The 124,539-nt window shown below is 33.5% G+C and overlaps 8 protein-coding genes, 1 long non-coding RNA gene and 1 other non-coding gene across 16 annotated transcripts; 3 read left to right on the top strand and 7 right to left on the bottom strand.

Moving 5' to 3' along the window:
- Window positions 1-1,868: 1,868 nt before the first annotated feature.
- On the bottom strand, window positions 1,869-4,456 carry LOC145956506 (uncharacterized). The gene is made up of 2 exons (XM_083072106.1): window positions 3,503-4,456; window positions 1,869-3,370 (listed from the first exon to the last, which is right to left on the bottom strand). The coding sequence occupies exons 1-2, from the start codon at window positions 3,668-3,670 to the stop codon at window positions 3,098-3,100; spliced, it is 441 nt and encodes a 146-aa protein (XP_082928232.1). The 5' UTR covers window positions 3,671-4,456; the 3' UTR covers window positions 1,869-3,097.
- A 9,854-nt stretch (window positions 4,457-14,310) lies between these two features.
- On the bottom strand, window positions 14,311-17,728 carry LOC114914894 (uncharacterized). Its single transcript, XR_003803572.2, has 3 exons — window positions 17,645-17,728; window positions 17,417-17,525; window positions 14,311-15,266 (listed from the first exon to the last, which is right to left on the bottom strand). It is a non-coding gene; the product is annotated as an uncharacterized LOC114914894 (long non-coding RNA).
- A 983-nt stretch (window positions 17,729-18,711) lies between these two features.
- Window positions 18,712-19,311, top strand: LOC145956055 (uncharacterized). Its single transcript, XM_083071614.1, has one exon. The coding sequence runs from the start codon at window positions 18,712-18,714 to the stop codon at window positions 19,309-19,311; it is 600 nt and encodes a 199-aa protein (XP_082927740.1).
- A 652-nt stretch (window positions 19,312-19,963) lies between these two features.
- LOC145956054 (uncharacterized) lies at window positions 19,964-20,335 on the top strand. Its single transcript, XM_083071613.1, has one exon. The coding sequence runs from the start codon at window positions 19,964-19,966 to the stop codon at window positions 20,333-20,335; it is 372 nt and encodes a 123-aa protein (XP_082927739.1).
- A 2,283-nt stretch (window positions 20,336-22,618) lies between these two features.
- Window positions 22,619-23,413, bottom strand: LOC109793419 (uncharacterized). The gene is made up of 3 exons (XR_014432176.1): window positions 23,316-23,413; window positions 22,816-23,143; window positions 22,619-22,730 (listed from the first exon to the last, which is right to left on the bottom strand). It is a non-coding gene; the product is annotated as an uncharacterized LOC109793419 (transcript).
- Window positions 23,414-54,768: 31,355 nt separating this feature from the next.
- LOC109794172 (uncharacterized) lies at window positions 54,769-55,629 on the top strand. Its single transcript, XM_020353648.2, has 2 exons — window positions 54,769-54,983; window positions 55,133-55,629. The coding sequence occupies exons 1-2, from the start codon at window positions 54,818-54,820 to the stop codon at window positions 55,627-55,629; spliced, it is 663 nt and encodes a 220-aa protein (XP_020209237.2). The 5' UTR covers window positions 54,769-54,817.
- A 235-nt stretch (window positions 55,630-55,864) lies between these two features.
- LOC145956052 (uncharacterized) lies at window positions 55,865-63,688 on the bottom strand. Its single transcript, XM_083071611.1, has 7 exons — window positions 63,659-63,688; window positions 62,460-63,055; window positions 62,003-62,350; window positions 61,045-61,880; window positions 60,880-60,931; window positions 60,468-60,775; window positions 55,865-60,345 (listed from the first exon to the last, which is right to left on the bottom strand). The coding sequence occupies exons 1-4, from the start codon at window positions 63,686-63,688 to the stop codon at window positions 61,820-61,822; spliced, it is 1,035 nt and encodes a 344-aa protein (XP_082927737.1). The 3' UTR covers window positions 55,865-60,345; window positions 60,468-60,775; window positions 60,880-60,931; window positions 61,045-61,819.
- On the bottom strand, window positions 60,260-61,760 carry LOC145956053 (uncharacterized). The gene is made up of 7 exons (XM_083071612.1): window positions 61,698-61,760; window positions 61,352-61,410; window positions 61,045-61,111; window positions 60,880-60,931; window positions 60,678-60,746; window positions 60,468-60,551; window positions 60,260-60,345 (listed from the first exon to the last, which is right to left on the bottom strand). Exons 1-7 carry the CDS (start codon window positions 61,758-61,760, stop codon window positions 60,260-60,262), a joined length of 480 nt encoding a protein of 159 aa, XP_082927738.1.
- Window positions 63,689-79,721: 16,033 nt separating the features above from the next.
- LOC109799460 (putative disease resistance RPP13-like protein 1) lies at window positions 79,722-90,198 on the bottom strand. Of its 3 annotated transcripts, none has more exons than XM_083070418.1 (4): window positions 86,120-90,198; window positions 85,848-85,908; window positions 80,754-85,629; window positions 79,722-80,457 (listed from the first exon to the last, which is right to left on the bottom strand). In XM_083070418.1, exon 1 carries the CDS (start codon window positions 89,992-89,994, stop codon window positions 86,140-86,142), a length of 3,855 nt encoding a protein of 1,284 aa, XP_082926544.1. In that variant the 5' UTR covers window positions 89,995-90,198; the 3' UTR covers window positions 79,722-80,457; window positions 80,754-85,629; window positions 85,848-85,908; window positions 86,120-86,139. The 3 variants fall into 3 exon arrangements, with proteins under 3 accessions (XP_082926544.1, XP_020215620.2, XP_082926543.1); XM_020360031.3 differs by having other exon boundaries at window positions 79,722-85,457; window positions 85,573-85,629; XM_083070417.1 differs by having other exon boundaries at window positions 79,722-85,629.
- A 7,331-nt stretch (window positions 90,199-97,529) lies between these two features.
- Window positions 97,530-100,761, bottom strand: LOC109799621 (uncharacterized). 5 transcript variants are annotated; one of them, XM_083070416.1, is made up of 7 exons: window positions 100,527-100,761; window positions 100,329-100,420; window positions 99,541-99,594; window positions 98,580-98,695; window positions 98,163-98,298; window positions 97,839-97,979; window positions 97,530-97,747 (listed from the first exon to the last, which is right to left on the bottom strand). In XM_083070416.1, exons 5-7 carry the CDS (start codon window positions 98,174-98,176, stop codon window positions 97,618-97,620), a joined length of 285 nt encoding a protein of 94 aa, XP_082926542.1. In that variant the 5' UTR covers window positions 98,177-98,298; window positions 98,580-98,695; window positions 99,541-99,594; window positions 100,329-100,420; window positions 100,527-100,761; the 3' UTR covers window positions 97,530-97,617. The 5 variants fall into 5 exon arrangements, with proteins under 5 accessions (XP_082926542.1, XP_082926539.1, XP_082926541.1 ...); XM_083070413.1 differs by having other exon boundaries at window positions 97,839-97,969; window positions 100,527-100,760; XM_083070415.1 differs by having other exon boundaries at window positions 98,163-98,273; window positions 100,527-100,758.
- Between the last annotated feature and the right edge of the window lie 23,778 nt (window positions 100,762-124,539).

Raw genomic sequence — 124,539 nt, 5'->3', positions numbered from 1 at the left:
CTAGTTTGATTGTTGAAGTTTATGTAAGATATACCAATAAAAATATTAGCAATACATAGATAAAACCTTGAATAAGTTATTAACTAAAGTTACTTCACTATAAGCTAACTAAGAAGAAAAGAATTCATCAAAATAATAAGTAAAAAATTCTTGTCAAAGCTTATGATATATATTACTATAATAAACCAGATTGAGATTTTTCGTTTACACAATTTTAGTCTAATTCTTTCTTTTTAATTACTCTTTTATAACTCCCATTTTTTTTATTTTTATAAATATCAATTCATAATAATTCATATTTTTCGTTAACCATTTAATATTAAATAATTTTTATTATTTGTTATTTTAAAAAGTTTTACAGAGACATATAGTACTTTTTATATGCTAATACAATGAACGAAGAAAAAAATAATGATAGAAAAATAAAAAGATACTCACTCCCTTTTTTTATGAATTTGGATCCTCTCCTACAATTTTCTCTCTCCAACCTCTCTCCTACAACATTAATAGCCATGAGATATATCTAATGACTCAAATATTATCTTATAATTAATGTAATTTCTTAAATGATTAAATTTGAGTCATCAGATATATCTAATGGCTATTAATGTTGCAGGAGAGAGGTTGGAGAGAAAAAATTGCAAGAGAGAATCCAAATTCGTTTTTTATTCATCGACATTTTGTCCGAATTTGTCATTTTTTTTCATTGTCATTTTACTAAAATCAATCACTTATTAATTTTTTTTCTCATTTTTACCCTTGATAATTAATGTATGTTTACTGAACAATGTGTCTATTTATTTCTAATGTCTACCTATTTTTTCTCTAACTACTTATGAAAAGTTAATGTTACATTTAAAAGAGCAATATGTTTCCAATGAAATATACTATAAAAAAATAGATGGTAGAATAGGAAAGTAAGTAATAAATATTTTTAAAAACTAAAATATCAATCATTTTCTAAAGTCCCGTACAAAATCTTAAACAACTATGAATAAAAAATTAAAAGGAAGCCTTGAACCTCCAACACTGTGATTATCGATATCACGCTCTAACCAACTGAGTTATTCCATCCAACTCCCATTAAAAAAGTGGTTTTATCTTATATACTCTTGTAATAAACAAACGTAGAGCTGCACTTGACTCTCATAATCCTTAACCTGCACATGCTATTCAGTAATCCAGGAAATAATGAACAAGAATATGAGAATGATCTTTTTTTTAAAAAAAATAACCGATGTAAGTTTAACACGAGAATAAAAAGTAGAGCTGTCAAAATGGGCTTGGCCCGGTGAGCCAACCCAGTTCACCACGAGTTCGAGCCAGGTTGGGTTAAAAAAAATTTGAAATTTTCAATGCGGGTCAAATTTGAACCCAGCTCACTAACAACCCAGCTCACCCGGATTGAACCCGTAGTGAGCCGGGCTGACCCACCAACCCGTGATTAAATTTTTTTTTTAAAAAAATACAATAATTATTGGGTCATGGTGCAGTCCAACATGAGACAATAATAATTTAATGTTAAATTGTGATTTGTAATTTTTATGATTTTGGATTGTATTTGAAGTTTAAGATGATTTTGGATTATATTTGAAGTTTAAGATGATTTTGAATTATATTTATCTATTTGAGATTATTTAGATTTGATTTGATTGTATTTAAAATTATCATTTAATGTTTGAGATGAATGATTCATTTATGGATGTCTTAATTAAGAATCTCATATTTTTAAAAATAAGTTTAAATTTTTGGGCTTTAGTTGTATATTAATAAAAAAAATGAAAAAAAAATTATTTTTTTTTAAAGGTGAGCTAACCCGTTTAACTCACCAACCCGTGGTGGGCCGGGCCGGGCTCGATTTTTTTGAGCTCACTGATAAGTGAGCCGGGTTGGGTTGGCCCACCAAATGGCCAACCCGTGGTGGGCCGGGCCGGGGAGCCCGTTTTGACAGCTCTAATAAAAAGCAGGACATCCTTCAACACTCTAATGTACACATACAGTAAAGTTAGCTTCAAAAGGCCCAAGTTTTTCACTAGACCAAACTAAACAATAAGGTGATATAAGATCAAATAAGATATAGCCAATGTTGCACTCGCAGCATCAGTTCCAAATTCCTATGTGGGTTTTATCACCGAATAATGAATACAAAGCTAAAAAAATATTAAAAAAAAAAAAAATCCATGTTTCCATTTCAGAGTTCAGACAGTGTCATCATGAAATGAAGGCTCCACATTCGATTTCGCAGCATTCAGATAAGTCTTCCTTGTCAAACTTGTCCATATCAAAATCCCAAGAATTGTGTGATGATATGTCTCCCATGTCAAAGTTGTATGCAACATCATCATCATCATCAGGCAATGATTTGTCTAAGCTCTCATGCATATTAGAAGTATCCAACCTGCTACTTACGAGATCCTTCTCACTTGTCTGGTCCAAATCAACATTGATTGGAGAAATGCATTGACTTCTCCCTAAACAAGTCAATTGTTCTGCAGTCTTCCCATTGCATGTCGTAATCGGAGACTGATTTATTGAAACTACCCAAAAATCAACACTAGAAACATAGATTATATCTAACTATACAGATTTCAAACATGAAGCATCCAACTCTTTTCGCATAGTATTGAAAATTCCAAATCAACTAATCAAAATAATTTAAGGTGAACAAGCCTTACCTTACAAAACTTGTAAGGGGAGATTGCTCTCTACTTTTTTAAATTAGCAATACTTATAAGGTGAGGATTGTTCACCTCACCACTAATCATTTACGAATAACACATAACAAAAATCCCACATTCGTACCTAATCTTTGTTCTTAAAATAGGCAAAATATTTATTTCATCAAGCTAGTAAATGTTTTAAATTCCTGTTTGAAACTACAACTACATGGCAAGAACCCTTTCATGCAATTATCACCGACTTAAATGATGACAATGTATGCACAAACTAATACCACAACTCAATTTGAATTAATCGTACCACAACTTGAAAAGTTTTAAATAGCTATTGCAGTTTTAATAATCAAAATCAGCAAATAAGACTGCCTACCACATTGAAACGAAAAATTAAAACAGAAAAGGCAGCAACGACCGATTTTTCAAGCATAAGAGGAAAAACATGTACCGGAAGGAGAAACTCTGGATTGAGGAAGCATTGCAGGATTTGCATTCATGTCTGCAACATTGGGTGGGGGTGGCCTCCGAAAAGTATTGAATGTGTTGACAGCATTTTGCATGTCTCCCAACAGCATCTGAATCCTGATTTTCTCTTGATTCAGCGAAACCCTTTCTTGATGCAGCGACGCCTTCTCTCCCTTCAAGCATATATACTCATCCAGCATATTTTCCAAACTCAGCAAACTCTTTGACACCTAAAAAATAGTAAAATTAGAATTAAAATTTGAATATTGCTGATAGCTCTTTTTTGTTGATTGATAAGAATTAGAATGACAAAATCATTGGAGCAATTCTAATAAGAAAAAATGAAAAAGAAGGTAGCATACCTCTTGGTTGGCAATAAGAGAGGAAGCCTCGTTAAGAAAGGTGGAACGCGTGAGGGAAAAGTTGTTATCGAGGAGAAAACGATCAACGATGATAGAGACTAGATTGAGGCTCATCTTTCTCTTTTGCAATGACTCGGGCTGCTTTCCGCCATTCAGTAGTGTCTTCATCGTGTACAATAGCAAACAATAGAGACAGTGTGGTGACTTTGCCTTCTTCACCTTCTTACGTTTATAGGGATTCGAACGCGGGAATTTATTTCTTTTCGACCTATCAATAATTAGTAATTACCGCCACAAATATTAATTGAATTTTTTTTAAATCAAAATCAAAATAAAATCTATTAATTCACACTATCAATGTAGTATATTTATTTAATTATTCTTTTATACGTAAAAAATAATATTTTTTAAGAAATAATAAATGTTTTATTATTTTTTTTAAAATAAAGGGTTTTGCTTTTAATTTTTAATTTTTAAATTTGAATTTCGTTTCAGCAAAACAGTTTTATCCAGATATATTTTTTATGCTTTAAAATACAGGTGTTTAATTAAATATTTTTATTTTCATAAACTAATTTTAGTAATCACAATAATATTCTTCAAATAATGAATGAATTCAGAAAAATAATAAAATTTTAAATTAACTTAATTATAAAATTGTGCTGAATGATTTTTTAGTTGTTCAAAGACTTGAAAAATCACTCTATTAACTTTATTTTTTATTTTTCAAAGAAAACTTTTTAATGGTAAGTTAATTGATCTTCCTTTATATCGTGTAATTTTTCGTTTTTTTACACCTTCTTTTTTCTTCTCTTCTCGAATCGTGTGACATCTTTTATCCTAACATCGATATACAATAATTATAAAAACATATTATTGGGTTAAATAAAATCTTTAGAATTAAAACAATAGTTCCATTAACATAAGAGTAGAGAATTCACATTCGTAAACTTAAAGCATGGTCAAATGCGGAATTTATAGAAAAATGAAACATGAATTTTTTTCTAAAACAAAATAACAATAATGAAATCCTAAACTAAGCTTAGCTATGCCCAATGTTGCGTATCCTATTAGAGCATGCCCAACTGAAACCTAAGTCTCATCACCAACATCCTCATGTTGATGATCACCTGCAACACAATTTAAACAAATACAAAGAACAAGGGATTGAGAAACATCTCATTCGGTTTCAGGTGTACAAATAACAGTTAGGCAACACACACAAATCATAACAAGCACATCGATAGCTACACATTAATCAGGTGCAAAATTCAAATTATACATACAACGGTAACACATGCACGGTCATTCATCATGCATGGTCATTCATCATGCAATGATGTCATGGACTCGACTCATAAATGCATGCATGTGGCGACAGTCACGTGTCTCATAATCACATATCACGTGGTATGCTACCAAAGCAACATACCTAGAGTAGTCTATGAGTACATGTCGGCTCAATCGTGCACTCTCAACTAGAAGGATGTACTGCTAGGGTCTCATCGAGGATAGCAAAGTCACGCAAGATACGTCCCATGCACACAAACGGGCAAAACTGGGCCTTCCAAACCACACTATCCCCTAGGACTCCTCCAAGATGTTTCACACTTGGAGGGTTTTGCGTAATGATGTACTCCATATCATACCTCGTCATATAAATCATGATGCATGTCATGCATTCACAAACTCATAGACTCATCACTTTACTTGTAACGGAATTTCATGTCTTATCTCATTTCATCACATTTCACATTCTCATAGTCGTAGTATTCACAATAGCAAAGATTGATCCATGGTTTCCTGAAGCAAGCACCGACAACTCCTTGAGCATATAGGCCTTATGGCTAGCTAGAATTGGTAATAACTATCTAGTCAACTACTTATTCTATGAATAAGATTCATATAAAATTGACACTAGTACAAAAGAGACATTTTATGTCTGTTATTTTAGACTTTTTACATTAGAAAAAGTCCGACGTCAATGTAGGAGACGTAAATTTACGTTGGATGTTTTCATAACCGATGAGAAATGGTTGACAGACCAAAACAAAATAACCTTGTCAATCCGTGAACACGTCCAAAAAATACACAAATGCTTCAATCCAATCCGAGAGATATGTCCAAAAAAAAGAATGGGTCTTGCTGTCGTGCATTGTGAATGGAAAAACGTCCAAAGGTCTCGCACCGTTGTCGCCGAAAATCGCTGGAGAGGAAAGCATTGTCAAGACACTCGTGTGCAGGAATAAAACATTTTTACACAGAAAGATCAATACACACATGAAAACACTAACTTCAATCCATGAAAACGCCTAAATGATTCAACCCAATTGGAAAGATAGGTTCAGAATCAAAAATGGGTTTCGCTGTCGTTGTCGTCGCCGCTCACCGTTGTTGTCACCGCTCACCGTGAGCGAAAAACACCCAAAGACCCGACAAAAATCGCACCACCATTGCCAGAAATCGCTAGAGAAAAACCCTAGAGGAAAACAATGGAAAAACACTTTCATGCACGAAGAAGATGAAGGTGCTAGGGGAATAAAACAACTTTTTTTACGTCAGGTCAAAAGGGGTCCAATGTAAAATTGAAATCTACATCGGACTATACTTCATATTCGACATAGATTTTAGTTTTTACGTCGGACCCCCTCTGGTCCGACGTAAAAAAGTTTAGATTAATTTAAAAAATATCACCGTGTATTTTTTACGTTGGGTATTTTTATAACTGATGAGAAAACGCTGACGTAAACGACTGATTTTCCACTAATATGACCTAGATTATACTATTGAAACCATAAATTCTTGAACCCATTTAACAATTATAACCTAGTATCTCAAGCAATGGAGTGTAAGCTTCAATTCTTTATGCTTTTAATGAACTTAATTATGTGTTCTATTTCTTTGACTTTAGGAAAATATTGAGCATGTCACTTTCTAGACTCTTGGCGTGGGAATACAACCAATTGACTATCATTAATTCAAAAGAAAATATGTGAATTATTGAATTTGCTTTTGTTGTTATAATATTTGCTTTGATCCTGAGCCTTGTTCAAATTGACAGGATGATGCCATCCTACTTCTGTTTACAGCTCTTATTGGGCATGTCACCTAGGTATGCTGACACAATTGAAAAATGATTCCTTGCCTTTAATTATTACTTGTTATAAATAATTTATTACTACACATTAAAAGATTTACCGTTTTCTTGAATATTTGTTGCCAGAAACAAAAAAGTTAATGGTATCTGGCTTGGGAGACTGTAGTGTGTATACTGTATAGGCAGTGAATTCAATTACAGTATGCTGTTTTCTCTCATCTTGATATCAATGCTCAAAACAAAAATGAATTGGAAGAAAGGGAATCATCAATTCACAAAGCTTTTTATTCTTTTAAGATCAAAGTGGAGGGAATGATTTCATCAGTAGAAACAAAATTACCGCCACAAATATTAATTAAAATTTTTAAATCAAAATCAAAATAAAATCTATTAATTCATAGTTACCGCCACAAATATTAATTAAAATTTTTAAAATCAAAATCAAAATAAAATCTATTAATTCATAATTACCGCCACAAGTATTAATTAAAATTTTTAAAATCAAAATCAAAATAAAATCTATTAATTCACACAATGAATGTAGTATATTTATTTGGGAATAGATTACTCATTTATTTGTAAAAAGATAATATTTTTTAAGAAATAATATATGTTTTATTAATTTTTTTAAAATAAAGTGTTTTGTTTTTAATTTTAAAATTTTAAATTTGAATTTCGTTTCAGCAAAACATTTTTATCCAGATATATTTTTTATGCTTTAAAATACAGGTGTTTAATTAAATATTTTTATTTTTCATAAACTAATTTTAGTAGTCACAATTATTATAAGTGTAGTCAATAATATTCTTCAAATAATGAATGAATTCAGAAAAATAATAAAATTTTAAATTAACTTAATTATAAAATTGTGATGAATGATTTTCTAGTAGTTTAAAGACTTGAAAAATCACTCTATTAACTTTATTCTTTATTTTCTAAAGAAAATTTTTCAATGGCAAGTGAATTGATCTTTCTTTGTATTGTGTAGTCTTCCATTTTCCTATACCTTCTTTTTTCTTCTTTTTTGGGATCAACCAAATTCATCTTTTCTCTTATCTTCTCTAATTTTCTTGCCTTATATCTTTTAGGTACTATAACTTTTGTTAAATTTAAAATACAATCTCAAATCTCTCAAACTTTTACTTTTATATTTTAATGATAACAAATAAAAATTGTTTATTTTTATTTTTTTTATCTCTTTTTTGAATTAAAATATCTTTCTCCACCTATCTAATTTTCTAAAGATATGTCTCCCTTTCCAAATACATTATGATAATATTGTATCATTATCCTTTGTCCTATTATGGGGACAACAAACAATTTATCTTCTATACAAATCACATATATTTTTATTGCCATTAATAGCTCTAAATTTTATCGGAGAACAACAATTATTATACAATTCCTTAGATTTGGGAAACTAGAGAGTTGGATCCAATAAAACTTGAAAAACAAATGTGACCAAGAAAAGGACTATGATGAAACAATTACATAGCAAGAAGATGGTGATAACGAGGACAATGAAGAAACATATATAAAGAAAATGACTTTAGAGAACTAATTTTAAAAGCTCCATGCAGTTAAGGGTCAATGACAGACAACAAATTTCAAAACACTTTAAGAAGCAGATTTCTAATTTCATTATAGAAAAAGCGACAAAACTTAATTCCTAGGATGATAGGGACAAGGTGATAAGACAGACTTGCAAGAAGGTAGAATTGTGGAAAGAAGTTAAATCTAACATAATAAATGTAGGATTCTGACAACAATCCATACCAAGTTACTAGGCCCAAGAGGAGAATCAAGAGGCCCACATACCTTCCTCACTTTGTGTAATTGGTTATAGTCACTCAGGAAGGATAAGATACTATTATCATATTATTTGGTTGTAATTGTCACATGCATTATTTTCATTCTACTATATTCCTTTTCCCTAAATTGCGTTGAGCGAAGGATTACCAACATTTTGTATAAACAATGCAGAAATGAATGAAAATGGTAGAGAATTAGCAAACTATTCCTTCTTTAGCATTAGACTAGCCATTAGTATCCTATATATCAACCAGTGCGACCTGCCCTTTCACCATGACTAGACACAATACCAGAAAAATGGCTTAAGGATCTTGGTTTAGTTACTATAGATTACACTTCTTTTACCATACAATTTAAGTGCATGCCCACCCTATCGTGTTACATGCTGATGTACCACTCGCCTCAACCCAACAAACCAAATGACTTTTCTAGACACATGTTGCCTCAACCAACCCTATTTCACTTAGCCATTTTACCTGACCCAAAACCTCATCTCCCCAACCCTTCCATTTCTACCACGACTCTACCACACCCAACCCTTGAATCCCTGCGTACCCAATTCGACACGCTCTTCCATGAACTTCCCAACTTCCACCCCACCGTAACATTGCCCACCATATACACCTCCTTCCAAACAGGACCCCTGTTAATGTGTGTCTTTAAAAAAATAATTGAATTAGAGAAATAGGTCACCACCATGCTTGAATTTGACATGATTCAACTAAGCTAGAGTCTATTAGACTATTTTCTTCCCCCGTCCTCCTTGTGAGGAAAAAGGATGACAGTTGGTGTTGCTGCGTTGATTATAAAGCTCTAAATGTCGACTATAAACTAATTTTAGTAATCACAATTACTATAGGTATAGTTAGTAATATTTCTCAAATAATGAATGAATTCAGAAAAGGAATTTCTTTTATCTTCTCTAATTTTCTTTCCTTATATCTTTTAATTTCTATAACTTTTTGTTAAATTAAAAGACAATTTTGAATAGTTCAAGCTTTAATATTTTAATGATAACAAATAAAAAGTTTTTTCAAAAGAAAATGTATTTTTTTTATTAGAGGAAGTGTAGGCGCTAGTCATAATAAGATGTTGTTCAACCAGATGAAACATATTGTCCAATAGACTAACATTTACTCTATATCATTTATGATGTTTAACAATGAAGTTGTGTGTTTATATGTTTCTTTAATAGATTGAACCTTAAAAACTTCCTTTAAAGACTCGAACTTTCTGGCATTGAGTAGTCTCCTCATTGTAAACAATAACAAAGAATAAGGACAAGAATTATGATGTGTGGTGACTTTGCCTTTGCTTCAGTTTCTTACTTTTATAGGGATTGGAACGTGGAAGTTTACTTTTTTTCAAACTATGAGGATCATTAACAAGAAAAGTCAATAATTAACAATTATCATCACAAATATTAATTAAAATTTTTAAAATCAAAATTAAAATAAAATCTATTAATTCACGCTATGAATGTATTTGAATATAATGTAATTATTTGGGAATAAATTACTCTTTTACCTGTAAAACAAATAATATTCTCTTTTAAAAAATAATATATGTTTTTATTAATTTTTTAAAATAAATGTTGTTTTTAATTTTTAAATTTGAATTTAGTTTCAGCTAAACATTTTTATCCAATTATATTTTTTATGCTTTAAAATACAGGTGTTTCATTAAATATTTTTATTTTCATAAACCCTAAATTGAAAAGCTTATTAATACAGTACTCAATTGAAAATGTTTTACACATTACATTAGTGGGAGTAGTGTTGTAATTTGTTAGCTCCCAATTGGTTATAACCTTCAATTGTGAAGGTTCTTTTTATACGTACAATTTAAAGATTGTCAACACTAACAGAACGAAAACACACAGTAGATGCTGTATGATTTGGAATGCCGCATGTAATTCCTATATGCCAAAATAATATATTGATTTTTCTCCTAATTTATAATGATCAGAAGGAAAAAAAATATTGGTATAAATATCAATTCCTGTTTTTGAGACATTACTAGTTAAGTTGAATCGCTTATGAGAAGAGGTACACCAAGGATGAGATGAGAAGACATTATTATTATTGTCACAAACATCGATAGATAACAAATATAAATATTATGATAGTTCTTATTTTATTTTATTATCTTATTTTTTATTTTATATATATATGATAGTATTGTTTTAAACTTATAGTCATGCCAGGACAAATGTTCCATACACATATGGCCTTTCTTTTGTGGTTTTGTGAATGTAACATGAAATGTAAAACCCTTTGGTCAGGATGGACAAAACAAAGAAGAGATGAAGTTTTATATTGAACTATTCAAGATTTATTAGTTCTAAGCGATAGTTGAAATTCTAGATATGCCTTAAGTTGATGGAAGGTTGTTAGTAAACTGAGGAAATATATATTGTTCTGACAGGTTTCTGGGTGGGTTGAAGAATATAATTGGTGATAAGAAAATAATTTGAGTTGAAGAAAATAATTGTTAGTATAAGCAGTCACTATAACTTGTCCCACAAACCGTGTTAGCACCGGAAGTCAATTATGTCCCCTCACTATACAGCACGATACACATATCACATGGGAAAAAATATTCCACTTTCGTGGCAATAACTGAATAGAAAATATCAAAACCCATTTATGTAGAAAATAAGAGAGACGAGTAATACTAAAATTGTGTAAACGTAGCAACTTACTGTATTTTCATTGAATAAGAGATGATCTTTAAATAGTCATTGTACAACGTACTGAACTAACAAAAAGATAATAAAATATCTTATCAAAACAAAACTTATCAAAAACTATCTTATCAAATAACTCAAAAAGATAAAACAAACTAAACATATAATTCCGAATAACTAACTCGGATATCTCTAAAATTTAAGATTATCTAACAAAACTCCCCCATAATCTTAAATTTCTCCTTCTTCTTTCATTCCGAGTAACTTCCTTAACTTCTGAAATGTTGTTGTCGGCAATGGTTTTGTAAAGATATCAGTCACTTGCTCTTTACTTCCTACGTGTTCGAGCTCCACGCTTCCTTCTTTCACCTTTTCCCTGATGAAATGAAATTGGACGTCGATGTGCTTGCTTCTTTCGTGATTGATTGGATTCTTGGCTAGCTCGATTGCCGACCTGTTGTCTACTCGGATCAACACTTTCTCAGCTTTCATAATTTCCAGTTTGCTTAGCAAGTTTCTAAGCCAAACTGCATGTTGGACACTCCAAGATGCTGCTACATACTCGGCTTCACACGTTGATAGAGCTACGATTGGTTGTTTCTTTGATAGCCAAGTGAAAGCCGAGTTTCCCATGAAGAATACGTACCCAGCTGTGCTTTTCCGATCATCCACATCTCCACACCAATCACTGTCCGAGTACCCAATAAGTCGGTAGTTGTCCGACTTAGTGAAACACAGTCCAAGTGACATCGTCCCCTTCACATACCTTAGTATCCTCTTTAATGCTTTCCAATGAGAATACCTCGGATCCTCCATAAAGCAGCTTGCAATTCCCACACTTAGCATCAGGTCGGGTCTTGTACTCGTCAGATACCTTAGACTCTCGAGTAGGCTTCAGTACCTGCTTGCATCAACTCTTTCAGCCTCTCCATTTTTAGATAACTTCGTTCCAGGTTCCATGGGAGTAGAAACTGGATTTCAATTCAGCATCTTTGCCTTGCTCAAAATCTCCTCGGCATACCTCTTTTGGGACACAAAAATACCTGTTGCTCTTTGGTCCACCTCTAAACCCAGAAAGTACTTCATGATGCCCAAATCGAGAATGCCTCATCATTGCTTCATCCTTCACATCTAGCTTTAAGCACTTATTTTGAATGATGTTCAGCTCCAGTTTATACATCCGATTCTTTTTCATCTCCGCTCGGGCTATTAAGCGATCATGTTTGTCCTTCAAATAAAGCACTCGATCCTTCATCAGAACCGAGTTGCCTTTCTCCATCATCTGCCCCATGCTTAAGATGTTATTCTTAAGCTCGGGAACGTAGAAGACATTCCTTATTTCTCCAACTCGTCCATCCTTCTGCATAAACTTGATGGTTCCACGCCCTTTTACCACCACCTTGGAATCATCCCCAAATGACACGAATCCAGCCTTCACCTTGATGAGTTCGTTGAAGAAACTCTCTTCTCCACACATATGATTGCTCGCCCCAGTGTCCAAATACCAGACCGAGTTGTTTAAGCAACTCGAATCAAGCTCGGCTTCTGACTTTTCATCTGAGCTTGGAAGCTCAACTATTGATCTCTCCACGCAACTCAAGTTTTGCTGAACCTCGAAAGCACAACTCGGACGTAGCTTGGTCTCCGAGCTCTGCGTCATCATCAAAATTCCTGCTTCCTCGTCCTCTTCTTCTGTGAGAAGATTCTTCTCTTTCTCTTCACTTCGGCTTTTAGCTCGGCAATACTTTGCTATGTGACCGTATTTGCCACAGTTGTAGCAATTTGCCGATCTGCATTCCTTTGCGTAGTGGTCGAGTTTGCCACACTTATAACATTCCACCTCCGACCTTGGCTGACTTCCTTGGCTACGATCACCTCGTCCTTGCCCACCTCCATGATCACCTCGTCCTCTACCTCGTACTTGATCACCTCGTCCTTGATCACCTCGTCCTTGTCCACTTGATCTTCGGCCCTGGGTGTTCTGAGTTTCATTCAAATCAAGTTGCGCCTGTAATGCTTGATCAAGAGTATCCTTCATCTTCCTCCTCCTTTGTTCGTGGGCTTCGAGTGACCCAGCGAGCTCTTCCACTGAGAGAAGTGACAAGTCCTTTGACTCCTCAATTACGCATGCAATACTCTCGAAATCATCTGTTAATGATCTCAAGATTTTCTCCACAATTCTACTTACTGGCATTGGCTCCCCATTCCTTCCGAGTTGATTTGCCACCTTCTCCACCCGAGTTATGTACTCGGATACTTGTTCCTTATCCTCCATCTTCAAACACTCAAACTCTCCTCGGAGAGTTTGAAGTCGGATCTGTCTGACACGGTGGTTACCTCTATGCACAACTTCCAAGATCTCCCATGCTTCCTTTGAAGACGCAGCGTTTGCAATCTTCTCGAAGCCTGATTCATCCACGGCATTGTACAGAAAATACAAAGCCGATTTGTCCTTCACTCGTGTCTTTTCCAATGTGGCTATCTGAGCCACAGATTGGTCTTCGTCCTCCTCGGGTTCTCGGTACCCCTTCTCCACTATATCCCATAGACTTTGGGAACCCAACAGGGTCTTCATCTGTAAACACCAATTATCATAATTGGTTTTCTTCGACAGTTGTGGTACGGTCATTCCATTAACAACCTTCGCCATTACTCTCTCTTTCTTCTTTCTTCCCCTTCACAGGCGCATATTGTTTTCCTCTCACACTCGGCACTCAGAGCATAAAGCTCTGATACCAATCTGTAGAGAATAATAAGAAGAGACGAGTAACACTAATGTTATGTGATCGTAGCAACTCACTGTATTTTCATTGAATAAGAGATGACCTTTAAATAGCCATTGTACAACGTATTGAACTAACAAGAAGATAATTGTTGAGATTTCCGTTAAAACACTTTTGTTTAAATCTAGAAATCAGTTAAATTCTATTAACGGTCTCAAACACGGCAAGTATACCGGCCGTTCAAGTAGTAAAAATATCGTATCCACAGGGATTAGAAGGTAATATAAGCATTTATTGACTATTCGTGACTAAAGAATCATTCCAAATTGTAGTTTGTCATGTAAATGTGAGTTGAAGAGCATGACTATTGGAATGTTAAAACTATAAAAAGTATTAGTTTTAGAATGGAAAGGGGTAGAAATGGGATAATGGTATTGTGAGGTTGTGGGGGTTAGATTTGGGTTTCGCGCCCGGCGCATAAGTCTTCCAGAGGCTTTCCAGCATTCTCTGCCTTAGAGCAAGCCCGGCGCAATTCTCTATTAAGCCCGGCGCATGTATGACTTCTAAAAGATCCACTGCTCTATTCTTCTCAAGCCCGACGCAGCGTCAACTTGCGCCTGGCGCAGCCACTCTACTCTGCTCCTTGGCTCCTTATGTTTCCAATCCCAAAGATCTTCAATCCTCAAATCTCTAGCTCAATACCTGCACCAAAAATGAGGTGTATTAAGGTATTGTTAGCTAAATTTGGGTTAGTTATATCTGCACACAAAATGAACCAAAAAGAGAACAATTATATTGCAATGGTTCAGAGGATGAGTGGAATTTGTTTAATAAGTCTCATCCAAAAAAGAGGTAAAATTAAGACTTAACAATAATAAAATATCTTATCAAAACAAAACTTATCAAAAACTATCTTATCAAATAACTCAAAAAGATAAAACAAACTAAACAGATAATTCCGAATAACTAACTCGGATATCTCTAAAATTTAAGATTATCTAACAATTTACCCCTTGCACAGTTTGTAAACAAAATCTTAACACTAATTAAAGCATTTGATAAATATAACCTACTTTAAATTAACAGTAGATAAATTCAAACATATGAATATCAAGAAAGCATCTTACTTGTGTGGTGCAAAAGGAAAGAGTCTTTGAAAAAGCATCCAATCCAACTGCATAGGGTGTGATGTGATACCAACCATCACTACACTTTGTGTTGAAGCCGAGCGAGTAAAAGTAATGAGAGTTTAGTGAAGTCAACTATCATTGCATCTATAAAGAACCAATCGAATTAATTGCAACCAATTTCTTACCTTTCTCATTCAACTCTTAATATCACTTGTTCTTGAGATCATGGCTGCAGCAGTCGTAGGTGTTTTTGACAGGCTGGCTTCACCTGAGGTTGTCAACTTTATCCGTGGAAACAAGCTTGACAAGAAGTCTTGCATTTATGTTGACGAGAGATGGATTTAGTAACCAATATAAGTAATACAGACATAATATATTATTTGTTAGTCCAACAAGTTATTTTGATTAGAAACAAGAACTCAAGAAGTTTGAGGGATGCATGATGGTTGATGGGTATGGTCTTTGATCTTTACCATTTTAATTGAACTATTAAACCACAAATATTATGGAAATCAAATACATTCCAGGGGTGAAACTCCACTACAACAGCCCAAGTATAATTAATTCATGATCATGAATTTTTCTTTTGATGTTATTCAAATGCCATATTCTGCTTATATTTCTTTCTTCTTTTTTTTCCCCCCTTTTTAGGAGACACAACTGCTAACCAGCTAGACAAACATTATACAATTTTATGGTAGCGAAAAAAGTAAGTATATATTATATAATGTTTTGATTTATGTCTTGACAAATATCCGTAGTTTACCACTGATTCCTAAAAGAGATATAAAAGTTTCTACATATTTTGTTTGTGTTTGCAGAATGGAGACCGAATCTCTTATATATGGAATGTGTCCATCCCACTTCAACTGAGGAATGCATTAATATACTGAACAATGCTCTCATAGTTGAATATGTTGCAATAATACATCACTTAGTATACGGAAAAAAAGAAGTTAAAGTGAAAAGAACAAAAAAAAATACACTTTAAATTATTTTTATTGGTTTTAAAAAATGACTACAAAATCATCTTAATTTAGAAAGGTACCATAGTAATTTCTTTTTTTAATATAATTATGATAAAAGTTAACAAATTTATCATTGATTAAATGGTAATGTAAAAATTTTACAGTAAGCACACATACTATTTGCGCTTATAAATAAGGTTTCAATTTTCATATTTTAGTGAGTGGTACAATTTATGATAATCATGATATAAATTTCAAAATTAAATTAGAAGTATTCTTTCTCATTTTTTCGTGTTTGTTCCTTGTTAGTGTGGTATTTTAAGTTGGACTGGCAGTCTTTGTTTAAAGTTTCAAGCAAATATATTACTTATCCGCTTGCACACAGTACAATTTAAAGATTGTTAACAGTAACAAAATGAAAACACATAGTAGATGCTTATCCACTTTAGAAAGGTTTATACCTAATTTGGAATGCTGCGTGTAATATTTCTAAATGACAAAATAATCACTATTTATACAATATTCATTAAAATAATATTTTTTTCCTAATTTATAATAATTAAAGTAAAAATAATAATATCATCAATATCAAACCTATTTTTGAGACATTACTTGTTTTAATGGAATCGTTTTCAAGAAGAGCCAAGGGTTGATTTGAAAGCAACTATTATTGCCAACATTCATGGAACAATGACAGATAACAAATATGAATATGATGTTTTTTAATATGTAAATGTGATAGAGTATTGACTAACATCTGGTCATGCCGGGACAAATATGTTCCCGTGCACTTGCTATTGACCACTTATAGTTGAGAGTAGAAATTGTATTCATTTTCAAATGACATGTTTTTAAAATGAGCATGTTTAGATAAAAATTTTCAAACACTTATAGAAGAAAAAATATTAAAGAAGAATGAAATTATTTTTTTCATTAGTTATAAATTTATAATTAACTTATGCAAAGCCTAAAAATTAGTATGCAAAAATTTCTATAAATAGTTTATGCATAAACTAATTTTGGTTTACAAAAAAAACATCTTTCATTTTTTCTTCATGTATTCTTTTATAATTATTTATAACGAAGCTTATTCAAAGACACTAATCAATTTCCATTAGTTAAACAGATTTTAATTAAGTTTTTGCCCGCAAACAATCAACAAAGGTTCATGCACAAATTGCGTGAACTTTGATACAACTACAATAGCCACCATTATAACACATCTGGTCTTGATCAAGGGCTAAGTTGTGTTTAAATTTATAATGATTGGTTTGAGGCTTGAATCCCTCTAAATTTGAAAAGAATCGCATGTCCAAGCTCGGTTCATATAAAATTTGAAGAGAATTGCACGGAAACAGCATTCAATCCTACAGAAGATTTGGTAATTGCTAAAAGCTAGTATATTTGAATAACATTCTCGGTTTACTTTCATTTTCTTCTCTCTAAAAAAGTGGTTGACTCCATCCAGGTTAGCAAAATGAAGAGAGATACGAACCTTTATTTTCCTCAACTTCCACTGCATTTGCAGTTGCAACCAATCCCCTTAAAAGATCTCAAGGAAACTGAACTTAGGTCGACTCTAAACTTTTGACGAACTTTTTAGTCTGTCATAAAAAAATATACAAGTGAGCAAGTAACCATAAATTCAACAATTAGAAGTTAAATGAGTTTTTGGGAGTGCAGGCAAAAAAAGAATACATGTAGCAGTATATTCAAATTATACCTGTTCTAAGGTTAGAAACATGATCACATTCCAAGATCCCAGCTGTCCAAAGTTTGGGAGGAACCCTTTATAAAAAGGCAAAGGGTCCCTGAAAAAATATATAAAACATTAACAAATTAGTTTTGGTATCGGTGTACATATGTCCTTACACAGAAAAATATAATGAAGCAAAAGAAAAGGAAAAGATAGAAAGAAAAAAAAAAAAAAAAAAACAGGAAGATTATGTTACACATAAAGCAAGTCAATTTGATTTGAGTGCATATATATAAGCTGGGGTAAGAAATGAGAATGTATAAATATATATCAAATAACTAGAAGGGACAAAAGTAGGTTTGTTCAGCCTGCCACTTTTGCAGATTATACCCACTGCTTACAACTACTTAGACGTGATCAAATGCTGCAAAGAATTTTATTCACCATAGCTATGAAATGACAAAGGATCCAAATAGTTAATGATTGTAACTTGTGGCTAAAGCAAAATCATGGTATATGATCTTACGAGAACAAAACGATAACAACGTAAAGTAACTTACATCATTCTTTAATGTTTTGATAAAACAATCAAGAGTGCTTTTGTAACTAGAATCCCCCATCATTCTCCATTTAATTTGCATATACACTAGAATGAAGATAGAACAACAAAATTAGTGGAAAGCTCACTTGATCACCTTGCAACCAAATAAAAATGGGGTAAGAAATTATACACATTTACTGCAATGTGTTAGATAATCTTAAATTTTAGAGATATCCGAGTTAGTTATTCAGAATTTTGTTTAGTCTATTTTATCTTTTGAGTTATTTGTTTCAGTTTAGATAAGATAGTTTTTTATAAGATTTGTTTTTAAGATATTTTTTGTTATCTTCTTGTTAATTTCGTACGTTGTACAGTGGCTATTTAAAGGTCATCTCTTATTTAATGAAAGAACAGTGAGTTGCTACGATCACCCATAATTTTAGTACTACTCGTCTCTCTTTATTTTTCTACAAATTGGTATCAGAGCTTTATGCTCTGAGTGCCGAGTGTGAGAGGAAAACAGTGTGCGCCTGTGTGAAGAAAGAGATCAGTAATGGCGAAGGTTGTGAATGGAATGACCGTACCACAATTGTCAAAGAAAACCAATTATGAAAATTGGTGTTTACAGATGAAGACCCTGTTGGGTTCCCAAAGTCTATGGGACATAGTAGAGAAGGGGTACCGAGAACCCGAGGAGGAAGAAGACCAATCTGTGGCTCAGATTGCCACATTGGAGAAGACACGAGTAAAGGACAAATCGGCTTTGTATTTTTTGTACAATGCTGTGGATGAATCAGGCTTCGAGAAGATTGCAAACGCTGCGTCTTCAAAGGAAGCATGGGAGATCTTGGAGGTTGTGCATAGAGGTAACCACTGTGTCAGACAGATCCAACTTCAAACTCTCCGAGGAGAGTTTGAGTGTTTGAAGATGGAGGATAAGGAACGAGTATGTGAGTACATAACTCGGGTGGAGAAGGTGGCAAATCAACTCGGAAGGAATGGGGAGCCAATGCCAGCAAGTAGAATTGTGGAGAAAATTTTGAGATCATTAACAGATGATTTCAAGAGCATTGCATGCGTAATTGAGGAGTCAAAGGACTTGTCACTTCTCTCAGTGGAAGAGCTCGCAGGATCACTCGAAGCCCACGAATAAAGGAGGAGGAAGATGAAGGATACTCTTGATCAAGCATTACAAGCGCAACTTGATTTGAATGGAACTCGGAACACCCAGGACCGAAGATCAAGTGGACAAGGACGAGGTGGTCAAGGACGAGGTAGAGGACGAGATGATCATGAAGGTGGACAAGGACGAGGTGATCGTAGCCAAGGAAGTCAGCCAAGGTCGGAGGTGGAATGTTATAAGTGTGGCAAACACGGCCACTATGCAAAGGAATGTGGACAAGGACGAGGTGATCGTAGCCAAGGAAGTTAGACAAGGTCGGAGGTAGAATGTTATAAGTGTGGCAAACACAGTCACTACGCAAAGGAATGCAGATCGGCAAATTGCTACAACTGTGGCAAATACGGTCACATAGCAAAGTATTGCCGAGCTAAAAGCCGAAGTGAAGAGAAAGAGAAGAATCTTCTCACAGAAGAAGAGGACGAGGAAGCAGGAATTTTGATGATGACGCAGAGCTCGGAGACCAAGCTACGTCCGAGCTATGCCTCCGAGGTTGAGCTAAACTTGAGTTGCGTGGAGAGATCAGCAGTTGAGCTTCCGACCTCAGATGAGAAGTCAGAAGCCGAGCTTGATTCGGGTTGCTTAAACAACTCGGTCTGGTATTTGGACACTAGAGCGAGCAATCATGTGTGGAGAAAAAAGTTTCTTCAACGAACTCATCAAGGTGAAGGCTGGATTCGTGTCATTTGGGGATGATTCCAAGGTGGCGGTAAAAGGGCGTGGAACCATCAGGCATATGCAGAAGAATGGACAAGTTGGAGAAATAAGGAATGTCTACTACGTTCCCGAGCTTAAGAATAACATCTTAAGCATGGGGCAGATAATGGAGAAAGGCAACTCGGTTCTGATGAAGGATCGAGTACTTTATTTGAAGGACAAGCATGATCGTCTAGTAGCCCGAGTAGAGATGAAAAAGAATCGGATGTATAGACTAGAGCTGAACATCATTCAAAATAAGTGCTTGAAGCTGGACGTGAAGGATGAAGCCATGATGTAGCATTCTCGTTTTGGGCATTTAAACTTTGAAGGTTTGGCCGAGCTATCAAGGAAGAAGTCGATGCAGGGACTACGTGGTGTTGAGTTTGACAAGAAGTTTTGTGAAGCGTGTGTACTCGGAAAGCATTCAAGAACAAGTTTTCCGAGCTCGTCTGAGTACAAAGCAAAGGAGCAAGACATCTACAACTCCACTGACGAGTTACATGTAGTATGTCTATTGACAGGAACAGAAGATATAAAATTTGAAGAAGCGATACTTGATGAGAGATGGAAGAAAGCAATGGATGAGGAGATCGGATCAATTGAGAAGAGTGAGACGTGGAAGCTGACAGATTTACCCGCAGGAGCTCGGCCAATTGGTTTGAAGTGGGTATACAAAAGGAAGACAAATGCAAATGGCGAAGTGGAGCGCTACAAAGCTCGTCTTGTGGCGAGGGGTTATAAACAACAGAAAGGCATTGATTATGATGAAGTTTTTGCACTCGTGACAAGGATGGAAACGATTCGATTACTACTGTCCTTAGCAGCTCAGCATGGATGGAAGATACAACAAATGGACGTGAAGTCAGCATTCTTGAATGGGGTGTTGGAGGAAGAAGTCTACGTGGAGCAACCTCTAGGGTACATGAGGAGAGGTGAAGAGAAGAAGGTGTTGAAGCTCAAAAAGGCTTTGTACAGTTTGAAGCAAGTTCCTCGAGCATGGAATGAGAGAATAGACATCTACTTCAAGAGAAATGGTTATGAACAATGTCCGTATGAACATGCTCTCTATTTAAAGAAGTACAAAGGGGATATATTGTTCGTTGCTCTATACGTGGATGACTTGATATTCATGGGAAGCAAAGCTGAGCTGGTTGAGGAATTTAAAGAAGTGATGAAGAGGGAGTTTGAGATGACCGATTTGGGCATTATGAAGTATTTTCTGGGTTTAGAGGTGGACCAAAGAGCAACAGGTATTTTTGTGTCCCAAAAAAGGTATGCCGAGGAGATTTTGAGCAAGGCAAAGATGCTGAATTGCAATCCAATTTCTACTCCCATGTAACCTGGAACGAAGTTATCTAAAAATGGAGAAACAGAAAGAGTTGATGCAAGCAGGTACCGAAGCTTAATCGGAAGTCTAAGGTATTTGACAAGTACAAGGCCCGACCTGATGCTAAGTGTGGGAATTGCAAGCCGCTTTATGGAGGATCCGAGATATTCTCATTGGAAAGCATTAAAGAGGATACTAAGGTATGTAAAGGGGACGATGTCACTTGGACTGTGTTTCACTAAGTCGGACAACTACCGACTTATTGGATACTCGGACAGTGATTGTGTGGAGATGTGGATGATCGGAAAAGCACAGCTGGATACGTATTCTTCATGGGAAACTCGGCTTTCACTTGGCTATCAAAGAAACAACCAATCGTAGCTCTATCAACGTGTGAAGCCGAGTATGTAGCAGCATCTTGGAGTGTCCAACATGCAGTTTGGCTTAGAAACTTGCTAAGCAAACTGGAGATTATGAAAGCTGAGAAAGTGTTGATCCGAGTAGACAACAGGTCGGCAATCGAGCTAGCCAAGAATCCAATCAATCACGAAAGAAATAAGCACATCGACGTCCGATTTCATTTCATCAGGGAGAAGGTGAAAGAAGGAAGCGTGGAGCTCGAACGCGTAGGAAGTAAAGAGCAAGTGGCTGATATCTTTACAAAACCATTGCCGACAACAACATTTTAGAAGTTAAGGAAGTTACGGAATGAAAGAAGAAGGAGAAATTTAAGATTATGCGGGAGTTTTGTTAAATAATCTTAAATTTTAGAGATATCCGAGTTAGTTATTTGGAATTATTTGTTTAGTCTATTTTATCTTTTGAGTTATTTGTTTCAGTTTAGATAAGATAGTTTTTGATAAGATTTGTTTTTAAGATATTTTTTGTTATCTTCTTGTTAATTTGGTACGTTGTACAGTGGCTATTTAAAGGTCATCTCTTATTCAATGAAAGAACAGTGAGTTGCTACGATCACCCATAATTTTAGTATTACTTGTCTCTCTTTGTTTTTCTACACAATGGACCTTAACAAGATCAGATGTCAACAACAAATTCTTAATAAGCTTTAAAAGTTTACTACTTTTTACAATTTTCTAATCATCCCAGGATTCTTAAATTCGTCATGGTGGAAAAGGGAATATCAAGTGCAAAATTCATTTCAAATTGAAACAACTATTAACACACTATATATAAAACACTGAGGCAATAAAAAAAAGTCAAATCAACAATGATTATTCTTTAGTAAATGCTAAAATATTACCATATCAACTGGGGAGCCAATACAAACAGCAAAAAACCCCGCTCCAAGACCAGCAAGGAGATGAGTAACAACATTGTCAGTGAATCCTGGAATTTTCAAAATAGTCTGCATAAAACAACATAGTTATTTACATATATAAATGAGAAAAGTTTGATCCACAGTGCTAGGCCTCAAGACACTTTTAAATTACCTGCTTCACTTGATCACAGCTGGCTAATTCAGCAGCATTGATGATAGCATTTCTTGCTATATTGGGGCCAAGCCCGGTCCAAAGAGCCTGAACTCCTTCCTGTGTGTTAGATGTAGGTTAGAATAAAAATAATTACAACAAAAATGAACCAAATATATTTTTCTCTTCAATAAACTATATTGGGTTGCACAGACCTGTCTCACAATTGTTGAATAAGCATATAAAGATCCAGAGTAGCGTCTGGGAACACCATGAGGTAATTTCCCTTCTGCTTGAAGTCTAACTTTGACCAGATCAGTTGGATTTGCCACTGCAATTGCCACAGCACCTGTTGACAATACAAATTTAAGGAGTTCAAAATTGAGTAATTGCTATGAGTATTTAGATAGGAATAACACAAGTTCCTACCAAGAAAAAGTAAATATTCATAGATTAGAAAATAAATTCATATAATAACAAATATACAAATTATTCCCAATATTTCCAGCATTGGGCTTTACCAGTTGTAAATGCAGCAAGAATTTTCTTTGACAATGGAACATCACCAACATGGTCCTTTCCCACATATAAAGTCTTAACCTGTTAACAACACATGTGATGTACAACATAAGATAACACAATCAAACAGTATATAAACTAAAATAAATGAACTATATTCAGCAACAATATTCAAAACTCAGTGGCTCATATAACCCAATTCATAAACCTGCATAAAAACATTGATGATGTAACCCTGGCACAATGCCCTTCCAGAGAGCTGAAAGACCTTCTTCTCTGGCAATGGTTGCCACTGTTCCCAGCATACCCTTATATTTAGGTAAAGAGACTGCATCACCAGCTACAGCTTGTTTTTGAAGTTTAAGCCTAACTTTGGCAGTGTCCAAAGGAATAGTACACACCTATTTCAAATGCAAGAACTTAATGACTAATCTGAGTAAATAGCCGCAAATGAGTACTTCGAAAATCAGTATGATGACTAACAAGTGAGCAGGATACAAGAAACACACCAAAAAATCGGTCACAAATATATAACAAGACATATCAATCTCCAATAACAGGAAGTCGGGTCAGGACAAAAATCAACATATGTCAAGAATACTGTTGCCATATAAACCTCAGATAATGCAAATGATGCTTCATACTTACGAGATAATTTAGAGGATTATTCAATTTTTAAAGTATGTAACTGTGTTGTGCTTAGGGGTGGGTATGCGGACCGGTCCGGCCCGTTTAAGGCCCGGTCCGCGAAATCCGCATTTTTAACGGGCCGGATAAATCCGGTCCGCGAAATAAATGGACTTAAATTTTCAAGTCCGTATCCGGCCCGTGAAACCCGCGGATAAACGGATAAGTCCGCGGGCCCAATTAAATCTAAATTTTTTTAATGAATATTGACACATTTAATGAGATTTTGAATTTCTTTTTCTTTATTTAACCTATGAAAACATGAGGAAAAAAAATACATATAAAATGATATAAATATACTTCTAATAGTAACATCAAACATTATATAAATAATAAACCAAAGTCTTAAATAACAAAGTTTATACATTCTAAATTTCTAATAGAAATATTTAAGTCTCAATGCCTTTAAAATTTAAAGTCCAAGCATACCAACTATTAACCAAATATTAAAGCCTTACTACCTTAAAACTTTAAAAGTCTTAATACACAACCAAACAAATTTAAAGTTCCACATTTAAACGGGTAATCCGCGGGCTCGCGGATTAAATCCGCAAAATCCGCGGACTTAACGGGCCGGACCTAAAAAGTCCATATGATTATACGGATTAAAAAAATTGAGTCCGTTATCCGTGAAGTCCGCGGACTTACGGACCGGTCCGCGGACTCGAGTCCATATACCCACCCCTAGTTGTGCTACCTAAGATTAAATACATAACAGCTACATCTATACACTGTATTTGGATGACTGGTTAGGATGACAGATGGGAACAAGGGAAACACAAAAATATTTCTTCCTTGGGAGTTTAAAATAAAATGAAAGAAACAAATTCAAGAGGTGGAATGGTGGAAACTTGAGGGGTAATGGAGTTCGATAGCATTTGCTCACTGTACCTACAAAGAGGATACACCAATGATCTTCTCGCAGTCTGAAGGCCGAACGAGTGCTCCGATCCGATGTGAGTAGAGGGGTTGGTACCTGCAGAAGGCACTCCAACGCTCAAGTCAGGACAAGCACAGATATCTAGGATAATTAATGAACAGTGACGTTACCTTTTTTCCTGAGCTATTTATACTGACATTTATGGGCCCTGGACCCCATGGGCCCTGTGACGTACTTACCGTATTAGGTAATACACCTTAATCGACTAATTAACCCCTAATCTTTGATTAAGAGTACCAAATGATGGTAGGCCGATCCTGGTGGCCGATTGGCATTCGGCTTCCTAGTTCCGCCATTCGGCGGCCGATGGGGTGGTGGCCGAACCCCCCTACCTGTACACTCACTAATCATCAAATCTGTGGGGAACAATAGCTTTGTTTCATTCGTTTCCTTCTCTTTTCTTCCCATTCCCACTTGTTTGTTCCATTCGGTTAGATTAATAACAAATCATCCAGAGTTTATTACCATTACCAAGTCAAACATTTTGTCAGGGCATATACAAGTCATCAAATGTTGATCCTTGAAAAGGCAAACAGCTTGCAATGCATACTTTTCATCATGTCAGAGCAGTCAAAATCCACTGTGACCACCATTGACTAACAAAAACTATTATTAACAGAAAGAGATAAACTCAAACGCAAAGAAAAAAGTTATTTTTTTGTTTGTTCAGCACATCTCTGAATTTTACAAAGATCACTTATTTTACAAGCTCTTTTTAGACAAAACAACAAAATCATATCACATAAGCAAAAGATCCCTATACATCTAACAAAGACTGATCCTGTGTTCGGCTTAGCAGTGGAGGGAGACATTTAAATCCACATTTGGTGATGTCTAACGAGATTCTCACCAAAACACAAACTCTGCATTGAGTTAACAACACAAACTTATTCTGAGATGAAAATTTCGAAAACATAAATCACTTCAAACTTACTCTTAACCAAAAATCAATTTTACAAAATCCAAAACAATGCTAGCAAACTATATCACCCAAATACGAGTAGACACAAATTGAAAATTGAAAACCATCACCCATTCGAAAATTATATATCACTAAACTCAGTTAGACCATACTCAGACACATTCAACTGAACTCTGAGTCCCACAAAAACATTGACTTGATCATCCAAATAAGTACTCTTTTTTTGTCTATAGACATAATATATGCAATATCTAATTTGTATTTCGAGAACATGACTTTTGCTGGTCATACATTATTTTAGCACAGCACAAATGAGCACCAGATGGACCTTGTGTCCCAAATTAGGAATCAACTTTGGTTATTATCTTTGATTCTTGTCTTCCTCCTCTGCGTCAAACTTTGTTCGTTGATATAGCAAGAGTTTTATTTCCTCGTTCTTAGAGTATCTTATAAATAATTTTCAACCACTTTAAATGAGTTTTATTGTGTCATGTCACTCATAAACAACTTATACTATATTTTTATAATTTTTATTTTAATAAAAATTGTTTATAAGCATCCCTATTTTTTTACAATTCATACTACATTTTTTGACACCTTACACTACACTTTATGATAAATTTTTATAAAATTAATTATTATGGATAATATATAAATATGAATAACAAACAAAAGAAATTACATAATAAAAAAATTACAATAATAAAAAGAAATTACATAATAAAATAAAATTATCAAAAATTACAACAAAATTAAATATAAAAATTAAATATGCACTAATAAAATTATAACAATATAAATTCAATTACAATAAAAGTAGTTTAATTTGTGTAAATTAAAATTATAATAATATTTATTTTTCTAATTTGCGTCTAATAAAATTACAAGTATTGATACATCGTAAATCAACGTCTAATTAGAATTATATGGCCAGCGTGCAAGTATTAGTACTTCATAAATCAACATCTAATTAGAGTTCAACATCGTGTATTGAATTGTTTTGCCTAGGCAATTTATATATATATATATATAGAGGAGGGTTCAAACGACACCAGTGTAACTTTTACTAAGTGTTACACCGCTCAATAACTTTATATTAAATGTGAATTTTGTAAATCCAACCGTTAGATGGAAAGTTCATATCTCTTAGATCATATATGTCAAATTTTGTTAAAATTGAACAACAACTTGAAGGTAATCAAAGTGTTCATATTTTAGTATATTTTGAAATGTATATATTACGTCAATTTTGTTTTACGAGAATGAAGTATCAAATCATCTTAGAATAATATAAAATTTGATATATATGATCTAAGAGATATGAACTTTCAATCTAACAGTTGGATTTATAAAATTTACATTTAATATAAAGTTATTGAGCGGTGTAACACTTAGTTAAAGTTACACCGACATCGTTTGAACCCTCCTCATATATATATATATATATATATATATATATATATATATATATAATATATATATATATATATATATATATATATATATATATATATATATATAAATGGAGCCTTTCAAAATATATTACTCGTATAAGACTTTTTTGATTTAATTAAGTGTCAAATTATCAGTCACAACAACTAATTTTATGTTATTTATAATTTATTTTTATTTTTTAAAATAAAATAAAACCAAAAAGTCCCATATAACATAAAATTTTATAGTCAAAATGATAATTATGTTAACAGTTAATAATTCTTGACGAGTCTCACATAAAAGGTCATGAGAGCTTGTTTCAATTATAATAAAATAAAATAAAATAAAATATGATTTTAATATTTAAAATTTTGTCAAATTTTGTTTTTAATTTTTAAACAAATTTTATTTAGTTTTAATCATTAAAATTTTTTTTCCATGTTTTAATACTACGAATCAAAATGTTAATGGAAGAAAAAATTTAAACACTATAAGTAAAAGTCAACAAAAATTTAAAACTAAAATTAATAAATAAAAAATTAGAAACCAAAATTTTAAAAAATTAAACATTCTAATGGAAATTTAAGTACTGTTGCTTATTCTTAAGCAACACAATAAGCACTACCATTGAAGTGTTCTTAGTTTGTTTTAATTTTCAGAGAGTTAAAAAATAAAATCTTATAGTTCAATAAACTAACTTAACAGCTTTCAATTACCAACTTTTACAAAACAGTCCAAGTGTAACAACTCTTTTTTTTTAAAAAAAAAAAAAACAGAAGAAAAAAAGTGTAACACCTTTTGTTCAGCTGTATTTGCTAACTAGATGATATGATTTTTTCAGAAGATAATCTTCTATATATGCTTTTGGAAAATGATGATGTTCTATGAATAGATGGATTTTCACAAATAACTCTGCGACATGTTCTAATGGTGTTGAAACTGAAAACTACCGTGTCCAAATTTCGAATGATAAGGTTCTGTGCAATCTTTTTACCTATTTCGTGATTGGTATTAAACAAGTGAGATCTTATAAAAAAAATAACTATCGGTTAAAGAATTAATAAATATTTTCTTTATTAAAAATTACGATGGAGTACATTAACAAACTTTAATAAAATACTTTTCATCTTTTATTTCTTATCCAATGCTCTTAGGATAGATACTACTACTTCGCATTTTCCTAAAATTTAAAAAGGATAAATATAAATACAAAACTTGCATTATCATGTACGTGACAGGTCCTCTCGCTAAATTATTGGAGTTCCTTTTTAAATGCTATGAAAAAGAAGTTGCAGTGATTGAAGGAACAGCAAAGCAAATTAAAAATGACTGAAAAAAGTGAATGAGCATGAAAGTGTGACTACTTCCACACCGCTTGCAAATTGCAATGAATGAAAAAGGAGGGGAAAAAATATTCGTGTTCACTGTTCACGTGTAACAAAGTTGTTGCTGCAAGCTCATAATTTTATATGAATAACTTGTTGGTCCTCTCGCTCGTGGTAAATCACACTCTGCCCTGATTGGTAATCTAGATAATAATTTTTCTAATTTCTGCTATATATACCTCTTTTTGGTTTCACTGTATAATATAACTCCAATAACAGTGAGTGCATAGCCAAGCATTCCTATCATTGAAATGGGGTTTTTGAATGCTCAACAACTGTTGTTAGCTTCATTTAAGTTTGCTCCCCTTAGAATTTAGTATGTGAAATGAAGGAAATTTGTTAAAATGAGTCCTTATTCTGTCAAGTTATTCCCACATGGCCATATGAAAAAGAAAAATGACAAATGTATATGGTATGCCTTATTAAACAAGAATTGGTTCTATGGTAATTAGGACATACCTGAAGGGTAAGTGCACTTGTATGTTTGGTTACCAAAAAATTAGTCAGGTTCACAAAATATGCGAGAGAAGAACTTAGATACCAAAAAATTCTGATATCCTTTCTTGCAAGAGCTATTGGCTTATTTTGATTCGAATCACGTTTCTCTCCATCAACAGTGTTGCAGGAAGTAAGACCATCATAGCTATAGGTGCCATATAAAGCAGCAGGTTCATAGAATAAACTTTTCCCTGAACAACATCGATGTTATTTTATGCTGGTTTATAAGTGAAGTAGAGTACGGTAGCACTTGGTGCCATTCAGAAACTATGATTCTTTATTTCAATCATGTTGCTACAACAAGGACAAAGCAGTTAGATTCATTACCCCTCTGAGGACAACAAAATATCTTGAAGCACTGATTAAAATGCTTTGGCAGCAGTCGATGAAACACAGATTATAAATCCAAACAGATGAAAACTTGGAAGCAGAATATCTTCAAGTACCGAATTTCTTCACTACCCTTACCATTTATTAGTGTGGAATAAGGTATCTTTCTCATTCTCTTCAATTTTATCGTGACATTGTTTATGGAAACAAGCCAAAAAGTTTAGTGTAGCTCTTAATTTCAAGACTTATACAGAAAGTAAGGTTTCTCTCTTTCCCTTTTCACAAAACAACAAAAGAAATCTCATCCTAATAATGATGGCTAACTGATAAGTGTTATAATTAATTTCTTTTATCTTAAAGCACTTATCCAATTTTCCTTGACTTGAGACCTTGATTTATTCAAGATTTAATGTAAATTTTTAGAAAGTTAACTATAATCTTTAATTCATATTAGTAGGTCATTTACAAGCTTTTTTGTAGTTGGGAAGACGGTTGGAAAAGAAACAAGTGACAATTGGTAAAGATTCAAGAGAGAATAAATTTTTGGCTAATTTTCCATACTTAGCCTTAATTTCACACTCATCCTCAGTCTGACAGAGAATCATTTGCGATAAGAGTCATGTTTTTATTATATATTTTCTCTTCCTCAATAAATATAGTATGACATGGATGACAGATAATTTTGTCCCTTAAATATGTGATAAGGAGTTTGATTCTCGGATTTGTGTGTATGAAAAAACATCTTTTGGAAGAGGTCAACCCCTTAAAACTTAATGGATACTAATCATATTTGACGGTATATACAATTCTGATTCAATGTTTAAAAAATTTACAACTCTACAATCATGGCTTAAAATGATACATTTTCATTATCTGACATAGATTTGAATATTGGAGTAGAAGAGAAATTTGCTTTTAATCTCAATACTATTCAATATTCTCAAGAAACATCCTCCCAAAATCAGCATTCACTCTCGACTTAAATGAAGAACCACATGTTGGTAATGCATACATTGTAGAATAGAGGAGCACATAGGAAAAGTCAGACGTTGAAGAATCGATGAACATTGAAGAGCAACATGATGGTAATGCAAACACTGTGGAAGAGAGGGAACATTATTGAGGAAGAGTCAAACACCAAAGACAGATAAACATTGACTTATTGATACAATTTTAAAAGATGGCATATACCATCAGGTTAGTGTAGTGGTTGAGGAGCAAGAGTTGAAGTAAAAGAAACATGAAGATTTAAGTTTAATGTCTATTATGATCATTTTTATTATAAAAAAAATGGTGTCGTGAAGAAATTGGTTGACAATAAAGTCTAATAATTTACAAAAATATGTTTAAATAGTCTTGCAATCATGTTCTCCATTAAAAACTGAAGGTTCTGTTTCTCATCATGTGTAAGTTATATTTTTTTTATTGAAATTAAAATTATTTATATTATTTTAGTATCTCACTTTTATTTTGTGACAGAAATCATGAATGGAAGCCAAGACAACATGGAAGTTGTAGAACCTCCAAGTCAGGGAAAAAAAGATAAAAGTGGTCAGCTATGAGGAACTTATAGTGCTCTACTGCAAAAAAAAGATAATAATAATAAAATAAAATAAAATAAAATAATGTTGACGAAAAATTGCATAAGTGAGATACAATTATGATTTAGGCTTGTAACATCAAGGATTATGTGACGTCATTCAAGTGCAATAAAACCACTATTGAAATAAGAAAATAAAAGATCACGGTTTGAATTTCGCTTGTCAATCCGAAATTTAAAAGTACGCAAAATATTGTTCATATGGATGAAAGTGGTTTTTCTCTACAAAAAAACTGAGAATTATTATTTGCTGCTAGATGAGAGGAAGAACCAAAACGGTACTCGTAAAAGCAAAAATTACATTGGCAAAGTTTATGTCTCTAACTGCTCAAGCTCAACCATGATTTGACACATAAGGAGATAAAAGCAATAACTTCCGTGAAGAGAGAAGTCATTAGATTGTAGTCAAATTTCTATTAAAAATATTGGTTGTGTGAAACCTCTATTTTTATTTCAGTTAGCTATTCTTATTTTTGCTAATGATAAATGCATGTTTTGTATGATTGAATGTGTTTCATAGCAAAAATCTGGTTTGTTCTTATTAGTTAAGGAAGACGACACAATTAGGTGTTAACTCATTACATATGCATGTAGTATGTATACACAATTAGGATGCAAATACACACAATGGGCACTGTTAGACAAATTGCATAGACAGCCACAACTTCTGTCTTGTCAATTTATATTTATTATATTTATTTTAAATTTTAAAATAAAGTATCAATAATTATAAAAATAATTTTACCTCACAACTAATATATCTAAATATAATTTATTTATTTTAAAATATTTATTTATTATACAAATTTTAAATATAACTAATAATTTAACTTTCGCATCATATAAGTCAAATTTAATATATAAAACTGTAATCAATTATTTATATCATATAATTAAATTCTTTTTAATATATAATATATGAATACAGATAGAAGATGATTTTATAGGTGATGGTTTAAGATAAAAAACATTGTAATAGATGAAATAAGATAAACAAATAATATAATATAGATACAAGAGAGAAAGGTCGAAGAAATAACAGAGATTTTCTGTTACAATTTTCGTTAGAAAGAACTCAAGAGGGGTGGTCTCTAGATAAATAAATATAAACAAAGATTTCATTAAATATAATTAATTAAAAGAAGAAAAAAGATGATGATGGAATATGAAAGAAGATTTTAAATAAATATAAACAGATTTCATTAAAGAATTAATTAAAAGGAGAAAAAAGGATTATGGAAGATGAAAGGATATTTTAAATAAATATAAACAAATATTTTATTAAAGATAATTACTTAAAAAGAGAAAAAAGGGATTATGGAAAATGAAAGGAGATTTTCAACCGTTAACTAATATTTTAGTATATACAGTATATATATGTTAAATATTTATTATATATATAAATATGTAATATTTAAAATAAATTATGTATATAAATAAATACTATGTTTGAATATATAAATTATCAGGGCTGGATATTCAATAAAGTAATTAAGACTAATGCCTAGAACCCCCAAATTTATAAGGCCTCCAAAATTTTTTAATAATAGTATTATTTATATAAATTAATTTTTAAAAAACTAATGATATTTGAGATAAGGCTCAATATTTTATAAGACACATATCTTATATTTATATATCTCTTATTTTCTTATTATTAAAACTACTTAAAAGACCATATGTTAAGTCTCAATTTTACCTCTTTTTGGATGAGATTTATTGAACAAATTCCACTCATCCTTTGAACCATTGCAATATAATTGTTCTCTTTTTGGTTCATTTTGTGTGCAGATATAACTAACCCAAATTTAGCTAACAATACCTTAATACACCTCATTTTTGTGCAGGTATTGAGCTAGAGATTTGAGGATTGAAGATCTTTTGGATTGGAAACATAAGGAGCCAAGGAGCAGAGCAGAGTGGCTGCGCCGGGCGCAAGATGACTCCGCGCCGGGCTTGAGAAGAACAGAGCAGTGGACTTCTGGAAGTCATACATGCGCCGGGCGCGAGACTCCACCCACGCCGGGCGTGATCGAGGCAGAGAGTACCTCAATACTCTCTGGAACGAATTGCGCCGGGCTTAATAGAGAATTGCGCCGGGCTTTCTCTAAGGCAGAGAATGCTTGAAAGCCTCTGGAAGACACTGCGCCGGGCGTAAAACTAATTGCGCCGGGCTTATAACGAGGCAGAAAGTGCTCAGAAGACTCTGAGCCGGGCGCGAAGACTTATGCGCCGGGCGCGAAACCCTAATCTGACCTCCCAGGCTCGTATTTGAAGCCATTTTCGGGGATCTTTCTCTCCATTCTCACATTGGGCGCCTCCAGCAGCTGCGGAAGGGATTCCCAGGGCTTGGGATCGTCCGTGTGCGGATCTTTCCTTCGGTTCTTCACTTCCTCTTCCATCTCTATTTTGTATTTGCCCTCTTTGTTGAGTGGTTTCACCCATTTTGTGGGGTTAGATGTAACCAACGTACTCTATTGTAATCTTTACGATTTTAATGATATATATACATGTTGTTTTATTCGTTGTTGTGTTTGTTTCTATTCTTAATGCTTGCTTTGGATTGATCACCCTTTGCATGATTTAAGGTTCCATGGGTATTCGAAAATAACCTTTGAAACTAGTTCTGAAACATATGCCTAGTGGTGATTGTATCTAGGGATAGAGCTTGACCCATTAGTAGTCTTAAACCCTAGCCCGTAATGCGGGTGTAGATATTGGGTACTCAAGGGATTGATATTCAATATCCGCATCTAGGCTCTTTCTCTAAGGGATTAGGTTTGAGTAAACTTATGGGTTGACTAAGCAATGAATTCAACAAGAGATTAAGGATACATTAGTGTTACGTTTGGTGAAATCTGACCCCCACAACCTCACAATACCACAATACCATTCCTTACCTTTTCCACTCACAAAACAATATTTATTTACAGCTTTCATTCCAATAGTCACAACTTTGAATTCACTGCACAAACTATGAAATTGGAATTATTCTTTAGTCACGAATAGTCAATAAATGCTTATATTACCTTCTAATCCCTGTGGATACGATATTTTTACTACTTGAACGGCCGGTATACTTGCCGTGTTTGAGACCGTTGATAGAATTAAACGAATTTACAAATATTAACAAAAGTGTTTCAACGGAACTCTCAACAAGTTTTTGGCGCCGTTGCCGAGCGCAACGAGAAGCACTTTGAGTCAGTTAGTGCGAAGAAGTTCATTCTTGAGAGGAGAGTCGAGTTAGAGCCAGGTGAGGCCCCTGAGTTTCAGGCCGAGCTACGCCGACGCCGATGGGGAACGCTCGGTTCTTACCCACTCCCGGCCAACATAGCAGTAGTCAAGGAGTTCTACGCCAATGCCCTACGATTGGAGGAGGGCATTGCGCCATTTGTTAGCTATGTTAGGGGTGTGCGAGTCCCCTATGACGCCCAGAAGATTAATCAATTTTTGGGGACTGCGCTGAGGGATGATGAGGAGTCAGAGTATAGCAACTACACCATGGAGACGATGGACCCCGCTCTAGTAGAGGCTGCTATCTGCGTACCTGGACGTGGGTTCCACAGGAACCGATCTCAGCTGCCTCTCCACGTGAAGCGCCGGGATCTTCTTCCAGTGGTCAGGATCTGGTCAGCCTTGGTGCATGCCAACATTCTCCCGTGCTCCCATGTATCTGACCTGCACTGGTCTCGGTCCATGCTCATGTATTGCATTATGACTCAGAGGACCGTGGACCTGGGAGGCATTATCTGTATAGAGATCTCGGGCTGCGCCAACTCTGCACCTGGCTCCGCCCTTGGACATCCATCTCTCATCACGCAGTTATGCCAGTTGGCAGGTGTGGATGTCCACTCGCCACCATTTGAGGGTCCTAGCAGGGCCATTGACAGCAGATACATCTCTGCCTATTGCCAGGACCGCGCGCCACCAGCAGTCCCTGCCCCCGAGCCTATTCATGTTGCTGGGCCCCAGGAGGACGTGCCCATGGATGATGCTGCTGCCTCAGACCCTCCACTCACTATCCATCAGCGTTTTGACGCCTTGGAGGGTCGCATGGCCACATTCATGCAGCGACAGGAGGACCGCCTGGATACTTTTATGCAGAGGCACCAGGGCCAGATGGAATCTCTCCACCGTGGACAGACCTTCATGTTTGATGCCTTCAGGAGTTTCACGCTGCACTCTGCCCCTGATTACCAGTTCCCCACCACCACTGATTATCATGCTTACACGAGGTGGCCTGGGGACCAGGCTCCTTTCTTTGAGGGGGGTGGAGCTTCCGAGGATGCTGGAGTTGCTGCTGAGGAGGGTGGAGCTGACCCCGGAGCTGCTGATGATGACCAGGCCCCATGATGATGCAGATGGAGCTGGCCTTGGACCATTTTACTTTTATTATTTGTTGTCATTCAATTTTTCTGTTTCTCAGTTGTAGTTGTTTAACTGTTCTAGTCCCAAAACTCTATTTTATATATCTATTTCTTTTTGGTGATTACTTTGTTGGTTCTTTTTGTGAATATTCTGCTTTAGCATGGTTTTAATCTTGTTGATACTTGCTTTGCTTGTGGTTGATTCTGGATTGTAGTTTGCTTGATGTTTATAGTGTTTGTACCCTAGACATTTTCAAGTCACATTAGATCTTTAGTTCATGACTAGTTGCATACGGGTTTCAATGTTGATCATAGAATTGAGCTGAGCTTGATAGTTTGTGGATGCATAGCCGGGTGAGGTTTGAGCCTAAACACTGATGAGTGAACCACGCTTAGGTTGCATGATAGACTTTGCTTGAGTTTCCCTGGTGGTTTGCTTATGTTATGCACTTATATGATCAAGGCATTCACATTTCCATATTTGGTTAACCATCTAAGCCAAGAAGCCATATCCACTTTTCACTTGACCCATACCTTTCTAAGCCTAAACACCACACCTTCCACTTGTCCCAAACCATGAAAAATTAACCATAACCCTTGCTTTGGTTAAGAGAGCAAACTGATGACATCAAATAAGTTTGGGGGAGTTGAAGAATGGGGAATTTTAGGAAGAAGAAAGTATGTGGTCAGCCATTACAAAACAAAATAATAAAAAAAAATAAATAAAAAAAAAAAAGAAGAAGAGAAAAACAAAGCAAAACAAAAACAAAAATATTAAGATGCAAAAATGTAAATATGCATCTCATAAAGGCTAATGGCTTGGATCCGGTAAAGGGCATGTGCCAAAAATGTGTAATGGGGTATGGAGAGGGACATCACTGTAAAATCTTATTTGCTCTCTTAAGCCATAGCACCTACAATCCTTGAAAAACCATAAAACTGCTAATGCTTGACCCTGCTTGACCCAGAATTGCCCTAATAAAGACCTTGTGATAAGTGCCTGCATTTGTTTTACCACTGGTCTCATTTGGAAACGAAGAGCAAAGTTGAATCATGTGGCGTGAGTAGTAGACTAGAGAGAAACACTCACCCTGATACACTAGTGTGCATAGAGAGAAACACCTTCCTAGTGAGGATGTATACACAGATAGTCATTACTCTTCTCAGCTCTTTGATCTCTTTTGAAACCTTTGTTTGCACCTTGTCATGTTCTTTTGCAATAATTGTGACTGGAGATCCATCTTAGGTTCATGCTTGCGAAAAGAAAATACAAGTGAACTGGGATGTAGAATTTGACACACTTGCACTGCTTGTTATCTGCTAGATTAATGACCTTTTGCTTGAGGACAAGCAAGGTTCTAAGTTTGGGGGAGTTGTTAAGTCTCAATTTTACCTCTTTTTGGATGAGACTTATTGAACAAATTCCACTCATCCTTTGAACCATTGCAATATAATTGTTCTCTTTTTGGTTCATTTTGTGTGCAGATATAACTAACCCAAATTTAGCTAACAATACCTTAATACACCTCATTTTTGTGCAGGTATTGAGCTAGAGATTTGAGGATTGAAGATCTTTTGGATTGGAAACATAAGGAGCCAAGGAGCAGAGCAGAGTGGCTGCGCCGGGCGCAAGATGACTCCGCGTCGGGCTTGAGAAGAACAGAGCAGTGGACTTCTGGAAGTCATACATGCGCCGGGCGCGAGACTCCACCCACGCCGGGCGTGATCGAGGCAGAGAGTACCTCAATACTCTCTGGAACGAATTGCGCCGGGCTTAATAGAGAATTGCGCCGGGCTTTCTCTAAGGCAGAGAATGCTTGAAAGCCTCTGGAAGACACTGCGCCGGGCGTAAAACTAATTGCGCCGGGCTTATAACGAGGCAGAAAGTGCTCAGAAGACTCTGAGCCGGGCGCGAAGACTTATGCGCCGGGCGCGAAACCCTAATCTGACCTCCCAGGCTCGTATTTGAAGCCATTTTCGGGGATCTTTCTCTCCATTCTCACATTGGGCGCCTCCAGCAGCTGCGGAAGGGATTCCCAGGGCTTGGGATCGTCCGTGTGCGGATCTTTCCTTCGGTTCTTCACTTCCTCTTCCATCTCTATTTTGTATTTGCCCTCTTTGTTGAGTGGTTTCACCCATTTTGTGGGGTTAGATGTAACCAACGTACTCTATTGTAATCTTTACGGTTTTAATGATATATATACATGTTGTTTTATTCGTTGTTGTGTTTGTTTCTATTCTTAATGCTTGCTTTGGATTGATCACCCTTTGCATGATTTAAGGTTCCATGGGTATTGGAAAATAACCTTTGAAACTAGTTCTGAAACATATGCCTAGTGGTGATTGTATCTAGGGATAGAGCTTGACCCATTAGTAGTCTTAAACCCTAGCCCGTAATGCGGGTGTAGATATTGGGTACTCAAGGGATTGATATTCAATATCCGCATCTAGGCTCTTTCTCTAAGGGATTAGGTTTGAGTAAACTTATGGGTTGACTAAGCAATGAATTCAACAAGAGATTAAGGATACATTAGTGTTACGTTTGGTGAAATCTGACCCCCACAACCTCACAATACCACAATACCATTCCTTACCTTTTCCACTCACAAAACAATATTTATTTACAGCTTTCATTCCAATAGTCACAACTTTGAATTCACTGCACAAACTATGAAATTGGAATTATTCTTTAGTCACGAATAGTCAATAAATGCTTATATTACCTTCTAATCCCTGTGGATACGATATTTTTACTACTTGAACGGCCGGTATACTTGCCGTGTTTGAGACCGTTGATAGAATTAAACGAATTTACAAATATTAACAAAAGTGTTTCAACGGAACTCTCAACAAGTTTTTGGCGCCGTTGCCGAGCGCAACGAGAAGCACTTTGAGTCAGTTAGTGCGAAGAAGTTCATTCTTGAGAGGAGAGTCGAGTTAGAGCCAGGTGAGGCCCCTGAGTTTCAGGCCGAGCTACGCCGACGCCGATGGGGAACGCTCGGTTCTTACCCACTCCCGGCCAACATAGCAGTAGTCAAGGAGTTCTACGCCAATGCCCTGCGATTGGAGGAGGGCATTGCGCCATTTGTTAGCTATGTTAGGGGTGTGCGAGTCCCCTATGACGCCCAGACGATTAATCAATTTTTGGGGACTGCGCTGAGGGATGATGAGGAGTCAGAGTATAGCAACTACACCATGGAGACGATGGACCCCGCTCTAGTAGAGGCTGCTATCTGCGTACCTGGACGTGGGTTCCACAGGAACCGATCTCAGCTGCCTCTCCACGTGAAGCGCCGGGATCTTCTTCCAGTGGTCAGCATCTTGTCAGCCTTGGTGCATGCCAACATTCTCCCGTGCTCCCATGTATCTGACCTGCACTGGTCTCGGTCCATGCTCATGTATTGCATTATGACTCAGAGGACCGTGGACCTGGGAGGCATTATCTGTATAGAGATCTCGGGCTGCGCCAACTCTGCACCTGGCTCCGCCCTTGGACATCCATCTCTCATCACGCAGTTATGCCAGTTGGCAGGTGTGGATGTCCACTCGCCACCATTTGAGGGTCCTGGCAGGGCCATTGACAGCAGATACATCTCTGCCTATTGCCAGGACCGCGCGCCACCAGCAGTCCCTGCCCCCGAGCCTATTCATGTTGCTGGGCCCCAGGAGGACGTGCCCATGGATGATGCTGCTGCCTCAGACCCTCCACTCACTATCCATCAGCGTTTTGACGCCTTGGAGGGTCGCATGGCCACATTCATGCAGCGACAGGAGGACCGCCTGGATACTTTTATGCAGAGGCACCAGGGCCAGATGGAATCTCTCCACCGTGGACAGACCTTCATGTTTGATGCCTTCAGGAGTTTCACGCTGCACTCTGCCCCTGATTACCAGTTCCCCACCACCACTGATTATCATGCTTACACGAGGTGGCCTGGGGACCAGGCTCCTTTCTTTGAGGGGGGTGGAGCTTCCGAGGATGCTGGAGTTGCTGCTGAGGAGGGTGGAGCTGACCCCGGAGCTGCTGATGATGACCAGGCCCCATGATGATGCAGATGGAGCTGGCCTTGGACCATTTTACTTTTATTATTTGTTGTCATTCAATTTTTCTGTTTCTCAGTTGTAGTTGTTTAACTGTTCTAGTCCCAAAACTCTATTTTATATATCTATTTCTTTTTGGTGATTACTTTGTTGGTTCTTTTTGTGAATATTCTGCTTTAGCATGGTTTTAATCTTGTTGATACTTGCTTTGCTTGTGGTTGATTCTGGATTGTAGTTTGCTTGATGTTTATAGTGTTTGTACCCTAGACATTTTCAAGTCACATTAGATCTTTAGTTCATGACTAGTTGCATACGGGTTTCAATGTTGATCATAAAACTGAGCTGAGCTTGATAGTTTGTGGATGCATAGCCGGGTGAGGTTTGAGCCTAAACACTGATGAGTGAACCACGCTTAGGTTGCATGATAGACTTTGCTTGAGTTTCCCTGGTGGTTTGCTTATGTTATGCACTTATATGATCAAGGCATTCACATTTCCATATTTGGTTAACCATCTAAGCCAAGAAGCCATATCCACTTTTCACTTGACCCATACCTTTCTAAGCCTAAACACCACACCTTCCACTTGTCCCAAACCATGAAAAATTAACCATAACCCTTGCTTTGGTTAAGAGAGCAAACTGATGACATCAAATAAGTTTGGGGGAGTTGAAGAATGGGGAATTTTAGGAAGAAGAAAGTATGTGGTCAGCCATTACAAAACAAAATAATAATAAAAAAATAAATAAAAAAAAAAAGAAGAAGAGAAAAACAAAGCAAAACAAAAACAAAAATATTAAGATGCAAAAATGTAAATATGCATCTCATAAAGGCTAATGGCTTGGATCCGGTAAAGGGCATGTGCCAAAAATGTGTAATGGGGTATGGAGAGGGACATCACTGTAAAATCTTATTTGCTCTCTTAAGCCATAGCACCTACAATCCTTGAAAAACCATAAAACTGTTAATGCTTGACCCTGCTTGACCCAGAATTGCCCTAATAAAGACCTTGTGATAAGTGCCTGCATTTGTTTTACCACTGGTCTCATTTGGAAACGAAGAGCAAAGTTGAATCATGTGGCGTGAGTAGTAGACTAGAGAGAAACACTCACCCTGATACACTAGTGTGCATAGAGAGAAACACCTTCCTAGTGAGGATGTATACACAGATAGTCATTACTCTTCTCAGCTCTTTGATCTCTTTTGAAACCTTTGTTTGCACCTTGTCATGTTCTTTTGCAATAATTGTGACTGGAGATCCATCTTAGGTTCATGCTTGCGAAAAGAAAATACAAGTGAACTGGGATGTAGAATTTGACACACTTGCACTGCTTGTTATCTGCTAGATTAATGACCTTTTGCTTGAGGACAAGCAAGGTTCTAAGTTTGGGGGAGTTGTTAAGTCTCAATTTTACCTCTTTTTGGATGAGACTTATTGAACAAATTCCACTCATCCTTTGAACCATTGCAATATAATTGTTCTCTTTTTGGTTCATTTTGTGTGCAGATATAACTAACCCAAATTTAGCTAACAATACCTTAATACACCTCATTTTTGTGCAGGTATTGAGCTAGAGATTTGAGGATTGAAGATCTTTTGGATTGGAAACATAAGGAGCCAAGGAGCAGAGCAGAGTGGCTGCGCCGGGCGCAAGATGACTCCGCGTCGGGCTTGAGAAGAACAGAGCAGTGGACTTCTGGAAGTCATACATGCGCCGGGCGCGAGACTCCACCCACGCCGGGCGTGATCGAGGCAGAGAGTACCTCAATACTCTCTGGAACGAATTGCGCCGGGCTTAATAGAGAATTGCGCCGGGCTTTCTCTAAGGCAGAGAATGCTTGAAAGCCTCTGGAAGACACTGCGCCGGGCGTAAAACTAATTGCGCCGGGCTTATAACGAGGCAGAAAGTGCTCAGAAGACTCTGAGCCGGGCGCGAAGACTTATGCGCCGGGCGCGAAACCCTAATCTGACCTCCCAGGCTCGTATTTGAAGCCATTTTCGGGGATCTTTCTCTCCATTCTCACATTGGGCGCCTCCAGCAGCTGCGGAAGGGATTCCCAGGGCTTGGGATCGTCCGTGTGCGGATCTTTCCTTCGGTTCTTCACTTCCTCTTCCATCTCTATTTTGTATTTGCCCTCTTTGTTGAGTGGTTTCACCCATTTTGTGGGGTTAGATGTAACCAACGTACTCTATTGTAATCTTTACGGTTTTAATGATATATATACATGTTGTTTTATTCGTTGTTGTGTTTGTTTCTATTCTTAATGCTTGCTTTGGATTGATCACCCTTTGCATGATTTAAGGTTCCATGGGTATTGGAAAATAACCTTTGAAACTAGTTCTGAAACATATGCCTAGTGGTGATTGTATCTAGGGATAGAGCTTGACCCATTAGTAGTCTTAAACCCTAGCCCGTAATGCGGGTGTAGATATTGGGTACTCAAGGGATTGATATTCAATATCCGCATCTAGGCTCTTTCTCTAAGGGATTAGGTTTGAGTAAACTTATGGGTTGACTAAGCAATGAATTCAACAAGAGATTAAGGATACATTAGTGTTACGTTTGGTGAAATCTGACCCCCACAACCTCACAATACCACAATACCATTCCTTACCTTTTCCACTCACAAAACAATATTTATTTACAGCTTTCATTCCAATAGTCACAACTTTGAATTCACTGCACAAACTATGAAATTGGAATTATTCTTTAGTCACGAATAGTCAATAAATGCTTATATTACCTTCTAATCCCTGTGGATACGATATTTTTACTACTTGAACGGCCGGTATACTTGCCGTGTTTGAGACCGTTGATAGAATTAAACGAATTTACAAATATTAACAAAAGTGTTTCAACGGAACTCTCAACAAGTTTTTGGCGCCGTTGCCGAGCGCAACGAGAAGCACTTTGAGTCAGTTAGTGCGAAGAAGTTCATTCTTGAGAGGAGAGTCGAGTTAGAGCCAGGTGAGGCCCCTGAGTTTCAGGCCGAGCTACGCCGACGCCGATGGGGAACGCTCGGTTCTTAACCACTCCCGGCCAACATAGCAGTAGTCAAGGAGTTCTACGCCAATGCCCTGCGATTGGAGGAGGGCATTGCGCCATTTGTTAGCTATGTTAGGGGTGTGCGAGTCCCCTATGACGCCCAGACGATTAATCAATTTTTGGGGACTGCGCTGAGGGATGATGAGGAGTCAGAGTATAGCAACTACACCATGGAGACGATGGACCCCGCTCTAGTAGAGGCTGCTATCTGCGTACCTGGACGTGGGTTCCACAGGAACCGATCTCAGCTGCCTCTCCACGTGAAGCGCCGGGATCTTCTTCCAGTGGTCAGGATCTTGTCAGCCTTGGTGCATGCCAACATTCTCCCGTGCTCCCATGTATCTGACCTGCACTGGTCTCGGTCCATGCTCATGTATTGCATTATGACTCAGAGGACCGTGGACCTGGGAGGCATTATCTGTATAGAGATCTCGGGCTGCGCCAACTCTGCACCTGGCTCCGCCCTTGGACATCCATCTCTCATCACGCAGTTATGCCAGTTGGCAGGTGTGGATGTCCACTCGCCACCATTTGAGGGTCCTGGCAGGGCCATTGACAGCAGATACATCTCTGCCTATTGCCAGGACCGCGCGCCACCAGCAGTCCCTGCCCCCGAGCCTATTCATGTTGCTGGGCCCCAGGAGGACGTGCCCATGGATGATGCTGCTGCCTCAGACCCTCCACTCACTATCCATCAGCGTTTTGACGCCTTGGAGGGTCGCATGGCCACATTCATGCAGCGACAGGAGGACCGCCTGGATACTTTTATGCAGAGGCACCAGGGCCAGATGGAATCTCTCCACCGTGGACAGACCTTCATGTTTGATGCCTTCAGGAGTTTCACGCTGCACTCTGCCCCTGATTACCAGTTCCCCACCACCACTGATTATCATGCTTACACGAGGTGGCCTGGGGACCAGGCTCCTTTCTTTGAGGGGGGTGGAGCTTCCGAGGATGCTGGAGTTGCTGCTGAGGAGGGTGGAGCTGACCCCGGAGCTGCTGATGATGACCAGGCCCCATGATGATGCAGATGGAGCTGGCCTTGGACCATTTTACTTTTATTATTTGTTTTCATTCAATTTTTCTGTTTCTCAGTTGTAGTTGTTTAACTGTTCTAGTCCCAAAACTCTATTTTATATATCTATTTCTTTTTGGTGATTACTTTGTTGGTTCTTTTTGTGAATATTCTGCTTTAGCATGGTTTTAATCTTGTTGATACTTGCTTTGCTTGTGGTTGATTCTGGATTGTAGTTTGCGGATGCATAGCCGGGTGAGGTTTGAGCCTAAACACTGATGAGTGAACCACGCTTAGGTTGCATGATAGACTTTGCTTGAGTTTCCCTGGTGGTTTGCTTATGTTATGCACTTATATGATCAAGGCATTCACATTTCCATATTTGGTTAACCATCTAAGCCAAGAAGCCATATCCACTTTTCACTTGACCCATACCTTTCTAAGCCTAAACACCACACCTTCCACTTGTCCCAAACCATGAAAAATTAACCATAACCCTTGCTTTGGTTAAGAGAGCAAACTGATGACATCAAATAAGTTTGGGGGAGTTGAAGAATGGAGAATTTTAGGAAGAAGAAAGTATGTGGTCAGCCATTACAAAACAAAATAATAAAAAAAAAATAAATAAAAAAAAAAAGAAGAAGAGAAAAACAAAGCAAAACAAAAACAAAAATATTAAGATGCAAAAATGTAAATATGCATCTCATAAAGGCTAATGGCTTGGATCCGGTAAAGGGCATGTGCCAAAAATGTGTAATGGGGTATGGAGAGGGACATCACTGTAAAATCTTATTTGCTCTCTTAAGCCATAGCACCTACAATCCTTGAAAAACCATAAAACTGCTAATGCTTGACCCTGCTTGACCCAGAATTGCCCTAATAAAGACCTTGTGATAAGTGCCTGCATTTGTTTTACCACTGGTCTCATTTGGAAACGAAGAGCAAAGTTGAATCATGTGGCGTGAGTAGTAGACTAGAGAGAAACACTCACCCTGATACACTAGTGTGCATAGAGAGAAACACCTTCCTAGTGAGGATGTATACACAGATAGTCATTACTCTTCTCAGCTCTTTGATCTCTTTTGAAACCTTTGTTTGCACCTTGTCATGTTCTTTTGCAATAATTGTGACTGGAGATCCATCTTAGGTTCATGCTTGCGAAAAGAAAATACAAGTGAACTGGGATGTAGAATTTGACACACTTGCACTGCTTGTTATCTGCTAGATTAATGACCTTTTGCTTGAGGACAAGCAAGGTTCTAAGTTTGGGGGAGTTGTTAAGTCTCAATTTTACCTCTTTTTGGATGAGACTTATTGAACAAATTCCACTCATCCTTTGAACCATTGCAATATAATTGTTCTCTTTTTGGTTCATTTTGTGTGCAGATATAACTAACCCAAATTTAGCTAACAATACCTTAATACACCTCATTTTTGTGCAGGTATTGAGCTAGAGATTTGAGGATTGAAGATCTTTTGGATTGGAAACATAAGGAGCCAAGGAGCAGAGCAGAGTGGCTGCGCCGGGCGCAAGATGACTCCGCGTCGGGCTTGAGAAGAACAGAGCAGTGGACTTCTGGAAGTCATACATGCGCCGGGCGCGAGACTCCACCCACGCCGGGCGTGATCGAGGCAGAGAGTACCTCAATACTCTCTGGAACGAATTGCGCCGGGCTTAATAGAGAATTGCGCCGGGCTTTCTCTAAGGCAGAGAATGCTTGAAAGCCTCTGGAAGACACTGCGCCGGGCGTAAAACTAATTGCGCCGGGCTTATAACGAGGCAGAAAGTGCTCAGAAGACTCTGAGCCGGGCGCGAAGACTTATGCGCCGGGCGCGAAACCCTAATCTGACCTCCCAGGCTCGTATTTGAAGCCATTTTCGGGGATCTTTCTCTCCATTCTCACATTGGGCGCCTCCAGCAGCTGCGGAAGGGATTCCCAGGGCTTGGGATCGTCCGTGTGCGGATCTTTCCTTCGGTTCTTCACTTCCTCTTCCATCTCTATTTTGTATTTGCCCTCTTTGTTGAGTGGTTTCACCCATTTTGTGGGGTTAGATGTAACCAACGTACTCTATTGTAATCTTTACGGTTTTAATGATATATATACATGTTGTTTTATTCGTTGTTGTGTTTGTTTCTATTCTTAATGCTTGCTTTGGATTGATCACCCTTTGCATGATTTAAGGTTCCATGGGTATTGGAAAATAACCTTTGAAACTAGTTCTGAAACATATGCCTAGTGGTGATTGTATCTAGGGATAGAGCTTGACCCATTAGTAGTCTTAAACCCTAGCCCGTAATGCGGGTGTAGATATTGGGTACTCAAGGGATTGATATTCAATATCCGCATCTAGGCTCTTTCTCTAAGGGATTAGGTTTGAGTAAACTTATGGGTTGACTAAGCAATGAATTCAACAAGAGATTAAGGATACATTAGTGTTACGTTTGGTGAAATCTGACCCCCACAACCTCACAATACCACAATACCATTCCTTACCTTTTCCACTCACAAAACAATATTTATTTACAGCTTTCATTCCAATAGTCACAACTTTGAATTCACTGCACAAACTATGAAATTGGAATTATTCTTTAGTCACGAATAGTCAATAAATGCTTATATTACCTTCTAATCCCTGTGGATACGATATTTTTACTACTTGAACGGCCGGTATACTTGCCGTGTTTGAGACCGTTGATAGAATTAAACGAATTTACAAATATTAACAAAAGTGTTTCAACGGAACTCTCAACAAGTTTTTGGCGCCGTTGCCGAGCGCAACGAGAAGCACTTTGAGTCAGTTAGTGCGAAGAAGTTCATTCTTGAGAGGAGAGTCGAGTTAGAGCCAGGTGAGGCCCCTGAGTTTCAGGCCGAGCTACGCCGACGCCGATGGGGAACGCTCGGTTCTTAACCACTCCCGGCCAACATAGCAGTAGTCAAGGAGTTCTACGCCAATGCCCTGCGATTGGAGGAGGGCATTGCGCCATTTGTTAGCTATGTTAGGGGTGTGCGAGTCCCCTATGACGCCCAGACGATTAATCAATTTTTGGGGACTGCGCTGAGGGATGATGAGGAGTCAGAGTATAGCAACTACACCATGGAGACGATGGACCCCGCTCTAGTAGAGGCTGCTATCTGCGTACCTGGACGTGGGTTCCACAGGAACCGATCTCAGCTGCCTCTCCACGTGAAGCGCCGGGATCTTCTTCCAGTGGTCAGGATCTTGTCAGCCTTGGTGCATGCCAACATTCTCCCGTGCTCCCATGTATCTGACCTGCACTGGTCTCGGTCCATGCTCATGTATTGCATTATGACTCAGAGGACCGTGGACCTGGGAGGCATTATCTGTATAGAGATCTCGGGCTGCGCCAACTCTGCACCTGGCTCCGCCCTTGGACATCCATCTCTCATCACGCAGTTATGCCAGTTGGCAGGTGTGGATGTCCACTCGCCACCATTTGAGGGTCCTGGCAGGGCCATTTACAGCAGATACATCTCTGCCTATTGCCAGGACCGCGCGCCACCAGCAGTCCCTGCCCCCGAGCCTATTCATGTTGCTGGGCCCCAGGAGGACGTGCCCATGGATGATGCTGCTGCCTCAGACCCTCCACTCACTATCCATCAGCGTTTTGACGCCTTGGAGGGTCGCATGGCCACATTCATGCAGCGACAGGAGGACCGCCTGGATACTTTTATGCAGAGGCACCAGGGCCAGATGGAATCTCTCCACCGTGGACAGACCTTCATGTTTGATGCCTTCAGGAGTTTCACGCTGCACTCTGCCCCTGATTACCAGTTCCCCACCACCACTGATTATCATGCTTACACGAGGTGGCCTGGGGACCAGGCTCCTTTCTTTGAGGGGGTGGAGCTTCCGAGGATGCTGGAGTTGCTGCTGAGGAGGGTGGAGCTGACCCCGGAGCTGCTGATGATGACCAGGCCCCATGATGATGTAGATGGAGCTGGCCTTGGACCATTTTACTTTTATTATTTGTTGTCATTCAATTTTTCTGTTTCTCAGTTGTAGTTGTTTAACTGTTCTAGTCCCAAAACTCTATTTTATATATCTATTTCTTTTTGGTGATTACTTTGTTGGTTCTTTTTGTGAATATTCTGCTTTAGCATGGTTTTAATCTTGTTGATACTTGCTTTGCTTGTGGTTGATTCTGGATTGTAGTTTGCGGATGCATAGCCGGGTGAGGTTTGAGCCTAAACACTGATGAGTGAACCACGCTTAGGTTGCATGATAGACTTTGCTTGAGTTTCCCTGGTGGTTTGCTTATGTTATGCACTTATATGATCAAGGCATTCACATTTCCATATTTGGTTAACCATCTAAGCCAAGAAGCCATATCCACTTTTCACTTGACCCATACCTTTCTAAGCCTAAACACCACACCTTCCACTTGTCCCAAACCATGAAAAATTAACCATAACCCTTGCTTTGGTTAAGAGAGCAAACTGATGACATCAAATAAGTTTGGGGGAGTTGAAGAATGGAGAATTTTAGGAAGAAGAAAGTATGTGGTCAGCCATTACAAAACAAAATAATAAAAAAAAAATAAATAAAAAAAAAAAAGAAGAAGAGAAAAACAAAGCAAAACAAAAACAAAAATATTAAGATGCAAAAATGTAAATATGCATCTCATAAAGGCTAATGGCTTGGATCCGGTAAAGGGCATGTGCCAAAAATGTGTAATGGGGTATGGAGAGGGACATCACTGTAAAATCTTATTTGCTCTCTTAAGCCATAGCACCTACAATCCTTGAAAAACCATAAAACTGCTAATGCTTGACCCTGCTTGACCCAGAATTGCCCTAATAAAGACCTTGTGATAAGTGCCTGCATTTGTTTTACCACTGGTCTCATTTGGAAACGAAGAGCAAAGTTGAATCATGTGGCGTGAGTAGTAGACTAGAGAGAAACACTCACCCTGATACACTAGTGTGCATAGAGAGAAACACCTTCCTAGTGAGGATGTATACACAGATAGTCATTACTCTTCTCAGCTCTTTGATCTCTTTTGAAACCTTTGTTTGCACCTTGTCATGTTCTTTTGCAATAATTGTGACTGGAGATCCATCTTAGGTTCATGCTTGCGAAAAGAAAATACAAGTGAACTGGGATGTAGAATTTGACACACTTGCACTGCTTGTTATCTGCTAGATTAATGACCTTTTGCTTGAGGACAAGCAAGGTTCTAAGTTTGGGGGAGTTGTTAAGTCTCAATTTTACCTCTTTTTGGATGAGACTTATTGAACAAATTCCACTCATCCTTTGAACCATTGCAATATAATTGTTCTCTTTTTGGTTCATTTTGTGTGCAGATATAACTAACCCAAATTTAGCTAACAATACCTTAATACACCTCATTTTTGTGCAGGTATTGAGCTAGAGATTTGAGGATTGAAGATCTTTTGGATTGGAAACATAAGGAGCCAAGGAGCAGAGCAGAGTGGCTGCGCCGGGCGCAAGATGACTCCGCGTCGGGCTTGAGAAGAACAGAGCAGTGGACTTCTGGAAGTCATACATGCGCCGGGCGCGAGACTCCACCCACGCCGGGCGTGATCGAGGCAGAGAGTACCTCAATACTCTCTGGAACGAATTGCGCCGGGCTTAATAGAGAATTGCGCCGGGCTTTCTCTAAGGCAGAGAATGCTTGAAAGCCTCTGGAAGACACTGCGCCGGGCGTAAAACTAATTGCGCCGGGCTTATAACGAGGCAGAAAGTGCTCAGAAGACTCTGAGCCGGGCGCGAAGACTTATGCGCCGGGCGCAAAACCCTAATCTGACCTCCCAGGCTCGTATTTGAAGCCATTTTCGGGGATCTTTCTCTCCATTCTCACATTGGGCGCCTCCAGCAGCTGCGGAAGGGATTCCCAGGGCTTGGGATCGTCCGTGTGCGGATCTTTCCTTCGGTTCTTCACTTCCTCTTCCATCTCTATTTTGTATTTGCCCTCTTTGTTGAGTGGTTTCACCCATTTTGTGGGGTTAGATGTAACCAACGTACTCTATTGTAATCTTTACGGTTTTAATGATATATATACATGTTGTTTTATTCGTTGTTGTGTTTGTTTCTATTCTTAATGCTTGCTTTGGATTGATCACCCTTTGCATGATTTAAGGTTCCATGGGTATTGGAAAATAACCTTTGAAACTAGTTCTGAAACATATGCCTAGTGGTGATTGTATCTAGGGATAGAGCTTGACCCATTAGTAGTCTTAAACCCTAGCCCGTAATGCGGGTGTAGATATTGGGTACTCAAGGGATTGATATTCAATATCCGCATCTAGGCTCTTTCTCTAAGGGATTAGGTTTGAGTAAACTTATGGGTTGACTAAGCAATGAATTCAACAAGAGATTAAGGATACATTAGTGTTACGTTTGGTGAAATCTGACCCCCACAACCTCACAATACCACAATACCATTCCTTACCTTTTCCACTCACAAAACAATATTTATTTACAGCTTTCATTCCAATAGTCACAACTTTGAATTCACTGCACAAACTATGAAATTGAAATTATTCTTTAGTCACGAATAGTCAATAAATGCTTATATTACCTTCTAATCCCTGTGGATACGATATTTTTACTACTTGAACGGCCGGTATACTTGCCGTGTTTGAGACCGTTGATAGAATTAAACGAATTTACAAATATTAACAAAAGTGTTTCAACGGAACTCTCAACACCATAACCCATTTATTAGTTTTTGTAAATGAAAAGTTACTCAACACTCAACAGTCACTACTACTTACTTTTGTCTTTTATAAATGACAAATTTTCAACTTCTTTGTTTCCTCTCTAGTCTAATTTGAGAGCTTGATTGGGAGTAATATGGTCCTACTCTGCTTTTTTTTTTTTCTGGGTTGATTCCTACTCTGTAAGATCCTTAAAACTACTAAGTTAGTATAATTCTGGGTGTTGGTTCAATAACATCAACTCATTTTCTTAGTTATCACTATTAACAATCCATTGTAGTGCACTTCTTGCATGATATTGCATTGTGAATTATTCATGGGTCATCCCGGGGATCATAACCACATATTCTCCTTTATTGAAATTGAAGTTTGTCATTGTGACAAGATTTCTCCTTTCCATGATTTCTTGCGTGTCTTTGAAAAGCCAGGATCAACCCTTCTAAAACATTGTAAATTAATTATTAATGCATGAGAAAAAATAATTTAGTACAGTACTTTTATTTACAAATTACAATTTTTAGATCTCATTTTTTTTATTGTTTATTATTATAGGTACACGCAAAGTGATTGTCACTACGAGTTTGATTTTGGATACTCATAGCTGCGACAGTGCATAATCATAGCTTAAAGAAATTTTCATTCACAGATATAATTTTTCACTTTCCAGGTTTTATTATTTCATTGTTATCTTCTTTTAATTTTAAAAATTATTTTTCTTGTTATTTTTATTTTAGCCAATCAGTAAAATATGTCAAATAGAGCCTAAGAAATGACTATTGAAATGGATATAGAGCCTAAGTTCAATAAAAACATAAGATTTATAGGAAAAAAATATTTTGATGACATTGATAATGATGAGATAGCTCATTCTGCAAAGGATTATTTTTGCATTAATTATTTTTTGTAGATATTAGATCAATCTATTTCTTCTATTTAGAGTTGATTTGAACAATTTTTAGAATATGAAAACATGTTTGGTTTTTTAAAATTTAAAACTTGAGGGGAAGATGAATTGTAAAAATATTGTATCAATCTTGAAAATATTGAGTTTTGAGGATCATTCTGATATTAAAGTTATTGAAAGAAATTCTAACAAATAAAATTAACAAACCAATAAAAATATTGAACTATATAAAAAGATCATGTTTTTTTCCAAATACATACATTGCTTATATAATATTATTAACATTACTTGTAGAATATTATTAACTACTGTGACTACTGAAAGAAGTTTTTCAAAATTAAAATTGATTAAATCATATTTAAGATCAACTATATTGCAAGATAGATTGAATGAGTTAACTATATTATCTATTGAGAGTGAGGTGTTAGAATTACTTGATTATAAAACTTTAATAAATAATTTTGCAGCTCAAAAAGCTAGAAAAATAACAAAAATTATTAGGTTATATTAACATAGACTCCTATCTTAATTTTTGCCTAAGGCCCCAAAATTCTTAGATACGACCCTGTAAATTATATTTAAAATTTGAATAAATAAATATTTTTAAATATATAAATTATATTATAAATTTACGATAAATAATTTATATTGTGACACAATTTTTTTATTTGTTTATAATTTATTTTAAAATTTTAAAGCTTAATTTATAAATAATTATGATAAATAAAAGACTAAATTGTAATTTTGGTCTCTTTATTTTCATCAATTCGTAATTTTGATTCCTCTATTTTAAACTAAAAATATTTAATCACTTTGATATTATAATACGAAATTTTAATCCTCCTATTAAATTAACATCTACCAATCCTTAAGTTTTGATGGTTACTCATAATTAAGTAATATAATATTTAGTAAGATGAAATTTAGAAATAAAAATCTTAAAACATATAAATACATTTTTATTACTAAAATAAATATCAAACATTCATAAAAATTAACACAAATAAAGACCTCATTTTATGATATTTTTAATTTTTATCCTTATGTATTACATCACTAAATATCACATCACTTAAGTGATGATAAATTAACAAACAATGTCAAAATTTAATGATGAATAAATACCAAATTGATGGAAGGATCGATTTTCCATATTTTGAAAAGTAGGAACTAAATGTCCTTATTTTAAAATAAAGGAACCAAAATTACAAGTTGATGAAAATAAAGAAACTAAAAGTTTAATTTAACTTAAACAAAAATCAAATTGGATATGAAGTTTAAAAAATTTCTAAAAATCTTTTGGTGGAAGAAAAGTCCCTAAAAATATTTTCATGCAATATAGTCATTTGTGTTTTATATATTACTAGTATTTCAGCATGTGTAATGTATATGCATATTTATTATATATAATAAAAATTTATAATCTATTATGTATATAAATAAATATTATATTTAAATATATAAATTACATTTAAAATTACTATACATAAATATTTTTAAATATATAAATTATATTTTAGATTTATAAAAATAATTTATATTATAACAAATTTTATCTTTATTTTTTTGATAATTTATTTTAAAATATTATTATTTAATTCATAAATAATTATGATAAAAAAATTTGAATTAGATAAGGGACTAAAAAAAATCTTACAAATTTTATCATTAAAATAAACTCTTAAAAACACTCTCGCATAATATATAGGTTCATGTTAAAATTGCATAACAAAATTAAAATTGGATATGAAGATAAAAAAATTCCTAAAAATTTATTCGTTAAAGAAAAGTCTCTAAAAAAAATACTCTAGCACAATATAATATTTAATGCTTTATATATTATTTTTTAAGAAATTGTTTTACAGCTAAGCGAGAATTTAATTAAGAATACATCTATTCCCAATTAAATAAATTATATTTAAATAGATTCGTAGTAATAAGACCTTTATCAGCTAATAGATTTTTGTATTTTTGCCAATTTTAATATATGTATTTGTAATTTTGATATTAAAAATTTGAATTAATATTCTGGCGGTAATTTAAAGTAAATTACATTGAGACTTTGAAACGAAAAAAAAGTCCCGCCATTGTGTGTCTTATAAAAGCAACAAAGTGGAGCGATTGCAAATTCATCTGCGACTGCGACCATAATTCTTCTGGTTCTTTGCCATTGTTTACAATGCAAAACACAATGTCCACAAACAGTGACAGTGAGTCATTCTCACCCAATCTACTTGCCATCATCGTTGATCAATATCTCTTGGACAACAACTTTTCCACCACCCACTCCTCCTTCTCTAAAGACGCTCTCTCTCTTTTGGTTAACACTCAGGTCCCCTTCTTTTCTTTTTCTCTTTTCCTCCCTACACACATCAATCATCAATCACAATTCTTCTCCCATTCTCAAATTTATTTTTATATTTTTATAATTTTAATATAAAAACATAGATATGAATATTTTAGATATATATTTTGATTTTTCTCTTTTTCCTTTCAAGTAGAGAGATAAAGTAGTAAAACATATGTTTCTAAAAAGATGAGAATAGTTTCAGTGACTAGAATATACACTCAGACTCAAAATATACACAAGGTTCTTGATCCAGTAGCAATTTTTAAATTTTGATTTTAATTTTACTGTCTTATAGGTGTCGGAGCGTTTTCTAAGCTTGGAGAAGATGTTGGATGAGTATACATGCTTGAAGGAACATAAGGCATTACTTGATCAAGAAAGGGTAGCAGTAATGCAAGAGAGAAACAGGAGTCAGATTCTATTGCGACACATTCAGAATGCCATGAACACGCACAACACTTTTCCAAGGCCACCCCCACCGAATGTTGCCGTGATGAACGCAAATAAAGCAATGGTTCCTCAACCAGGAGTTTGTTCCCAAACTCATCCAGGTACGTGAGGATGAAAAATAGGTCATTATTGAATGTTCTTGTTTTAATTTTTAAATGTTGGTCGTGAGAAGATATTTGTGGAAGTTAAATTTATCTATTGCAATGGAATAAAATGAAAATAATGTTAAGTTGTTTTATCACGAGTCAGTGATCAAATAAATTATAACACATACATTTTGTCCACCAGTTATTGAAAGTCAAAATATTGAAATAGTGAATATTAAGAGGAGTGTCTTTATACGTTTTTATGGTTATTGTTATGTGCATAGCTAAGTAAAAAGAGTTGGATGTTTCATGTTTGAATTCGGTATTAATTAGATATAACTTTGTTTTAATATTGTAGTTTTAGAAAATCAATCTTTTCCTAATATTTTGTTATTTTGCTAATAGAATTGAATTGAATGACTCATTTGAATGTTTAAATTTTGTTAAGAGAAGTCTTATGTCTGAAAATTCTGATTGATAAGTAATCAGGAAATTATGTTTCCTTCTTTTAGTACTTTACTATTGTATTTGACATGTGTAAACTAAATTTATCAATTAATAGTTGAGTTCACCATAACGTATTGAAGTGACATTTTAGGATAAAGTTTCAATTAAATTGAAAGGTGACTTGTCCATCCACTTTTCAGGTTGTCTTAAGATGCATTAACATTGCTATATGCTTTGCTTTCTTAGGTGTTTCTACCGTTAGTACTACTCCTCTTCCTTCGCCAAATGTGTTTAATATAATGTCACTACCCATGCCTGTCAATACCAATGTGGGAACAAGAAATTTGTCTACACCCATGATCAGTGCATCTAACAGGAAGAGAAAAGATAGTGAAGCAGTGGGCCTCCCAACTGCTTCAAAGAAGCCTCGTGGTAGACCTCCCGGTAGAAAAAATAATGTTCAAGGTATTGTCTCCTAGGTGGTACATCTATTAAGTATATGCTAGGTTTTCAAATTGTCATCAGTTACAGTTTTACTCTCCATTTTCAGGTCAAAAAATACTGTTAAGTAATGTTGTCCATAATGAAGTAGCTTCTCAACTCTTTTTTTGTAGGTCAATCGTCAGTCGTGAAGGGATCCGAGGTTCAAGGATCCAGTGTTGCCAAATGCTTGTTGAATCAACATTCATTTTCTGTTCCAATCAAATCACCAGAGACAGCTCCAGCTCCAGCTCCCAGGGCAGATTCTTCTCCCAGTGGTACACATGTTTCTCCTATCAAGATTTCTCCAGTGAAAACATGTAATGCGGATGCTACTCCCACTGTGATTTCAATACCGAAAGTTACAGTTAACCCTTCAAAAGAAATGGCTTATATAGAGGGAAGTAGTTGCATTTCTCCTGTCAAAGGTGACTCAGACAAAGCGAATGAGAGGGATCATGTAAGGAGCACATCGGATAATGTTGACACTTCTGACAGGCCTCAGAGCTTGGACAAACCATTTTCTAACACTGCTGACATTGATTCAATTGATATAGATTTCTTTTTAGAAAACATTGATTTTTCTGATCAACCATATCCAACTTGGTTATTTAATATGTATACTAAGTAAAAATGCTTATTGTTTTTGAGTATTCTGCAGTTTGTACATATTACGATTTGTAATTTAATTTTTTAATTTTATAATTTTTTTAACTTAAATATGATTTTAATTCCTCAAATTTTAAAAAAAAAATATAATAGTATTTAAGTATATATAAGGTCTATTTTTTATATATATTTTTGTAAAAATTTATAAATAATTTCTTTTTTATTTTTTCTATCAAAATATTTTAATTTAATGTTATATGTTTGCTTTTTATTACTTTTACAATGATTAAAAAAATGTCCTTAATATTTGACATGACTCATGAAAGGATTCAATGAAAGCTAAAAGTTCATCTAACACATCTATAGACATTACTGAAAAACAAATATCCTGATCAAATCCACAACATCCAGATGTTTTTAATGAATGATGAGATCAGTTTTTTATCATACAATATAATTTATATTAAATTTTACTGATATACTTTTAAATATCAAGAGTTACAACAAGAAAAGGTCCCAACATTTTGATAAAAATAATGAATATTAACATACTAACATCACTTCAAATGTGATTTTTAAAAAAAAAAGTTTATTATAATATATGAAAAGGTAATTCTACATTTTAATCAATATTTTTCTTTTATCCTATATTCAATAAACTATAACTTTAAATTTAGCTTATATTTTTTTTATAGAATAACTCACATTATTCTCTCAAAATCCTAAACTCTAAACACCTAATTGTGTCATCTTCTTTAACTTATGAACACACTAGTCCTATTTTCAACCAAAAGCATGATATTTTTATAAGAAAAAACCATATTTTTATAAGAACAAACTATATTTTTGCTATGAAACACATTCGATCATACTAAACATGCATTTCTCATTAGCAAAAATAAGAATAGCTAGCTGAAATAAAAATAGAGGTTTCGACAGAACCAACATTTTTAATAGAAAACGTGACTACAACCAAATCGAAATAAGTATCAACTAGTATTTAAGTAACTGATAATTTTTCCACTAAATTTTGGCCATTTTTCTTTTGTAGTCACTAGGACTTATTACTCGATAAAACAAAATATATATCTAATGACTTCTCTCTTCATCAAAGTTATTGCTTTTTTTCTCCTTATGTGTCAAATCATGGTTGGGCTTGAACAATTAGAAACATAAACTTTTCCAATGTAATTTTTCTTATAAAAGTACGGTTTGGTTCTTCCTCATCTAGCAGCAAATAATAATTCTCAGTTTTTTTTTTTTTTTTTTTGAGAAAAACCACTACTCATCCATATGAATAATATTGTGCATAACTTTAAATGTTGGATTGACAAGCGAAATTCCAACCGTGATCTTTTATTTTCTTCTTTCAATAGTGATTTTATTACATTGGAATGACATCATATAACCATTGATCTTACAAGCCTAAACACTAAAGTTAGGTTTTTATTCATGGCACATGCTAAAGATCGAATGGTTGTCCGTTGATGCAAAGGGGTTTCACGAATTTGATCCAGATCAATTTGAATTCTCGTGTCCACAATTCTTCCCCTTCCTTTGAGACACATCCTGCATCTCGCTTTCCTTGTCTCGTTTACAAACGTTGAATAAACAGAACAGTTCTCACGGAAACTAAAAGCCACCATAACACTGTATCTTGCTTATGCAATTTTCCGTCAACATTTTTTTTTTTTTGGAGTAGAGCACTATAAATGGTTAAGTTCCTCATTGCTGGCCACTTTTAAAAATGTATCAATATGTCATACCTTCTTCATGTTTATTTGTCTTCGGTGTTTGAGAATATGAAATTGTATTGATATCAAAAGCAAATTTGTCTTCTACACCAATATTCAAATCTGTCAGATAATGAAAATGCATCATTTGAAGCCATAATTGTAGATTAAACATTGAATCAGAATTATATATACCGTCCAATATGATTACTATCCATTAAGAGGTTGACCTCTTTCAAAAGATGTTTTACACACAAATCCAAGAACTAAACTCCTATTCATATATTCAAGATACAAAATTATCTACCAACCATGTCATACTATATTTATTGAGAAAGAGAAAATATATAAAACAACTTGACTCTTATTGCAAGTTAGTGGCTATAACAATTACATAATTTTTTTAATTTCCTAATTTTTGTAACAGTTTTGGATATACCATCTAGTTCCTATTCAATTATTGTCGGTGTTGGTCAGCAATTAGAATAATGGAAACTGGAAAGATAGGAAAGAAATTAGGGATAAATTTCCATTTATCTCCTTGTCAAGTGTACCAAATTATATAATTGTAAGTAGTTTAATGATAAATATGAGTATCGTCTCACAAAAGATTTACGTAATATTTGACAAAAATTACTAATTATGCTAAACTGAGCTATAAAAAACAAAAATATTGATTGATTGCACGAAATAAAGTGCTTGAATATAGATAAATGTTATAAAAAGTCTTTTTGATATTTTTACAAACACTTAGAATGAAATAGTTAATTTTAAAACAATAATAAAATATCTTATAATTTAACTTCAACAAACCTTATTCTCATATTTACAAACAAGTTCAAGCAAATTATAATTTAAAATTTATCAATCACTCACAAGTATAATCAACCCTAAATTCCTTACAAGTTGGAACCTGAGTTCCTTGATTAATTTATCAATTCCTTAAATAACTTAACTAAGAAATCAACTTTAAAAACAAGAGCTTAAGAAAGACTAATGACATTTACTTCATTCCTAGAGATAAGCAGCATTAGTTGCTCTACTTTAGTTTAAAGGTTCACAAGTATTTTCCAATCAATTTAAAATTCAAGGTTCAAGTTAAGGAAGATCAAACCATAACAAGTATTAAGTAAAGAAGATAGCGTAATAAAATTGAAAAACAACTAAGATTATGAACTTAGAAAATATACATGGAAATGAGTTAAGTCGCATCAAACTACAATATGAGAGAGTTTAGCTATATATAGACACATAGAACACTACAAATGGTGAAAAAAAGGAAAGGCTTGATCTTGAAGGTTAAAGAGTTCTCCAACTGTCACACACTCTCTCCAAAAAAGGTTATTTAATGATTGCCCTCAAACATCCCCCATTTAGGTTATAAAATCTTTTTTCTCATCTCAATAATGTTATGTCAGCAATTCTAGCGTTAAGCTTTAGTTTGCATGCTTAACGTGAGCACTACTAGAAAAATTAAAATTAGAGAGGGAAAAAATCTGTCACTAAACTTCAAAAAATCCGTCACAAATCAGTTAGTGACGGAATTTGTGACGGAAATGATTCCGTCACAAAATTTGGCGTCACAAAATATTTAGTGACGGATTATTTTCTCCGTCACAATTAGTGACGGAATTAAGGCGTCACAAACAATATAATTTCCGTCACTAACTTGTAACAATAAATGTTTAGAAATTAATAAAAATCCGTCGCAATTTGTGAGGGATTAAATCCCTCGCAATTTGTGAGGGATTAAATCCGTCACAAACTGTGATGACTCTAATTAAGTAGAATCCGTCACAATTTGCGAGGGATTAAATCCCTCGCAATTTGTGAGGGATTAAATCCGTCACAAACTGTGATGACTTTAATTAAGTAGAATCCGTCATAATTTGCGAGGGATTAAATCCCTCGCAATTTGTGAGGGATTAAATCCGTCACAAACTGGGATGAATCCCTCACTAACTGTTGATGCCTAAATCTGAGGAAACCATTGTTTTTAAGAGTCTGGTAATCGATTACCTATACATGTAATCGATTACCAGACATCATATGTTCGAAATTTACTTATTAAAAGGTTCTCTGGTAATCGATTACCCATTTCTTGTAATCGATTACCAGAGCCTATTATTGAAAAAATTTCAATCAAAACAAAAATATCAAGTCTTTTTTATGAAAATGCATGATATCATTTAAAATGAAGATAAAAGAACAATACAGACATCAAGAAGAGTTCCCAAGATTAATGATGTGCTTAATCGGCAAGACAACACATGAAAAATAATGAATGACCTCTATCAGTGTAACTATGACAATAAAGCTTCATTGGAGTATATCCATAGCCATGATACTTTTCATCATTTAGAGATCAAAATCCACAAGGCACACATTTAGGCAAAGAAACCCCTTCAAACAATACACATGAAGCAACCTAATTTTACTAAGCTAGATTGCTTATATAGTGATGACCTTATACCTATCTACCAAACATACAATTAATGCACAGTTTGATCCTAACAGGGACTATTTGATCCTAACAGGTGGATGGGGTCTTTTTTTTTTTATCAATAAATTCTAATTATATAGGTAATGAGAATCAAAATGAAATAAAAGTTGAACAAATTTTAGTGAAACAGGCCAAATTTCAGACTGATTTGATCTGAAATCTATACAATACACAATCCTCAAATTTAGAGCAAGGTAGAAGAGGATGTATGTTCTACTAGGCAGTAGACAATAAAAAATAAATGTAGAGATAGTGCTGCATGAATGTTAAAAATAATGATATAATGCACAGTTTAAACCAAAAAATGACATGTACTGAAATAATAAAAGGTTTACAAAGTATGCAGCTTGGATGAGACTGAGAAGCAAACGAGTTTCATTTATATTTTGGTAACCCATGCAAGCTGTCAATACAAGCTAACTGCTATCAAATGTGGACCCAGCCAATGACTGAAGTAAAGTAACTGCATCTCCAGCATCCTTTGTTGTTACCAATGCTGGACCTACAAGACACAGTGAAGTGAAATTAAGTTCTGTGAAGATATGTAAGGCTAAAGCATTGCTAGTTTACTTTTTCAAGAACTACTATATATAGTTTGAAACAAAAAATAGTTTTAGCCAGTACCATATAGCTCCATTAAAGCAATTGCAGTTCTGAAGAGCATGACTCGGTTTCCTTCAAAAAGGAGCACATCCCACACTTGAAGAACTGAAATCCAAATAATTACAATAGATCAGAAGAAAGCTCCAACAATAGTGTACAGATGCACATTTGACATTGGCACTTTTGTGAAATAAGTCTAAGCTATTCAACTCAATAGATAGAACATTAAACCTGACCACTTTCCCAAGGAAGCATGTTCACAAAAATGGACAGGAACCATGGTCCAGTAACCCATGCTACCTACACTCCCAGATAATCAAGATGATTGGCTGCAAAAGAAGTACACACAAGAATATAGCAAGAAATGGAACATTAGAAACAAAATTCACTTGGTGAGTTCAAAGGCAAAAATGAATTAAAATAGTTTACAAACCCAATTTGGGAAACCTCTCCCTCACCAGCTCCTCAAAAACAAGTTGATCCACCTGATACAATGAAAATGTATTTGAATGAATATGAATACAGGTCAAAATGTCTATAATAGTTATTCATGTACATTGTTTAATTTAATCAAGAATATAGAGTAAAGAAACAATACCTGGGATTCTATCATTTCCTCTGAATAATAGCCATCAAAATAATCATCTAAAATGCCCATCAAGGTCCTGGGGAAAACCATAGTTAATGATGAAACAAAAAATTAGTTCACATTTGTAATGTAAAGCAGCTAAAGATGGTGCATAAGCATAAAGCAAGCAGTGAGGCATTCCTTCAGCGCAACAGTGCTCATCAAACACCGCACCAGTATAATAATGATGCTATATTCATAATTTATTTTGAAAAGTGCACATTCTGTGCATATATATACTCTAGAAATCTACTCATGTAGTTATCTAAGGACATACCAAAAGACATTTTCTTCAGGCATCAAAAGTAGCAATAAGCCAACAAAAAAATTCATGGCCTGCAATATAAATTATTTCAACAAGCTAAATCAGTGGGTTATAGATGCCATCAACAAATATCATGTCATGTGAGAAGGCATATAATAAATGACAGACATAAATTATTTAGTTATCCATTTTATAGGACAGATTAATACTATTCATGAATCATACACATCACACGTGTGAAGGGTGCCTGTGTGGCATTAGAGCCCTTTGTTGCTTCAGTTGAGCATGCTATCTTAAAACAGCTCTTGCCTGGTTGAGGTAAGCCACAATGTAGTTCCTAATTCTTCTAATCAATTACAACTTCAACAAAATGTTTGAGAGGATGTGCATACACAAACCTTCTATTAGACTTGGTACGCATTTCAAGCCCAAAGGTCTTTCACAATAGAAGGTCTGTTTTGGATATCAAGTATACTATTTCTATACCACAATGACGCAGATCATCTTCAATTCATTCTCGTTTGCATTAGAGAAACAATCACTGCCACAATAATGAAAAATAAAATCAAACATGGTGCCAAGAAAAGCCATCTGGAGAACTAAGATAAACATAAATTTATTTTCACCAAACTAAACAGTTAACCAAGAAGAATTTAAACTCACCTAAACCCCACTGTCTTAAGCAACATCTTGAGAAGCTCAATGGCCGAGCACTGTTTCTTATAACTATCAGCAAGCACTCTCAGATTCGTTCCTATTTTACAAATGCGTTCTCTCAGCACCTCAGAGAAGTCCTCAACAGAAGCTTCTATGGCACCTTCAAACCCCACGCCCAACAAGATTCGCGCCACCGCCTTCTGTGCCAGCTTCGCCGCTTGCTCAGGCCCAACCACTCTCCCACTCCCCTCACTTCCAAGTTTCCCACGGCCCAAGCTTATCAATAACCTGATTGTACCAGGTTTCAGGGAGTTCAGATTCGACGTACCTGGATTCGGTGGCTTTGGATTGATTCTGCGTGAAATTAGAAGAAAAAGAAAAGAATGTAAGTGAAATAGGAAGAAACAAATTAACGGCGAAAGCGAAAGTGAAAGCGAAGAGGTAGGGTTTTTGTTTGGAGGACCTTAGAGTCATGTTGCGCGTTGTCGAGGGTGAAGTAGACGTCGTCGGCGTGCAATTGAAGGTAGGTAGGGTTGAGGAGGTGGAAGGAGGGGTTAGGGTTGAGGGAGAGAGAGGCGAAGGCTTTGTCGAAGAGGAGGGCGCGGACACGGAATTGGAGAGGGATGTGAGTGGTGGAGCTGATGAAGGAGTCCCAGGCGGAGGGGGAAGAGAGGAAGGGGGCGAAGTTCGCGTTGGTGGAGTCGCCCAGCCATGTTCGCCACACGCCGCACGGAGTTTGGGTGATTGTTGATGATGAGTCTTTGGACCAGTTGGGGTTGGGGTCGTTGAGGGAGGAGGTGGTGGCGCGTGTGGAGAGGGCGCGGAGGGAGGGGGTGGCGGGGAGGAGGAGGCAGCGGAGGGAGGGGGAGTCCGCGAGGGAGATGCGGCGGAGGAACGAGAGGGCGGAGAGGGAGGGGGGTGGCAGCGAAGGGAAGGGGAGGCCACGAGGGAGATGCGGCGGAGGAACGAGAGGGCGGAGAGGGAGGGGGGTGGCGGGGAGGAGGAGGCAGCGGAGGGAGGGGGAGGCCGCGAGGGAGATTTGGCGGAGGAACGAGAGGGCTGAGAGGGAGTGAGGAGCAGTGGCTGAGAGGGAGAGGGAGCGGGAGAGGAAGGGGGTTAGGGTTCGGGTTTTGGGGAAGACTGAGTGGCGGAGAGGGAGAGGGAGAGGGATAATGGAAATGCAAAAATATATTTTTAGGGAGAGGGAGCGGGAAAAGTAAAAGAGGGAAAATGATTAAAAAAATTTCAAGAAAGAGTGGTGCCTCTCTTTAGGGTTTAAACCCGTTCCTCTCCTCTCTGTGCGTTTTAAAAATATATTTTTTATTTTGAAAAAAAAAACTACCATTTTAACTCCTATAAATAATATGAAATAAATATCTTTAAAATACAATTTTTTTTAAAATTACTACCTTATATTTTTATTAATTAAATTAATATATAAATAATATTTTGAATTTAAACTTGAAAATAATGATTAATATAATTTAATTTAAATGCAAAATCGTAGTATTTCAAATTTAAAATAATAATATATTTATAATAACAATAATAATAGTTCAATTTTGAAATTTTAACAAAATTTTAAAGTTTTATGTACAACACTTTTTCTTTGGATATAAAAAAATGATATTCTCTCTAAATAACTACATAAAATCTTCTAACAAAAACAGAAGATCGAGTAATACCTGTCATATTAATATTCTCTCTAAATGATTTAACACAGCTGGAGGTGTGGTGGCCGGGGAGAGACTGTTGGAACGGTTTAACACAAAAAGAGGTGTGGTGGCCGGGTGAGGGACTGTTAGAATGGTTAAAATTAATTAAATATTTTTATCAAACAAACTCATTCAGATTTTAAATTTATTTACTATCTTTCATAATCAAAAGAAATCCAATATTAATTCAAAAGATAATAAAAATTATAACTAAAATCTTTATAAATTTTCTAATATTACATTTAGTATATATTTAAATTAATTAATTAAATATTTGTATTTAAGAAATTGTTAAAGATTTTAGATTTTTATTTTAAAGTTTTTATTTTATTAAATTAATTAAATTTTATCACTTTTTAATAAAGTGAGTGAATGATAATGAATTAACTAAAATTCAAAAATATATTTTAATTAAAATATTTTTTTGGTTAATACAGTAACTAAAAAGTATTATAATAAATAATTAAACTAAAAAAATAAATTTTATAATGGTTATTTTTTAATGATGTTAAATTAAATATTTTAATTATTTTACAATAAATTAAATTATAATAATAATAAAATATGTTAATTGATATTTTAAATAAAATATATTAAAATATCATAACCAAAAGAAATCAAGTATTATATCGAAAGATGAATAATTGATTTAGTATGTATATACCTAATTTTATTTAAATTATATATTGAATTTAATTTTTACGTATGAATTTTTTATTACCGAAACAATTAAATTCTTTGTTTAAATATATTTATATTATAAAAAATATAAATTGTTAAGATAATTCTATAAGATATAGTTTAGATATACTAGTTTATACTCTCTTAATTTATTGTTTAGTTTCCTTAGTCAGTTTTATCTAAATTCCTAAACTTTAGGGATTGATTATGTTTTATGTCTATTTATTTTATTGTATCCATCAATTCAATAACATGAAAATCATTCAGATTCAAGTACTAAGGAAACTAAACTAGAAATTAGGAGAGGATAAACTAGTATATCTAAACTATATCTTATAGAATTATCTTAACATAAATATATAACAAAAAACACAATATTTTTTTAAAAATAATGTAATTTACTCTACTCACATACAAAAATTAATAAACGTACAAAGTAATCAAATATAAAGATAATAAAATAATTTAATTATTTTACAATAAATTAAATATAAAGATAATAAAATAATTAATATTATAATTACTAGCAAGAAAAAAGCACTTCGTGTCTGCATTGTATTAAAAAAAATTAAAAGAAAAAAAATAAAAAATTACTCATAAAAAAGTAGTTATTAAAAAATAAATAAAGGATAAAATAATTCATGTAAAAATAAAAAGTAAAAGTAATTATTGTAAAAATGATTTATTAGTTTCAAATTCTTAAATTTGATTAAAAAAAAATTTTCTAACTTTTTAACATAAAAGGGTATAATGGTCCAAAAAAAATGGAGACCAAAGTAGTTACTGAAAATTATATTCCCTTTATATATTAGTATAGATATTAAATTTACAATAATATATTGAAATTATATATATTTTTATTTATCTTTTTAAATATTAAACTTGTTGATTTATATAATAAAGTGAAATTTATAAGTCTAAAAATTTGTATACTTTTATTTATCTTTTAATCAATATTAAACTTGTTCCAAACATAGCTGTTGTACCTTAAAATGTGATTCCAGAACGGGCCGTTCTGGATATACATGCTTCTTTTGTTATTTTTCTTATATTTAAATATAAATGTATAATTTTAATATCTCTATGGTTCCTATGAGAAACCTAAGGGAATGCATTTGTAATTGTAAGAGACAATTATATGAGTCAGATGTTTATTGTATGGATTAAAGTGCTCTGTGGGTTCTTAAGAGAACCATGAGAGAAACAAACAAACTATACAAGTTTATATTTTGCTTTTTGATTGTTCTGTTGTATTCTTTGTTGCATGAGATGTATGAATATCTATTTAATTTCACAAATAGATGAGTTTTGATTTGAATTAAACATGTTTGATCTCTTATTTCATTTCAACTTTTGAAATATATATATATTATTTATTTTATATTTTTCAATAAATAACTAAATTAATACTTTTGATATATATAAAATTAAAAATTATGAAATTAGAAAGATATTTTTTAATAAATAAATAAATTAGTTAATTATTATTTATTTTATATGAATTAACTGAAATTTTGAAATATATTTTTTAAAAAATTAATTTTTTAGTCAATACGGTAATTAAAAAGTATTATAATAAATAATTTTAATTATATTTTATCACGTTTTAATCAAGTGAGTGAATGATAATAAATCAACTAAAATTCTAAAATATATTTTAATTAAAAATAATTTTTTGGTAAATACGGTAAGTAAAAAGTATTATCATAAATAATTAAATTAAAAAAGAATAAATTTTATAATGATTATTTTTTTAATGATATTAAATTAAATATTCTAATTATTTCATAATAAATTAAAATAAAAATATAATAAAATATGTTAACTGATATTTTAAATAAAATATATTAAAATATTATAATGAAAAGAAATTTAATATTAAATGAAAATATTATATAAATCATAACTAAAATTATAATAAATATTTTGATATTAAAGAAATATGTTTTAAAGTTTTATAATAATTATTAGTATTTTAATAATGAATATTTATGAAAATTAATTTTTGTAATATTTTGATTTTTAAGTAGCTAGAACGGGTCGTTCTCAAACTGTAACAGGTCGTTCTAGACTACTAAAATAGCCTATTAAAACTAAAGCAGAACAGGTCGTTCTAACACATAAATTTATGATCAATACGCAAATACAGAATGGCCCGTTCCCATAGTGGAACGGGCCGTTCTAATCTAAACTACTAAAATAGTCAGATGTTTATTGTATGGATTATGATGGGTCAAAAAATGTGACCCGACCCACTTTTGACCCGGCCCACCCGGGTTGAACCCGTGGTGGGCCGGGTGACCCACCTGACCCACTTACCAACCCATCCCCTAAACCCACTAACAACTCACTTAACTATTTATTATTATATATGCATTATTTTAATAAGATATCATTTTTTTTATCGATAAAGATATATAAAATCAATGTTAAATAATATGACATTACTATAAATTTATCTATCCAAACCTCTAATAAAATTTAATATTCATGAATAATCAGTCTTATGAAAGATTTTTTATTTTTTATTTTTTTAATTTTTTAAAGTTGCACACTTATTAATTTAATTTTAATGTTGTACCATGATACTTAGTTTAAAAATTTTTACTTTACATTAAATATTATTTTATATTGAAATTTATTTTAAATTATAATTTTTTTAAATAAATAAGGCGGGTTGGTGGGCTGCCCGTTTAGCCCACCAACCCGTCGTGGACCGGGCTGGGCTACAAAATTTTAGATAATAAACTTGGTGGGCTGGGCCGGGTTGCCCCATTTAAAACATGGGTTGAGGTGGGCCGGGCCAAACGGGCCGGGCTAGCCCGTTTTGACAGCTCTTGTTCAGGTATATAAAATTAGAAACATATTTTGTAATAAATAACTAAATTAGTTAATTATTATTTATTTTATATTTGTGGATATTATCTTCTTATAGTTATTTTAATGACTTTTATAGAATGTTTTAAAGTATCAGTTATTGGTCATGTAATCGATTACCAGTGCATGTTTGCTAGTCCTGATATATGTAATCGATTACGGAGAAGTGTAATCGATTACCAGTGCTTATCCACTTATCTGGGCATAGTGTAATCGATTATCGGCTACTGTAATCGATTACCAGTGCCAAAATGCAAAAGAACTCAAAAGGGTGTAATCGATTACCATAGTCATGTAATCGATTACCAGTGCCAAAAATGTAAAGGATCTGAAAAGGGTGTAATCGATTACCATAGTCAGGTAATCGATTACGCGACTCCTCTGCACTTAAAAAAGTGCAGTTCGTCTTCTTCCTCACGAAAGAAAAAGATTATGTTATTCAATTTTTGTTATTTGTGTTATGGTATGTGGGGTAGAGGGTGTCACACAAATGATATATATTTATTATTAATAAATACATAAAATATATATATATATATATTTATAATATTATTCATAAATTAATATCAATAATATTATTAGTATATTTGTATATAAACTAATAATTTGATAAATATAACTTATTATATATTAATATAGTTTTACAAAAATATAAATATACATATCTTATCTACTATATTTATATTTTTGTAAAAGTATATTAATATATACTAAGTTATATTTATCAAATTATCAATTTATCTATAAATATACTAAAAATATTATTGATATTAATTTATTAGCAATATTAAATTATTAATAATATATAAGTTTTATTTATTTAGTAATAATAAATATATATCATTTGTTACATTAATAAAAATTATAGTATATGTTAACTTAAATAAGCAAATAATGGTATAATTTTAAATTATTATTATTATTATATATATATATATATTAAAATTTTAAATTTTTAATGAGAGAGATTCAAATTGCACAATTATGATTTTTGAGAGACTAAAATTGTTCAATTAAAAATTAAAGGACTAAAATTGGACAATTACAATTCTTTAGGGACTAAAATTATCCAATTAAAATCTTAGGGATCAAAATTGCACAATTACAATACTTGAGGGATCAAAAATGTAATTAAGGCAAAATTAAATTAATATTTTTTTTATTATTTTCACAAGTTTTTTTTAAAATATTTTTAATGAATGTCTTAGTTTCTTATGTTCAAAATTGACAATTTTTTATTTAATTAAATGAATTTCATAATTTTTTCAGTCCTTTAATGAAATAAAATATTTTTAATTTTATTATTTTTTTAAAAAAAAATAACATATTTTCTTTAATTATGCATAATTCTTAAATATAAAAGTTTCATAAATAAAATTTAATATTTTGAGAGGGAATAATTTGTGACAAATTTTTTCACAAAATATTTTAACCTATTTGTGACGGAATTTTGAGAGGGAAAAATCCGTCACTAAATTTTTTCATTTTAGTGACGAAATCTGTGACGGATTTTTTAGAGACGAAGCTCATTCCGTCACAAAATCCGTCACAAACATTTTTTTTAATTTAGTGATGAAATTTGTGACGGATTTTTAGAGACGGAAATTTTTCCGTCACAAAATCCGTCACAAATCTTTTTTTTTGATTCAGTGACGAAATTTGTGACGGATTTTTAGAGACGGGATATATTCCGTCACAAAATCCGTCACAAAAGTCATTAAATTCTTGTCCGTCACAAAACTTAAAAATCCCTCACAAAATCCGTCACTATTTGCGATGCTATTTTTTCCGTCACAAAATTCGTCACAAATATTAATTTTTCTAGTAGTGGAGACAAGGATCAACTAGCACAAAGCCCATGGGATTATGACACTAAGCATGAAACTCAAATTCTCCTCTGGAAGGTTAACACTGGGTGTGAGTTTCCACACTTAGTGTGGAACTTGAAATTTCTCAAATGATTCTCTATCAGGCTGAGGATGAGCGTGAGACTAAGGCTAAGCGTAGAGACTTAGGCAAAAATTTCTTCTCTCTTGAATCTTCACCAATTGTCACTTTGTTTCTCTCAATGTTTACCAACCTTCTTCTCAACTACAAAATAACAACAAAAAGATTGTAAGTAACCTACTAATGTGAATTAAAGACTATAGTTAACTTTCTACAAATTTGTTATCACCATTGCTAAGTGTACCAAATCGTATAAGTAGTTTAATGAAAGTATGAGTATCGTCTCCCAAGGGACTTGTGCAACACTTCAAAAATTCACTTGTTATACTAACTAAACTACCAAAAAGCAAAAAGAATTTGATTTGTTGTAATAAATAATGTAAGCAAACAATGTGAATGTTATAAGAATTCATTTTGGTATTTTTGTAAACACTTAGGGTGCAAAACTTGATTCTAAAACAATATTAATAAATGTTGGGGTTTGACTTCATTAAACCTTCCTCTCATGTTTATCACTGAGCTCACAATAATCATCATTCAAAATTTATCAATCACTCTTAAAAATAACCAACCCTAATCCCTTACAAGTTGGCATCTAAGTTGCTAAATTAACCTATCAATTACTCCAAGAAACCAGTTTTCAAAACTATAGCTTAAGAAAGACTAATGACATTTACTTTATTCCTAGCAATAAACACCATTAGTTTCTTTATTTCCATTCAATGGTTTAAAATCATTTTCCAATCTCTTAAAAACCTCAAGTTTGAGTTAACCGTGATCAAACCATAACAAACATTATTGACAGAAAATAGAGCAATAAAAATGAATAACAACTAAGATTAATCACTTAAAGTTTACACATGAGAATGAGTTTAGTTACATCGAACCCCAACAAGGGTGAGATTAGCTACATATAGACATGTAGAACTCTATAAAATGGTAAAGAAAGGAAGAAGCTTGATCTTGATGGTTCCAAAGCTCTCTAACCGCCACTGATGGAAGACTTGCTTTGGAACCGGATTGACGTTGATTCATCTTCAAGCTTCTCCCTAGATCTTTGGCTCCTTGATTCTTCTCAAGCTTTTCCAAGGCTTCCAATGGAGGAGAAACCTTGGATTTCACCAAGGTTTGGTGAAGAACACTCTTCAAGAGGCGCTACTCCTTGGAAGAGAGATAAGCCACTTCAATCCTCACCACACTCTTGTATGAAGAGGATAAGAGGATTGGATGAATATCAAAGAGGTTGGGACTTTTAAAAAAGAGAAATTGGTTGAAAATTTTCGGAATTCACTCTCATATATCATCAAAAGTGATTACAAAAGTAAGAAAAAGGTTTATATAGGATGGGGAAACTTGTGGTGCAAGCTAGGATAACTATGGTTCAAGAAAACCATGGTTAGCTTGGCTTGACTGTCCTAGATGGTTTAGGAGGCTTGTGGATCAAGCTTCTAACTTAGAAGCTTGGGAAGCAAGCTAAGTTAGAAGCTTGTAGCACAAGCTTCCCAAGTGTACAAGGCAACCAAGTAATTCGGCCAAGGAAGACAAGCTAGGCGGCCCACTTGCTTTTTTCCATATTTAATCCAATCCAAAAACTTGGAGTTGGTTTAGTTAGGTTCATGATATGAAGGTGAGACCTAGCTAAATTAATTCCTTGGAAAATATGGATCAAAACAAGTCTAATATGTAAAATTTGGCCTAGACCCAATCCAGGCCCAATTACTAGTTGCACCTACACACCTTGCTATTTGTCACCCCACTTTTACTACTGAAAAATACAAAAATGAATGACTTATAATACAAGGTCAAATGGAGCAAAAGTCTCCAAGTAACATACCCTAAACTCCTAAAGGATAACCTAAAATAAAAGGAAGAAAGTGCCTCATAAATACAAAGGCAAAATACACCTATACAAGCAACTACTATGTACAAGTATCATACAATGTATATACAATAGAGACTAAGAGACTAATAAGAGGAATTATAATCAATGCTCATGAAGAGAAAAGGTCTAAGAAGCACCTCCTTTGTAGAAGCCTCCTCCAGCCTCCTAACCATGGACCTAGTTAAAGGTCTAATGGCTTTCAAGTGTGTAGCCTCCTTGGATGGTCCTCCATCAGCCACTCAGACTCCAAGAAAGGTACCTCCCCTCTTCTGTCCTTGAAATTCCCCCTTTTAGGTCATAATTTTTTTTTTCTTATCTGAGTAATGACATGTCAACACAATTAATGCTAAGCGTGAAGGATTGGTCTAGAAGGGAGTGACTTTCTGGAACACTGATGCTCAGCACTGATGGTGTTTTTGATGAGGTTTTATCGCAAACACATCACTTGGCAAGTGAACCAAGTTTCGAAGTAGTATTTAAAGATCGTCCTCAGGGATTTGAGTGATTAGTAATTCTTACTCTAATGATTTAAAAGAAAATGATGTTCAATTTGCGGATGAATGATGATAAATTAAAACAACACAGTAAAACAAACGTAGTAAGGATGATGATTAAGAAACAAGGATTGGTTCGGAAGCACTTGCTAACTCATAGATCTTCTTAAAATAAATGCTATTCTAATTCCATTATTTCCACGTTCATTAAGTAATCTAACAAGATTCCTCAAGGTTGAATCCTAAAGTCATTAAGCTCAAAACATGATTCCTCTATGTTTTGAGTTCAACACTTCGCATTAAGAACAAGAACTTGAACAATGTGACTAACCAAATCAAGTCTATCCCTAGAACAAGAATTGATTAGGTGCAAGATTCAGTTCGGGTTTTCAAAAACGTTTTCCAACTGGATTCAAAAACCAAAAATTCATACAACGGGTGATCAAGCCGATATAAGCATTAAGTAAAGAATCATACACAAATAATGAGATTAAAATGCATATATTTAAGAAGGAGAAGAGTTAGTAGTTACATCCAACCAATCCTCAATGAAATTAGCCACTCATGGCCATTACAATTTCTCCAGCAATTTCCATAAGAGATTACAAAGTTGGAAGTGAAAAACCAGAGAATTTGGGTTCCCTCCTTCGTGTGTATGCTATAGCCCCCCAATCTGTGTGTTACTTAAAAAAAACACTTGCCCCCTCCAATTGGTCTCTAGCTGTAGCCTAGTGGATGTCCAGCTGTAGCCTCCATTAGTGGTTCAATTAGTGGAAAACCACTAATTATTTTTCCCTTTTTCCTTGTTTGTTTCTCCTTAATTTAAGGCCCCTTGTCTTTCTTTTTAATTTAGTGCTCATGTGCTTCTTGTTTCTTTCCTTAATTTTTGTCCCCCACTATTTTTCTCCTTAATTTTGGGCCCCACATATGTTCTGTCCAAGGAAAAGTTGGGATTTTTAACCCAAGGCTGCAGCTCTGGAATGGGGGCTGCAGCTCTGGAAGTGTTTCCATACGCACAAGGCTTCAAGGCTGTAGCTCTGGAATGGGGGCTGCAGCTCCAACTCTCTGGAATTGGTCTATATACGCACAAAGCTTCAAGGCTGCAGCTCTGAATCTGAAGCTATAGCCTTAACTCTCTGGAACACTTCTTTTTGGTTCATGCTTCATGGCTGCAGCTCTGGTTTTGGGGCTATAGCCTTGGATTTCCAATTTCATCAAAACCTACACAAAAAGGAAATATTTTTAGCCAAAGAAACTACACTCTTGTAACTCCTTAGATTAATCTTAGTTCATCTATTTGGAGGGTTAAACATAACCAAAATTACTTATATCTCATCCAAAATAAGTGCCAAATTAAGCATAAAAATATGCAATTTGAGCACTTATCAACTCCCCCCAACTTACTCATTTGTTTGTCCCCAAACAAAGGTTCCACTATGACTACAAATTGACAACACTTTCTAATTCACAAATTGCTTTTATATCAACAAGAGAATAAGTCATCAATTAATTCACCTTCATTAAATTAATTCCTACTCACTTGAGGTGCCCACATTTTCAAGCATACTTAATCAAAGAATTCACAAAACAAATCACAAACTTGAGCACTATGAATCAATGATTGAATAAATACTCCTCACTGGTGTATCTCTCCTTGGGTGAGTGTTTCTCTCAACTACACTCATCATTTCTATGAACATAAGCATTGATATCATCTCTCCATTACCACTCTTGAAAAGAAGATGAAGGATCTCAAGGTCTTTTGATGGTTGTAATGGGGCTTGGTTAACAAAGAAATATGATTTTTCTGGTTAAACAAGGTTCAAAGTTCAAACTCTAGAGAGCACAATAAACATAAGCAACAAGACTCAAAATTTATTCACTCTTCAATTTTCAACGCCAACCATATCTCTCGGCCCAATTTCTACCTTCACTTTTCCCATATTTACCCTCACAATCTATTGACTCAATTGCAAGAATCCCACCTCTTTTGAGACTTTTTGTACATTAACTTAGTTTTTTTTTTTTTTTAACTTTTTATGAAGCTATTTTGAATGGAGTTGTACAGTACAATGATAACATTAGAGATGTAATTCTCACTTTAACACTTCACAACATGGTATTTCTTTTCTTTTTCTTCAACCTTTGACAATTTTCACTCCCCCCAACTTAACCCACAATCATTTTCATCATGCTCTCTAAGGTTTGGTTAGGGTGAGGAATTTATGATTGGTATAGGCTTAAAGGTTGAATAAAGGGTAATGCTCAAATGGGTTTCAAACAAAGATTTTTCTCAAATGAAGGTTAGCTGTTTGGTTATAGGCTCAACAGATCTTCAATATGAACAACATAATGCCTTGATCTTTTCCATCACTTCTTACAAGAGCAACAATTTCAAGAATCAAACAATGCAAACACATATGCTATGATGGTGACTCTCAAACATATAAGTGTATGTATTGGGTGTTCTCACTCACTGGCTTGGCTCAATAAATCCAACCACTGACCTTTCATGTCAAGTTAAAGAGATGCTCATGAATTCTAAGATTATGCATGAATGATAGAGTGCAACCAAAAGATGAGTATTAACAACACTTTTTTTTTTTCGGTGAATTTAAAGATGAAAGTTTTCTTCTTGCTGATTTGAAACAACTTGACTTGTCTTTCAAAAAGAACTGAGTGTTTCAATAGTCAGTGATTATTCACAAACTAGTGACTTTCCACAAAAACCCCAAACGTTTATTAGTACTTGACCTAAGCACCACAAGCCAAAACAACACATGCATAATTATAACATCCAACACATAAAACCATAACTAACACAAAACAAACAGATAGTTTAAACTGAACAAGCTAGCAATAAACCACCATAATATTTAAATACTAAAATTTAAAATTGCAAAAAATTAAAATGAACTTTTCTCCACAGTCTGTCTCAAAAATCCTCTGACTCGGATTCCTCTTCTTCTCCTTCCTCTTCTTCCTCTGCTTCTTCATCTCTCTCAACTTCCTCTTCCTGTCCATGCTCAGCAGCAAGTTGTGCACTATGAACTCCTGACTGTTGCACTCCACCCCCTCCTAAGTATATAGGACTGTCCCCAGGCCATAAAATTTGGTCAACAAGGGTTTCTAAAGTAGGCCATGGATAGAGACTTCCTGTTTCAGTTTATTTCAAGCACAATTAACCATGTGGATGATATGCACGTCAAAAAGCAAAGATTAATGTGCCAAAAATTAACATGGAGTTGAATTTCACATGGTGTTCTTGCAAACATTTCCACAAACACTTTGCATGCACCTTAAATAAGCATTTTTTTTAAGCAAACAAAGTGTTTCATTCACTTCAACAATTCAAGAGTTCTTTTGAGAAATTACAATTTAAAAATCACATTGTGCTTCAAGAGGAAGAAGAAATTTGAAAGAATCGCATGTAACTAGAGGGGAAAAATCTATGAAAAAAAAATTTACCTTTTTAGTGTGATTTGAAGGAGAAGAGAACTATGAAATATTTCATTAATCTCCTACCAACAAGAGAGACTCATGAGAAGAGAGTGGGAGTATAAGAGAGTGTGGAAGGGTTTAGAGGTTGAGAACATGAAAAGAGAGTGAAGAGAAGTGTATTCGTAGCTTGGAAGTGGAAAATGGGTCTTAAAATCACTTAAAAATTTTGGGCATTTGAACCTGGGGCTGCAGCCACGGTTTTTGGAGCTGCAGCTACAATGGTGGCAGAGATATTGAGCTTGGGCTTGGAAATCAGAGCTGCAGCTGCGTTTTTTTTTTTTTTTTTTTTTTTTTTTTTTTTTTTTTTGCTCTCATGTGGAGCTTGGCAGAGAGTTACCGCTGCAGCCGTGAATGAGGGCTGCAGCTCTGGACCCCTGGATGTGAAACAGAAAATTAAGGCTTGAGCCTTAGATCCGGGGCTTGAGCCCTCATATCAGAAAATTTTTTTTTTTTTTTTCAAGTTTTTCTGCTAAATCCGCTGCAGCCGTGAATGAAGGCTGCAGCCCTGAGACTTGAAACTTGAAATTTTTACTTCCTTTTCACTCTTTTATAGCTCTCACCCTCTCTAAAACTTGTTCCTACACTCCCACATTTTTAACAGCTATAATGAACTCCTAATTAACACAAACAATCACACAATTAACCAAGTGCAACTAACATGACACACAAAATATAAGATATGCAATGACACATGAATATCATACATTCAAACATGCATTGATACTACCATATCATTTACTCATGAAGCCTAAATAACACAACAAGTAGTAACCAAGATATGAAATTAGCAAAACACAATCATGCAAATCATCAAGCAACATTCATACTGATATCAAGCAATTCTATGAACAAAAACTCTTAATTACTTACTATTCAAACTAAATTGGGAATCTAAAAATAGAAATCAAAATAAGAACGTGCTAATTTAATGTCTTTAGCTTGACAATCCTGTTTGTTCATGGCTCCTTCAAATGTGTGCTGGTAGTGAATCTCTCCACCTCACCACCCAAATAATGCTTGAGCCTCTGACCATTAACTAGCCAAGTCCTTCTAGAGGCAGGATCTTCAAGTTCAATGGCTCCATAGGATTTGACAGATTTAATTGAGAAAAGACCTGACCACTTAGATTTGATCTTCTCAGGGAAGAGTTTCAACCTGGAATTGAACAATAATACCTGCTGGCCAGGTTGGAAGTTCCTATTCAGAATCTTCTTGTCATGATATATCTTGGCTTTGTGCTTGTAGGACTTAAAAGACTCATAAGCTTTCAATCTCCTTTCTTCCCATTCATGCAATTGAAGCTTTCTTTTCTCCCCTGCTGCCTTCAAATCATAATTTAAGGCCTTCAAAGCCCAAAATGCTTTATGTTCCAATCCCACTGGAAGATGACAAGCTTTACCAATGACCTTTTCCAATTCTTCATTAGAGATAGGCAAAGCCTTCTCTAGTGGCAATGAGCTCTTGAAATCATTTTGAGTTTCCAAGTACACATCATCTAATACATCAATTCTAAAGCAATCTTTGTTGCCTTTTGGAAACTTCGTTGTTTCAAATACATTGAAACTCACTTCCTCATCTTGGACTCTCACCTTCAGCTTTCCATCATCCATGTCTATGATAACTCTAGCTGTCTTCATGAAGGGTCTGCCCAGAATTAGTGGGACTTCCGAATCTTCTTCCATGTCCATGATCACAAAATCAACTGGAAACATGAACTTGTCAACCTTTACTATCATATCTTCCACTATGCCATATGGAAGCTTAATAGATCTGTCTGCCAACTGTAAGGTCATTCTTGTAGGTCTCACTTCTACTTCTCCTATCTTCTTCAGCATGGATAAAGGCATCAAATTAATACTGGCTCCAAGGTCTAAAAGTGCCTTACCCACTGATAGATTACCAATTGATACAGGGAGAGTGAAACTGCCTGGGTCTCTAGATTTTTGAGGTAGAGACTTTTGTATAATAGCACTACAACCTGCCTCAAGCTCCACAGTCTCTTCTTCAAGAATTCTTTTCTTCTTAGTTAACAATCCCTTCATGAACCTGGCATATGTAGGCATTTGTTCCATGGCTTCAGTGAAAGGAATATTAATTTGTAGCTTCTTGATGATGTCCAGAAACCTTGCAAATTGTCTTTCCTTCTCTTTCTTAGATGGGGCATGAGGGTAAGGTAAGTCTTTAATAGGAACAGTAGAACTAACTTCCTTGCCCTTCTTTTTATTCTTCTCCTTCTCAATCTCATTTTTCTCTCTTATTTTCTCATTATTTACACTCTCACTCTTATTTTTTTCTTCCTCATTCTTCTCAATCTCTTCCTCAACCCCCGTCAATTCAACATTTTCTTTCTTTTCATTTTTCTCACTTACCCCAACATCACTACCTACCACCTTTCCACTTCTTGTTGTTATGGCTTGGCAATACTCCTTGGGGTTGGTCTTGGTGTTGGCTGAAAATGGGCCTTTAGACATGTCAGCTAATTGCTTAGCTAGCTGACCCACCTGCACCTCCAAATTCTTGATAGATGCCTCTGTGTTCTTCTGATTGTTCATAGACACCTGCATGAACTGGTTCAGAGTATCCTCCAACTTGCTGGTTCTTTCATGCATAGAAGGATAAGCAGGCTGATGTTGCTGTTGTTGTTGTGGTGGTGGCCTATTGGATGGTCCAGCTTCATTCCTCCATCCATAACCTTGGTTGTTGTTGTTGTTTCTCCAACCTTGATTCCCCTGCATATAATTGTTAGTGTTATAATTACGGGAATTAAAATTACCTCCTTGTTGTTGGTTCCCCACATAGTTGACCTCTTCTTCATTTGGAATTTCTGAACAGTGACCATTGGGATGATCTCCTCCACAAAAATCACATTTTAAGGAAGGATTTTGTTGGGTTGAAGAAGAAGCAATAGCATGAAGCTGTTGTGGAATCTTGGCCATCTGCTTAGTCAATACTTCAATCTGTTGGGACAGCAATTTATTCTGAGCAAGGATTGCATCATTAGTGCTAAGATCAAGAACTCCTCTTTTATGAGATTGGTGTCTCCCATGCTCTGCTTGGTGATCAGAAGATGCCAGAGATTCTATGATTTGAGTGGCTTCCTCTGGACTCACAGTCATCATAGTGCCACCAGCTGCAGCATCTAATAACATCTTCACCTCAGGCTTGATTCCATTCACAAAGAAATTGAGTTGAGCTATATCTTCAAACCCGTGGTTAGGACATTTCCTAAGCAATGACTTAAATCTTTCCCAGGCTTCACAAAATGGTTCATCTGCACCTTGCCTGAAAGTAGTAATTTCTGACTTGGCCTTAATATACTTGGATGATGGATAGAATCTGTTCACAAACTTGTTTTCCACATCACCCCAGCTTGTCAAACTCTGATTTGGGTGAGATTGTAACCAAACTTTAGCTTTTCCTGTTAAAGAGAAGGGAAACAACCTCAAATATACAGCTTCCTCATCGCCTTCAGGAATTCCCATAGTTCCACATAACTCATAGAAATTTGAAAGGTGTGAGTATGGGTCTTCATGATCAAGGCCAACAAATTGTTGTGAGCTAACCAAGGTAAGGAAGGCAGGTTTCATCTCCATGGCTCTAGAAGTGTTTGGAGCTGCAATGCTAGAGAAATGTCTAGGACCCTGTTGTTGTGCATAATCACCTAGGGTCCTTCTGGGAGGCCTAGTTGGTCCATTTCCACCATTATTATTTCCTGTTCTGTCTTCAGCCATTGGTTGATTTGGTGAAGTAGAAGAACTTGGAAAATCCTGCTGTTGTTCTAGGATTCTCTCTAACTGTCTCAGCCTTCTTGTTCTGCTATTATTCCTCCTTGCTGTTCTTTCAATTTCAGGGTCAAAATGCAATTCTTCAGCTGGAGTTTTTCCTCTCATACAATTTTAAGAAATCTGCACAGGAAGGTGAATCCACAAAACACAACAAGACAAATATCTCTATATTGTAGCTATTCACAAAATGGATTATCTACACAATTGCAAAATCACAAGATTAAAAATTACTAATTAGCACCAAATCCCCGGCAACGGCGCCAGAAACTTGATGGTGTTTTTGATGAGGTTTTATCGCAAACACATCACTTGGCAAGTGAACCAAGTTTCGAAGTAGTATTTAAAGATCGTCCTCAGGGATTTGAGTGATTAGTAATTCTTACTCTAATGATTTAAAAGAAAATGATGTTCAATTTGCGGATGAATGATGATAAATTAAAACAACACAGTAAAACAAACGTAGTAAGGATGATGATTAAGAAACAAGGATTGGTTCGGAAGCACTTGCTAACTCATAGATCTTCTTAAAATAAATGCTATTCTAATTCCATTATTTCCACGTTCATTAAGTAATCCAACAAGATTCCTCAAGGTTGAATCCTAAAGTCATTAAGCTCAAAACATGATTCCTCTATGTTTTGAGTTCAACACTTCGCATTAAGAACAAGAACTTGAACAATGTGACTAACCAAATCAAGTCTATCCCTAGAACAAGAATTGATTAGGTGCAAGATTCAGTTCGGGTTTTCAAAAACGTTTTCCAACTGGATTCAAAAACCAAAAATTCATACAACGGGTGATCAAGCCGATATAAGCATTAAGTAAAGAATCATACACAAATAATGAGATTAAAATGCATATATTTAAGAAGGAGAAGAGTTAGTAGTTACATCCAACCAATCCTCAATGAAATTAGCCACTCATGGCCATTACAATTTCTCCAGCAATTTCCATAAGAGATTACAAAGTTGGAAGTGAAAAACCAGAGAATTTGGGTTCCCTCCTTCGTGTGTATGCTATAGCCCCCCAATCTGTGTGTTACTTAAAAAAAACACTTGCCCCCTCCAATTGGTCTCTAGCTGTAGCCTAGTGGATGTCCAGCTGTAGCCTCCATTAGTGGTTCAATTAGTGGAAAACCACTAATTATTTTTCCCTTTTTCCTTGTTTGTTTCTCCTTAATTTAAGGCCCCTTGTCTTTCTTTTTAATTTAGTGCTCATGTGCTTCTTGTTTCTTTCCTTAATTTTTGTCCCCCACTATTTTTCTCCTTAATTTTGGGCCCCACATATGTTCTGTCCAAGGAAAAGTTGGGATTTTTAACCCAAGGCTGCAGCTCTGGAATGGGGGCTGCAGCTCTGGAAGTGTTTCCATACGCACAAGGCTTCAAGGCTGTAGCTCTGGAATGGGGGCTGCAGCTCCAACTCTCTGGAATTGGTCTATATACGCACAAAGCTTCAAGGCTGCAGCTCTGAATCTGAAGCTATAGCCTTAACTCTCTGGAACACTTCTTTTTGGTTCATGCTTCATGGCTGCAGCTCTGGTTTTGGGGCTATAGCCTTGGATTTCCAATTTCATCAAAACCTACACAAAAAGGAAATATTTTTAGCCAAAGAAACTACACTCTTGTAACTCCTTAGATTAATCTTAGTTCATCTATTTGGAGGGTTAAACATAACCAAAATTACTTATATCTCATCCAAAATAAGTGCCAAATTAAGCATAAAAATATGCAATTTGAGCACTTATCAAGCACCAATGTCCACGCTCAGCGTGAAGATTGAAGTTTGTTCCTCGAATCTTTTCCAAGTTGAGGCTCAACATGGATCTAAGGCTTAGCATAGAGACTTAGCCAAAAATTCCTTTTACTTTGAACTCACCACTTTGTCCTTTGCTTCCTTCTTTTTTTCCTAACTTTCTCCAAAACTACAAAATAGCAACCAAATGCTTATAAGTCACCTAAAAAAATGATTCAAAGATAAAATGTTGTTACCCACCAATTTAGATACGTTTTGAGTTCAAAACAAGATCTCAAGCTATTGGAAATTGATATAAATGCTCCAAATTGGGTCATAAACTTAGTGACAACATAAGACTTATCAAAATTTAAGTTAAATCTTTGACAAATCAAGTTTTCAAGTCAAGGAAAATCGGATAAGTGCTTTAAGATACAAGAAATTAAAGCACTTATCACTTAGCCATCATTATTAAGACAAGATCTTTTTTATTGTTTTGTGAGAAGAGAAAGAGAGAAACATTACTTTTTGTATAAGACTTGAAACTAAGAGCTACACTCAACTTTCTGGCTTGTTTCCATAAACAATGTCATGAAAAAATTGAAGAGAATGAGAAAGATACCTTATTTCACACTAATAAATGGTAAGGATAATGAAGAAATTTGGTACTTGAAGATATTTTGCTTCCAAGTTTCATCTATTTGGATTTGTAATATGTGTTTCATTGACTGCTACCTGAGCATTTAAATAAGTGCTTCAAGATATTTTGTTGTCCTCAAAGGGGTAATGAAACTAACTGCTTTGTCCTTCTTGTAGCAACATGATTGAAGATATTTCACAATTTTGAATTTATCAATCGCTCACAAGTATAATCAACCCTAAATTCCTTACAAGTTGGAATCTAAGTTTCTTGATTAATTTATCAATTCCTTGAATAACTTAACCAAGAAACAAGCTTTAAAAAAAGAGCTTAAGAAAAACTAATGGCATTTACTTCATTCCAAGAGATAAACACCTTTAGTTGCTTTACTTTAGTTCAAAGGTTCACAAGTGTTTTTCAATCAATTTCAAATCCAAGGTTCAAGTTAAGAGAGATCAAACCCTAACAAGCATTAAGTAAAGAAGGTAGAGTAATAAAACTGAATAATAACTAAGATTAATAACTTAGAAAATATACATGAGAATGAGTTAGGTAACATCAAACTCTAATAAATGAGAGTTTAACTACATATAGACATGTAGAACGTTACAATGGTTAAAAAAGAGAAAAACTTATCTTAAAGGTTAAAGTGCTCTCTGGTTACTACACACTTTCCACAAAAAGGTTTTTTAATGATTACCCTCGAATATCCCTCGCTTAATCAATTTTATAATAAGTACTTTAAAATTATATTTATGTACTTTTAATTAATTATTCCAAAAAAATAATACGTAGAAATTAAACTCAAGGAAATAATTTAATTGTGATGGATGGTCTTATCAAAATTCCAACTCATCCCTGACTCAGCCTGGTGAGTTGTATTGCAAAACATAAACACTAAACAAGGAAGCGTGCAACATGCGCGCATTTTATTCTCCCAAGTGGACGGTGCCAGCTTAAGGAAATACTGCATTTTGCAAGACAATAAATGTTAATTCAGAAACCAAACTCCAAAATCCAAAACACACTTCCAAATTCCAGACACAGGAACTGAGCTTCAGCCTTTCAAAACACCATGGTGGCAGATTCTAAGTCCAAATCCGACCTCTCCTTCTCCAAAACCTTTGCCAGCAGTGCTTTCTCTGCATGTTTCGCTGAGGTACTCTATCTGGGTCTTCTTCTTTTTCATTTTTCCTTTCTGGGGATTCTCTCTTTTTTCATGATCTTACGAAAGACCCATCTTTTATGTCGATCTGATTTCCCCTCTCACATTGCTGGCTTTCATAGTTTTCAGTGTCTTTTCCTTTGTTGTGTAACATTAACAAACCGTGGTTGGTGCTAGTGTACTAATTTGGGACACAAGGTCGATCTGGTGCTCCTGTGTTTAATTTATGCTGTGCTAAAATAATGTATGACCAGCAAAAGTCATGTCCTCGAAATACAAAAAAAGAGTACTTATTTGGATGATCAAGTCAATGTTTTTGTGGGACTCAGAGTTCAGTTGAATGTGTCTGAGTATGGTCTAACTGAGTTTGTGATATATAATTTTCGAATGGGTGATGGTTTTCAATTTTCAATTTGTGTCTACTCGTATTTGGGTGATACAGTTTGCTAGCATTGTTTTGGATTTTGTAAAATTGATTTTTGGTTAAGAGTAAGTTTGAAGTGATTTATGTTTTCGAAATTTTCATCTCAGAATAAGTTTGTGTTATTAACTCAATGCAGAGTTTGTGTTTTTGTGAGAATCTCGTTAGACATCACCAAATGTGGATTTAAATGTCTCCCTCCACTGCTAAGCCGAACACAGGATCAGTCTTTGTTAGATGTATAGGGATCTTTTGCTTATGTGATATGATTTTGTTGTTTTGTCTAAAAAGAACTTATAAAATAAGTTATCTTCGTAAAATTCAGAGATGTGCTGAACAAACAAAAAAATAACTTCTTTCTTTGCGTTTGAGTTTATCTCTTTCTGTTAATAATAGTCTATGAAGTACCGATACTTCAATTTGCTTCACGTACTCGTATCCGATACGTATCCGACACGATACTCTTGGATACTTCACCGATACATGTCAATGAAGAATCTTAGCCTTTAAAAATATTATGAAAATTTTATTCAATTTCGATACTCTCAGATACTTCACCGATACTTATTAGTGATACGTATCGATAAAATATTCAAATTTTTGAAAAATTATGAAATATCCATTACAACTAAATAAGATATATAAACATGTTTAATATAGAAACATAGAAATATTGGTCCTTGATAAACTGTAAATGAAAATTGCCTTCTATATAAATCATTTTAAGAAAGGAATGAAATTAGTAATATTATTTCTATTTGTAAATAATAAAAAGTAATTTATGATGAAATGATTTATAATTTATTTATTTTTAGTAATGTACAATAAGTACATTTTTAATTTGGATTTGCAATATAACAATTATATATTTAATGTTTATGAATTTTGATCAAAATTACAAGTATATAATTATTATATTGTATGAATATTGATATATACGATGACACGTATCTTACAAGTATCGTATCCTATATATTTTAAAATAATAGTATCACCGTATCGGATACGTGTCGTATCCGATACACGTATCGTATCGGTCCATCATAGATAATAGTCTTTGTTAGTCAATGGTGGTCACAGTGGATTTTGACTGCTCTGACATGATGAAAAGTATGCATTGCAAGCTGTTTGTTTTTCAAGGATCAACATTTGATGACTTGTATATGCCCTGACAAAATGTTTGACTTGGTAATGGTAATAAACTCTGGATGTTTTGTTATTAATCTAACCGAATGGAACAAACAAGTGGGAATGGGCAGAAAAGAGAAGGAAACGAATGAAACAAAGCTATTGTTCCCCATAGATTTGATGATTAGTGAGCAAATGCTATCGAACTCCATTACCCCTCAAGTTTCCACCATTCCACCTCTTGAATTTGTTTCTTTCGTTTTATTTTAAACTCCCAAGGAAGAAATATTTTTGTGTTTCCCTTGTTCCCATCTGTCATAAATAATTATAAGAGAATACATAAAGAAAAATGAAAGATTTTTTTTAATGAACCAAAATTAATTTTTGCATAAACTAATTTATAGAAATTTTTGCATACTAATTTTTAAACTTTGCATAAGTTAATTATAACTAATGAAAAAATAATTTCATTCTTCTTTAATATTTTTTCTTCTATAAGTGTTTGAAAAAGTTTATCTAAACATGCTCATTTTAAAAACATGCCATTTGAAAATAATACAATTTCTACTCTCAACTACAAGTGGCCAATAACAAGTGTACGGGAACATATTTGTCCCGGCATGACTAAATGCTTGTGAATGTTATCACATTTACATAATTAAAAAGCATCATATTCATATTTGTTATCTGTCATTGTTTCATGAATGTTGGCAATAATAGTTGCTTTCAAATCAACCCTTGGCTCTTCTTGAAAAACGATTCCACTAAAACAGGAATGTCGTAATGTCTCAAAACAGGATTGATATTGATAATATTATAATTTTTTTCAATTATTATAAATTACAAAAAAAAAAACTTATTTTATAATGAATATTATATAAATAGCAATTATTTTGTCATTTAGAAAAGGTATAAACCTTTCTAAAGTGGATAAACATCTGCTGTGTGTTTTCATTCTATTAGCAATCTTTAAATTGTATGGTGTGTAAGCGATAAGTAGTAATTTGCTTGAATCTTTAAACAAAGACCGCTAGTCCAACTTAAAATACCATACTAACAAGGAACAAAAACGAAAAAATGAGAAAGAATACTTCTAATTTAATTTTGAAATTTATATCATGATTATCATAAATTGTACCACTCACTAAAATATGAACTTTGAAAATTGATACTTATTTATAAGCGCAAATAGTGTGCGTGCTTACTGTAATATTTTACATCATTTAATCAACGATAAATTTGTTAACTTTTATCATAATTATATTGAAAAATGAGTTATTATAAGATGTTTTGATACAGTCAATTTTTAAAACCAATAAAAATAACTTGAAATTGTTTTTTTTTTCTTTTCACTTTCACTTCTTTTTTCCCCTTACACTAAGTGATGTGTTATTGCAACATATTCAACTATGAAAACATTGTTCACTACATTAATGCATTTATCAATTGAAGTGGGATGGACACATTCCATACATAAGAGATTCGGTCTCCATTCTGCGAAGAACACAAACAAAATATGTAGAAACTTTTATATCTGTTTTGGGAATCAGTAGTAAACTACGGATATTTGTCAAGACATAAATAAGAACATTGCTCAATATATACTTACTTTTTTGCTACCATAAAATTGTATAATGTTTGTCTAACTGGTTAGAAGTTGTGTCTCCTGAGAAGGAAAAAAAAAAGAAGAAAGAAATATAAGTAGAATATAGCATTTGAATAGAATGAAAAGAAAAATTCATGATCATGAATTAATTAAACTTGGGCTGCTGTAGTGGAGTTTTATCCCTGGAGTCTTAAAAATTCATTTTAAGACTATTTTATCATATTTGTAAGAGTTTAATTTATATTGTGCAATGAGATCTATCCTAAGATAATATTTACCTGGTATTCACCATAATACTAGGCAAAATCTCGGCTCTTACTATGCGGAGTCGCAAACAAACTGCAAAATAAAAAAAGACCATTAGTTATTTCTGCAATACGTTTTAATTAATGATACACGAATATTCATTGAAAAGAAACAATATACAAATGAATTTTCTATCGTTACACTTGCAAAACGAATCATATTTCAAACTAAACAAGTAACCCATGACTTGTTGAATGCAATAACTAAGTTAAACATAAAGAAAAGGACAAAGTAGGAGAATTACCTGGTGATCATCCTTCGTCACTAAATCCATCTATCGTCAACTTTAATGCCAGGGATATGAGAAATTTTAGGCCAAATTTGACGGTGCTTCACGCGTTTTTGCAGCAAAGGACATAAAATAATTTGTAATTTTATTAGAGAGAGAGGCAACCTTTCACCTGCCATATTCTCCAACTTATGACAATGAAAAATTTCTAACTTTTGGAGGGATGTGAGATGGAGAAGCCCCTTGCAGTCCAACATTTCTAGACTTGACAAGTTACGTAGAGAGAGAGATGTAAGGGAGAGAGGCAACAAACCCTCCTTTGGGAAGGACTTTATGCCATCACACGGACCACCGATGATGAGATCGGTAAGCATGTCCATCGATGGCCATGCTAGGCCGCTCACTAGTTTCTCACAATTGGAAATCTCAATCTTACTCAAGTTAGGTGGCATACCCCCTTCAGGAAATGACTCAATTTCCGGGCAGTTGCTTATATAAATATGCTCTAACTTTGGAAGAAGAGCACTCATCTGAGTAGGCAACGACTTCAACTTGTCGCAAAATCCAACTCTGAAACAATTCAAATTGGGCGCAGGAGATCCTTCTCTTGGGAATGAAACAAAGTTAGGGCATCGGCAAATCACAAAATAACTTAGATTCTTAGGTGACTCTGACACCGAAACCAAGAGAGATTCCATATTTTCACACCCGTCGATTATGAGTCTTTTGAGATTTGGAAAGGTAATCAATGGAAGAGATGTGAGCGAGTCACAACTGTTGTATACATTTAGTGATTCTAGCAACTCGTGTTTGTGTTGGGACGGGAATTCTAATTTCTTAATATCATGGATGATCAGAGTCTTGAGCGATGCAGGTAAACGACCACCTGGAAATGATATGGCTGAGGAACTATCACTTAATAATAAAGAATGGAGAGAAGTTGGTTGGACGCTAGTGATGGCCTCAATCATGGACTCCACCATTGGGCTTCCTTTTACATTTATAAATTTCACCGAAGGAGGAAACACATCCAGGGCTACTTTATTGCTTTTGTAAATGTTTAAAGTTTGCAGGACGGGAGCCCTTGGAAGAGTAGACACAAGCTGCTCGCAATTACAAATCTCAAGCCTTTCCAGAGCAGGAAGGTGATTTGGCAAATCTCCCCTTAGTTTGGGGCAATCAGATATATCGAGATCCTTAAGGAGAGGAAAAGCACACGACTCAAAAGAACACCACATCTCCCAACAAGGCAGCTCAGCAATTGTAAGTGATTCCAATGCTGGCAGGTGATTTGGCAAATCTCCCCATAGTTTAGGACAATCACTAATAACAAGCCTCCTGAGTGAAGAAAAAGCATCTGACTCAAAGGAACTCCACACTTCCCAACAAGGCATGCTATCAATTTCTAGAACTTCAAGGGAGGGAAAGGATTTAACACAACAAGAATTTTCGTTATTGTAAAAACCTGCATCAATAGTCTTCACCGAATTCAATCTTGTAATACAGAGGTTCTTGAGAGATGGTAGTTGCCCAAGCGAAGGAAGCATACAACAATTCTTACAATCATATAACCGTAGATCTGTTATACAGTGGAACAAACAATTTCCCACCCAATCCGAAAATCTAGTTCCTTGATAACCACGTATTGATAGAGATTTCAGCTCTTGGTGAGGTTGTAACTTGCAGAGTACATCTGTTTCAGTTTGGAACTGGCTACTATTGTCGTTACATTCAGACCACTTCAAGGATAATTCGTCAATGTACTTCTTATCCATTATCTTGGCCTCCAATGCTTCATCACTTGAGGTAACATTCTCCAAATTTCTAATCATAAGCGAACCGTGAAGGTTTGAAAGTCCTCCCAATTCTTTGATCCCATTCTCTATATTCTTGCCCACAATAAAAAAATCTAATTGTTGTAAGTGGTTTAATTTTCCCATTCCTCTAGGCATCTCTTTTAAAGGAACACCATATATATCAAGATGACGCAAGTTTACAAGATTCTGCATGCCATTGGGCAACATAGTCAAGTTGGTGCAATTATACAACTTCAAGGTTTCTAGATTGTACAAATTACACAATGATTCTGGCAATGTAGAAACACTTGTACGGGATAGATTTAAATAACACAAATGGATCAATTTACCTATTGAATCAGGCAAAGCATCCAAACTTTGGAAGTCGCAAAATGATAAAACTCTCAAGTACAAAAGTTTTGACATTATAATACATGGTGCCTTCTCATTATGGAATGGCGCACTTTCAAAATGGATGATAGACAAGAAAGTTCTCAAAAATTTTACTCCATCAAAGTTGTCCAAGACATCATGACTGAATTTGGTAAATGACAAATGACGAATCTTGACATCAATCTTGGTTTCTTTTCCCATTTCTTCTGATCTCAAATAGAATTCTCGTCCAAGGGATGTTGCCAGGTCATGCATAAGGTCATGCATCACAAAATCATTTTTCCATGTCCAATTTCTTGAATGTTGAAAAAATGATCTTGAAACTAGATAATCAAAATACTCGCAACCAACTTCTTCTAACGATTTTCCAGTTTTTCCTGGCTTTAAAAGATCTTCAGCCATCCACAGTAAGATTAATTCATTTTTCTGAAATTCATAATCCTTAGGATACAAAGAACAATAAACAAAACATCGTTTTAATTGTGGAGGGAGATAATGATAACTAATTCTTAGTGCTGGAATAATGTTACACTCAAGTTCCCAAATGTCACTATTCAGTATATCATTCCAATCCCTAGCGTCGTGCTTTCTTCTCAACATACCTCCAAGTGACTGTACTGCTAAAGGCAATCCCTTACACTTTTTAACAATGTCCCTTCCAATTTTTTCTAGAGTCCTAGAATTCTCACTAGGTTCTGGAGTAAAACATGCATGGTTTGCAAACACTAACCAGCAATCCTCATTCGACAATTGATTTAGATGATAAGCTTGAACAGTACCGACTACAATTGCTACACTTTCATTGCGGGTTGTAACAAGAATTTTACTTCCCTTAATTCCACGTTGAAGTGGTTTCTTAAGAAGACTCCAATTAACATAATCTTGAAGCCAAACATCATCCAAAACAATCAAGAACTTTTTATCTTTCAGTTTGTCCACCAATTCTAGGTGAAGTAAGTTTAGATCATTAATTTTACAAGGTTGTGCAGTAACCGCCTCTGATATAATTTTTGTGACGTTTAGAATATCAAATTCTTCAGAAACACAAACCCATGCTTTAAAATCAAATATCTCCTTCAAACTGTTGTCATTGTACACCAGTTGTGCCAAAGTAGTTTTTCCAACTCCACCCATGCCCACAATAGGGATGACAGACACTTCTTCACCATCACTACTATTCTCCAACAACAACTTGATTATGGCCTCCTTGTCATCATCCCTACCATATATGTGAGATCCATCTTCAAGAGATGTTGATGGAACTTTCCATGGTACACTGTTTTCCACTGCAATCTCTTTCAGATCAAGACTCTCCTTGAGTCTTAAAACAATCTCTAATCTGACAACTATGTCTTCCAACTTAGTAATTATCTTCCTATTGGAAAAACGAGAAAAGAAGTTTCTTACCTTCTTTTGGGTGGCAGCTTTGGTAGAAACATGATCGAGCAAGTCATCAGCCTGGTAGACAAGATCTTTGAGAGTAGTGAGCCATTCGTTGACACTGGAGTCTGTGATTTGTTTCTTCTCAGCATCATCAAGCACAGCTCTAACCACCCTTAGAATGGTCTCCAACTGTTGAAGCAACTTGTTGTGAAGCTTGTTTCCACGGATAAAGTTGACAACCTCAGGTGAAGCCAGCCTGTCAAAAACAACATCAAGGAAGGCAGAGAGGAACGCACCACCTACGACTGCTGTAGCCATGATCTCAAGAACAAGTGATAATGAGAAAGGTAAGGAATTGGATGCAATAAGCTCGGTTGATTTTTTATAAGGTGAATAGATCGGACACTGTCTTTACTTTGACTTGGTCAGTGGTGGTGGGTACTACATGAGATGCTGATGCTATACAACTGTATTGGATGCTTTTCTAAAGATTCTTTACATCAACTCACTCACTCCAAGACAAAGGTTAGTGGTGGTTGCTTTCTCAAAATGAAGGATGCTTTCTTTATCTTTCTACATTACAAAATGTTAAATTGATGATTTATGGACCGTTAATTTAAAGTGGCTTATATTTGTAAAATGCTTTAATTAGTGCTAATGGTGATCTGTTATCGTGATAACTGACTTCCTGTGCTCACATGATACGGTTTGTGGGACAAGTAATATTTCGCTTCATTTTCTTTTTCTTTTCTATTTTATATCTATTTATCTATTTATTTATTGTAATATTAAAGTTATAGAGAAATATGTGAAATCTATATTTTTAAGTTATGTTGTTATTAACTCTTTATTTCAAACTCACGTCATATTGAACATTCTACAAAAAATTATTTTTATATTTCAATTTTTAAGCCTATTAATTAATTGATAAATTTAAATTATTTCTAAATATATGATATTAATGAATATTAAATTTTTAGTTTCTACTCCTAAAAATTATATTTATATCACAATAAAGAAAGAAATTGGATATTTTACATTGACATTTTATATTGTCCATTTAGACCTAAATTTTTCTTATGTTCTATAATGTAATTCTCAATATTTCTTTTTTACTTTCATTTAACTGTACAATTTCATTTCTATTTTGCTCTCTAAATTATTTGATTTCACTCTTTTGTAGAAATAATTTTTCTTTGCTATAATTCTTTTTTCTCAATTTAACTTATTAAGTTTGTAAATTTCATTATTTCCTTTCTTAAATATTCTAAATTGTAATTCTTATTTGACATTGAAATTATTGTTAGAAATTTTAGTTGGTACTCCTTTATCGTATTTTCTTAATTCACTTTGTTCTCCACGCAGATTTATTGAATTTTATAAGATTGTCTTATTTGTAAGAATCATGATTGTTGGAGTTATATTCTTAAGAGATACTTTCTTATCCCTTTATAATTTGTTTTAATTTTTCAATTTGTGCTCTTAGGTTTCATAGGTTCAATGAATTTATCTATGCAACACTCCTTTTTTTCTTCTATTTTTTTAACTTGGTTTTCTTCTACTTTTGACATATTATTATTATCTAAAAAAATACAAATTTATGAACATAGATATTTTTTTATCGCATTGTTTTTCTAAAAGTTAAAATTTAAGGTTATTTCTAATTTTTGGTTGTCATTTCTATTAGCATGTGATGCATTAAATTACAAATATGCTATATATATATATATATATATATATATATATATATATATATATATATATATAATCTTAATAACTACATATTCAAATTAATTATAATATAATTCAAATATTATTATAAGACTTATTATTTTTCGTCACTAATATGATCATATGGTCTAAAAGTCTATTAAATTGAAATTTTCTTATGACTGCCCTTATAAAAAATTAACTTATTTTCAAACTTATATGTAACACCTCATTCACCGATTCAAATTTCATAGAAAAGGTTGAATTTTTAGCTTTTATCGTGAAAGTGTTCTTTTTTGATATTTTATTTTAATATATTTGTATAATATTTATGATTTTTGAACAACGGACATTCAAACTAAATCTATTCATTACAAACTAATTATTGTTATAAAAGTAAATTTAAATTATAACATTACCATAATTAATTGTCATGACTCTTAATTAAAAATTAATAATTTTATCATGTCTTTTAATTACAAATTAATAACTAATTGTTGATTCAAATTGTAACATTATCAACTACCTCTTAGTTTAAAATTAATTTTAACATATAAATTCTGAATAAATGTAATTTAATATTTTCCTAATTAAAAATATAATAATATTATTTTTTTATAAAATTTAAAATTATCAGTTATTTAATAAAAATAATAAGTTCATTATCATTATATTTAATGTAATATCTCCAATATATATTTAAAGATAAATTTACTTTAAAAATTATAAATTTAAAATATATTTAAATTTAAAAGACTTATACATAATTTGCCAATATACTTTACTTTCAAATAACTCTTCAGTTATATAATTTGATAACATAACAGATTGACAGTTCATCTTTACAAGTATTAAAAATTTTCTATTTTTAATCGTAAATTAATATTTTATTTTATTTTATTTATTTCATAAACTCTCAATCATTTTAAACTCCGAAAATGCTAAATCTTGCGAATATGATCTCCGAAAGATCCTTCGAATTATGAAAAGTCAAATATATATTTTGAGCAACGTTAACTTTTTAACTATTCGGAAAAAATTTCCATACATTATTTTGGAATAAATAGCATTACTCTTTTAAACTCACATGACACATTGGTGCCTATAACCGTTATATTACCATTTCATTATTTGATAATCATATATACTGAGCAAAGTCAGGTATTTGAATTAAATTAATAATTCATGTATTTCTTTTATTAGATTTAGTATACTATTTTATAATTTTATGATTTATCTGATAATAGATAAAAGTATATCTTAAAAAAATGTGATTAGTAAGTAGATAATTTACTTTATACAAGATATTTAATACACTAAATTCTCAACGTTCTTAAAGTTCAAAATATATATGCAAATTCAACATATTAAAATGTAATTAATTTCTTAAATACTTCTCTCTATATATATATATATATTGAGTTATTTAGCTTTTCAAAGTTAAATAATTTTATTATAAAATACTTTTATAACACATAATCATTAAAATGTTATATTAAACTAGGGTATAAGGATGTAAATGGGTATAAGTCACCCAAGAACTTTAATTTACACAAATTGACATTTTGAAATTAGATTGAATATTTTTAGAATTAGAGTCGCACTAGATCTAATCAAAATCTATTATTGTATGGTTTCAATAATAGACTTTATCTAACTTAAGTCAATACATTCGTAATCAGATTGAGTTGATATACATTTCAAAACAGAATACAAAAATTCGACCAATCTAACTCAATTTTATAGTTTTGATTGGATGAAATAGTAAATCTATCCAAATTTGACTCAACCTAACCCATTTATACCTTAATCTTAAATTAATAAATTTATTTTTAAGTTAAAATAACGTTTTTAAAAAGTTTATTATAAATTAAATTATATCATATATAACTTCTTATAATCCCGCGCATTGAGCGGGTAAAAATCTAGTTAATACTAATTATAGAAAGGTATAGTATGTGAAAACTTTGGTTCTATTCATCTAAGGGTTCTCCTTACCCGTATGAAGAATTATTTCATTTTTCAATAATAACGGTACCTTGAGGAGTAGTCAAGTAGTCATTTTGGCAATAATAATGCTGTCCTCTCTTGTGCTACAATTTCCTTTTCAGGAAATCTTACTTAATAAGTGTTATAACAGTTGCTGCACAAAAGAGTTTACTTTGGTTTTATATATTTCTTATAAAATGACCCCTGACAGAAGGTGCTCAAACTTCTTTTTATTTTAAATCAGGACAGAGTACAAATTTATAAAGTCATCAGATTAAAACAAGAACAGAAGCTTCATTGTTTTTACTTGTTAGCAACCATCAATTAATAAAGTGGCAGAATTTGCCAAGCTAACGCCCATATATTGAAAACATTCATAATTCTTCATTTTTTTTTAACCAGCCACGGATTAGTCCAACTCATTACGGAACATTCATCAGAAGCTCAATATTCATTACTCATAAATTAATAATAATGTACAATATAATTGATATTAACATATAAATATAATTTATTAATTAATGTTAATTCATAATAATAATAATAATAAAGAATAATTATATAAATATAACATTCTCCCACTTGGATAACATTAATCAATAAATTAAATATACCAATTACAACACAAGTACATATATCAATTAACAATATAAGAAATATAAGATAGAGATACATACCTTATGCTTTTATTTCATAAATAATAGATAATGAAAAACATAATAAATATGTGATCCCAAAAAAATGGTCCAAGCAATTTTATATGCTAAAAGAGATGTAATGAAAATGACCTCATTGATAAATTTACATCTCATGGAAACCATAATAATAAAAATGTAAATTTCATACTCCCACTAATAACACAATACATCAAAAAACTTAACTACACTCATATGAGTTACATGATTTTGAAAAACTCCAATAGTTAAGTCTTTAGTTAGTGGATCTGCTAACATATTTTCTGTAGCAGTATGATCAATCCGAGTCAGAAAATTTAAAAATTTCTCTTTAACAAACAGAAATTTTATATCAAAATGCTTTGAGCGAGTAGAACTTCTGTTGTTTTGAGAGAAATACACAACAACAATATTATCGCAATATATCACAAGTGGCCTAGAAATACTTTCAACAATATAAAAGCCATAAATCAAATCTTGATGGTTTGGACTTTGTAGATGGCACACGGAACTACAAAATTCTTACATTGGACACTATTCCTCAAAAGTTTAATGTTCTAATCTTCAACAGTGAGCACCACCTACAATATTCTCCCTTCAAAGTGTATGGCATATTCTCAAAACTAAATTATAAGTATTAAACTATGAGTGCATATTCTTTCATTTATTCGTAATATTTTTATGAATGATTTGATTAGACCACTACTAGAATTTCTCTTATTACATACGACTTTTCATGCGAATACTATATAAAAACTCGCAACAATTATTATTCTGATGAATTTTTCTGCGAAATTTTATCTCCAGGTAAAACATTCGTAGATAATATGTTTTTGCAAATTTAAGGAGAGTTTATTGATTTAGGATTTCATAGGATTTTAAAAGAACTTTTTTGAACAAAAAAGTTTGTTGGTATTTGATCAAAATTTCATGTCACTTAAAAATAATTTAATGGTATTCAATCTAAATTTTCAAGATTTTTTTTTAAGAGTCCATTAAAATTCATTGGTATTCATTTGAGACTTTTTGTAACTTAAAAATAATTCATTGGTATTCAAAAATACAGGGATTTTAAAGGATTGTTGTATTAGAGAAATTTGGAAAGACTTTTTAGAGGTATCTATAAATATGAAACTCATAAAACAATCTCATTCAAACCCATCAAATTTTGGAGGATTGCATGAAGTAACTTTTCAAGTGTTTCAAGAATTTCCAAGTGAGTTTTTTATCTCTTTTATTTTCTATGCTCGTGTCTTCTCCATTTTTTTTCTCTTGCTAATAATATTGAACTACTACTCACATATAACTTTTCATTGACTTGCTCTATTTTTCTCTCCGTTCTCTTTGAATGGTTTGCTTTATTTTGCTCTATTTAGTTGAGATTGTTCTTCAGTTATATAACACAAAAAACGCTTGAAATTTCAACTTTAGTAATTTTTTTATAACATACGTCAAGAAAAGGGAAAGGTAAAATTGATATCATGATCTCTATAATCAACTATAGATCTTCAAGACCTTGTAATTAATTTATATTTATTAGAACATATATATATATATATATATATATATATATATATATATATATATATATATACACACACATATATGTGTGTGTAAATATATACATATATATACACATATATAAGATGAATTTGAGTTAAGATTTCTGTGAGTAGAATGAGATAAAAATGGATCTTAATTAGGAGAAAAATCATCTTAGCACAAAAATTGTGATCTCTCTCCTTCTCTCGAATGTGTTACTGTTATTTTTCTTCTTTTTATGACTCAACAATTATTTTATTTCTTTTTTTTACTATGAATTTTAATTTTTAATTTTCATATTGTGAAATTAGAATGTTTTATATTTTAAAAAAGAAAATTAATATAAGACATTGCAGTATCTTAAAATTTAATACTAAAAATATTTCTTCACAAGTAAATAATTGAAAGCAATTAAAAAATTTTAAAAATTATTTTGTACTTATAGCAAATTTCAGATATTTTTTTCTCCTAGTTGATATTTGTAAATTTCTACTTTAGTACCAATATAAAATGAAGGGACATATTTAGTTATAAAAAAGTAGGGTAGCTGTCTCATTATTTTTTTAATCATTTATAAATTTATAAATAAAATATTTTATATCACAAGTTATAAAAAAGTTGAAATGTTTAGAATAACTTTTAACATGTGCAGCACTACATAACTTTCTTCGTAAAAAATGTCATTTTGATGAATTTTCAATTGGAGTGATGGATGAACTTTCATGTTCAACATTACCAATTAATGAAAATCATAATTTTGGCCCTATTATTAAAATCCATGAACAAGAGCGAAAAGATGTTAATGTTTGAAGACCTAGTATAACTATAGATATATGAGTGAATGATGCTATTTAGAACGCTACAAAAAAATGTGACTTATGGCAGTTAGTTTGGTAGTTTCTGGCAGTTAAAAACTGTCACAAATTACATTACCGGATAAATATTTTGTAAACGGTTTCCAAAAATTCAATCTCTTTGTGGCGGTTTCAAACAACCAAAATTTGTTTGACTTGTTTTATATTTTCTAACAGTTTAAAACAGCTACAACATTCATCTAAATTTGTCCTTTATGGGGGTTTTAAACCGCCACAAAATTGTAGTTTTTTTTTAGTTTCACCACATTTTTTTTCAAACCACATAACATAATTTTTTTTATTTACTTATAGTTAAATATTATTTTTTGAAAATAAAAAATATTATGAAAACAACTTTTTACTGTCATAATCATTGGGAAAGAAAAAAAAATAGATGTTATAAGATTTGACATATGTTAAATAGAAAAATGGGTATTATTAGTTAAATCAATCATAACATGATATATTAACACACATTATCATTAACAAAAAAATTTAATCTCAAAGACTAATTTATATAACAAAATATTAATAAAAAAAATTAAAATCAAGTTAAGAGGAAATAAAAATTGGATTCTTAAAATGTTGAACAACTAAAAACTTATTTAACCCTTTTTAATGTATTGGATTTTGCTGTCTTGAATATCAGAAATAGATATAAAATTAGAGTAGTACGATTAATAGAATGTTTGGCCATCAATTTTAACAAATCAAATCCATGTCAACCATAATGTAACAAATTATTCTCCACTTCATGCTTTGAGATGTGTGAATGTCCATTACAAATTAAACAAACGGTTCACAAACATGTTCTAAAAATGCTGACACGTAAGAAACCATACACAAAAATACTTATTTTGGAAAGTGAAGGCATTACTCCACGAGATTATCATGGAAACACAGACAGCTAAAAAAGAAAGGAACAACTAGCATGTGCTATTATAAGAAGAAATGTAAAAAGTCCACTTGGAAGTTGAAATGAAAATATTCTTTAGTTTCCAGTCCAGGATAAGAGATATATCTATCATTATAAACATGTCCGCATATCAATGAAAAAAATGCACATTAAAAACAATCAAAGATCTAACAGGCAAGTGGCTTCTTATTAGCTAGGAATAACGTAGAAGTTTTGATCTAAAAGGATTGTTGATATACAAAAAGCATTAGAATTATCAATGAAATTGTAAACCTACCATAAAGACAACATTTGTGATGGAACCAACTTCATTTGTGAGCAGGCGTCTGGCAAAAACAGCCTGCTCTACTATTTCTGCAGTAGTAAGATGTCTCCTAAGACCCATTCTGCAAATTAATTATGCATAATAAACTTGCAGGAAAAGTATGACTCAGTGTAACCACCAAATTAATATCAACAGGTAAAAATAAGGCTTGCCTTCCAGTGTAGCAAAATTGACAATTCATGGCACATCCAACTTGACTCAAAACACACACAGTAGTCCTACCTCTGTCACAAGGTATGACAACTGTTTCTATGACCATCCCATCATCCAATGTGAATAAAATCTGCAATATCCTATGAGTTGAACAGTCAACAAGAATACTCTCTAGAAACACAACAAAATATAAGCAAGCTATGCAAGTAATTGTGAAGCTATAAGCCTAAATATAAGTAACCTCCAGGCTGCATATCACTGTCTTGCTAGATGGATTAAATGATGAAAAATATGAAAACAAAACAGAGGAAGATCAATTTAACCTTTCTTGTTCCATCGGATGCTGTGTGAATTTCTTTCAAAGCAAGAGCCTTGAACTCAGCATTTTCATTCAACATTTTCCACGTGCCCGCATCTGGACCAAGGTCTTGTTTCTATGGAAGAAGTTAATTTCATCAGCTACACATTTCCCATAAAATAGGTAATAGTCACTTTTATTTTTAAAAATAAAGATGCAAGGGATATCTAAGACTAGGACACAAATAAAGCGCACACAGATCCAAGTGATAAAACTTTTAAAAATTAGACAACGCAAACCCTCAAAGAACCACTGTCCACTGGCAGTGGAAAACCCTATTATTTTTCTTAGAGAAATAATAATAATAATAATAATAATAATAATAATAATAATAATAATAATGCCTAGGTGACCTTTCCATAGAAACATTTTCAACCTATACCTTTGAAAGCAATGAGCAACAAACTTTGGCAACAGCTTTGTTCCCTTGTTCACCACTGTCATCTATAGTACTGCATCAATACCACCTTTCTCAGCAATGGATTTACATATTTCATCCTGCAGCATAAAATAAAAATATAACCCAAGGCATCAAGACAATGCATATTTGAGTCAGCACTTCAATTTGACATTGTTTGTAAGGCTGATACAACATACCAAATTTAAATATTGAAAAACACTAAAAGTATAAGGGGATAAAAAGCAAGACCTAGACTTCAAGCCTCCTAATTGTTGATATATTAATATCAACTATCTACTAACTATGCAAGACTTTGTTGATATATTAATTATTAAGTTTTATTAAGCATTACTTATTAATTTATCCGCTGTGTTATAAACACAAGGTATGAAGATATAGAAATTGGAGATGGAAGATGATTAACATTCCTCTAACCCACTCAAGCACTCGTTCCATTATGTTTGTGCCCACTTTGTCCATTGGGAGACAGTTAACATGGTGATTCTGATTCACTGTAGACTAGTACTACAAAAGATGAGCTTGCAGAATCTATGGAAGTAATAAGTGATAAAAACACATATCAATGTCATATATGTATAAGGTATATTGTACTATAGTAAATATCTTGGATATTATTAGGATAGATAAATATCTCATTGTATCTATGATATTTTTTCCTACTTCCCTTTTTTTTATGTTAGTTCCCTATTTCCCTCAATCGGCTCGATCATTTACCCCATAGGAGGGGATAAGTGCATGTATTACAACACACTGAATTGTAAAAGTTCCTTTCATTCTAGTATAGCACAATTTATACTCATTATATAATTTTTTATTTATATCATTCAGTGGGGCCATGCATGAATAAGAAATGCAGTACTTTGCCATCAAACAGTTTTCAACCATGGAAATGTCATTCTTAGAAATAAGAGAATTTATTTACCTCAGTTGGAACACGAATCAGTGAAGCAGCAATGCCTCCAATGGCACCTGCAATCTAATGAAATTGAAAAAATACCAAAAGATTTTTATCCCCATAAAAAATGATAAAATTTTACAAGAAAAGTATATGCCAGCAAAAGAAATGATAAAATAGACAAAGTATCACCTCCAATACAAGCCAAATAAATGCCAAAGACTTCACAGGACCATAATTGGTCTAAATTCAAACTTGAAAGCAATAACAGGTCTTTAATTCACTTAAATTTTCATATACCAATTGGAATTTTTGGGGAAGAGATGATATTTTTTTCTCTAATTCTTATAGAGTCATACAGTGCTAGATTATAAAAAGGTACGAGTTTGGTTAAGAAATGTCAACCAATCTACAACAGTTCAGGATAAAACAGGAGAAAAATATGGGATAAAAAACTGAAATTTAATTTTGTTCAACATTGGATAATTTAGATCTTATCATAATTATAACGAATCTTAACTTTCCTAACAAACATTTAGACAATATCTTCATACCAAATAGCAACACCATAGCACACAAATAACAATACCTTCAAATTAGACTTCCTCATAGTTTCATAATACGCCTTAAGAGTGTCATAATGACGGCGAAGAAATTTCAACGGCTAAAGAACTGAAGTCATAAGTTCGTATTTCTTGTCAACAAAACACAACAACACATCCCAATTTCAAACACATAAAATTAAATATAAAAGAAAGCTAAAAATCCTCATTCAAATCAAAATTTGTTCCGTTCGAGCATACAACTAGGTTTACCTCATCACAACCTTCTGCAATCCCTAGTCGGGATCTTGAACCCTCTACACGCACAACTCTAGTTGCTGCTTCAGTGCCAAATCCTCATCGGACTGCACAAATTACCACAATCGATTTTCATTTTGTTGCAAGAGAAAGCAGAGTAGAAATTTACAGTCTAGAATGAGAGAAAATTTGAAGAGAGGCTTTTGGATTCACCAGATCTTCGTTCTCGACCTTCTTCTTTGCAATGGCGTCGTCTTTGGTGGCGCTGGTATCGGAGTGATTAGGATCGGGTGCCTTTGAAGAAATTGAAAACCCTAAAAGCGAGAAGGGGACTGAACTACGACAGAGAAGAATTTTGAAAGAAGTTTGAAAGAAAGAGAAGCATGCCACAGAGAAAACGTATTAGATGATATAGAAAGAGAACTACGACAGAGAAAGAGAACGCCTAAGAATAAGTTTTTATTTTTATTCTTTTAAAAAAAATAAAAATATACTTTAATTAAGCTGGCCACGAAAGATTGTGGCAGTTTTTAACCCCCGAAAACGTAAATTTTTGTAACGGTTAAAATAACTGCCAGAATTATAATATTTTGTTTAATTGTTTGAAATTGCTAGAAAATAATTGCTACTAATTACTTTTTTTGTAGTGGAAAAACATATATTACAAATAATTATTATTATTATTTATTCAGACATTGTTGTTTTTTTTATTATTTTAAAATTTGAATGTATAGAAGAAAAAAAAATTTGAACTCTTATCGTATGTCAAAAATCTACAAAATTTTGTAAAGTTCACAAAGTCCCACAAAATTCATTAAAATCCTAACTTAAAAGTCTAGCAGAATCCATTAAAATCCTTATTGAAAGTCTTGTGAAATCATACAAAATCTTAAAAGTCATGAAAATCTTGCAAAGTCTTTTAAAATCTCCATGACTTTTTTCAACTAAAAAAGTTCTTTAAAATCTTAATCCAATACACCTGCCTTAATCCAACTAAATTTTCCTACCGAATTTCTTGGAGAAAAATTTGCAAGAAACTTTCTTACGAATTTTTTTTTGTAGGATTTAGGGTTTAGAAAACTTTCTTGCGAATTTTTTTGCTAGAAATTCTGAGGAAAATTTCTTACGAAAAATTCAAAGAAATTACTACAAATTCTATTAATAATTCTTCAACTTTCAAATGCTCCCAATGAATTTATCCAAAGCATTAAGAAATTTGCTTTCAAATCTCCACTTTGTATATATTACCTTTTAAACTCTTACACAATAGATTATAAGTCTAACACTCAACCATACAAATCAACTTGAAAGGTAATGTTGTCCCAACTTATATACTCTTTAATTGTTTTAATTCCAATGAATGTAAGACTTGAAGTTTTTTTTAATATTAATTAGATCATGTCTTTAGAAAAATGATTAATTTATTATATTGAACAACAAAATTATATTATTATAAATTATTTTAACTCTTAAAATTTTAATATTCTAAAAAAATAGTTATTTATTTAATAAATATATTTAAAAAATTATCATTAAATTAAAACTTATCATCAATAATTTATACATTTAATTAAAATAAATATTTAATTTATTAATTTTTTTAAAATTAAATTAGTTTTTTTGAAATATTTATAAATAATTTATTAAAATAATATTTTATTAAGTAAATAATTTTAATTTTAAAATTTTATAAATTATTATAAAATTAAAACTCATTGTCATTAATTTATTATGTTTATAAAATTTTATATATTTAATTTAATTAAAATTAAAATTAATTATAATGATATATTTATAAAAAAATTATTAAAATAATATTTTTAATTAAAAATCTTTTAATTATTAAACTTATATATTTAAAAAATTATTTTCCTATGGATTAATATTGGCTGAAAATTCTACAGGAAAAGTTGCCTACAAAATTTTTCTACCATTTAGTAAACATTATTTGTGAATTTATTTTTACAAGAAAATATACAAGGAACAAAATAAAATTCTTACAACATTTTTCGCAAATTTTTTCTATGGAAAATTTTCTATGACCATTAAATTTGTATCAAAATTTTCAAAAAAAAAATTATAGATTATTTTTTATAAAACAAAATTGTAAGAAATATCTGTAAATTATTTTTATCAAATAAATTTGTAAAAACAATTTAAAATTATTATTGCAAGAAAATTCACAAAACATTTCTGTGAATATTTATTTTGTTAAAAAATGACATTTTTCTAATGGTTGATCCATAAGTACGAGTAATGTTTTAATAATTAATTAATATTAAATAACTGATAATTAAAAATTATATTTAATTAGTAATTATATATATTATTAATTATTAATTACATTAATTTTAAATTATGACACTAAATTTAATTAAAATATCAATTATAAAAAATAATAAATAGCAAATAAACATTATTAATTGTAAATAAAATAATATGTAATTATTGATTATATTAATTTATATAAAAATTTTATGTTTGCTACTATTAGGAGTAATTTGAAATTGAATTAAATTAATATATATATATATATATTATCAATTTTATTAATGTATAATTAAGAAATTAAATTTAGTTAAAATGTGAGTTATAAAAAATAATTAATAATATGTAATTATTATTAATTATAAGTGTAATAAATATCTATTTGTATTTATAAATTATATTAATGAAAAAAATATCAAATATTTGTGATATTTATTGATATATTATATTATTTATTCATTTTTTTCATGAGCTATAATAACCTTCCATTTAAAATTTAAAAAAGAAAATTAAGAGTTTTCATTCAAAATGAGTTTGATTTTAGAAAAATGGTTAAAAGCAAGTTTGATAACTAAATTTTTTATTCTATAATTTTTCTTTTTTATTTATATTTAACAGGTTAATGTAGCATAGACCATCAAATTTATACACAAAATATGTAATAGAGTGAGAATTGAATAGTTTTAATGAATGTGCGAAAGAATTTTATATTATAGATTATGTAGTTATTATCTTTCTTAACTAAAATATCTACAAATTGATCTAGAAAGAGAATTGCACAATTGTAAAGTGATAATTAATATATATTCTTCAGCTACTGAATGTTAAGAATCAAGACATTATTTTCAGTATTATATGCGCATCGTTTATTTTTTATTTGTAATTTTTGTTTATTGATTTTATATTTTTAATTCTAATTATTCTTCGATACATCTGAGTTGAATTTCAAAATTAGTGTATTAAAAATCTAAAACATAATGCATTTCTTTCATTATGATAAAGTATATGTATATATCTTCTCCTAATCTCTTTAAAAAAATCTGAGATGGCAATACGAGTCTGCGTCTCAACTTTTATAAAGGTGGTAATTAGAGTTTAGTGGGATTAATTAACCTGCTTATGCATTAAAGAGGGTTTAAAATTATTTCTTAGACTTTCAACTGAAACTGCACTCACTAACCTATCAATGAATAAAGAAGGTATATCAAATGTTGAAATGGGTAGAGTGTGTCACGTAAGTAACATTAAAGGTTGGTATGGAAAAATTTGAGCTTTCTAAAAATCTGAGTTGGCCACACCAAATAGATAGATAAATCTTTTTCAACCATCTCAAGTCTTTTAATTATAACCAAATCATCTAACTTGCATCGTCCGAGTGAAGTATTTTTTATACAATTAAAAAATAATAATAAATATTTTTTAATATATAAAATATATTATGGATTTATAATAACTAATTTAAGTATGGTATAATTTTTATAATTATTTTTATATTTTTTTAAAAACATTAATAACATTTCATTTAGAGATAGAGATAAAAGAACGTACATTGAACTCAGCTTTTATCATCAATTATTTTCTTCAACCCACCCACAAACATGTCAGAACAATATATATTTCCTTACTTTACTAGCAGCCTTCCATCAATATATATTCTCTATTTATCCTTTAAATATTTATTTATTTTCCTTTTTACCATTTTTATATAACATATAATTTTATTTTATTTTCTCATCTTCCACTTACAAATAATAGGATTTTGTTTTATTTTATTATTTTCTTTTTTTTAAAAAGAATATATATTTTACGATTTCCAACCATTAAACTATTTACAATACGAGGAAAAAAAAAATACATTATTAGTGTAAAAAAATTTCGTTTTCATTATAATTTAATTACAAATTAACATGTATAAAGTTTATTAACTTTATTGATAACAACTATCTTAAAAACTATTAAAAATAATTTTTAATTTACTGACAATGTAAAAAAAAAAATTCTTGACAACTCATATTCATTAAACTCTTTCAATATTTATTTTATTATTTGAGTACTAAACTTGAAGATACTAATAATGCCATATAATAAGTTTATTATATTTTTCTATTATTTTAAATATTTTTATATCACACTATATATTTTAGCCATTATATTATCTATATTATTTAATTTATTATTTTAAACATTATATACTTCTATTACACTGATCTATACCTATTATAAAAAGGGAATATCATAATATATAATCATTTTTTGTTTTTACTTTTAAGTAGATCATTGTATTCTTCGTATGTTAATAAAAGATAATTTGTCATCCTTTTTAAATAATCATCCACAGAAATTTAATATCTTACATATATAATTGCTCGATTTCTCTAGTTAAAATAATGAAAAAGTGAGTTTTACTTAATTGGATGATTTATTTTATTTTTAAACTTGTTTAAAAATATTTTAAGACTCAATATAAGATTAATAGTTAACATAATGAAAAAAAAATAATTTTAACTTAAACTGAATGTTTTATTTTATTTTTAAACTTGTTTGAAAATATTTTAAGATTCCATATAAGAATAATAGTAGAATACACGATATAAAAAACTATAATATTGACAAAATTAATAAATTTTTTATTAATAATGTGATTATAAAAATTATACGATCTAAAAAGTTATAATAATTAAACTAAAAATATGATTAAAATAATTAATCTATAATAAAAATTGCACTAATTTAAAATTCATTAAAAACTAAAATTTTAAATACCCGAAATATATTGTTACCAATAAAATAAATTAACATTCATATAAAATATTATATATACATATTTGTTTCTATTGTTTTGTATTTTTAAGCTATTTTCAACATATATTTTACCAAACTCTTATAACTAAATATCACATTTCAGTATACCCTTCGTGAAGATCATGGGTATGCTGATTAGTTGACGTAGTTTGTTGTTAGGAATCAACTTTGGTTATCATCTTTGACTCTTGTCCTCCTCCTCTACGTCAAACTTTGTTTGCTGATATAGCTAGAGTTTTATTTCATTGTTCTTAGTTCGTTTTAATTTTCAGAAAGATGAAAAATAAAATCTTATAGTTCAATAAACTAACTTAACAGCTTTCAATTACCAACGACCAATATTTAACTGGCAATTAACTTTTCAGCTTTCAACCAGTTTTTTTACCAACTTTTACAAAACAGTCAAGTGTAATAACACTTTTTTTATTAAAAAAAAAAACAGAAGAAAAAAAAGTGCAGCAACTTTTGTTCACCTGTAATTTGTTAAAACTCTGTAATTGATAGATAGTAGAGGAAAAACTTCACAATTGATTTCTAAAAACAGGGCTACTTATAGCCTTTTTACAAAACAGAAAATGAAAACAAATCACACTTACATCCCTACGATGTGATCCTTAAAATACTATAATTGAATACTTATTCTCCTAAAAATTAGGACTTGACAACAACAAAAACAAAATCTAAAATAGAAAGATAGAAAATATCTCTAACATTCCCTCCTTTAAATCAATGAATCTACGTCAATTACTCCAAGCATGTCACAAAGCTTATCAAACTGCTCTAACTTCATTGGTTTTGTCATGATATCGATCTACAAGTTGATCCTGGGAACTGCGGTGGCTTAGTTTAATGACCCCATCATTTATCAAGTCTCTTAAGAAACGAAACCTTACATCAATGTGTTTGCTCTTCTCATGAAACACTGGATTCTTAGATAACTGTATGGTGGAGTTGTTATCACACATAACCACAATTCCTGTCTTCTCTTTAACTCCATAACCTTCTAAGCCAAACACACTAACAAGCACACAATGCTGCATCTATATATTCTGCTTTCATAGTAGATAAGGCTACTATTTGTTTTTTTAGGACCATGAAACAGCTCCGGATCCTATCATAAACACAAATCTAGATGTACTTTTCTGGTCATCTAAGTCACCGGCATAATCATTGTCTTTAAAGGCTATAAGTTTTAGGCTGTTTTCTCCTTTCTTATAAAAAAATTCCCAAAACATTTGTGCCTTTTACATCTTGTAAGATTCTTTTTGCTACAAGCCAGTGTGCCATAGTGGGATTGGTCATGAACCTGCTTATTAAACTCACAGCATACATTAAGTTAGGCCTAGTAACAGTTAAATACATGAGACTTCCAAGTTCCAACCAACTGTTGAAATAGAGTTTCATCAACTCTCATTCCTCCTTTATCTTTAGACAACTTTGTTCCTGGCACTATTGAATTCTTCACAGCATTGCTACCCTGCATTCCAAACCTTGTTAACACTTCTTGTGCATACTTCCTTTGGCAAATGAAAATTCCATTCAAACACTGTCTAACTTCAATTCCGACCGAGAAAATGATTCATCTTTCCCAGATCGGACAAATCAAAGTCCAACATCACTGAATTTTTAAATCTATCACACATGGTTCCATCATTCTCGGTAAATATTAAATCATCAACATAAAGATTGACTATTAATATTTTACCTCCATGTGACTTTGTGAACAATGTGTGCTCATTAGGACACCTTTCAAAGTCTTCTCGTGCAAAATAGACTTCAATTTTATTATACCAGGCTCGGGGCACTTGTTTAAGGCCATATAATGTCTTCCTCGACCGATAAACTTTCTCTTCTTCTCCTTTCTTTATAAATCACTCAAGTTGCTGTACAAACACTTCTTCCTTAAGTTCCCTGTGAATAAAAGAACTCTTCATATCAATTTGAAAAATCTCCCAACTGAATTGGGTAGCCGTGGCCAGTATCACACGAATAGTATCAAGTCTTGCCATTAGAGCAAAGACTTTAGTGTCATCAATTTCATGACGTTGTGCATACCTTTTTCTATTAGCCTTGCTTTGTATTTCTCCACTTGCCCATCTGCATTCAGTTTTGTTTTAAACACCCACTTAACTCCAATAGGTTTGACTCCCTTAGGTAACAGTGTAACACACTAAGTTCCCAGGTTTGATTCTTTTCTATAGCTTCAATATCTTTTGACATTGTTTTTCTCCAATGTTTGCTTGCTATAGCTTCTTCAAATAAAACTGGATCATTTTCAGTCATCATCATCATTGCATTTAAATTTTCTTCTTCAAATAATCCTTTCCCAATTTCATAATCTGCTATCCATCCTGGTGCTCTTCTCGCTCGTTCACCCCTTCCTTGAGGTGATTAATGCAACTGCTTCCCTCTATATAAGCCATTTCTTTTGTAGGATTAACTGTAACTTTCGGTATTGAAATCACAGTGGGAGTAGCATCCGCACTGCATGTTTTAACTGGAGAAGTCTTGATAGGAGAAACATGTGTATCACTGGGAGAAGAATCTGCCCTGGGAGCTGGAGCTGGAGCTATCTCTGGTGATTGGATTGGAACGGAAAATGAATGCTGATTCAACAAGCATTTGACAACACTGGATCCTTGAACCTCGGATCCCTTCACAACTGATGATTGACCTACAAAAGAGAGTTGAGAAGCTACTTCATTATCGACAACATTACTTGACAGTATTTTTTGACATGAGAATGGAGAGTAAAACTGTAACCGATGACAATATCAAAACCTAGCATATACTTAATAGATGTACCACCTAGGAGACAATACCTTGAACATTATTTTTTCTACCGGGAGGTCTACCACGAGGCTTCTTTGGAGCAGTTGGGACGCCCACTGCTTCACTATCTTTTCTCTTCCTGTCAGATGCACTAATCATGAGTGTAGACAAATTTCTCGTTCCCACATTAGTATTGACAGGCATGGGTTGTGACAGTATATTAAACACATTTGGCGAAGGAAGAGGAGTAGTAACGGTAGAAACACCTAGGAAAGCAAAGCAATGTCAATACATCTTAAGTTAATCTAAAAAGTCGATGGACAAGACACCTTTCAATTTAATTGAAACTTTATCCTAAAATGTCACTTCAATATGTTATGGTGAACTCAACTATTAATTGATAAATTTAGTTTACACATGTCAAATACAATAGTAAAGTACTAAACGAAGGAAGCATAATTTACTGATTACTTATCAATCAGAATTTTCAGACATAGGACTCTCTTAAGAAAATTTAAACATTCAAATGAGTCATTCAATTCAATTCTATTAGAAAAGCAAAATATTAGGAAAAGATTGATTTTCTGAAACTACAATATTAAATCAACACTTGAAACTAAGTTATATCTAACTAATACCGAAGCCTAACATGAAGCATCCAACTCTTTTTTATTTAGCTATGCACATAACCACAGAAATATATAAAGAAACTCCTCTTAACTAATTGTTTCAATATTTTGACTTTCAAGAGCTGGTGTACAAAAATGTATGTGATATAATTTATTTGATCACTGACTCGTGATAAAACAACTTAACATTATTTTCATTTTACTCCATATTGCAATAGATAAATTCAACTTCAACAGGTATCTTGTCACTTATAAAGCCCTTGGTGCACAAATGTCACACAGTGTTCCATAGAGGATAAAAACTAGTAAGTGGCCCTAAGTAAACATCAACCTCCTAATATTGATACAAGTTTTCTTATTAGTGATTTATAAGTGACGAAAAAAAAAACAATTGAAATCTAAACTTTGTGCTTAAAGTAATTAAGATATTTATTTGCTCAAAGCTTATGGCATATTATAAATTCCAGTTTGAAACCACAATTACATTGCAACTAAACTTTCATACTATTGTAATCGACTTAAGTGATGACAATGCATCCACAAATTAACACCTAAACTCAATTTGAAGTCATCATAACATACATAACTTAAAACAATAACATCCATAACGTTGACTGTTACCACAATTTAAACAGTTTTAATAATCAAAATTACAGAAAATTGGTTTCAAATTGAACCTAAACTTTGTTCTTTAAATAACAGATATTTCTTTGATCAAAACTTATGACATGTTTTAAATTCTAGTTTGAAACCATGACTGCATTGCAGCTAAACTTTGTAGGAATAAAACTATAATAAAGACCATAAGGTTTTTTTTTTTTTTTAAAGAGATTATGTGTATAATTGACCACTTCTTGATTTTACTAGATATAAAATTGAAGATATTATCCCTAATCAACATTTAGGATTTTGTCAATATAATTTTAATTTAATAAATACAAACGATTTTTTAGAGTATCTTTTTAAATATCCAAAGTTATTTACATGTTTTAGAAAATTTTACATGTTATTTTATAAATATTTTCTAAAAAGATTTTTCTAGATAAAACTTTTAGATTTTGATCTTAAGCCTCTAAAAATTGAGTTTTCAATTAAACAAATAAAATCTAAAATCAAATTTACACTTCAACAAATTTTCATGCAATATTGTTACCCACATAAATAATGACAATGCATCCACAAACTAATCCACAGCTCAATTTGAAGTCATCATAATATACATAACTAAAATAAGAACATCCATAACCTTGACTCCTACTACAACTTAAACAGTTTTAAATAGTTGCAATTTTAATAATCAAAGTTGCAGAAAATTGACTGCAAATCAGGCTACCACATTGAAACCGATCACAACCAACATTTAAAAATTAAAACAAGAACATTCAATAATGACCTATTTTTCATCCTCATGTACCTGGATGAGTTTGGGAACAAACTCCTGGTTGAGGAACCATTGCATTATTTGCGTTCATCACGGCAACATTCGGTGGGGGAAAAGTGTTGTGCGTGTTCATGGCATATTAGATTATATAATTATATTTATGCTGTAAATATATATTTTAGTTAGTTTTATTTTGGTTAGTCATTGATTAGTTGGTTAGTCTATTCCTTCTTAGTCTCATGTATTTAAGGGGTAGCCTGGTATTTTCATTATCAGATTTTCTTCATTCCCTAAATACAATTGCAACAGTATTTCGTTTTGACTCTTCTTCATTCTTGAGCTATCATCACTGTAATAGCATCAATATGGTATCAGAAGGATATAATTACACTTTTTGATCCTCCCATTACCTTTTTTTTTTTTTTCTTGGACCTGTGGTTCCTTGCTTCCATGGCAGAACCCTCCAAAGACCCTACCCTAGATCCAACCCATCCCCTTTTTCTTCACCATTCCGATGGCCCTGGCCTTGTTCTCACCTCTCAGCCACTTGACAACAAAAATTACACAACCTGGAGTCGTGCCATGTTGGTGGCTCTTTCCGTCAAGAACAAGATTCCGTTCGTTGATGGTTCCCTTCCCAAACCTGCCGCTGATCATCCTACATATCCTGCGTGGATTCGTGGGAACAATCTGGTTATCTCTTGGCTTTATAATTCTGTTTCAAAAGATATCATAACCAGTATTTTGTTTGCAAACACAGCAAAAGAAATTTGGGACGATTTGAAAACCAGGTTCTCCAGGAAAAATGGCCCTCGAATATTTCAGCTTAGGAGACAACTTATGTCTCTCCAACAAGGAATTGATGATGTGAGCACCTATTACACGAAATTGAAGTCCATTTGGGAGGAGTTGTCGGGATACAAACCCTCTTTTCCCTGCACCTGTGGTGGCTTACAACACCTTCAAGAATACAATGCATCAGAATATGTAATGTCTTTCTTGATGGGGCTGAACGATTCCTTTTCTCAAATTCGTGGCCAGATTCTTTTATCTGATCCCTTACCTCCAATTGGTAATGTCTTTTCTTTAATTCTTCAAGAAGAAACACAGAGAGAGATTGGTACTGCTATAACTCATACTCCCTCTGTAAATTCTGATAGTATGGCTTTTCTTGTTCATTCCTCTAACAATTCTGCTGCTGCTGATCATAATAAAACCTATAAAAGGGAAAGGCCTAAATGTGCACATTGTGGTATAATGGGCCACACAAAAGACAAATGTTATAAACTTGTAGGATATCCTCCTAATTACTTCTCTAAGAACAAGCAAGTTCACGTTGCTAATCAGGTTCTTGACAACCCCGAATCTTCTGATCAGAACAAATCTGACCATTTAACACCTGCCCAATGCCAGCAATTGATCAATTTCCTCACCAATCAAATACAGCTTAACAATCCTGCTGAAGCTGCTCCTACAAATGTGTCAGGTATTTGTATGAACACTAGTTTACTGATGCATCATTCTCATTATAGGTGGGTTATTGATTCAGGGGCCACATCTCATATCTGCTGCCATAGAAACATGTATCATTCATACACTTCTTTATCTGATTCTTATGTTATGCTGCCTAACTCCACAAAGGTAAAAGTTTTAGGCATAGGTAGTATCTGTTTAAATCACGACATCCATTTGCACAATGTGTTATTCATACCATCATTTCGGTTTAATCTACTTTCCCTTCTTAAATTGATCAATGAAAATCAATTTCAGTTCACTATGCAATCTAACAGTTTTGTGCTTCAGGACCTCACGACAATGAGGAGGATTGGCACTGCTAAGCAGGACCAAGGATTACTGTTTTTTGATTTTCCTATGTCAAAATTTTCTCTCAATACCACTGACTATTGTAACCTTGTTTCATATGATATTTGGCACAAAAGGCTTGGCCATATTCCTATTAATGTGTACAATTTGATTGCTAGTAAAACTGTTTTGTCTTCTGCTGATCCACATTTTCATTGTAGCACTTGTCAATTATCCAAGCAAAATAGACTTCCTTTCCCTAACCCCAATCATTTTAGTCCTAATCTGTTTGATTTACTGCATGCTGACATTTGGGGGCCTTTTAGGGAACATACTTATGATGGTTTTAAATATTTTTTAACTCTTGTTGAGGATAAAAGTAGGTTTACTTGGATCTTCTTATTAAAGCATAAATCTGATTGTGTTGTTGTTATACCCCAATTCATATCTTACATTGAAATCCAATTTAATAAGACTATTAAAACCTTTAGATCTGACAATGCCAAAGAACTTGCTTTCAATGATTTATTCTCAAAGAAAGGTATTATTCATCAATACTCTTATGTAGAACGACCACAACAAAATAGTGTGGTTGAAAGGAAACATTTGCACATCCTTAATATTGCCCGTGCCTTAATGTTTCAATCCAATGTTCCATTAAAATTTTGGGGTGAGTGTGTCAAAACTGCTGTCTTTCTTATGAATAGAACTCCTAGCCTTGTTCTAAATTCTGTCACCTTTTGAAATCTTGTATGCTAAGCTACCTAACTATGCCGATTTCAAGGTTTTTGGGTCTTTATGCTATGCATCTACTTTATTATCTAGCAGGCACAAATTCAGTCACAGGGCCACTGCTGCTATTTTCCTCGGTTACCCCAAGGGATACAAAGGTTATAGACTCCTTGATCTTTCCACTAAACAAATCTTCATTTCTAGAGATGTTAAATTTTTTGAACATATTTTCCCGTTCAAAACTCCAGCTACAATCAGTCATGACAATGATAATACGAATTTTTTTGTTACTCCCAATATTACTAACTCTTCTGTTTCAGATGTTAGTGATGACCACATCTCTCCTTCCGCTGTTCCCAACAACATTACCATGACTGACACACAAACTCCCACCGAGACACACCCCCCTCCTAGAAGATCCGACAGGGCTACTAATCCCCCAAGATACCTTAGTGACTATCATTGTTATAATGTCACAGATTCGGCTATCACTGCCTATCCTATCCAAAATTACCTTCTGTATCCAGTGAAATTACTTGGCTGAAGAACATGCTAACTGAATTCAACATCAACACACCATTTGCCTTGGTCTACTGTGACAATAGAGCTGCCATTCACATTGCTTCTAATCCAACTTTTCATGAGAGAACAAAACATCTCGAGATTGACCTCCACTTCATCCAAGATAAGGTTATTAAAGGCGTCATCAAACTGATCCATGTCAGAAAATATCACCAACTTGCGGATGTTTTCACTAAAGCCTTACCCAAGACTGCCTTTCTTAGCATCATCTCCAAGATGGCTATAGACAACATTTTCTTGCCATCTTGAAGGGGGGGTATTAGATTATATAATTATATTTATGCTGTAAATATATATTTTAGTTAGTTTTATTTTGGTTAGTCATTGATTAGTTGGTTAGTCTATTCCTTCTTAGTCTCATGTATTTAAGGAGTAGCCTGGTATTTTCATTATCAGATTTTCTTCATTCCCTAAATACAATTGCAACAGTATTTCGTTTTGACTCTTCTTCATTCTTGAGCTATCATCACTGTAATAGCATCAATATGGCATTCTGAATGTGTCGCAATAGAATCTGACTCCTGTTTCTCTCTTGCATTACTGCTACCCTTTCTTGATCCAGTAATGCCTTATGTTCCTTCAAGCATGTATACTCATCCAACATCTTCTCCAAGCTTAGAAAACGCTCCGAAGCCTATAAGACAGTAAAATTAAAATCAAAATTTGAAAATTGCTACTGGATCAAGAACCTTATGTATATTTTGAGTCTGAGTGTATATTCTAGTCACTGAAACTATTCTCATCTTTTTAGAAACATATGTTTTACTACTTTATCTCTACTTGAAAGGAAAAAGAGAAAAATCAAAATATATATCTAAAATATTCATATCTATGTTTTTATATTAAAATTATAAAAATATAAAAATAAATTTGTTTCTAAAAGAGTTACTCATCTTCCCATTTATTTTTTTAAAACCCAATAGAGTTAATTAAAGATTTGTTATGACATGTCTATGTAAATTTGAGAATGGGAGAAGAATTGTGATTGATGATTCATGTGTGTAGGGAGGAAAAGAGAAAAAGAAAAGAAGGGGACCTGAGTGTTAACCAAAAGAGAGAGAGCGTCTTTAGAGAAGGAGGAGTGGGTGGTGGAAAAGTTGTTGTCCAAGAGATATTGATTAACGATGATGGCAAGTAGATTGGGTGAGAATGACTCACTATTTGTGGACATTGTGTTTTGCTTTTGCATTGTAAACAATGGCAAAGAACCAGAAGAATTATGGTCGCAGTCGCAGGTGAATTTGCAATCGCTCCACTTTGTTGCTTTTATAAGACACAGGACGGCGGGACTTTTTTTGGTTTCAAAGCCTCAATGTAATTTACTTTAAATTACCGCCAGAATATTAATTCAAATTTTTAATATCAAAATTACAAATACATATATTAAAATTGGCAAAAACACAAAAATCTATTAGTTGATAACGGTCTTATCACTACAATCTATTTAAATAATTTTTTTTTTTGGTATAACCATCCGGTATCCAAACCACAATGGGCCGACTAATCCGGATTCGGGGCGGGTCCAAGGATTACGGTATTTAAACCCCTCTCAATCGCCGTTGTGGGGGATCGATCTGCAGACCTCCCTGCCAAGTGCAGTCCCACGCTACCACTGCACCAACCAACGATTAGTAAATATAATTTATTTAATTGGGAATACATGTATTTTTTAATTTAATTCTCGTGTAGCTGTAAAAAAAATTCTTAAAAAATTAATATACAAAGCATTAAACATTATCATGAAGTAAAATATTTTTAGAGACTTTTCTTTAAAGAATGAATATTTAGAATTTTTTTTTATCTTCATATTTAGTTTTATTTTGTTATACAATTTTAACATGAACCTATATATTATACAATGGTGTTTTTGGGAGTTATTTTTCAACGAGAAAATCTGTAAGATTTTTTTTAGTATCTTATCTAATTTAATTTTTATTTATCATAATTATTTATGAATTAAATAATAATATTTTAAAATAAATTATAAAAAAATAAAGATAAAATTTGTTATAATATAAATTATTATTATAAATATAAAATATAATTTATATATTTAAAAATATTTATGTATAATAATTTTAAATATAATTTATGTATTCAAATATAATGTTTATTCATATACATAATAGATTATAAATGTTTATTATATATAATAAATATGCATGTACATTATACATGTTGAAATACTAGTAATATATAAAACACAAATGACTATATTGCACAAAAATATTTTTAAGGACTTTTCTTTAATAAAAAGATTTTTAGAAATTTTTTTAACTCCATATTCAATTTGATTTTTGTATAGATTAAATTACACTTTTAGTTTTTTTTTTTATTTTCATCGACATGTAATTTTGGTTCCCTTATTTTAAAATAACGGCATTTAGTTCCTATTTTTCAAAATATGAAAAATCAATCCTTCCATCAATTTGGTATTTATTCATCATTAAATTATGACATTATTTGTTAATTTATCATCACTTAAGTAATGCAATATTTAGTTATGTAATATATAAGGATAAAAATTAAAAATATCATAAAATGAGATATTTATTTGTGTTAATTTTAATGAATGATTGATATTTATTTTAGTAATAAAAAATGTATTTATATGCTTTAAGGTTTTTATTTCTAAATATCATCTTACTAAATATTATATTACTTAATTATGAGTAACCATCAAAACTTAAGGATTGGTAGATGTTATTTCAATGAGAGGATTAAAATTTTGTATTTTAATATCAAAGTGATTAAATATTTTTAATTTAAAAATAGAGGAATCAAAATTACGAATTAATGAAAATAAAGAGACCAAAATTACAATTTAATCTTTTGTTTATCATAATTGTTTATGAATTAAGTTTAAAATTTTAAAATAAATTATAAATAAATAAATAAAAATATGTGTCACAATATAAATTATTTATCATAAATTTAAAATATAATTTATATATTTAAAAATATTTATTTATTTAAATTTTAAATATAATTTATATATTAAAACATAGTATTTATTTATATACATAATTTATTTTAAATATTACATATGTATATATATAATAAATATTTAACATATTTATATACTGTATATACTAAAATATTAGTTAACGGTTGAAAATCTCCTTTCATTTTCCATAATCCCTTTTTTCTCTTTGTAATTAATTATCTTTAATAAAATCTTTGTTTATATTTATTTAAAATCTCCTTTCATCTTCCATAAGCCTCTTTTTCTCCTTTTAATTAACTCTTTAGTGAAATCTTTGTTTATATTTATTTAAAATCTTATTTCATCTTCCATCATCATCTTTTTCTCCTTTTAATTAATTATCTTTAATGAAATCTTTGTTTATATTTATTTATCTAGAGACCACCCCTCTTGAGTTCTTTCTAACGAAAATTGTAACAGAAAATCTCTGTTATTTTCTTCGACCTTTCTCTCTTATATCTATATTATATTATTTGTTTATCTTATTTCATCTATTACAATATTTTTTTTTATCTTAAACCATCACCTATAAAATCATCTTCTATCTATATTCATATATTATATATTAGAAAGAATTTAATTATATGATATAAATAATTGATTACAGTTTATATAATAAATTTGACTTATATATATGATGCAAAAGTTAAATTACTAGTTATTGTTTACGGTGAAAAACGTTTAAAGGTTCTTTTTATTCGAACTAGCACACGAACAATGTTTCAATTTAGGTATTTGACGTGTTTTTATGTAATGAGATACAAAACAGAACAACAACGGAGTAGAACGTTTTAATGATTAATTGTTTCTAAGTATTCGTTAATGATTAACAGATAATAATATTCATGTACATAAATACTTAGATAAACAGAATGAACAATAGATATACTAGCAATATAGATCATCGTTCATAATATTCAATCATTACAACACTTTCAACGCTTGAGTACTTTCAACAATAATTAAACGCAGAAAGAAAGCTAAACTAATTCTAATCCTAAAAAGAGAAAATAAAAATGGCCGAGAAGTGATCATACCCAAAGATAATTCCTCGAATGGAAGCCATGTGTGCAGGCAGAGAATGCTTGAAGGTTTAGTTTAAGTATGAGTTTTCCGACCTTTGTCAAGGAGTATGCCTCTCCTATTTATAAAAATCCTCAAGAGCAGTTATTTCCATGTACACGTACTATGGGCACATAACCGTTGTCCACTATGTCCATTATGTGAGTTCAAATAAAACTTCTTGTAACAGTTAGCTTACGTGTTTTTTACTTCTTCGATCCGTGTTTTATTAACTGCTTTGAGATAACTACCCAAACTGCCTTAAATCCTCCAGTACTCGTCTATTTTCGAGTGCTTCTCTGTTCGATTTGATTAATGTTTTTCGACCCATCTTGCATGTGAAAAAATAAGGCTGCTAATATGATCCTGGTAAGTGTTCGACCTTTATCTTCTTTCCGAGCAGTTTTATAGACAACTTGCGAGTATCTTTCGATTTACGGTTTTCGAGTAGTCTCAACAAATGCCCCCCTAGGAATTCAATCTTTGATGAGTACATCAGCTAGAAAGATTCGAATTCCTATTGAAAGTCATTTTTTGACGTTTAAATAGTGTGACGTTATAGTTTTCAACTCATGAGGTTCTCGAGTATCTTTAACAAATGCCCCCTTAGGACTTCAATCTTGGTGAGCATATTCCTTGCGACAAGAGATTTGAATTCCTGTAGGGAATAATTTTTTGATCGTTTGTCGAAATGTAATGTTTAGGCGATCTTATGGCTTCTCGATGAAAACCTATTCTAATTTGTATTTTGATCTGCATTAAATGTAAACGACCGTTTGATGCGACATTGATGACACTGACGGCGCGTGTTCACACTGTTCCGTAAATCTCTCTTTTCGGAAAACATCTTTGGCGGCTACTATTAATTTTCAATTTAAAAATTGACTTAATTTGAAAAAACCCGTTTCACCTCAGGCCCACTACTGGGTTAAAACCCTTGTTTTTACCCTGGAGTGAAACCACTTTCACCATTTTACTCTTCCCTTTCTTCGTGCCCAAGTCAGTGCTTTCTTGCTTTCTTTGGTTCTTGATCTCCGACAACCCTGCTCTTCTTCTCGCCACCTTATTTTTCCTTGTTAATCTTACTACAATGGCCTCTTCCGCTACGTCTACTTCTGCCGCTATAGCTTCCACTGCCTCTCCTCCTGCTGTTTCTGCTTCATCTCCAGTTCTAACCACTACGCCATCTCCTACTATGGCGATTGCCCCTGTAACCACCATGGCCACTGCAACCTCTACTCAAGGTACTCCTTTACTAATGGCCAACGCTCAAATCTGCAAGGTCAAAGAAGGCGATGACACTTTCGTTCCAATCCCAGGCATGGAGGAGGCCAGTTTGAAGATATTTCAATCCCAGGTACTTCTCCCTTTCTCTTTAGAAAGTGGTTCTATTCACGTTTTTCTTGGTCCTTTCGCTGGTCAGAACAAAAAAAGGTTTTGGTAATACTCTTTTGCCTGAAGACTCCTCCACCTTGCACTTCATCTATTCCCCAAAGATAGACTTAACCCTTTTCGAGGATACCACTAAAATTTTTCAAGCGTTCCCTCCTATTAAAGATAGACATTCCTCTTGGCTAACCCGCGTAGAGGCTTCCATGCACTCTGAATGGAAAGAAACTGGTATCTTTGAGTTCATCCAACTAGCCAAGTTCGACCTTCACCTTTTCGACCCCCAGATGCTCCTTTCTGCTATCTTTTTTTGGAATAGAGAAACTTGGGCTTTTGAGTTTCCTTGTGGCTTCATTTGTCCTACTTTACTCGATGTTGCTGCTATAACGGGACTAATACCTATTGGGGAGAGATTCCATCCTGACGCATTTGAAGAAGAAATTTCGATCAAGGATATTTCGATCTCCTGGGACAAAAAGACCTATTTGGCTTTTATTACTGCGCATATGGGACAAATTGGTACGCCTGTTTCACCTTCAGAGCATATTGCCTTTTTAATGTATTGGTTGTCAGCATGCGTCTTCTGTACTCCTTCACTCCAAGTCCCAAAATATTATTATATTTTAGCCCAAGCTCTTCATTCAAAAAGGAAAATATGTTTAAGCAAACTTCTTTTGGCTTCTCTATATACTTGACTTGATGAAGCTTCAGATAGTCTTTGTCGAGAATCTGGGCCTCGAAATCTCTCCGGCCCATTATGGCTACTTCAGCTATGGCTTAACATGATCTTCGAGAAGAAACTTCATTTGCCTTCAATTCCAATCCCAATTTGTGAACTCGAAGGGGCTCGTTTGACAACCCTTACACCTCGAAAGTGTCTTGTAGATAATTTTGGAAAATATGTTGGTGCCATTCTTAGCTTTACTGAATTTACTAAAGACTTAGCCCCTTTTATTCGACCAAATTTAATAGGTCCGACCTGGCTTCGCCAAAATAATCAGGTTGGAAACATAAGTCCATCTTCAACTGACATGTGGTTTGGGTTTTTGTCATGGGATATCATCATCTCAGATATGAGGCAGAAAGACGTTAGGCTTTATCCCTATCAACCCCAACTTTTTGCTCGATAGTTTGGGCTTTGCCAAATGAAACCTCTTCCTCTTCGACGTAAAGAAAGCATCGATGCAGATATTTGTGTCGAAGAAGGGAATTATGAAGAGGTCCTCGATTTCATCCTCCGCCCTAATAAAGAACTGAAGCTCATACCATCCACCTTCTCTCCTTCATTCTTAGTTTCGAAATGTTATCTTCGATGGTGGTGTTATTATATTGTAGATAAACTCATCGATTTTAATGATTTTTTGAAGAAACTGATTAATTCTCCTCTCTCTTGTTCATAGGGGCCCAAGCAATCAGGTACTTTCAAGAATCGAATTATTATTTATCAATTTGAGCAATTTTTTAAAGTCTGTTATCGACCCGACAATATTTTCTGAACCATCTTCGATGCATCCATCTCTTTATCGAAAACGGTACAGAGGAACATTTACTCAAAAAAAGTAATTAACCCTAAGGGAAAAACCACTTTCAAAAAATTTTTCCCTAAAAAGATACCTCCTCTTCCAAATGCTTTTTTCGGTTTAGCTAAGTATTTATCGTACCTTCCTTGGGTAAAAACGCTCGACCCATTTTACCTTGAACATAAAGCAATCCCTGTAAAGGATCGAGTTACTTAAGCGAGATGTTCCCTGTACGATTTTCCCCGAAGAAGATGGTGGCCTCTATGTTGGGTCGATAACACTAATCCTCCTCCTGGTAAATGACTATAACTAAGAAATTTCTTGAATTCTTGATTATACTTCACTCACTTTCTTTTCTTTCTTTCATGTTTTACAGCTGTTATTTCTCAACGTGTTCCACAACACGCTGATCAGACTCCAAACTGGGAGAGTGATCATGAGGATGTCTAAGGGACATCATTGAAAGGTCGAAAACGAAAGACCATTGCTGACAAGGTCTTAATACGCTCCAAGGTATAAATCTTTTCGAGTCATCCTTTCATTAGAATTTCTAGACTTACTTAACTTTTGTATTCTCGTATTTTAGAGTATTGAGACCTCGAAAAAACAAAAAGTGGATTCTGGCAGCACCAAGACAGTAAGAACTTTTTACCTTTATTTCTTGTCCATTTGAGATTTGCCTACTTCGAGTCTTAATTATCAATTTGCTCCTATATGAAGGTTTCAACTACAAAAAAGCAGGATAAAGGGAGAGGGAAATTAGTAATTCCTCTTTCCAAGAAAGCTCAAAAACCTTCTAGCGAGAAACTGCTCAAAGACGCCATGAAGTCCACTCCAAAGGTACTTTAGCTTTTGGTTTCAATTTTGTTTTTTGTGCATTTTCGACTTTCCTAACACTTTAACTTCTTGCAGGATGTTGAGATCATCCAGCTCGACTCTTCTCGAGACATGTCGAGAGATATACCTCCTACTACTGAGGCAGCCCAACAGGTTCATTTTTTAAACTTTCCCTTTTATGCCCTTTCATTTCATCTTCTAATTGCGTAATTTGTTTGCAGTTGACGCCTCAGTTGACCGTTGCTGAAATTGCCTCTGTGGTGGCTTCGATAGAAGTCCCTCCCCAGGTCGAAGGGGACAAGGTTGTTGAGTATGAACCTTCGACAACTGTGAAGACATTACAGGACTCTGCCCAAGGTGAACTCTCTTTCGAGCTGCAACCCCCCTTGAGTCTGAACAAGGGTATATGCCTTATCAACCTTATTCATTTGTAGTGGTTCTTTTCGAAATTTATGTATATTAGTTTTTCCTCTTGTACAGGTTCGACCGAGTCTCCTAGGCCTTTCACTACTTCCCCTTCGACCCAAGGTAGTGCTACCTCTTCTATCCAAGGCCTTTCATCAATTCCTTCTCCGGACCTGGACTTGATGAGCTTCTTCAACGATGAAGACGAAGATATTAACAGTATCTTCGAGGTCTTGGATAATTGGACAAGTGGTCCTTCTGGGTCGGAGAAGGAAAAAGACAGAACTGTCGAGCAAGTTTCTGAGACTCCATCGTACCAATCTTTACTTGACTCTTTTCGATCAAAGGCGTATGTTGAAGATCTTGATCAAGCCTTCCTCATTCCTGAGTTCAAGACAGAGGTTGAACAAATGATAGATGATCTATTGTCTTACACGAACCTTCCTCCTGAGGTCCATTCTGAGTTGCAAGAGTTTGTCAAACCCTTTAGCCTCGCATGGGACCTTCGAACTCAATGGTCCACTGCATTTCAAGAAGTAGCCCATGTTGAGTTTGAAAGCGAAGAAGACCGGGCTAAGCTCGAGAAACTCCGTAATGACTTGATTTCAATCAAGAATTCATCGGCAGAGATGATTTCTTCTTTGCAACAATTGCAAAAAGAAGAGGCAGATATCGAAACCACTATCAAGTCTATGCAGCATGAGTTAGAGAAGACTCGCTCGAAGAAAGATGCCATTAAAGTTCAGAGTCAAGAAATCAAGCAACGTTAGACAGGTCTTAAGGAGGAAGGCAAAATGATTTCTTCTAAACTTGCTAAGGCCTTAGAACAAAAGAAGCACTTGGAAGCCCAATTCACTTCTCGAAGAAAAAGTTTGGACGAGGCTTACAAGGCTTTCAAAGACTTTAAATCCAATTTCTGTAATAATTAGATTTTCTTTTCTATTCTTCGATTCCTTTTAATTTATTTTTGGCTTGTATCAAACAATTAATATTATGTCCTTTTATGAAAGTATTTCAAGTATTTTCCATTCATTACTTTGCTCGCATTCGAATTTATCTCTTTAATAATGTATGCATTTTTCGAATATGCTTGTTCGATTATGAAGGGACCTTCCCAATTGTAGGACCACTTGCCTAGGTATCGAGATTTCTAATCCATGGGGAGGATCGCCTTTAACACTAAGTCCCCAACTTGAAATCATTGTGCTTTGACTTTCTTATTGTACGATTTCTCAACTCTTTCCTTTTGTTGAACCAAACTTTGTAATGCCATTAACCTTTCTTTGTCTAAGGATATTAATTCATCATACATTAAGTTCTAGTAATCCTCGACAGGCAAATCATTTTGTTTTTGCACGTGAATTGATTGCAAATTAATATCTAAGGGCAGAACGGCGTCATGCCCATATACCAGTTTATAGGGCGTAGTCTTCGTGGCATCCTTGAAGGAATTCCTATATGCCCATAGAATTTGAACAAGAGTCTCGTGCCAACTTCGAGGCCTGTTTGATATATGTTTTTTTTATTAATCCAATCACCACTTTATTAGCAGCCTCGACTTGACCATTTGCTTGTGCATAATATGGGGTCAAAATTACTAACTTAATTCCTTGCGATTCCACATATTGAGCAACTTTTTGACCCGTAAAGGCTGTGCCTTGATCAGTAGTGATTGTTTGAGGAATTCCAAATCTTGTAATAATATGATCTTCAACAAAATCAATTACGTCTTTTTGCTCCACTTCTTTTAAAGGAATAGCTTCAACCCATTTTGTGAAGTATTCTATGGCGACCAATATATATTTGTGATTTTTCGAGGAAGGTGGGTGAATTTGTCCTATTATGTCGATTGCCCAACCTCGAAAAGGCCAAGGTTTAATGATCGAGTGTAACTCACTTGCAGGTACCTTCTGTATTGGCCCATGTCTTTAACACTCCTCACAACTTCTTGCAAACTCAATACAATCCTTAATCCTAATTGGCCAATACAAACCTTTTCTCGATAGAACCCATTTCATCTTTTCACCTGCTTGATGTGCTCCACAAATGCCTTCATGTATTTCTGCCATAGCTATATAGCTTTCATGACATCCAAGGCACTTGAATAAGACTCCATCGAAACCTTTTTTATATAATTCATTGTTTAACAAAACATAATTGAGAGCTTGCAATTTAATCTTTCTTTCGACCTTTATATTGGGATTTTGCAAGTATTCGACCAATTTGCATCTCCAAACTTGTTGACTCGAGGAACCAACACTCAACATCTCTCAATGGTCTATCGATTCGTTTTCTATATGCATTAGATGCTCAAGACACTTTTTACTTACTTTATACCCTGAGCCCTTTTGGGCTAACTTATTTGCAATGGCATTCGAGCTTCGAGGAATATGTTGTAACTCAACTTCATCAAAAGCATTAAGTAACTGTACAACTCGAGTTTTCAATTCAATTAACTTTTCATTTAAACACTTATACTCTTGTGTTAATTGTTTGATGACTAATTGTGAATCACCTCGAATTAATACATTTCTAGCACCTAACTCTTCGAGAATTTTGAGTCCCGTTATTAGTGCTTGATACTCGGTTTCATTGTTCGAGTATGTCTTATTCATTTTAAGTGATAATTTAGTCGGGAACCCTTCGGGGGAGATGATTAAAAGACCTATTCTAGTGCCTAATTCATGTTTTGAGCCATCGAAATATAATTGCCAAGGCTTTGTGGTTAAGTAAATAACTTCCTTTGTTTCTTTCGAGTGGTCAGCGAGGAAATCTACAATTATTTGACCTTTAGTTGCTTTTAACGGTTCGAAAGTTAACGAATATTCAGTTAATGCAAGTGCCCATTTACCAACTCGAGAATGTAAAACAGGTTTACACAACATATACTTAATCACATTACTTCGACAAAATATTACAACATCACAAGGCCTAAGATAATATTTCAACTTTGTACAAGCAACATAAAGACTTAAACATAATTTCTCTAAAGGAGTATATCTAGTTTCTGCTCCGACTAACATTCAACTTAAGTAATAGATGGCCCTCTCGATACCAT

This window comes from Cajanus cajan, chromosome 3 (genome assembly GCF_000230855.2).
Source record: "Cajanus cajan strain Asha chromosome 3, NIPB_CcT2T_4, whole genome shotgun sequence".
Lineage (NCBI taxonomy): Eukaryota > Viridiplantae > Streptophyta > Magnoliopsida > Fabales > Fabaceae > Cajanus > Cajanus cajan.
This window is presented reverse-complemented; position numbering and strand designations above follow the sequence as displayed.

Bases quoted from the DNA above. Each gene is read 5' to 3' on its own strand.
- LOC145956054 (XM_083071613.1), top strand. From the start codon at position 19,964: ATGTGTGGAGAAAAAAGTTTCTTCAACGAACTCATCAAGGTGAAGGCT.
- LOC145956052 (XM_083071611.1), bottom strand. From the start codon at position 63,688: ATGACAGGTATTACTCGATCTTCTGTTTTT. The intron at 63,056-63,658 runs GTTAGAAGATTT...ACTCCCTCTCAG, and splicing joins TTACTCGATCTTCTGTTTTT to CCCTCTCGTTCCTCCGCCAA. The intron at 62,351-62,459 runs GTCCTCCAAACA...AATTTCACGCAG, and splicing joins ACGCGCAACATGACTCTAAG to AATCAATCCAAAGCCACCGA.
- LOC109799460 (XM_083070417.1), bottom strand. From the start codon at position 89,994: ATGGCTACAGCAGTCGTAGGTGGTGCGTTCCTCTCTGCCTTCCTTGAT.
- LOC109794172 (XM_020353648.2), top strand. From the start codon at position 54,818: ATGTCACTACCCATGCCTGTCAATACCAATGTGGGAACAAGAAATTTG. The intron at 54,984-55,132 runs GTATTGTCTCCT...CTTTTTTTGTAG, and splicing joins TAGAAAAAATAATGTTCAAG to GTCAATCGTCAGTCGTGAAG.
- LOC109799621 (XM_083070413.1), bottom strand. From the start codon at position 98,237: ATGTTGAATGAAAATGCTGAGTTCAAGGCTCTTGCTTTGAAAGAAATT. The intron at 97,970-98,162 runs GTTAAATTGATC...AGGATATTGCAG, and splicing joins CATCCGATGGAACAAGAAAG to ATTTTATTCACATTGGATGA. The intron at 97,748-97,838 runs GCAAGCCTTATT...ATTAATTTGCAG, and splicing joins CAATTTTGCTACACTGGAAG to AATGGGTCTTAGGAGACATC.
- LOC145956055 (XM_083071614.1), top strand. From the start codon at position 18,712: ATGGCGAAGGTTGTGAATGGAATGACCGTACCACAATTGTCAAAGAAA.
- LOC145956053 (XM_083071612.1), bottom strand. From the start codon at position 61,760: ATGCGTACCAAGTCTAATAGAAGGTTTGTGTATGCACATCCTCTCAAA. The intron at 60,932-61,044 runs GTATTGTTTCTT...TCATTGTATCAG, and splicing joins AGGAAATGATAGAATCCCAG to GTGGATCAACTTGTTTTTGA. The intron at 60,552-60,677 runs GTTTAATGTTCT...TTTGGATTTCAG, and splicing joins TTCCTTGGGAAAGTGGTCAG to TTCTTCAAGTGTGGGATGTG.
- LOC145956506 (XM_083072106.1), bottom strand. From the start codon at position 3,670: ATGAAGACACTACTGAATGGCGGAAAGCAGCCCGAGTCATTGCAAAAG. The intron at 3,371-3,502 runs GTATGCTACCTT...ACTATTTTTTAG, and splicing joins CTCTTATTGCCAACCAAGAG to GTGTCAAAGAGTTTGCTGAG.